A 121,896-nucleotide genomic window follows, 5' to 3' on the forward strand; every position below is an offset into this window, starting at 1 on the left:
TTATTACTCATGTTTGTTAAACTTGTACCGGTAAAAATAACACTTTTACTTTTACCTTTTACTGATACTGATTATATTTAAGAAACAAAGAAAAAAACTCAATGTCAATATCTAAACTACATCAAATTTTTGGTCGATTGCGATAAACATTCCAGTGTGCGTGGGCGCGCACACATATGTAGATAACACTTGTACGTATAGTTTCCGCGCGTACCATTCTTAAAACCCGCAAAGACAATCCACGCTCCGCCCACTCACTTCACCCGCGATGGTCTGACCTAACTGTTGTTAACTTTATTTAAATTTCTTTCTACCCGACAGCGAAAATTATAAAAAAAAATTGTCGAGCAAAATTTTACATTACCAAATTTTTACTGGTTATGAAAAAATAACCCCGTGATTGATAAAATGAAAAAAAAAGTAGCCTGAGATTCGAACCGGTAAACTTACATATTACGGCAAACATACTAGAATACTGCGCCAAACTAGTATTATATATATAGTGACAAGGCAAAATTTGATATTAGTTAATAAGTATCTGTCATATTCGGCGTGACAAACTTTTATATTTAAGCGTTATGACAGGAGAAGAAAAATATTGGGTTGCCCAGTAAGTTCGTGCCGCTTTATAAGGAAAATTGAAACCCTGTTCTCTTAAATTTTTGGAAATGTTTTTAAATTATATTGGTACGACTCTATACCTAAAACGTCTTATATTATTGGATAAAATTTTAAAAATTAGTTTTTATCTCAACCAATGAAATGAAATTATTCACAATATAGAAATTTTTGTGACGTTTGATAATGGTGGAAATCCGAAAATGAATCCACTTCAGCTACAGTCTATTGTAAGCTTTATATCGAAAATCAGAACGAACTTTCCGGACAACCTGTCATGTTAATACAAAGTGTCAAATGAATGTAACAGAAGTAGTTTATTCCAAATTGTATCACAAGTATATAGAGATAGAGTTCAATTTTGTTAAATGTACCGATATTTTTGCGCACCTTGACTGCTTCGTTACTTATGACGCTGTGGCTGCTACGATATTTATGAGCATCTTGCATGTACTCATATATTTGACGCTGTGTATGTACCGATGTATTTGAGCAGGGTGGATGTATCTATTATTTTGAGGACTTTTGTTGTACCGATATAATTGATTACTTTTGGTGTACCTATATATTTGCATATCTTGTCTGTGACGATCTATATGACGCTGACTGGACATGTTGGAAGAAGAGAGTACAAGGTATGAGAGAGTGCACGGAGCCTGGGGTTTTGGGGCAAGATACATTGAGGGGGAGTATTTACTGGACGCTGCTATTGCGTATGATTTGGCAATTACCAATACATTTATCCAAAAGAAAATTCAACATTTGATAACCTATAAAAGTGGCGGTAACACAACCCAATTAGATTATATTATTACCAGGAGGGACAAACTAAACCGTGTCAAAAGCTGCAAAATTATATCTGGAGAATTTAACAAGTCAGCACCGACTTTTAATAGCAGAATTCAACATTAAAATAAAATTAAACAAACATAAACCTAAAACTCCCAGCAAAATAAAATGGAGTATGCTAGAGAGACATGAGTGTGCAAAAGACTTTTCGAAGCAAGTGGTGAATAAAATAATAGAAATAAATGATATGAATGGAATGACAGTAAATGAAAGTTGGAATGAAAAGGCCAGTTGTATTAGAAGTGTGGCGAAAAGTGTGCAAAGAGAAACAAAAGGTAGAGGAAAAATTGATATTGTATAATTGATAGGTAAGCTAAGGTAGGTGTAAGCGATGTGCAAAAAAGCCATCGCAACTGCTAGGGCACTGGCACAGGCTGAACTATACGAAGGTCTGGACAGACCGGCGGGACAAAAACACCTGTTCCGTATAGCAAGAGAGAGAGAGAAAGGAATGCAAGGGATATAAACCACATCAAGTGTATAAAAGACGATGATGGAAAGGTATTAATGGATGATAACGATATTAAACATCGGTGGACCGAATATTTTGAAAAACTGATGAACGAGGAGAATATTTGGAGTAAAGTGTTGGATGAAGTGCCGGTTAATATTGGTATGGTGAAAGAGATAAGCGTGGACGAAGTAAAGAAAGTGGTGCAAGGTATGTAGAATGGAAAAGCTGTTGGGCCGAATGGAATACCAGTGGAAATATGGAATCTCCTAAAGGCTCTATTCTTCAACAAGTTGTTACAGGAAGAGGTGATCCCAGATGAATGGTGTGCTAGTTCACTAGTGCCTATATTTAAAAACAATGGGGATGTGCAGATCTGTAACAATTACAGAGGAATAAAGCTCATGTCACACAGTATGAAAGCTTGGGAAAGAGAGATGGACGGAAAAATAAGAGAAGAAAGTGAGGTAACTCGCAACCAATTTGGTTTTACGCCAGGACGGGGACTACGGATGCCATTTTTGCTATTCTCCAACTGTGCGAGAAATATAGGCGTGTGCACAAAAACCTGCACATGGTGTTCGTGGACCTCGAAAAAGCGTATGATAGGATTCCGAGGAGGTTTTCGTGGTGGGCCTTGAAAGTGAAAGGAGTGCCTGGGAAATACCTGCAGCTTATTCGTGCTATGTATTGCCAAGCCAATACACACATCAGCGATAGCGACAGCTTCGGTGTGTCGGTGGGCCTACACCAGGGTTCGGCTTTAAGCCCGTATCTCTTCCTCCTGGTAATGGATGCGCTAATATCAGACATACAGGAGGAAGCACCCTGTTGTATGCTTTGTGCTGATGACATCGTGCTTGTCGGTTAGGATGAATGTGAGGTACAGAGCAGGTTGGAAAAATGGCGAGATACATTGGAGAGAGCTGGTCTTAAAATCAGTAGTACCAAAACAGAACATTTATTCTATGATTTTGGTGGTCCGACCAGCTTTTCTCCAATTGCTTTAAATGGTGTAAACCTACTAACCTCCTCCGATTTTAGGTACCTCGGTTCACTCGTCCAATACGACGGCGGTGTTGACCGGGATGTGAAAAGCCGAATAAATGCAGGTGGGATGAAATGGCAACAGGTCACCGGTGTAACTTGTGATCCAAGAATGCCAATGAAGCTTAAGGGACAGATCTACAAGTCCATCGTAAGACCTGTCGTATTGTACGGATCTGAATGTTGGGCCACCAAGGTTTCGGATGAAAGAAGATTGCATGTAGCTAAAATGTGTATGCTAAGATGGATCTGTGGTGTGACAAGAAAGGATAAAGCTAAAAATGTATATATTAGAGGAAGTTTCAAAGTAGCGCCAGTGATCGAGAAATTGAGGAGTAAAAGTTTAGCGTGGTTTGGACATGTTACGAGAAGAAGAGGTAGACTCGGATATGACGGCTGATAGAGATGTATGGAGGGGTAGTACATACTGCGCCGTCCCTCGATAGGGATAAGGGCAGGTTGATGTTATGAATTGGCTCATCAATTTATAAAAATTCAGAGACCACAATACAGATTATTTGTGGAAAAAGAGCAGAATGTATCGAGGTTCGACGAGACAGGATAATCAAAGTAATAGAGAATCAAAATGTAAGGACAATCCTACAAAATATTCAACTCTTTGATCAACCCATGGTGAAATATATTTTAAATATAATAATAATAATAATGGGGGACATCTCAAGAAGCTCTCGCTACACAGTTGGATTAAAGGCCCGATAAAAAAAGGCAGTTATCCTAGAAACAGCGCGCGACGTGAGAAGGTTCCTGTCTCTGCAGCCCTGACCACTCTTAAAACATATTTTGTAAACATTTAATATTTATTAATTAAGAACTTACAGTTGTTTTAAGATATTATGTGTTTAGGTGTTATTAATTGTATGTTGTTCATACGTTACGACTGAAAAATCAAAAGGTATCAAGCGAAACACGTGGATTTTGCACAGAGCCAGAAAATAACCTAAGAGGGTTTTTTCAGTAAATTGTGTTTGTCATTCTCTGATTCTATATCCTCAACGAACGGTTTAGGAAAAGAAGAGTAATGAATGTCTGAATAATTGCGTAATAAAACGAAAGTTAATTAAGAGGGTGCATCGTATGCATGGAAAGGGACCCACACGTAAAGCAATTTTATTGAAACAGTTAACATTACATCGTATGCTAGAGGGCGAGAACGTGCGTGAACACATTTCGAAATTTGTGGATGCTGTAGATAAACTGAGTGATATTGGAATCGAAGTACATAAAGATTTGTTATCAATATTATTGTTATATAGTTTACCAGCAAGTTACGATAACTTTAGATGCGCAATGGAATCCCGCGATGATTTACCTACGGTGGAAATATTAGAAATAAATTTTTTGGAAAAGGACAGCACGAGGCGATAGAGTAATAATACTATCGAAATACAAGGAGCTATGTATACTAAGAAAAATGGGCAGATAAATAAGACTTACAAGACCGTCAATACTGGAAATAGTTCTTTCAAGAGCGTCAGTATGTCTAATTCCGGTGGTATAGTGCCATCAAGTTATCTATGAAATGGTAAAAATTGGAACTAAGGTGACAAGTTGAAGTGTCATTCGACTGTCAGTGTCTACTACTTTTGAGTGTTCCGTGTGTTTTATTGCGATACTTCTGAATTGTAAGCGTTAAATATGGCGAAAGCTATAACGAGTGATGTCCGGAGTATTATTCTAAAGTTGAAATCATTTTTTGAAGAAGAAGCTCGGCTGTAGGCGCCTAACATTCCGTTTAATCAAATATACAAACAGATTTCAGCTGTATCAGGTTAGTGTTGTCAGTTTCTAATATATAAATTACCCAAAATGATGATAGGAATGGAGACAAATATGAAGATTGATCATTTTGTTATATAATAAGATATAAACATTCTTGTACAAGAAGGATGTAGCAACCTACAGGCCGATTTGTTATTTTAGAACTGTTTCATGAAGTTTAAAATTTCCTCAAATTCCGTCAAATCCAAAAGTGGGATATCAATAATATCAGTTGTTAGTATTTTTAAGTAGTCACTCTGTTATGATTAAAATTATTGATAACGACACTCTACCCACAGTCGCCATTTCTACCACACACGTTGAATCACAAAACATTTGTTACAGGTGTAAGTCAAGGGCTAATTTAAAAAATTATTAAAGAGAGCCAAGCGGCAGAAGCTGGTACCAAAATACGCACACCTGGCAAACAGATATTACGACAAAGTGGATTCATTCACATTATTCAAATACTGTGTTTGACCACAATGATTGCAAACGTGGTTTTCAATAAATCCTCAAATAAACTTTTTTGTTTTTCTTTTACTTACACCTACTTTTAGGCCTACCACTAATATCTAGATGAGTCTTTAAACAAGGAGGTTGGAATTTATTATATATATTGGTATATTTTAGATGGAATCCCTATGTCACAGCAGTTTATCGTAAATACAAACTATATTTACATAAATAAAAATGTGGCGACTTTCCCGACTTTTGTGCACATTGGAATTAATTAGCAACACTGAAACGACGCCCGCGACACCCGTCAGTTCACAGTTAAGTTGGTGACACTATACATTCAAATACAAATGTTTTAAATGTCATAATTATGGTCACAAAGCTAGTTATTTCAAAATAACGATGAAAAATTACGAGATAGGATGTGAAACTGAAGAACAAGACAATTATAAAATGTCTAATTGTATTGATTTATCAAATAATTTAACACGTAATTCTTTTATTTAAGATAGTGGGTGCACATCTCATCTCTGCTAAGGTCCTGAAATTTTTGTTTTGCCGTATAATGCAAAATATAACTTAGCTAGGAGGGTCTTAAAGCTTAAAGGGCGCCTGCGACGCCTCCTAAAACGTTTGGAAGATTTCCCCCGACACCGAAAAAAAGGGGCGCCGCGAAAGTCTTTCCCAGGCCCTTATTAACATCATGCCAGTGTGGACACATCAAAGATTCATTTATAAAAAGAAGCCAACAGCAACTGCCTAACTTCGTTTACGGAAAAAAAAACGGAAGGAGATTACTAAGCTAATAATATCAGAAAAGAAAAAGTGCTACGATAATGAGTGTCAAAACTTTGATTAATTAAAATAAGTGAAATTATCAAAAAAATCCAAACAAAACAACATCATAATAACGAACCTAATATAAATTTTGTAATAAAATGCCAATTGGTCCGATTCGATCAGCCTCATTCTCCTTTATTTAAACAATATCACGATCTTTAATATTTCTTTTTTTTAAGTTTTAACATAACAATACTGATACCGCTGAATTACGCGTTTGTAGGGTTAAATGAAGATCTTTATGTGACTCTTTTTATGTACACAACGTTATTAGTATACATATGTCGCCACGAGTTCTCACAAGCGAAACATCGACGTATAAACAACTTATGATTTTTTTTCGATAGTGCGTTTACGTCCATTAAGACTATAAAAATATATAAAAGTAAAATAGAATAACGCCTATTTGATAGAATTTTTATCCACCTTGATAAAGGTTGATGTCGCACACATACAAAGCAGAACGAACGCGAAACCAAAGCGGACACGATTCTATTTCACGATTGACAGAATTCTAAACGTCGTTGTGTTTTCCTTACTTATGTGTTTATAATAAAGACTTATTCAAAGCGCTATTTGATATGAAACTAACATAAGACAATTTTGTCCCGTCAAACTGTTTACACAGGCTTATTGTATTGCGAAGCGAAATTATTATTTCGTTTCCGCTTCGCTTTAGAACTTGGGTTCGTAAAAAATTGGAATTACCTCAAACCTAATACATATTAAGAAATGAGGTTCACTAGAAAACTATGTGAACTTCTTGTATTCAAATATTCTCGAAATGTTTTCCTTAAACAGAATGAAAATAAATCGTAGTGTAATTGGATACCATCGACTATACCAGTCTAATTATTTAACCTTTGTTTATTCCTCGACCATTCATTTCTTAACAATATGTCCACACACACACACACAAGAACATCATATTTATATGTGATATTATGTTTTTCGTATTCCATACAATTAATAAATAATGATTAATTTTAATAATAAATCGATTATAAGATATAAGTACGGAATTAAGGTATTTAGTTCGTTTTTGTCTATGAAGTTTTGTCTATGGTATAATCTAATCTATGTAATGTGTCCAGTCTACATATAGAAGTGTACAAAAGTTCCAGATTCTAGAATAAAAAATTATTTTTGAGAATGTCAAAAAAAATACAAACTGATTTTACATCTATGTTTGCGTAGATCCATATGTACCGGGTGGCGGTCGATATTCTTCAGGTAAAGCCATCATTTGCTTTTTAGTAAACGCGTATTTTCTAACTCCGATGTTTTTAAACGTATTCTCTCTGCGGCAACCTTCACTGTAATGAAATTAATAAAAAAAAACATTATTTAATTGAATTTGAAACAAATAGTGGTATTAATTAAAAATGAATACTTCCCATTACAAAACTACAAACTTAAAAAAATAAAAAACTAGAAAATAATCCTTTTAAATGTTTCTAACACGCACAAATTGGATTACTTATTGGAAATTTTTACTTTTACTTTTACTTTTGTTTTGTGAATCAACAGTTTTTGTTATTTTTTTTTGTTTAATTTTATTTAAACCTAATGGTCTTACCTTCTCATGATACTTAATGCTTTCTTCATTTCATGCTCTGCCAGATGATACTCGGAAGCTAAAATAGAGCATTGTTCTAACGTCACCGACATCCCCGTTCTGTCTTTGGCACTTTTACATGATGTGAATCTAACACCTGGAAAAACAGTTTGTATGAATTAAATAAAAAAATATTATTACTATACTATCTCTATAATAGGAAATAAATCATACCATAATAATATTAATCACATTTGAATTTTCTTGTAAGGGAACTAAGGCAATCTTTATTTTTATATCTACATCAATGGAAGGCAATAGACATTGAATATTTGCACATGGCAATACTGACTTATCTTACTAATATTATAAATACCAATGTTTAAATAAATGGATGTATGGATCGATGTTGGTTAGAAGATATCTCCGCAACGGCTCAACGGATCTCACTGAAATTTGTCATAGATGTAGAAGCCTGGAAGAACTACCAATTATGTTTTTTTCTTAATTTAGCGCGGACGGCGTCGCGGGCGACAGCTAATGTTAGACTCAAATACAAAGTGTGTACGAAACATATGTTTTTTTGTATTATATCAGACACAACAATTTTATTATTATATAATATATTTAGATGATTAACAAAATGTACTATAACACTTGTTTGAGATATGTATCTGTATATTTAAGGCGACATAGTAATTAATGCTTTACGTCCCCAATTTCCTACAATTACCATTCATAAGTCTTGTTGCTAACGAAGACAAATGTAACACTTCAATATTTTTCGGAACTTTCTTGTGTACACATATTTTCAAATTTTCCATAACCTCCTCCAATGGTTTCGTTCTTGAAGATGCTATAACATTAATATTATCAATTTATTAATAGCATACTCAAATCTATAAAAAAGTACTAAAATTAATCATTTGATTACAGTTCTTTTGTAATCAAAAAAATCAAATCTGTTATTGTATCTCTTTCCCTTCCCACCCTTTTTCTTATAAGGAAACGATGGGAAGTGGACTTTCCGGATGAGAGGATGCATGAGAAGGGAAAATATTTTCTTTCTGTGCATCCTCTCCTCCGTGGATTAAAGTTAGGCAACGCATATGCAATTGCGTGTCTATGGGCAACGGTCACTTCGCTATTTCAGCGATTTCAGGTGGCCGCTCGCTTTGCCACCTTATGATATAAAAATAAGTATATAAATTAAAAGATTTTCTATAAACGTGCTTATCTCAGGAACTAATAAACCGATTTATTTGATTCCTTAGAGTTTTGGATAAATCATTATGATTATTAACTTGGACATTGCACAATTTTTTTTAATTTAGTTTAGAACATAACTGTGATTGCCAATGTTTTAACTATTGTATATATATTGTCATCCCTTACATTTTCTTTGATAAAATAGAGACAAAAATAGTCGAGCAACTCACCTCTGCTTGCTGCTAAAACATCTGCTGGAAACACTTTACTATATTTATGATAATATTTGTTTAATCTTTCCAAATTGTCACAATTAGATTGATATTGAGGCGTTGTTTCTCCTAAAGCTTCTGCTAAAGTAGCTTTTTCGTTTACACCTATGTTGAAAAACACTGCGGTGATTGTGAAGTTTAAATGCTGAAATTATAAAAAAATACATTACAAATGTAATATATTTATACAAAAACTAGCTGTCACCCGCGACTCCACGCGTAATTAAATAATAATTATTAGCCTACGTGTTCTTCCCAACTATGTTCTACATCTTTGCAAAGTTTCAGCGACATCCATTCAGCTGTTTATATGGGAAAAAGAAAAAGGCTGTTTTTAAGGTTTCCTCGCAATTATTCGAAATTTTTCTCACCTTTTAAACCTTCCCTAGTCCTTCACGATCATTTCAAGACCAAGATAAGATAAATCCGTTCAGCCATTCTCGAATTTGAGGAAACTAACGATCAGCAATTGATTTTATATATAGAATTAAATACTAGCTGCTGTAGAATAGATGGTAATAATGGTGATAGTGGAATTTCACAGATTAAAGGCAAGAGTATGTTTAAAGTAAGTAAGTAAAATTGTTTGCTTACCTGCTTACATGTAAATTTTGAATATAGTGAATCCGAAATAGGAATAGATACAGAGAGGGCACTTCTAGACCCACTGACTTGTGGAATTGCACTGGCACTGTATAAAAAACATTAAACGATATTACCATACTTGAAAAAATAAGGAAAATTTTTTCTTTGGCAAAAAAGGAAAATTGCATTCTCTAGTGTATTTTTGGTATTTTTATGAAAAAGTGACATCTATGGTTTTTTACTGAAACGAAACAGCAGCTCAAAGGAATGCAATTGTCAAAGATAGCGTCAATAGAAGATAGATGGCGTTTATTTTTAATACTTCCAATAGCAAAAAGCGACCTCTATGCTATGTTTCTGAAACCTAAACACCTGAACTTGTCGCCACAGTGCTAGAGATGTTACTATTTTTAAATAGATGGCGCTGATAATTATATGATAATAATCTAATTTTTCTATGTGAATACAAAGTATAAACAATTGGAGTTGAACTAAAATATAGAATGAGCTAACATAACTATGGAACTTTTGACATTTACTGGGAGCGTGTGTGACTTATTTACGTTCACTTTGGAAATTTGCATACCTAAACTTATATCTTACCTGTGTCCAACTTTAGTAAGTGTAAAAAGTACAGTTTGTAAATCTTCAACAGCGACCACCATATCACCCCACATAGCCTTCTCTGTAGAATAAAGGCTGAGCAAAGCCTCAAAGCCACACAGTGGGCCTAGATCTGAACTCAACAGTTTTACAATTACTTCCGCAGGCATAGAGTTGAACCAACACAGGAGACCGGCAGTAACTGTAGCAAGCTGTGAAAATAATAATCTTTAAGTATTAAAAAATATATATATCATTTTTGTTTAATTTAGGTGGCGTTTTAATCTTCTATTGCTTGTAATTTAATGAATCTCCGGACCACTATTGCTATCGAAAACCCCAGACTGATCTGTGTGTAAATGTTAAAGAGAGTTCATTATCTTTGAAATGTTGTCAAGGAGAAACTTACTTCACTGTGCATGGCAGAATGCATTTATGACTTAAAATAACTTACAGCTTGTGAGAAACATGTATCGCGTCGTGTTTGTAAGGCGGCGTGTTCCTTGGTCCATGTCGGTGATTCGCATCGTATCCGCATCGCCGCGTGTGATACGCGTGCCCAACGCAACAATGTCTCCGCTTCTCTTTTAATCTGCTCCACTAACGAACGCAAACAATCCAATTGTTCTTCTGATACATCTAAAATTATTTTTTTTAAATAGATTAATTATTATAGCCAATTTTTCATCTTTAGTTATGTAGGGTATGTTAAAAACATAACAAACCTGTGCTATTTTCCAATGTCTTCAATGTAGCGTCGACAAATTTAGCAAAAGTGGTCTCTATATTATTTCCGAAACTTTTTAGGGACATTAAATTGCTTTCTCTTACGCTTGAATCCAATAGACCTAATGTCGACAACGTAACACTTTTGGATTTTAGCTCAGTATTCTGAAAAACCATATTTTCACAGTCACACAAAAAAATTACAACATTAATGAATACTGCATATTAACAATTTCACTTTGTTTTTAAAATAAAACTCCAAATGTCTGTGTACCTTTTTTCATATCAAAATTATTTTGTTTGAAAAATATGATAAAAAGAAAAATAAATTAACCAGCAACAATGCATGTAAATAATAATATCAAAATCAGTTCATACAGTTAAGTAGCGCCATGATTTATATTCAATTGAATACAAGTAATCGCAATAGCAAACATAAGTCAATTTCGCAAAAAGAAAAAAACGCTTCAACTAATAGTTAAATTAAAAGCTTTACCTTATTGCGGCTCAAGCTATCCACCAGACTTCTATAAGAGACATGTTCGAAAGAGTTAGAGGTTTGTGTCTCTATGGAACTTAACTTACTCGATGGATTACTTATTGAATTTAAATTAGCACATCCTTCACTGTCAAAGTAATCATTATGGAAATTTAATTCGGCTCCTTCTATAATATCTCTGATTGAATCTTTACAAAATTTCGAAGGGCCGGGACAATTTGTAGCAGATAGTGTAGGAGCATCGCAAGTAGGCGAAGTGTCTTTGGAACTAGAACTTGAGGAAGCATCGTAAGTATCACAATCTGAACCAGTCGCATCAAATATACTCAGCTGTTCTGTGAGACGTAAAATTGTTGATAATGTCTGAAAAACAAGATCTCAGTTAAAAATATTACCCTATTTCTTACTCCCAATTTCCTATGTTTTAAGTGGATCTTACCTGATCTTCAGATTTATCAATACAAGAATTCTTTGACCATCCAATGCTGGCTAACATCTCTTCAACTACACAGGGTTCCCATAGAGCAAGTATACTTTTCATCTTACTCTTTATAACTGAAATGGAAATTCAATATTATACTAAAATGTACTTTAATGAGTTTATTATACCATCTTACAGTGATAGAGACAAAAACATATGATCCACGAAAGGGACCGCTCGTCCAGAGCAATATTATGAGCACACAGAAGACAAGGGAAGTGGTAGTCATTCCAAAACAGTCAGATGAGAGTGCATGCAAGAGGACTAATTTACTCTCTTGCCCTCTCTACCCTTTTCTTATAAGGAAAGGATGGGAAGGGGAAATGGATCAACTCATTTTGAGTAGTAGGAAGGTATAATATTTCTCTTCCTATATCTTGTCCCCTGTCCATTACACTTGGTTGGTTCACATCTATATTTCGATGATTTCATGTGGTCACTAGCTTGTTTGCCATCTTATAATATAAAAAAAAAACAAATCCAACTACTTAATCCGGGATAGATTGGTATATTCATAAGATTCATATATTTTATAAGATGATTTAACCATTTAATTTACCTTCAATAACCGTAACAATTTCATCCTTCTGCTTGGCTTGCAGAAGAACTAATACCCTGTCCATATCATGACCTGCTTCATCACAAAGTCGCCTCAAAGCAACAACATTGTCATATTCCACTTGTATTTTATTTGCGGTTGCCAAATTCATTGCCGCCTTTGAACTGTTAATGTCTTTCACTTGCTGTACTAACCTACAACAAAATTATTTATTCATAAAACTATAATTTCATAAATAGAATAGAATAGAATAGAATATTATTTAGATATTGCCCAAAAACTTTTTAAGTGATTATTATCATCTTGAACTTGTAATAAACTGAACCACACAGTTTTCTTTCTTTGTTTACCTTTAGTTACTTCACTTAGACTTACCTAATCAGACCTCCGGTTCTCTCAGCCTTATGCGTATGCGCTGTGAATGCGCCAGCCGTTATCACATCGTGGAATCCGGTCCTGTTCAATGTATCATTGTGTACCCACATACGTTGCAAATGTAAATTTACTGCTGCAAATTCTAAACTGGAATCATCTGAAAATTATTTTGAAGGACAATTGAAGATATGAAAACATAAAATTTAACTTGAGATTTAATACAATATCTCATTTTACTATATACAAGATCAGCAAATTCAAAAAATAACAAAAAAAAACAATTAACCTTTTTTAGCACTTCGTTTAAAATATGGATTCTCTGTAATTTGAAGGCATCGTTTAGAATGGCAGTAGTGTTTTAACAATGACACATGTGTGCTAGCCAAGTCTAACTGCCGAGTCTGCCATTGTCCACTTACAGTTCCAACAGACAAAATCTCTTCTAAAAGCTCCTTTTCCCTTTGTATATAAATATCTCTAAAACAAAAATATCACAAGTAGAACAAAGCTTATAAACACATATATTAAAACAAAAAATATGTACTCACAACAATTGTACAGGCACTTGATAACAAAGCTTTGGTTCTGCCATGATTTCATGTACGGTGATATCACCACCCAAACCTGAATGAAATCTGTAGGTCACTTGATGGCTATTCACAAAGTTTTGCTTCAGTAAATTACTGTAGGAAGGGAACTTTAACTTCAAACCCAATCTTGGAGGTAAAGATTGAGAACGGCGATGGCACATAACTTTCTGAGGTATATCAATGCAATTCTTTTCATTTGAATGACTTGGGCTTGTACCAATATAAGAAGGTTCTAGACTCCAGCCATGAATGGTTACAAAACCAACCGTCTTATTTTCACGAGTCATCAAGGCCACACGAAGTCTTTGTGCTTCCTGCAAAATTGTTAAATACATAGTGTTTTCTTATAAATTCTTAATACAAAAATAATAATAATATAGAAAAAGCAATTTACCTGTATAGTACTCAGTTGTAGTGAAGTGAAACCCATAGGAACAGCGGTTTCAGTAACTCGCTCCTTAACATTGTAGGCAACAATTCTGATCATGACATCACCAGTCAAGCCATCACTTGCACGGAAAAGTATAGTTTTGGAAAAGAAAGGATTACTGCAACTCTAAAATAATAATTTTACGTTATTTAAATTTTTTCGATATAAATAAACAGTTAGCAGCAATTCCAACTAATATAAAAACTCTAAATAAAAAGTTTTAGTTCTTGTATACATAAAAATCTTTTTAAAATCTCTAAGTCCAGTAATTGACTGTGTTGAAAGTGATTCTTAATTATTTATAATTCTAATGCTCACAAACCTCAACAACTTCTGTTGTACCATACTTGATGCACACTTCTTTAGAATATCTGACATAAACAACAATCAATGGAGAAGGTGGTTTTCCGTAAGCATCACATAAAAGATTATCACATGATAGTGCAAGTTCACATAATGGAATTTCAGTCATATCTAAAACATAATTGTTAATAAAATTATTGAAATAATATAATAAGGTTGGATGTGTGCACACATAGAGGAAGACCAAAGAAAGTATGGATAGACTAGCTGTCACTATTAGAGACTGGCTTGACTCACTAATAGGAGATAAAGTTTTCCATGGGTAAATATGTAATATTATGTACATTTTGAACATATGTATCTGTGCATGTATATGTAACATTATTACCTCCTATATACTAGTTAACTTGTCAGAAAGTTTCCTTTGATTTAGTTTCCTTGAGAGACCCTATTAGATGACAATAAGTGGTATAATTTAAATAAACTTACCAGCCACAATTCCTTTCTGTATTCTGTGAGTTGTTATATCTACAATGGGCCTGATTTTATTCAGTCTTTCCTTCAATGCAATAAACTGAGAATGTATAACATTGTATGGTGCATTTTGTATAGCTTTAATCCAGTGTATACGTTCAGATTCATTGAAGGCAGCTATTCTATACCATAGGCCATTATCCCAAACTGAAAATAGATTAAAGGAAAGGGAACTTAAATTTGATTTAAAGAAACTTTTTGACATACCATTACACCAAAGATTCTATACTATTTTCGCTACTTATAATGTAATATTTTTTATAAAATTGTCTTTATATCAAAGTCAAGTCACAAATATCGTAACTATGATTTATTAAGTAAGATTGTAAGAAAAAATTTAATCATTCATTTACCAATTTGAAATGGCCAATGTCCATTATCATCTTGATTTTGTTCCTTGATTTTATGGTTCCCCAGTACTATAACTCCCATGGGTTCATACCAGGGCTCAGGGCCTTTCAAATAAAACAGTAGATTACCACTAAGACGGAACCATCTAATGGAGGAACCTGTAATGATGTACAAATTTACATATTCCATTTTAAACAATAAATAAGGGAGAAGTCTGTTATAAATTTGGTTCATCATATTAAGTATTGTCATATTAATTTCAATGGAAAATCGATTCTAATATTTAAGGAATTTATACCGTACGTAAATACAATAATCTTAATACATACCATCAGATCTTCGAAAAAATCCATCCTGCTTTTCCTTGAACACTAATACTCCTTCACGTTCAAAATTTTGAGAAGTTTGTGAGGCCAAGGCAGCTAATTCATGCTTATTGTATCTCATATTTATACACTTGCATTATTTAACTATATTCGTCACATATAACACACTTAAAAAACAAGGTTTCACTTGGGACCGCCCTAAGGTATTAAAATTAGGATACAATTTCTATTTTCTTGTAAGCAATTTGACAGAATGACGAAAACTTTGTTGTATTTATTTTAATCAAGAATTTAAAAAAGTAATTCCTGTTCTCGTCACTACTATATACATGATTAGTATTTTTAGATGATTTTCAAAATAATTTTTGTATCATATCACTCATATATAAACTGCAACCTGCAAGTCAACCATAAGCAAATTGAGAAATTAAGATTTGAGATTGACCAAGGAGTCAAGCAGCAAGGAGTATATTTTGACAACATTGACAACTTGAAGAAATTACAGAGTATTTATAGGGATGGTGTACTATCTCTGTGACGTTTCTTCATGGCGATATGTAAATGGTGTATTTCCTAGCACAAAAGAAAAAAGGGTTGAACGTAAATACATACTTAGAAATTTTGAATAATAATCAAGTAGGGTGCTATCAGCCGCAACCATGAACGCCAAAATGGCGAAAATCAAACAGGCACAAATACCGCGGTTTTTAGCCTATCCATTTCAGTGTTCGATGTTGCATGCAAAGAGTATATAAAATGGTTGCATGCTCTATGGTTACAACTCAGGAAAAAGGTGCTGCCATTATAAATTTTCAATCTTCCACTAAAATTAACTTAAGTCCAAAGAGTATATAAAATATGCTTAAGTCGACCAAAGTTAACTATTGCAGGCTACAAAGTATAGTACTCTTAGCTTGCAGTAGTGCATAGTATATAAAAACACTTAATTTTGTTCTACAAGCAATTCTTACATTTTATTTATAATTAAACTCATTTATTAAAAGTTTTACACGTTTGTTCAGATTTTAAGTCAAGAAACAGGACTCTGTGGACTGTGTGTCTATGTCTCGGAATAAGTTTTTAGGAGCTGGTAACCCCATACCACATTACTCTGTCATTTTTATTCGTGAGCCGGTGGCAGCCTACGGTCGTTGCGGGAGTGCATTTAATTATCAATAAATATAGAAAATGGACACGAGAAAATTGGCGGAAATATTAAGGGCGACTATTGACCCCAATCAAAGGCAGCAAGCTGAAGATCAACTTACACAGGTAATTTTAAGTTATCATCCACATGTTCATCATATTTATAACACAACCAAATTCAATAGTACTCCTTACAAGCGACACCCTTTGTGTTCTCCATCATTTTGACAAACTACTGAATTCATGACTTCCTCGTGTATTCGTATAATAACATGCCGCGCTGGTATGGTTAGGAATTTAGCGTGTTTAAGCATTGCAATATCTAAATACTAACTTTTTATTTATGAAAGTGAATTTAATAACACGCTTCATGACCAAATATTGATTTATAACCGACATTAAAATTTCTATAACTATGCCATATGTCTAACCATACTCTTCAAACCTAGATGGTTATTTATTGACCGCGAATGATTCACGATGTTAAATCTAGCGATATTGCTTCTTAGAACTTATAGAACTACCTTGTTTTAGTATATTCGAATTTTTATGTCAACTATTGTATGTACCGGAATTGAAAATCTGTTTTTAATATCGCTCAGAATCTATGTGACATCTAGCTTAATAATATCTCAATTCGAAATTTTCTAGAGTTTTAGCATTTTACTCCATACTGGAAAACTTTTTGTTCCTGGAAATAACCCAATAACAACCGTGATATATTCGCGATATCCGTCGCAACGTAGAATTAATTCCTGCATTTTAAACAGTAAATATGTTGACCTGAAGGCATATATGTGTTTTTCTCCCGCCAATGTAGTAATATTTTAACATATGCTTAAGTCAGACTTTAAATAAAACTGGGGTCTTAAAGTTATGTGCATAATGATAACCTGAGACATTATTCAAATTGATATGAAACAGTCTGGAGTATGGTACCCTAATATTGATACTGTTAATACTCTTATACAAATTTAGTAGCCTATTTAACTTATTATGCACACCACAGCATGTCCAATCTTCTCAGACTATAACATGAGAATAGGAATACACTGTTTTATATTTGAATCTAGAATTTACTTATTGAAAATAAAAATACATTATTATTCTAATGTGCAGGATATCTGGGTAGTTTATATGGGTTTTATTATACACATTTACATTTTACATGAATTTGACTGACCAAAACTTCATATTGAACATGACATTATTTTATTATATACCTTACTATATTGTAAATGCAAAAGTTTAGACAGATGGAGGAATGTTTTTAGAAGGTATCTCTGGAACAGCTCAACAGATCTTGATAAAATGTGGCACTGATGTAGAACATTAAGCTACTTATTATTTTTTTTTAATTCAGCACAGTTGGAGTCACAATCTACGACTAGTGTATATGCATTAATATATACTCTGAAAAAGTGAAGACCTGAACATATTAAGACTTTATTTTTATTTTAAATCTATAATTTTTTGTAAAAATACTCTGTCATAATTGATAACTATGGAAATATTGGTTTGTCTCACCAGTATATTTTATATGACCTTATATCTTTGGTATACATAGAATCTATTTATCCCTTTGTCTTCCAACAGCAAATAAAAAAATATGCTAAACCAAGCTGGAGCCAATTCATATTTGGTTTTCAAATGACTTGACTTTAAAAACATGTGCCGATACCCAGACACTTTTTTTTGTTTTGTACAATGTAACAAACGGATGTTTATCAATTTCATTTTACAATAGTTAAATTTAGATGTGAACACAGAACCAAATTGAAATAGTAAAATTATTTAGTAAGCTGACTGAAGTATGTTAAAAATAATATAGTATGTAGATAAAATATTACTTTTACTAAATATCAATGTTATTAATAAACAACATGGTTTATACCGGTATTTTGATCTCAGAAACACATGGTTAGTACGCAGTATTCCAAAGCAAGCAATTTTATCTTTATCCTAATCTTAAATAATGACCTAAACTTCACAAACAACAATTTGTGCTCTGTATATGTTACAATGCCTAAATCAGTTTTTCGTCTAGTTATTTTAGGACACAAATCTTTTGTGATCAGCAATGAAATCCCCACAATAATTTCATTACAATCTGTCTACTTGATTATTGAATCTTAACATATGTGATGTTTTTCAGATACACAAAATAATTGGATTCACTCCATCACTGCTTCAAGTAGTGATGTCAAATGATGTACAAATCCCAGTGCGTCAGGCTGGTGTTGTATTCTTGAAAAACTTAATAACATCAGTATGGCAGGAAAAGGAGCCTGAAGAGGGTGAACCGATCCCATTCAGCATTCACGAGCAAGACCGGGCCATGATTCGAGACATGATTGTTGATGCTGTAATTCAAGCACCAGACATTATAAGAATTCAATTGTGTCTTTGCTTAAAGACCATAATCAGACATGATTTTCCATCACGTTGGACTCAAGTGGTTGACAAGATCCATATCTATTTACAAAACCCTGAAGCCAGTGGATGGATGGGAGCTCTTTTATGTCTCTACCAACTCATCAAGTGCTATGAATATCATATAGCTGACAAGAGGGTGCCACTGATGGAGGCTATGAATTTATTGCTTCCCATGATGTATAACTTGATAGTGAACCTGCAGCCAGATCAATCTGCTGATTCTGCACTTATTCAAAAACAAATACTCAAATGTTTCTATTGTCTTATAAAGGTAATGTACCTTAATTAGTGTAATTACTATACATTTTTTTATAAAAAATCTATCCTAATATTTGCATTGTAAAATATAATTTTTTAATTATTACTTATCCTCAGCTAATGTGAAGTATTTACTAATTACTGTTTGGTGTTCTTTTAGTATTTGTTGCCATTAGACCTGATCACTAAAGAAGTCTTTACAAAATGGATGGAAGTTTTTAGAGCTATAATGGAAAGACCAGTACCAGAACACACTCTTCAAGTTGATGAAGAAGAGCGCTTAGAATTGCCATGGTGGAAATGTAAAAAATGGGCTGTCCATACATTATACCGAATTTTCGAAAGGTAAGAACTTTTTTCTTGCAGTTACCATTTAGTTATTACTTGTTTTGGTTAACCCTGAGCTGCGAATTTTCTACGGTATGTTATTTTGTTCAACAGATATGGAAGCCCAGTCAATGTTCGCGATGAATATGTCCAATTTGCAGAATGGTATCTTAGCACATTCACCAGTGGTATATTGGAGGTGCTGCTTAGAGTACTGGATCAGTATCGCAACAAGATATATGTTTCCCCTCGTGTTTTGCAACTGACAATTAGCTATGTAGATCAGTGGTGTGTAAATTTCTTTTATCAACACATTTTTATTATGTTATTTTTGCTCCATAATAATTACATTTTTATTTATTTAATAGTGTAAGCCATTCTCATTCATGGAAGTTGCTTAAGCCACATATGTTTGCAATCATCCAAGATGTTATATTCCCATTGATGTCTTATTCTGAAGCAGATGAAGAATTGTGGAATACAGATCCCCATGAATACATCAGATTTAAATTTGGTAAGTCAACATTTTTATCAAAGTTTTTATATGTATTTATTTGCCTCTTTCAAAATGATTGAAATGTATATTTGCTTTTAGACATATTTGAAGACTTCCTGTCTCCCGTATCTGCTGCCCAGACTTTACTGGTATCATGCTGCAAGAAACGCAAGGACATGTTGGAACGCACAATGCAACTTTGTATGCAAGTGTTAACAAGTCAAAATGGCGAATATGGCCCAAGACAACGTGACGGAGCATTGCATATGGTGGGCACACTGAATGACATCTTGACTAAAAAGAAGTTCTACAAAGAGGATATAGATTCCCTTTTAAGTCAGTATGTGTTCCCAGAATTCCGTAATCCTTTGGGATACATGCGAGCAAGAGCTTGCTGGGTATTACATTGCTTTGCAAATGTTCCTTTCAAGAATGAGCCACTGTTAATGGAAGCTGTTCACCTAACAGTGAATGCTTTGCTTACTGACACAGAACTTCCTGTGAAAGTTGAGGCAGCTATAGCTCTCCAGATGCTACTAGTTTTACAAGATAAAGTCCAGAAATATTTGGAACCGCAAGTTAAAGCTGTTACAACAGAACTGCTAAAGGTTATACGTGAAACCGAGAATGATAACATAGCAAATGCTCTTCAAAAAATTGTACCACTATATACAGAACAGTTAATGCCAATGGCATTCGAAATCACTGATCATCTTGCAACAACATTTAGCAAAGTTGTGCAAACAGACTCTGGAACTGATGAGAAAGCCATCACTGCAATGGGTCTTTTAAATACCATGGAAACTGTCCTTAATGTTATGGAGAACAATCCCAAGATAATGGCACAGTTAGAAAAGACAGTACTTCGTGTAGTTGGATACATTCTTCAAGGCAATTTAATTGGTAATGTCTTTGTAAAGCTAATATATGGTATCAATTCTAACACTCGGATCCAATACTAATTATTTTTTATAATATTCTAGAATACTACGAAGAAGCTATGACGCTGTTATGTAACTTAACAGCGAAATCCATTTCTGAAGATATGTGGAAAGTTTTGGAGTTGCTGTATCAAGTGTTTGAAAAGGAAGGATTTGACTACTTTGGTGACATGATGCCAGTGCTGCATAACTACATCACTGTCGATACAAATGCATTCCTGTCTAACGAAAATCACATACTTGCTATGTTCAACATGGCCAAATCAGTAAGTTGATATAATTTATTCTATATCCATACAAATATTTACTATATAATAGTGATTAGAATATAAATGTTAGATTAACAATTAAGGATTAATTAATTACATACCGTATACTTTTAGAATAGTTATATATATTTTTTTTGCTTGTGTTTTATTTAATAAATAAAATTGATCCTATTTTGCACTAGCATATGGCGGATGTCATCAAAATGTATAGTGATATTATTTTCAATAGTTTATATGCTACAGCTGAGCGTTTATAATTTTTTTATGCAATAGTTAATAAAAAAGGCATTTCTAGTACCACAACTTTATTATGAAGTCACCTATAAATTTGACACCATATACATAAGCTGCTGCAATTATAACAGCTAACACAATAAATAACCATGTCTTACTAACTAGAGTGCGATGGCAGAGCGAAATAAACACTCTTTCTAATTGCCAGGCTTTAAAGACTTAATCATGCTAAGCATTCTATACAGTCGAATCTGGATAATCGAGAAACTTCTATAAGCAAGAGCCAGCAACCATGAGCAATCTACATAAGCGAGACCCTTTGGTTACTGATAAAACACTATAAACAAGAAAAATATCACGGTCTTTTGGACTCTCGTTTATTCAGCTTAAACTGTTGATTAGTGACTTAATCGTAAAATTGAAGGTGATATAATGAACAAAACTTTGCAAAAAGATTCTAGAGTCAAGAAAAATAAATTCAGACTGATCATTATTGCATTTGAAACCACATTATGCGTTAAAAAAATGTATCCTCTGGACTGATTTGAATACCTTCTCCTTGAAGTTTGTAAAAAATTACTTTGTATGCGACTTTTGCTTTGTGTTATACCAACATTGATATATTACATAAGGTAATCATAAGGTAATGTATTTTGCCAATGCCGGTCCAATACATAGAATTTTAAAATGGTCTCAGTATAATATTGTACCTCATAAATATGTTAATATTGTGAGATGTTGTTCCTTTATCATAACTTACGATGCAATGCGAATTGGCAACGTCGCATTTGTCCCGTCGCATGATCTGTAGCTCAAATACATACATTAACTGGGATGTTAAGGAAACATTTTTATAATCATTGATATTCTCGAAGATTGGTCATCGTAGCAATTCTATTTAAATAGTACTATGGCATAACATTATGAAACAAATGGCAATTATGGGAAATAAAAACTTGCACAAGCGAACTAGATCTGAATGATAATTTTTAATTAAGTGTCATTTATAAAATTATTACAATACAACATTTTATTCTAGATACTGAATTCTGACGCGGAAGATGATAGTGAGACTTATGCGGCAAAATTGCTTGAGGTGATGGTACTTCAATGCTCTGGAAAAATTGATAATTGTCTCCCATCATTTGTGGAGCTTGTTCTAAACAGACTGACCAGAAAGGTGAAGACGTCTGAGCTGAGAACAATGTTGCTTCAAGTAAGTATTTTAATTATTTTAGTAAATAAATAAAGAATCTGTGTGACCCATAGCACTTTAGAAATCCTACTCTGTAATATTAATCTTAATGTATATAACTACACGCCAGACAGTAAATTTTATAAAGAAATGAAATTTAATCATAATTTTTTTTGTATTAGGTATTGATAGCCATCTTGTATTGCAACCCGCCCCTACTATTCACAATTCTCAACAAGTTGCAAGAATCAGTGCCAAATGCATCAATAACCCAGCATTTCTTCAAACAATGGATACATGACACTGATTGCTTTTTGGGGTAAGTTAAAGATAATGTTCCACATTTTATTTTTAATAAGGCAATAAGAATTGACAATTTAATTTTTTTTTGACAGTCTCCATGACAGGAAATTATATATACTAGGCATCTGTACTTTACTTGAAATGGGACCACAGCGTCCAAACATTGATGAACTTGTGCCAAAGATTTTGCCATCATGCTTGGTGCTGTTTGATGGTTTAAAACATGCGTATGAAGCTAAAGCCGAAGCAGACGATGATTCTTCCTCAGAGGAAGAGGATGATGAAGATGAAGGAGGTAATAGATTTTTAATTGTCAGATATAATTATTTTATGCGCAATTTTAATAGTGTTAAGTATATTTATTTGGGTGATAAATATTTACTTTTTGGTTTTTAGCTGAAGTACTTTCCAGTGATGAAGATGATATTGAAGAAATGAATAATGAGTATTTAGAAAATCTCGCACGTATGGCAGTTAAAAATAGCGCCGAGCATAATATCAACATAACGGCCAAATTAGAAGAAGTTGAAAGTGATGACGTAAGTAAAAAAAATGGTATATACATTGATATACATATGGACTATAATAAGCAACTATGTAGTTCATTACTTCTGCGAGATAAACTCATATGTCAATGATTAATTAATGTATGTTCACAATGTTATCTATAGAGACTATTGTTGACTTCAAAAACATAATTATTTATAGAATAAATTGATGAAAGTACAAATATTAAGAAAACAAAGTATCTCAGATTGTTAATATTGAATGAAAATAATAAATTCTCTTTCAATTTGTTTCAATTTTGTTAGTTGTTGACTTTCCAGTGTAGGCATATCTTCACCAGGTTAAAGGTTATCTGTCTGTTGCTGCATATGGAAGTCAATTTGTGTCAATTAGTATAAATTGATAATAGATAGCAAAGTAATTTATGTTATGTTGAATATGTGATAATTTCAAGTGAAATGAAAAAACTTACTTTTGTTCAATCAATTTTAAAGTTTTCATGCAACCACATCCTGAGTGGTGGGCAGAGATAACATATTTCAAAGTTCTAGTTCATACACATTGGGTCTGGATAATTTCTGCAATAATTGCCTTTGGAACCACCTTTGATTGCTAGTAGTACTATGTAATTGTGTAATTATTTTTAACGCGACTAAAACTTTACGAATTAGGAGAGATCTTTGGATATTTGTACCAATGTATATAAAATATTTTTTATATGTAATCCAGAAATATATTAATAGCAAATCTTTGTTACCAGGATGATGATGATTATGTGCAAGATGAGTCTGCCATTGAGTGCTACACAACTCCTCTGGATGATAAAGACTGTCCCGTTGACGAATACGTTAACTTCAAGAATACACTGATAGGTAATAACATAATGTATTTTATTTTATATAATTTGTCATTCAATTTTAGAGTCTTACATTGCTGTGAGAATTAGTGTCCATGTGATGTACTAATTTTTTATGGCGCCTGCCTCTGATGATACCTGTTGAGATTCTCGCACCTCTAAGTTTTTAAAATATAATTAATTTATTCAATAATTCTCTGTAGGTCTGTCCGCTCGCGAGCCAGTACTTTATCATGCTTTGACCAGCGTTCTCACTGAGGAGCAACAAAAAGAGTTGAATGCTGTATTCGTCCTTGCTGACCAACGCAAGGCACAGCAAGATAGCAAACGCATTGAACAAAGTGGAGGTATGTGTAATATTAAAATATCAAAAATAGGCTGTTCTAAAAAGAACAATCATCTCGATCAATATGTAGGACCTAAAATTTATAAATGGGTACTGGGACAGGCACCATACTCCTCAAAAGTCTTGGGCTCCCGGTTCCATGGGAAATGCAAAGCATAAGACATGTTACCAAAAGGATTGATGTATTAGGATGCTCATAAAAATATTGATAACTTGGAAATGTGTTGTTGGAAAATCGGTAGAATTCTCTTCCCATGTTTCTCTCTCTCTCTCTAGGTGAACTGAACTTTAGCCGATCTTGTGCCAAGCGAAATAAATGTCCCATGTTTAATATAATATTATATGAGCTACCTAGTGACTAACTGATGACATAAGTGAAGACCATATTATATTATGTCTATTTTTAAATTTTTTATTATTTTCAGGATATTCCTTCACAGTTCCTGCACAAGTTCCAACCTCGTTCAAATTTGGCGGTTAGATTATTGAAAAAAAATGTTAGTCATTATCATAAATCGATACTAAAGGAAAATACTTTTCACGTCACACATTTTAAACACAATTCATATATTGGTGTTGTTATCGTAATTTTATATGTTTTATCAATTTAAAATTTTATGTATTTCGATGTATATTTCCTTTTTGTACTTTGATGTGGTATGCTTGCTTGAGTCATTAATGTTTTTACTATCCTAAATAGGTTCTTCAATGCTACATTATCAATTGGAACAATAAGATATGCAGTTACTTGAACATAGAAAACAACAAACATACAATTTGGCTATAAATGTAATGTTAATAAGTATAAGTAATTTCAAAATTTTAAATACTTATGTTTATTTTTACTCTTAATGTAACATTGTTGATGCATTTTTACTTCACATTTATATTATAATTTTATTTTAAATGTAAGAAATTACCTTAACATCAATATAAAAATTAATTTATGCGTGATTCAAATCTATTCAAAATTATCATATTTTGAACAGTAGATTTGTAATTGATAATAATTTTCAGAATAAAAAAGTTAATGTAATAGAAAAATTTAACCATATTTTTTTTATTTGATATTGTCATCTTAATAATTTAATTTCATTTCAATGCAAAATACATTATTACTATTTAAGAATGATCAGTTTGACAACTGACGCTTATGAGGTATCAAATTAATTTTGTATAAAGATTAATGTTGTACTTAATGAAAGTATGTCAGTGTCGGTGCGTACGCGCATAACGAATTGGATTAACTATCGAGAATCGATCTTGTAATAAAATTAATCGAACAAATAAGTACTGTAATTTAGGTATTTGTTTTACTACATTTATTTGGCTATGTATCGCACTAACTAAAAAAACACAATACTTTTTTTGTATGTCAACACCTGCATTTCGGTTTAATGTTTTATGTATTTTTGAAGAATCAAGTAGGAATAGAAAAATACGAGATTATTGATTGTAAATTCTATGAGAACAACCATCGAAATTATTCAAATTCGATTTTACTCATTCCTAGTGAGCTGTCAAATTAATCACTGTTAAATAAACACACTCTAAAGTTTTATTACTTTTTAAGACAGATTTAACATGTCATATGATCAACATGTTTGATTTTATTAACTTTATTCCAATCTTTAAAATTATTTAACAGTTTTGTCTCATTATTTTAAATTCAATACGTTTTCGACACACTTAAAACATATTTAATCGTGGATTAATTGACCATATGATGGTTAGTCTTAATGGTAGTTCCCGGTAAGTCATTATTTGTATGCCCATATGTATATAATATGAGTACATGCTTTTGTCAATCACTTAAAAAATACTATCCCTAATCTCAATAACTCTTATGTCCAAGCGCTTCCAAGCCATTTACATGATGATACACATTTTTACACCAAATCAGTTAAAAAATCTGATATGTTTCAACCATTTTATGTAATCTATTTACATTGCAGCTTACAATGAACTTACAGCGTTTAGGAGATATAAATGTTATTAAAATGCAAATAAAACCTTTTTTTGTTATAAATGTAACAGAATTAAAAGAACATTTTTATTCAATGTCGATATCACTTTTATATGATGTGTATTTTGCTGTATATTAAATCACATTTTTATATCTTAATGTATGTGTAAAATGGATATAATCCGAATACTATTAACGTAATTCGTGTTGGAATTTAAAATTATAAAAATAAAAAAAATGTGACGTTCGTATGTGTAGCATAAAATTAATTGTTTTAGGGGATATGTGTATTATCAAGTGTTTTCCATCTCTCCACTTACTGTAGAAAAACATTGTTGCATATTAGAAGTAACTAAACACAAGTCAATATTATAATACATAAACCGATGATGTGTTTGGTTTCCTACAATTATCTTTCCATATAAGCTACCTTATGTATTAATTGCAAAAAAGTATGCTGTCTTAAATTTCATTATAAAACTAACAAAAAAATTGATATAATTAGAAATCAATGTTATTTGTTGTGTGTTAAAATTATACAACTTAATGTCAGTAGATGAAATAAACAATTTTCATTATGCATGCCCATGGTCTTGTTTTATTTTGTCCTCTTCTAGTTCTCAGTATTTTCCTGACAGGCGTGGACTACGCAGACTCATAAAAACTAAGTAAAAACTTTTGTCAGTTGGTTAAACTGCAGAAATTAAAAAAATCAGGTTTTTAAATTGGCACAGTGTGTGCTTTTTAATCGTAGGCAGTTTTAATATTTACCGTTTTATCGCCATATCTTAATTTCTAAACAACATTATCATACGCTATAGTCAAGCCAATTTTGTGACATTAACAGGGGGCGCTAGTGAGCTGTCATAACTTGATTGATTTTTGCGCCCCAGTTCAAGCATCTTGTGGCATAACCGGATATCCTTATTTGACTATCCCTTGGTTTAAGGGACTAAAATCCCTGTATAAAATTCGTCGTCATACGATATACCTATATGTTTTTGTGTTAAAATCCCATGGTATATCTCTAATTCTTTATACAATTCAGATTGATAATACTGACAATTTATAAAAAGAAAGCAAACGATGGATTATATGTGTAATCGTTAAATTTTCGATTATTATTCCCATAGAACTTGAATCGATTGTTTTACGATGAAGCTGAAATGACAATATTAACTAGCTAAAACTTACATGTCTAGCAGTAGGCTATAGTCAATTTGTTGACAATAAATCATTAACAAATAATAAACTTCATAAGATAATTATTACTTTTATAGATGTTACCAATTTTCGATAGTTCGTTATATTTATACATGTCGTTAAACGTGAATGGTTACTAAAACACCTTTCAGGTTCCAAGTTAATAGCTGCATGATGTTATTTCTAGAGCTTAGTTTAACCGTGACTATGCCAGCGCAGAATTAAAAAGAAATGTGACCGATAATAGTCCCGCATGCATCAGCTTCTTTCCCATCAAAGTATCGTCAAAATCAGCCCAGCTGTTTCGAAAATTACTTGGAACAAATGCGAACTTGCGGACAATCAAAATTTTTAAAATTGTTTTTTCGTTACACATCTTGTTAAGTAAATATATTTTTTTTATTTACATACAGACATTACAGTTTTATATAAAATATTAACCAAAGTGCTGTCAAAATTAAGGAATTTTTATCTGTGTTAAATTAATTTCCATAGCAAGTTGACAAGTAATAAGCCAATCACAAATTTTGTGTAGTCCTTTACTCGTTTAAGGTTATTCGTTATTCGTGGTATATTCACCTAACCTGTTAACTGTTAATTATTACGGTTACGTTAAATAGCTACATCTCTAAACTTCGGAATAGGTAGTGTCATGTTAAGTAATTTACTTTTATACATTTGTTTTTGTGGTAAACTAACTTGGTATCATTTGTATTTATTGTAACTGAAGAAAGATCAATAAATTATCCCATATCGTTAAATCGACTGTAAGTTGTTTAGTTATGTTTTGTTTACATTGCGGTTAGTTTTTACCTCACGCTCTCTTGAAAATTACTTCATACTTCTCTCTTTTAGAATCAATAGCTCTTTTGATTGATTTCTGGACTACAATTTCATATTTATTGATTTTTGTCCCTGAACCACAACTACATATTGTGTATTACATACAGAAATACGTTTCTTTTATTTCTACGCCAACAACTTAGAATAATCAAGCATGCTTTAGTCTTCATCTTTTGGTTGTACGCATATATTGATTTTTAGTCAAATAATCTGAAATAATTGAATTTAATTTATAATTTCCCTGATCTGTGGTCAAAGTAAGTGATTTCATAGTTCCTAATTAAATAAAAACTCTAAATTTTAGTGATTTAACTAAAAGCAAAATGGGGGCCAAACGAAAATTTTAATAATGAACTGTGATTATGAATGACATAGATGACTATTTGTTTAAGCCAAATTTTCATAGTATATTTACTAGAATTTTCTATAGTATACAGAATATTGTATATGATATTCTTAATATCTAAATATTATAGAAAAAGGGTAGGTACATATGTTACGAAAAATGCGTAATTTCTCTATAGGGCAGGGCTATTCCAATCTCTTCAATGAGCTTTGTCCAAAAAGGTCTTAAGAGAAATGGTAATCAGCAATTAGTGTGAAGTTGTCTTCTTATATTTGACATTAAGATCCTTTGTTTCATTTCCTATCTTAAGATTACCAGTTTGTTAAAATTGTTTTTAATGTGATGCAACAAATTATCTCATGTTGCCTATGTTATTAGCAACAATATTATACAATTTTACTTCACTGTTAAAATTATTACAAAAATACATTGCCACTGAATGTAATACAGTCTCATGGGCTTATTAAGGTGTGTCTTACTACAAATGTAGCATTAAGACAAAAGGTTTTGGCATTGCCATGATTTCTAGTCTCATGTATGAAGTAATGTTGGATTAGCAATATCACCAATTGAAATGTTAAAAATGGGTAGCAGTTGCAATAACTATTGATGAATCATGTACTTTTGTACATTTCGACAATTCTACAAGTGATATTTGTAATCAACTATAACATTGAATACTTAGACCAAGGCACATTACACAGGCCATTTGTTAAAATTAAGTTAATGTTAATGTTATTTATCCATAACTCATTTTTGTTGCAGGTTAAGAAACTTACTTTGCTGGACATTAAATCGTATTAATGGATAAAGAGTATGTATTACATAATTTGATTAGAACCAATAAATAAGATTATTTTCTTATTCTAACATATTGTTTATCTGCTAAATAAAATCTAGGCTACAGTTTGTATCAGGTTAAAATTGTAATATATCAGGGTACAGCTTAGTTTACAAAACTTAATACATATATTCATTATCATTTTAAGATTATTTGCAATTTATTGTTTCTTCTTAACAGATTCTTAACAGTGATGAATTTTCTTTTAGGGAAGGTAATGATGTTGAAGCAAAAGAAAAGGAAGATATAACAAAAAAAAGAAAGAAGAGCAAGAAACATAAGAAAAGAAAGAAGGCGTCTGGTAATGATGATGTATCTGCCAAGAAAAGGAAGAAATCAAAGAAAGAAAAGCGTAAAAGTCCTAAGCCAGAAAGTGAAACTTCCCTGTCCGATGTTGAAGAATTAATAACTAAATCCCAGCATCGGTCATCTAACAAAAAATCATCACATTCCTCACCTGCTGCAGAGAAAGAAACAATAAAAGATAAAACATCAAAGGCAAAGAATGGAGATGCAGGATCACATAAAGAATCTAAAAAGAAAGCTAATTCAAAATCGAAATATGAAGTAGTGGACACAATTTCATCAAATTCTGGAACTGAAAATTATCAAGAAGATTGCGCAAGTCCTGAATTAGCATTAATTGAAGATGACTTAAATCTTGAAGAATTAATGAAACAAAAAGAACTTTTGCAAGCTCGTTTAGTTGCATGCTTTTCAGATAAAAGTGAAGATGGGGAATGCAAGGATACAGTTGATTTGGCAGCAGCAGAAAATAAAGGTGCATGCGTAAATGAAGAAGGCAGCACACCAACACTTGAAAAGATGCCAAAACGGCGCGATCATGATTCCAAACTGACCACTAGACACAAGTCAAGTAAAGATCATTCATCAGAAAGGAAACCAGATAGACACTCATACAAGTACCATAAGGAAGATCTAAGAGATGTTATAAAAAGAGAAAAGAAAGGTGAAAGAAGAACTGAGGAATGGAAAGAGACTAGAGACCATCGGCTGCGTAAAGAGATGGAACGTTATACACCCACGCATAGAGAAAGGGAACGAGACCGTGAAAGAAAACGTGAAAGAGAAAGAGAAACCGATCGAGAACGAGAACGGGAAAGGGAACGAGATCGTGAAAGAATGCGACGCTCATTGGCACATAAAAAGAAGGAAAGAGATAGAAGTAGCCGTCGTTCAAGAGAGAGATATTCACCAGCTGGTCGACGGGATCGCCGATCAGAATATCGTAGATCCCGTAGTCGGGACAACAGAGCGCGTTCAAAAGATTCCAGATTAGATTACAGAGATAGATATAGGGTAGGTTATAAGGTAACTCAAAATTAAAATTATTTGGAATATTCACAATATAATTGCTATAATTTCATTTCTAAGCTAAATAAGTAATCATTAAAACAAGTGTGTTTTATTTTAATTTGGTAAACTTGCACTTTTTTAATTCTAGCGTTCTTCACATGAAGCTACACAAACTATAGCAAGTTCAAGTGATGAAGAACTAAATATATCTGTTAAAACTGATGAAGAGGAAGAAAATGAAGAACAGATAATAGAGCGTAGAAGAAAACAACGGGAACAGTTAATGAAGGTATAGGAACAATCATTAACCAAGTAATTCTTTAATTATTTGCATGTCATATTATTATATTAATTTTTAATTACAGCGATTGGGTGGAAGAGATAATAGTCTGAGTGGCAAACTTACACCACCACTAACGGAAATTAAACAAAAGACACCACCACGAGAAAATGAAATAGTTGTTTTTAGTGTTCCCAGAGAATGTGAGATTACGGTAACTCCAGAGCCAGTGAAAACTGATGTAAACACGGACACTAAAGAACAAGAGAATGAGGCCTCAAATAATTCAGATAATGATAAAGGTGAAAATTCTTCAGCAGAGGAAAAGATAAATAAAGGTTGGGATATGTTTGCCGATCAAGACAACTTCCATAATATTGGCGTAAGTGGTTTTTCAGTAAACAATCTGTATTTACATCTCCATTGCTACTACTTTTCGTGTGAGATAGTGGCACAGAGCTTGTTAAAAAAGACATACAGTTGACTATATTTTAAACTTAATATCAGTTACTTAGTAATAACATTGTTTTCACAGACTCCCACCAAAAGGGAAACAAAGAATAAAAATACTATAGAGAATCCATCTCTCAATGACAATTGGGATGATGCAGAAGGTTATTACAGGTATGTAACAAATATTTTTAGGTTTATAAATGAGTACTTTCATATATTTAAATATAATTTCAATGAAATGTCATATAAAATTTGTGTACATATTTATGTAATGTTTCAGAGTCCGTATTGGTGAGACCCTAGACAATAGATACTCGGTATATGGATACACTGGTCAAGGTGTCTTCTCCAATGTTATACGCGCTAGAGATTTGATACGAAGCGGCACTGATGTCGCCATCAAAATAATAAGAAATAATGATATAATGTAAGTTAATTAAAATAACTTGTGTTTTATTTAATAAATATTTGATTATTTAGACTAAAATTTAAAGATGTGATTGTTTCTGATGTAATGTCTTAAATGTGGATGTATGTTTAAAATTTCGTTTTGCATTTTACAGGCATAAAACTGGATTGAGAGAGTTGGAAATGTTAAAGAAATTAAATGATGCGGATCCCGAAGACAAGTATCATTGTCTCAGATTGTTCAGACACTTTTTCCACAAACGGCATTTATGTATGGTGTTGGAGCCGTTGGCTATGAACCTGAGGGAAGTTTTAAAGAAATATGGCAAAAACAGCGGCATTCATATCAAAGCTGTTAGAAGTTATACTCAACAAATACTACTGGCTTTGAAATTGTTGAAGAAAACTAAAATTTTACATGCCGGTGGGTTTATTTCAGTAATAGCTTAATTCATTACTGGTAATGAACAACTTAGTTGCTAAAGCAAATTGATGCTTTAACCTATTAAGGTTGCATTTGGTTTTTTTTATGTCCTTTTATGTGAACTCAGCATGAAATGTAAAGTCAAAATAATGTCAAAAGTCCTAATGATGATTAAAAACATTTCAGCTAGCATCCTCATGACATCTTAGCAAAGTTTTAATACCAAAACATAGATAAATGACCAATAATATTTTTTTTAATTCCAGACATCAAGCCGGATAATATCTTAGTAAATGAGAGTAAACTGGTTTTAAAACTATGTGACTTTGGCGCAGCATCACATATCACTGATAATGAAATAACACCGTATCTAGTCTCAAGATTCTACAGAGCCCCGGAGATCATATTAGGAGTACCTTATGATTATGGCATAGACATGTGGTCCACTGCATGCACCATATATGAGCTATCTACAGGCAAAATAATGTTCAGCGGTAAATCAAATAATGAAATGCTGAAATACTTCATGGATTTGAAAGGGAAGATTCCAAACAAAATCGCAAAGAAGGGCCAATTTAAGGATCAACATTTTGATGCCAATTGCAACTTTTTATATCATGAACTGGATAAAATTACAGAAAGGGTAAGTTTTCTAAAAGATTAATTCTATTAAAGGTTATTTATTCGGTAAAAAGTTAAGCAGATTTTATGATTTTTGAATAAATATGTAAAATATAGATTAAATTGAATATTTAGATAATTTTAAAATTTATTACAGGAAAAAGTGGTGATAATGTCAAGTATTAAGCCAACCAGGGACTTGCAGTTAGAATTAGCTCCACCGCACCACCGCCTACCGCCAGAGGAGGCGAAAAAGATCGCTCAATTAAAGGACCTTCTTGAAAGGATGCTTATGCTTGATCCTACCAAGAGAGCATCTGTCAACCATTGCCTCACCCATCCATTTATACAAGAGAAAATTTAAATGTCTGCTTATCTACTTAAAAATGTTTGACAATGAGTCAAACGAAGTAGTGAATAAATTTAATATTGTATTGTATTTTGCCGAGTACATAATTCATTAATATCTATGTGACAAATGAAATTTTAAATAATTTCATATTGTATTGTGACAAGTACATATTTAATTAATATATATTAATCTACTCGGTCTATAGTAGATATTTCTCTTTTAAAAACATCAATGTAATAAATCATAAAAAAAAATATGATTAATTTATGTTGTAAGTTTTGGGCGAATGCATTTCTTTTGACAAATGTTATGCATTTCCATTTTTCCACATGTGTATTATATTCCATGAAAATCATCGTAAATTGATCCATTAAAAAAACGCTGAATACCATTAACATTGTCAACGGGTTATTCATTGCAATTTTTTTTTCGTAAGATACTTATAGTTCATAGTACTTAAAGAGTTCGATAATCTAGCAAACAGTTGTTATAAAAAAAATCATATAAATTTTGTGAAAAGATTAGTATGCCCTATGTGTTTTGTTAATTATTATCTTCTGAATGTGATGTAATGAATCGATGTGTAAACATTAATAAATAAAAATAAATAATAAATACACTCGTACACCTTTGTGCATGTTTATCCCATATCCTTGCTATCCCGATTTATGTTTCAATACCAAAATCAAAAGTTTGTGTGATTGAAATAGTAATAAACATTGTCCTCATGCTTTTTCATAAAGCTATTACATGAAATCTTCTGTTGTAACTCTCCAATCATTTGGGTGATTCCCTTCAAGCATATTGATCGGCATAACGTGATTTTTTTTTTTCGTTGGACCGATTAAGTCAATAGAATCAGTTTTAAGGGTTATCAGGGAGCAAAAATTTCCTAACACAATTTTGTTTTGCTGTTTATTCTTTTGTCCAAAGAGAATGAGAGGGATAGCAATATTATCGAAATTCAGATGCTACGATTGTGAGATGAATCATGATACAAAGATAACATTTGACTTTTTGGTCAAAATGCAACGCTGTCATTGTGACATTGTTAGTTCACATAATAACCGACTAAAGAAAGTGACACATACAAATGTCAAATTTCAAAATAATGTCAGGTTAGGTTATATATCCATGGATTTTAATTTATTTATGTTTACATAATCAAGTATTTATTTTGACCAAACTTACAAGGATAGTGATATTAACTGCTCAAATTGCGTTGCAGTCTTTAGGTAAACCTAATTAAATGCGCCAAGAAGGGCTATTTGGTGTTGTTTACTAGATCGGATTCTTGGTCACAGTTCTATTACTGGTATCGAAACATCTGATCTGTTAGCGAATTAGGCTATTGCCTGTAGAGTTCGTTTCCTGCTTAAAAATTATTACCATGATTTGTTTGCACTTTCCACTTTTATTTGGGATTCTTTAAAATGAGTTTATGTATAGAGCAGTCTGTTCCCCTACCTAACTGCTAATTATTTCAAAGTTTTATTGTTTTAACGAAGTCCTTTTTATTATCAGTTTCAAGCCATGTTTCCTGCTGATCATGTATTTAAAGTACGTCGACTTTACAAACTTATTCTCCGGGTACATCGCGGAATGCCAGCAGAGCTGCGGGTTCTAGGTGACAATTATGCACGGGATGAATTTAAACGACATAAAAACTGCAACCCTGCAGAAGCTAGAATTTTCCTCAATGAATGGACAGTGAGTTAAACGCTATTGTTAGTGCCCAATAGGATTTTATTGTATCTTTAAATGGAAAATAAAACTACTTTTTATCCTAATTAAAATTGGCTTATTATGTATAGTTAATACTGTGTTGACACAGATAACTTTGACCAGAGTCAAACCCACTGAGGGTCCTTTTTTAGGGTGACCAATAATTGGGTTTGGATTTGATACTAGTTGATGCTGACATGGTACTAACTATATGAGAATGTAGCTAAATCATAATGATGTTCCAAGACCAATGATCTATGAATCTAACTAATTCATCAAATAAGTTACTCGTCTTTAGTAAATAGTGTTCTATACCTATTAAAATTTCCTATATTTTAAATAAATTAGAAATGTAACATTAAATTCATATTTTTTTTTAGGATTATGCCATAAGCCTTGCTCAACAAATGAAACCATTGCAACAAGCTAAAAAAAAAGCTGTAGGCAAATACCTTGACCCAAAGATGCTTGACTTTATGACTGAAGATCAACTTATACAATTATATGAACTACACCAAGCTACATTGACAGATCCAAAGAAACCTGACTAACATAATATTAGATTATTTTACTTTTAGAGACAGTATTGTACATTAAATGGAAATCTTAGAATTATTCTAATAGCAAATTATAAAAATATAGACTATTGACATTTTAATGAAAGAAAATAAAAAGCTTTATTAAAGCATAAAGGACATGAGTTTTGTTTAATAGCAATTAATTCAATAATTTGATGTACGATTTTACAATGAATTTTATGACAAAAGTATTGAACAATCATGCATTTCCATTGGGGAAATATTTCAGAGATGTTAAATGTCTTTGAAGTTTTTTCCGCAGTGTGTACCGTAATATTGTGTTGTTATCTAAAAGTAGTTTTATATAACTCATTTATAAATAAAAATAACTTATTACTTATATACTAAGAATTAAATATTTATTTCAATTGTATATGCAGTTTTATTTTATATATCATTAATTACGAAATGTATATAAGCAATAAAAAAGTTATTTCGAAACAGAAACAAACTATAATAGTAGAGATTCCGTTTGGTAGTAGACTTGCGGAATATGGTTCCTTTTTTATGTTGAATAAACCAGTGCTTGATCACAAACTCACTTGATAGTAAGTGACTATGTGATCAAGAATGGTATGCACTATTCACCCTACTCTTGAAAGCACCCAGGTTATAGCAGTTAAATGATGATGCGGTCGAAAGATGGCTAGCTTGTACCTAATCACTCTACTGGGTTTCGGGATCTTGTGGAGATGATGCGAGAGAAGTGTGCCAGAACTTCACCAAATGGAGATCCATAGTTTCTGCTTACTTGAACTTACTTGACTGTTGTTGTACTACTGTTTTTAACTACTAATGTCCAATTAAGGTAAATACTTGTTAAATAAATTATAGAAGAAATTAATGTATTCAAAAAAAACGAGTTGTAAATATATGATTAGGAAACAAAATAAAACAAATCATTTAATACTTAGTTTTTACTCTAATATAAAGTACATACATGTTTTTAATTTTATATGATGTTTTTTTTAGTTACAGATAACAAAAACAAAATAAGTAGGTTTTATTATCAAACAAATCACAATTTATTAAATTTATTAATACGCTTTGTTACAATTTACAATTTGGATTGAAATAATAGTTTAAAGATCTCTTGAATTTGTCGGTAAAGCTTTTTTAATAAATATATCTTCTGTCACACAAGTTATTTTATTTATATTATTTTACCTTGCTTTATTTTATAATATGTTCTTTCAAAATAAAATGCTTTGCATTGAATTAAAAACATTTTTACTTAAAAACTTGTAGAACTTTCTACAACGTGCATTTTATTCATACTAAACAATAATTTGATTATAAGTTATAATTAGTATAAATATAATTAATTGCGTCTAAAAATAATTTATCAGTGTTAGTACTATCATAAAGCCAAAAAGCCTGGCTTGCCCTACTACTAATATACCCAACGATTTTAGTGAAATTAGTTCCGAAGATGTCTGATATTTTAAGGTTAATCGGAATCAATCTCTGACTTTGCTCCTATACCATCCTATACGAAACCCCGTGCATGCTACTAATATTTGCTGACATCACTAGTTACACTAGATTTAGCAAGAAGCGTTTTTCTTGTGATCGAGCGATATAAGTGGTTCAAGTTTTGATATTAATTTTTCAATTTCAATGTAAACTTAGTGTAGTGTTCCAATTTAAACGAAGTAAGAGTGCTGACTTGCGGGACACGTATCTTGTTGTGGTAATCGTGAGCCACAACCAACTAACACCCGACATGAAGGGACAGGCGATGATGCGTATTGCTGCAAATAAAATTAATACCCTTTATTATAAGCAAAAATGAATATGTCATAAAAAATATAATCATCACATATCGTCGTAAACTACTACGCCTTGAAGAATCAAAATCTACGTGCCATTCTACTAACTACGTTACTTTTTGTCACCTGTAAAATGCCGTCCCATTTTCTGGTAAAGTGTGAAAAAAGTTGTTCTTCCGTGTACACACCTTGCGGGAGGTCATTGAAAGCTGTTCTTATGAGATTATCCCACGGACATTCATTATCATTAAGATCGGTGGCCTGAAAAGGCTATCATGATACTACTTTCGCTTAATCATGAACAGCGATATGATAAATGAATGATCGAGTATCATTAATGGCGAAATGTGGCGAAGTTTTAAAAAAGGTTTCTCCAAGAATTTCCTATTTAAAAGTCTTATTTTATCTTGCACTATGATACCAATGTGGTATAAAACATTTGAATTGACTACCAAGTATAGGTTTTCTTTCGCTGTATTCCACAAATATTGGTCAGTGTAATCAAGGGCGCATGGGATCTGAACATTAACTTTATCAGGCGTTTAGCGGTGATTTTCAATAGGGTGATGAATAATGATGACGATGATATTGATAAAAATGAGTAGTGAAGCTTCAGCAGCTTTTATCGGTAGCGAGTACTTACGTTCTGACAAGCGGCTAATTGGTTGACCGTAATATTAGTAGTACGGAGTAGTCGTTCTTCACGTTCGAAATCAGGTTCACGGTGGAACACACCTACAATTATAAGAAAAAAAATCCTCAGACATGTTACAATAAATGGAGAAAAAAACAAAAGCAATTATTCACTAACATTAAGAACTTATTGTTAGTTAAGATTACTAAAATTGTTCATGTCGTATAAATATTTGTAAGATTAAAGAATATGTTTATTTCATACCGTCAGAACGGAGAACCAGATCGGGACTGTCCGAGTCTTCATGTTTAGATCTCATTCCTAAGCAGACACCAACTAAGGCGACAATTACGATGATAGTCAACAACCCCGCCAGTGCTTGCAACCATTGTCCTTTCAGTGTAACTGCAGGATGTTCTGTTATAGCTTAAAATATAAGTTTGTATTAAAATAAGAGTGAAATTTAACGACATAATGGCAAACAAAAAATGGTTAAAAGAAATTATTTACTTAAAAATAAATGATTTTATGCTTATTTATTTTGTACCATTATCAGTTCGTACCTGAGGCATTTAACGTTGAGGCAGTCTGAAGGTACATAGTTTTAGACGAACTCCTTCCTCTATTGTTGCTTGAGTATAGTATAGCAGTCAAGTTGTTATCTTCATCCACATCAGACAAGTGGAAATGACCAGCCGAATTGGAGACGTTGTGTAAAAGCCCTCCTTCGCTTCCGAAGAGTTCTAAATGTATAATTTGAGGCCGACCTCCATCCCATCCTAAATTCAATCGTAGTATAATTAATTCATATTCGATTCGAATTCGAAATGATGACTATATAAGCTGTCGCCCGCGACTCCGTCCGCGCGGTATTTGAAAAAACTTAATTAGTAGCATATGTGTTCTTCCAGACTACGTTATTCATCCATCCATATAAATTTTCCCACTTATAAAATTAGCATGACTAGTAAGATTTCTTTCTGTGTAGTTCTTAGACAGTTCTTTTTCGACGTATCATCCTATTTTTCTAGACGCGAGACGTAGTTTTAATAAAAATTCTTTTAATGTATTAAATTGTTAAAATATGCCCTATGTTCTGTAAAATTTCTTCTTAATAGATATAGGAACTTACTTTTTTGACATTCCACGCGTACAGTGTGTGGATATGAGCGTAGTATACCACAGTCCGGGGATTGAGGTGGTCCCCCAGATGTTATCGAATAAGTGCACGGTTTCTTTTGTTCTCCAAAACTGTTCGTAGCTCGACAATAAAGCAGTCCGAAGTCGCCTTCTCGAGGTAGCCATGTTAGAGTTGAAGAATAACGATGATGGTATCCTGGTACTTTCTGTTAACAATGGGAAGATGGCGTCTAAAGAAATACTGAATCTGATTACTGTCTTTCTGTACTTTTGTATTTAACTTCAAATTATATAATAGTAACATTTTTTTTGCATAGCTTACTTTGACGCTAGTGTATAAAGTTTTTGAATCAGCGAAAGTCCAGCTGAATTGAATAGGTTCTGGTGATGCTTCAACGATGCACGTCAAAGTCTCCGCCTCTCGTTGTACAGCGCCCACTGTCTCTTCACGAGATGTTAAACACAACGGCCGATCTATACAATAATCTTTTTGTTAAGAAACAAGTAGATCAGTAAATAATAATTAATAGTTATACAAAAAAAACAAGAACGTGGGTGTCAAAAACGTAGCCTGAAAATAATCCGCGCAAACCCAAAAAAAAATCTGGTATGGTAAAGTTATGTTCGCATAATATTGTTCACCCACATCCAACATTCAGAGTGACTTCGTCTTCGAACACTTCATCAGGCAAATGGGAATTGTGAGCTCTGCACACAAGCTTGTGTTCGTTGTCTCTCAGCGACGGCGCCAAAGTCAGAGAGGACACGGTGTAGTTGCCGTCATGTAATTCCTGCAGCAATGAGTATAGAATTGAAACTAAGCAAACAAAGCTATATTCCAATTATCAGTCAAGCTTTTATGTTATGCTTATGTATCAATTACTTAAACACCATTGAAACATTCTCTGAACTAACTTAACGGATTATAGTAAACAGCAAATATAATAAAGTCTAAGTAATTCAATTCGAATTCATCCCTGGTTCAGTAAGCTATTGTTTTTTTTAATGTTTACTTCTTTTAAATTGAAATGCTAAGGACGAAGCTTACCTTATGTACACTGGGTCGGAGCAGATTATCTCCTAGATGCCAAGTTACCGATGGGGGCGGCACGCAACCTACCACAACGCAATCGACCACTCGGGGTTGACCTGCCTCGAAGTTGAAGTTTTGGTTCAAACGAATCTCCACACTTATGGGCGGCACTGTAACAAATATTAATAAAAATTTAATTTAATTTAATTTTTTTCTAAAAAACACTCTTATGTAAATGATTTATTTAATAATCTTTCCGCACATTTGCAAAATGAAGCTGCCAGCTAAAGAAGCACTAGAACTTACAGTACATCCTAATAACAACACTGGCAGTGAGTGGTTCGGTGACGTCAGCGTTCTGGGCAAGGCATTCGTAATGCGCATCTAGCTCGCTGCGTGTCGCGTTGCGCACGAGCACCTCCGCCCGCAGCACTCCCGGCCGCGCCTCGTGTGCACGCTCGATCACCACGCCATTACGGCGCCAGTATACCAATGTGTCCGGTTGTTCTGGCAATTTTATCATCATCAATAATCTGTACTTTATTATCAGAATTTAAGAGAAGCTTTACTCCTTCTACATATATAAATGTATTCATACAGTGACGTTGGTTTCAGGGGCTCTTAATACTGCCCTTCTTGAGTTCATCAATCTGGACGGTATAGATCCTTTTGGGACGGCCCCAACCATATGTATTGTCTGGTAATATCAAGAGACTTATGCTAGTGTTTTGACTTACCGTCATCAACCTCACAGACGAGTATTAGATCAGACCCCAGACTGAGAGGACCGACGTATCCCTGTTTGATTAGAACTCCAGAATCGCTGTATACTCTTGGCATGCCTGGACTCTCTGTAGAATAACACAAAAGATAAATTTTCGTAGTCGAATATAATTCCTAGCATCAGCCACAGGTTAAGGTGGTAAGGTGCAGAGAAGTATACGCACCAACAAGCCTCACGTCGATGACATAGTCCTGAGAAGGGGACGCCTGGTAATGTACTCGACATCTGTATATGCCTGCATCTTGGTCAGACACTCGCTTGAGCAAGAGTGAGGTGTCATCGTGACACGAGCCGGATTCACAGGACGTTCCGAAAATACGATCCCGGCTTAGTGACCTGAAAGGGGCCGAGTTAGATGAAAATGAAAATAAAAACTAATCTAAAATTAAACTAGTCTATTTTTTCACCTAAGTCTCGACAAGACCATCAGTGAAGAAAATAAAAGTCGTGATTGATTGGAAACATGAAGTCTGGCAGAATAAAATTAGTCAGAACCCTGATGAAAATTATAGAGAACAAGAGATATAGAATATCGGGACACGTGACAAGTCTACAATCAATCAATCTTAGAAGATCTATAATAAAATGAGTAGGATCATCATTCATAATAAAAGTAGAAATGCGGATGTTGGGTTGAATTATCAAGTCTCATATTGTTACGGCTTGCTTAATTCAAAATATTTGTTCTTTGTCTAAAATTACCACAATTTTAAAACTTTCAAAACCTTGACAGCGCTTTTACATCAATTTACCCTTAAGTGAAAGCTGAAATTGTTAATGAGATGCAACGGTTATACGGCTTGACCTTAAGATCTTGCCAATATAAATGGTGGGTGGAACGATTTACAGTGGGTGGATAGTCTGTCGTCTAATAGCACCTATTACCTTCGCCTTGAAGCGACATACACTATCGATTTATCGGTTTCAAACGATTATGCTTACCGTACCATTATCATGACATTTTAAAATTTTTCAAAACAATATTAAAAACCAATTAAATACTAAACTCTCGATTTTCTGTCCAATAATATTTATATTATGAAAAGACGTTAACGGTTAACGCTTTCTTCTTGTATTCAAATCAAAGAAGCTTAAAGTCCTATAAAATTTAGTGATTTCCTAAGATTAATTCACAGATACAAAGTTCCTAAGATCCTAAACATATTTTGTTTTCTCATCTTTAATCATAATTTTTTTCCAACTTACATACAGACAATCATTAAATAAACATGTATATATATGCGACTTCGTCAAGCCAGAATTAAATATAGTAAAAGTCCCCTCAACATCCATCAGCCGTTCTGGAGATTTCCCGGTACAAACGCTTTGCGGACAGACATACACAGATGTGTACTACAACTGATTTTTTTTCTTGATATTACATACATACACTCTAATTTTATTAATATATATGTATAGATTATCGAGTCATTAAGCTAGTATATCATATTATAATATATACATTATTTGTAACTTAAATAAAATGTTAACATTAATAAAAATCTTTCTAACTTTTTTCACATGCGTGGCTTAACAATCAAAATGCAATCAAACTTTAGGACGAGGGCATTTGAAAAAATTTTGCTTTAAATATCAGTTCTTTAACTATCGCTTAGCTATGTTTTTTATTTTGATTTTTAATTTTTTTTTTCGCATATCATCGAGTGAAAGTTATTACGATTGATAAAATGACTTTGATTTCTAACAAGCTGTAGCTGTCAACACTCAACGTCGCTGTGTAATGGGAAAATGAACACCTTTACCACCTTGACGAGATACATTAATACTATACGAGCACTTTAACTGAAAACCTTTGTGCATAGTAGATAGGACCTAAAAGTATGTTATCACTTGTATTATTAATATTAAAACATATTATTACATTTATTTTATCAAAGAGAATAAAAGACATAGCAAACAATATATAATTATACGAGTAAAAGTTAAAAATGTGTATATTAGAGGAAGTTTGAAAGTAGCGCCACTGATCGAGAAATTGAGGAGTAAAAGATTAGCGTGGTTTGGAAATGTTATGCGGAGGGATGATGATGATATAAGCAAAAAAGTAATGAGATTGAAAGTGGATGGTTACAAGGGTAGAGGAAGACCAAAAAAGTATGGAATGACTGTGTGAAAGAGGATATGTGTAGGAAGGGGGTAGACTCTGATATGACGGCTGATAGAGATGTATGGAGGAGTAGTACATACTGTGCCGATCCTCGATAGGGATAAGGACAGGTTGATGATGATGATGATGATGACGAGCCACTGCAGTGGAAATCCATTGTTAGACTTTTACACCTTCTCAAATCACTATAATCGTAGTCATAAACAGAACTCTTAAATTTTGATTATTTGTGATAGGTTTAATTATTTTTAAATGAAAAACAATGTACATTTTACATTGGATTTATCAATCAATATAAAAAAAAAATCTTGTTCCTTGAAACCTAAAAAAATAACAAACAACTAAGCTTTATTACCATAAGAAACAAACGTTGTTCGGAATTTCTCTTAGATTTCTCACCTGCTACCAGAATTTTCGTTGGGAAAACGATATAGAAAATCTCTATCATTTTTCAGCCAAAGAACATACGAATCAGGTCCATCTAGAAATACTTTTCCTTGTCCACAAGGCAATCTAGCGTCCCTCCCACGCACCGCCCTTAGCACCACCACATCTGGATCATAACATTTATTTCATTACAGTAATTAAAAATAATTACCACCAGTAAAATCGTCTCGTTAATCAGGAAAAATTAAGCTTAATTAAGTATACACATTACCCTCCAATCAGTCGAAAACAGTTTGTCGAACTTTAATAATTAATAACTATTGGAATGACTCATTATTTTAAGTTATATTTGATTGTATATTAGCTTTTGCGCACGATTTCATCTGCGAGGAATTAAAACAACTCTGTGCCTTTGAATGAAATGACTGTTACAGAGTTATGGAGTAAATATGTAAAAAAGAATGTATCCCGTGAGAATCGTACGTATCTACGGAATCTATGAAGTTCTGGAGATGTTCTTAAACAAACAACCATCCATTAAAATATTCGCATTTATAATATATAAAAAATTAAAGTAAATCAGCTTACCCGCTTCTAAACAAAGTGCCCCAACAAACCAAATAATACACATGAAAACCCTCAAGAATATCATCGTGAACTGTAACAAAAAAAAAGTGTAGGTTATAATTTGGTATGATTTCTACAATCATATCTTTAACAACAACAACTGTGAATCATACACAAACAGTTTAATAAAGAATTGTACGCACAGCATATTAAAGTTAAAATAATCGCCAGCATAAAATGATCTCCCGTCCACTAAGCTAGGCTTCCCTTGTAATCCAATTAGTAAAGCGCCAGGAGGGCGTTGGGGGTCAAGTTACAGCGGAGCTAAAGAAGTGCATTTGTACACGCAACCTCCCTTATTTCGGGGTGAGTCATATTTTGTTTTGCCTCGGGAAAGGGAAACTGAGCTTATGTTTGAGGACACTCAAAACTTTTAGCGCCTTCCGAGTACTTTTACTAAGTCCAATTAACTAGTAGAGAAAACATTTAAACTTAGCACTAATTAATACGATTTATAAGGATTGTTTTAATTATTCTTTCTATTAATTTCATTAATAACATAATTCACTCTTTGTGATGTAATTAACACTACTATGACACATTTGGATTAAATAATATGATAACGGATTCACAATTTGTCTTATCCGACGGATGCAAATAATGTGCAGTCAGATTAAAAATTAATATAAAAAATAATTTAATAAAGAAATACACTTAAAGGATAAACTAGAATCCACAATTACACTTGGAAATCGAATCTATAAAAATAAATGAATAACACGAGCTATTATATATGTATTGGTAATGATATTTATGACAATTGAAAAAAACTTAAATAAATATTTAAACTTCGCTCAACTGTAAAAATAATAATTACTTTAACTTTTTTATATTTAAAGACACATAATATACATAATTTTTAAGATTTGATTTAAAATCTAATGAAAATCGCTCTGCTGAGACCAAAATAAGAAACGTTATGTAAAATTCCCTTTTTTTATTTTATTAAGTTATATTTTTTGAGATTTAAAAAAAATTAAAATTATTATTCATAGGAATTAGTCTTTCATTTTTTTTTAATTCCAAAAAAATGTAATTTAATTATAAAAAAATATTAGATTCTCACCTTTTATCACGGAGCAAATATTTTAAAATATTTTATTTTAAAATAATTTCATTGAAAATTTAATCATAGTGCGAGCGACGAGCGAACTCAGCGAAAGATTACTTTCAAATAAACTTTTTACCTCAGCTGCTTTGCTTTAACGTCAGGTAACACGGTTCAATAATATGGAGACGGATTTTTTGTTTGTGTTGTTCATCAAAAATTTATTATTCTGAATAGTAACTATTAAATTATTAGAATAATATTAAGTTCACTTTCTTTATGAATAAATTAATTTTATACATATTTCATTATTGTTTTCCAAATCTACTAGAATTTTTTTTTCTCGTAGAATTTGGACATGTTAAATCAAATTGATATGTTGTTCAACATTATTAAGCTCCCAACATCAGTTCAGCTTTAACTGAACAGTTGAACTGTACAGGTAAATTGACGTTTAGGAAAAACTGACAACTGTACAATTTAACTTAAAAATTTGCCTACTTTGCCTGTTCGATTCGAAACATATTTTCATTATTATAGCTGAAGGGTGTTTTATTAATTATGATTAAGTTACATTTTTTTTGTTTATGTTACTTCAGCATAATACAGCATTATTTTTATTTATGAAGTTATTTTTAAGATGTTGAATAAAACATATGTTCATTCTGTTACAAAATAGTCCTATTCTATAATATTTTAGCACGTGTAAACTTAGGGTTAATATTTTTTTTTACCATCAAATGACACCAAGTCACCATCATATTCGTTTCCTAATGAACTTAAAATCCTACCGAATAAAATATTGTTTACTAAAGCAGCTTGCATAACGTAATACATTTAAATTCGTACAACCCTGTGATATGATACGTCCATAACAGATGGTCTCTGATTAGTAAGCAATGTAATGAAAAAGTGGTTCGAATTATGTTGGTTATGTATGTTGGGGGCGTTTTCTGGTTACCCTTCGGTCGCATATCGTCAGTTCATTAAAACCCTTTTCATTAGATGTGCATTCGTGCCATTACAATTAAAAGTTCTTGTTGGACAATTTTTCTGAAAGTTCGTTAGCTCCTGGGGCGATGGCTCTGTGTTTTGACAAAGGAAGATTTTAGATTTTTATGTTATGTTTAGTCCTAAAAAGTTTTCTAGTATGGTGAGAATAGCGCTGTAATAGCAGACATTTCGGTATGAAAATATAGGTACCTACTTAGCGTCGAAAACTAGAATAAAAAAAATTTCTTGAACCACGAAAGATTTTTTTTTAATTTTAGTAAGCCGTAAAATTAAATATTTATTTATGAAAAAAAAATCACGCTCTATGTAGACAGTTGCGGTTTCTATTTGTAGCGTTTTAAGCGTTTTCTTTGAAGTTTTGCATACACAATACGTTAATTGCCTATTATTAAGACATATTAACAAACACTTCGTATTATCTATGTACTTTGATATCCAATACCAATATGTAATTACTTTTAGAAATTCATTCTGTATGCCCCCCTAACAAGATAAGGGCGTTTCAAAGAAACGACATATCAGAGATGTGCCAGTACTGTGCCAAATTAAGTATGAATGTATGTAAGGCACAAAAAAACCCTTGTACCAAAGGTGCTTTAAACAAAACACAGTATAATGGGTACGTACATATATAATGGTTAAGTAGGGTCAATAAAACAAGTAAATCTCGAGATCTAATCACAAAATACTTCTTTTCATATTCCAGAAATATTTTAATGTTTATTGAACAATCTTATTCAAATTAATATTAAATTCAATAACGTCAAAATACATCAAAGAGTTCGAATTGTTCGACCTGTTATTTTTTTAAACGTGTAATATTATTGTATAAAAATCGATATTTTTATTAATACTATTACATTATATTTAATTAAATTTTACTTCTTATGTGTTACAATGAAATTAACGCATGTTTTTGTGATGATGCTTCCTGATTTTTAAAACAAAGAGAACCATCGTAGTACGTAGCGTTGAAGTGGAAACCATCAGTTTCTGTAAGTAATTATAAGATTTATAAGCTTAAATAAGTTTTAAAAGCTATCAATGATATCTCATTTTGTAGTTAAACAATCGAAGCCTCCTTAGCTCAGCGGCAGAGCACTGGTCTTGTAAACCAGGGGTCGTGAGTTCAAACCTCACAGGGGGCATCAACAAACTTTTTCATGCTTTTCCCAGTTATTTTCTTTTAACAATAACTTATGTTAACTAATTTAATTAAACAATGATATGCTACATTAATAAAATCCTCGGCATATAATAAAATCACAAACAACGACATATTCTTTGCTTTATCGTTAAAATGAAAGATAACGCATCGCAACTTAACAATATTGATATTTCAATGTTGACGTAATTGTATTGATTTTAGAAGAATATGTTTCTACTATTTAGGTATGAATAGTAAGGCCTCCTTAGCTCAGTGGTAGAGCACTGGTCTCGTAAACCAGGGGTCGTGAGTTCAAACCTCACAGGGGGCACATGCTTTTTTCCTACAGTGCCTTGTATAGATAACTTTTATCTGAAAGTGAAAATTCTATCTTTACTGTCTTTTGATTTACATCGCTGTTTTCTTTGAGGTTCGTAACCACTCTTCCAACGCGTTATGATTCATTTAGTCAAATTAGATCAATGGCAAATTTTTGATGCAACAACAGAAGAATAATTAATTTGTAATTAATAGTAATCTTTATGCAAAACCTTTAAAATAACGTTAAATAATAGGCCCTTAGCAATTATTTACTCTGGATTTTTCGCTGTGAAGATATATCCGTTACCACTATATAACCTAAAGTAAGGATATAGTTTAGTATCCATTTACGTAATATTTGTTTAGTTACTTCTTTGATGGTTTTAAAACAAATATAATTTTGCTACTCAAAGTTTATTTGCAAATGTTGAATTGACCTGCGCGAATGTTTCCGATTGTATCGATCAGGCCAAATAGCTAGCTTCAACAGTGGGTTGTACTAACTGTCGCCCACAAATTTGTCGGCGAGGGATTTTAAAAAGCTTTTGTTGCTCCAGCACACATAAGCTACCATCCAATAAAAGACCGGTCATGATCAGTCCAGCAGTTTCGTAGATTAACGAAAATTTACACCAATATGCAGATAAGCATATTTTTTATATTGCATTTTAGTTATAAGCAAAGCAAACTAATCATATTCAATCATTGTTACTAACAATATCCATACATTATGGGCATAGGTTTGGAATAAAATAATTTTATTTTATGTTTAATAAAACTGCCATCTATTAGTATAACGAGCAATTTCAATGAAGAGTATTTACAATCTTTGAAATAAAATAATATTTATATACTCATTCTCACCCCCATCTTCAACTATTGTAATTTTTTATTAACTTCGAATCACTGATTAATGTAAAAAATCAAAAAGGCTTAAACCTATTTTTGTTGGGTACACATACCTACGTACATATAATGATCCGTGTTAAAATGTAGTATGTACCTACATATGTATCTTGTTTGTACCATATTATTACGTTTTTAATTGATGTACCGGAACCTTGAGATATCGTAATGACCTGTCGTGTTGATCTTATTTATTTACAGATAAAAAGGGAGCAGTCTTCTGTGGATTCACTGCGAGACGCATTCCGCAAATATTTGTGACAGCGTGACATAAACTAATGCCTGTACGACTACAGCGCCTTACCATCCACGCACTGCCTGTGTGGCATCTCTCTAAAGGTGGTTAAAGTGTAGCGTCGCGGACCGACTTGCGTCGCGTCGTTTGGTCGCTACTACAGAAATCTCTATAGTATCATGCACATTGGAATCCTGCCTAGGAGTTTAAAGGTGAGTTATTTTTTTATTTCAAATAAACGTGAAAGGCGTTTCACGGTTGCACTGCGTTACCGGCATGACTCATGTTGTTTTTGTTGTATTGTATCAAAATTCATGTTGATAATTAGAAAAGATTTGCGTGGAACTTGGATAGTTTAAAGTAGGTAGTTAGAACCAACATTATTTAGTTCATATAAATATTCAATACGATCGCATCTGTCCGTTTTTTGTTGTTCGTTGTCCTTTGCTCGTTCTAATATGTGGTGTATGTTATGTGCTGAAATATTTTTTAATTAATCATGTATCCAACTGTCTCAATTTTTAATAAACAGTACAGTAAGTACAGCCTCTAACCGATTGAAAATAATTGATATTAAAAACTACGTCATTGACTTCTTGACAGGCCGCAAATGGTCAGTATGGTTATAAAAAATATTCAAAGACAAAGGCAGAGTAACTTTTGTGTCATTATTATTTGTTCCGCCTTTGTTTTCTTGGACCTCAACCTTTCTTTATCACACTGTACATGGTTTATTTATAGGCGAATTATTCTTGGCGGTCAGCGGTTAGCGCTCGTCAAAACATTGGTTGAAGAAAACATTGCATATGGTAGTGCATTTATTCATAGCTTTGCTTATTTTGCGTTATATTTTCTTTTTCGTAAAGTTCAGTACGCATTACACACTATTCATGTACCCAGACTTGCTCTCTTAGACGTGTTATGATTGTTTAAAAGGGCGTGCGACGCTTCGCACACCTGATTACCCTGCTCTGGCCTTCCTTTACTAACTTTGCGTTTCACATGTGTACACATGCAGTTTATTTACTTTTTACCATAAGGGGTTAGCTTTGATGCTTACTCTGTAAGTCTGTGCATATTATCTGACGTTTTTTTTTTCATTTCAATTTTAATTAACCAGCTGTATTAACGACAGCGTAAAAGACGCAGTATCGTGTCAAATAATCAATAAACTCATTCTAAAATTATTCGGTAGCAAACGAGAATGATTGAATTGACTAAAGGATTGATCGAACATGTCCGTGAAATTGTAACACGTACATCCAATAAGTTAACTACAATAAGAATTAACTTGAGTTTAATAGTGGCATTTTCTAATATTATTGTTATAAAACCATTACACTTTTTTGTATAAGCTGATTAATTAAAATGTTGTACTACTTCTTGTCGTCCTCAGCTCAACACGTCACGTCCAAGAGGCTTAGGCCCTATTCAATTTAGGGGTGATTGGGCCATAAGCAGATTGGTCAACCTCACATCTTTGAATATCTTCGCGGATATGTGTCCTTTGCATCACGATTTTTTCCTACATTGTAAAAAAATCGGAAAAATGCATATATAAAATTCGAAAACACAGTCCAGGGCGGGTATCGAATCTGGACGTTTTAGATAACGGTCTGGTCCGGTCAAGCGTTTAACAACTGCGCCATCGACGCACAATATACTACTTCCTGTAGTCGTTCCAAAATCTAGACTTATCCTAGGATCGGATGGAAATACTTTGTCATAAGGTTATTTACGCTTCAAATTGCGTTTTAAGGAACATTGAAACGAATCAATAATCCGATGCCCATGGATATCCGCAACACCAGAGGAACTGCATATGCGTTGCCGACTTTAAAGGGAAGTGTATGCTCTTTTCTCGAAGGATCCTAAGTCATATTCATTTGGAAGTACATAATGTAACTATAAATGTTGTTATCTGCTCTTTTTTGGTTTAATGGTCTGGATCGTTTATTTTAATTTTAAATAAAATGTCTAATTATGAAGATTACCTATAAAGTGATAACTATACGCTACGCTCATAAAGCGTACCATTGTGGGACTAGCTGTGAGTCAGGGGTGCGTTATCAAGGGGTAACTTAGGTGAGTCATACATGTGAATCACTCTCTATTTGCATTTAGAAACAGCCTAGAGCCGAATAATCATTTAGTCGTTTACAGAAACAATTGTATTTTTTACCAAGCTTTACGTAAACTGTTTCCTGTTTACATAATTATATGTTTTAAAGAATTAGCTTTCATACGTGTATTTTTGTGGAATGACATTTTTTGTTGTAGAAAATGCGTGCACCGATTTTTAAACTAGTAAAAAGTAGTAAAGTGTTTAAATGGAATTATTTCTATTTAAGAAGATAATCAATCTGATTTTATATGATTGATAATATAATTTTGGCATTTTTACCATCTGGCGGGTAGGTTTTTAAATTCAGAATTTCTTTTAATAAAAAAACTTAAGAACTGTTACACAGTACTGGATTAGACATCGGCAACAACTACATCTGTTGCCAAATGGGCCAGCTCACCCGTTGCAATGCCACGACCACAGAGAAGACAGGGGTCAAGTGGAAACGATTCCACGTTTGGTCCAACGAGTGTGTTTTCCAGAGGCTTAATTTTAGTCCTCTTTCCCTTCCTGGAAAGGGAAGTGGATTTGACAAAGTACAAGGATTGAACTCCGCCACCGCCTTGTGTGTGGTCATGGATTTCTCTATACACTTTGTAGGTTTATTTATATTGTTAAAAAATAAAGGAATGTGTAAAATATACAACATAAATTTTTAATCAAAACGTTTAATTTTCAGCTTGAAAAACAAAACAAGTTTTACAAAAAAAAATCATTAGGAAAATGCATCACACAGGCTCCAAGCCTGTTCTACAAAAGAATATCTAAATATTAACAAACAGTATTTGCTACAGTTCTATAATGTGTGGCGAACTGTCGCCTTGTACATTGTCACACACATTTCAATTGTAATCATTTATTTTTTCCGACAAAAGCGAATTCTACAAATTCTAATATCAAATAATTAATTGTACTGACTTCTTAAAAATACATCACAAACTTAGTACAAGGTTTTATAGCTTAAATACATATATGAATAGTATTTATCTAATACATTACATTGCTTTTCTTTGCTTATACGTTAGTTATAAATATTTTATAAAAGGAAGAATATCTTTGCATTCTTAAACAAATGCAGACAAAAGTATATAATCGGGGACTTTGCGCCACCAATTTACATATACTTTTAAATATTACGTTTATAAAAATAAGACTAAAAGATACAACCCCACGCCCAATGGTAAAATATTTTAGGCTAAATAAATATTAAAAGTCTTTTGTGATTTTGTGATACAAAGTAAACCACATCACTTTATACTCGAATGCCTATAATCCTCGAATTAAACACATCCCCAAAGCGTTTAGCAATTAAAATAAAACAATAATAATAATATCGTAATTAAATATTATCATTATAAAGTTATGTCCTCAAAAAATATTTAGATATTGGTACTTGATAATTCAGAATTCATTAATAATACGGTGACCATGCAAGAAAATCGATGTCATGCGAGATTTACGGACTACCTACAATTTTGGTATGTTCACAGCTTTATTATTAATAAAAAGTGCAATCCAATGTTACTATAGTGTAGTGTAGAAATACAAATAGAAATAAATAAAGCGAACTTTCAAAATTGCACTTGAACAGCCACTAACTTATACTAAAGAAATAAATATCTCTCTCTAAATTTTATTAAATCTACATTTTTAGAAATAACGAATTAAATATGCAGTCTCCGTGCGGATGAGCTTCGCCGAGTATCTCGTGTCACTCCGCCTATAGATTCGTTTAGCCATTATCCGAAATCGTACGAAAAACTCTCGGCGGTTGCTTCAGAGCGAGACAAACGTATATATTTCACATAAGTTTATCTCACTAGCGTTGTTGTTACGATTCCAGATGATGTCTAAATGTACCTTTACGGAACATGCAAATTCAGCTCGAATTCTTCAGGTCTTTAAACAGACCTTGTATAAATTATATTTTTATTTATAAATTAATTATCTTTCTAGGACGAAGAGTACCAAAATAAATTTGGCAAATACTATACAAAATGATGACTTATAGTCATACTATAAATAACAGATCTATCGGACAGATTTCTGTGCAATATTCCGTTACATATTTCTTCACTAAATATAGTTATTGCACGAGTTCTAAGATGGCTTGTTACAAGCGTCTGTACGAACTAGAAACTCGTTCCCACCATAATACACCCTAACAGAATACTCTGAGATCAAATAATATATAATTATTGTTTTGACAAACATATTAATATTATCAGTCTGAAGTTAAAAACATCGATTGCTATCTTTATACATCATAAAGCATTTACTCGGGCTATTTATAAGTTCAAACAGGCAAGCTACAGTCTTTACCTAAAGTTTTATCTACGCATATTTATATCATGGTCACAAATTCACAAATATTGCTTCAAATCACATGGTACAAATGAAAATTATATTGGCGTTGAGTTGAATCTCTCAGATAGTTTTTGTCTTATAATCTTAAAAATATATTTTTATTCTGTACATAGACAAATATATAGATGTATCACCAGCCTTAAACCTCGCTTCTAATATACCAAGTATGTAAACCTATCTCTATAATAATCATTGACCAAATAGGACTCTGCTAGAACTGATGCCGAACGGCATACCATTGACAATTACAAGATAAACTATAATGACAATGCGGCGACAGCGCGGCGCACGCGCAGAAACACACTAAAAATAATAAAAAAACTCAGAATCTTCATAAAACAACTCAAACGCTGTGACGGTTAATTATATTTTGAAGCAAAACACGTGAGTTTCTGAGCCCAAAATCCTTGTTTAGAACATATTGTTATCTCTGTTTTGCCAAAGATAATGACAGGGATGACGATATGTCTAATACAGAGATTTAAGCCACAGAAACCAAGAGTTATTGCGTCTTATAATGTTATATATGAGCATTTAAGGTTTTTATAATCTGTGTTAATACGCCGCGCGGCCGCAACACTCGTGTGGCTTGCTACTTATTGAATCTAACAAGTGGGTAGAAGTACATTCGATTCGTACCGATTATTTATAATACGAGTAAAAAGTTACACTGAGACATTAAAACCCCGTTCAAAATATGTGTGTTATACACACAATTGATTTTTAGAACACATTAAAATCTGTCATATTATCTAGGAACTAAATTATACCACGCAATAGTTTTTTTTTAACTAACAAAATTAATTAAACATGTTGAAAATGAAAGCCATAGCGTTAATTGCAGACCTAGCAAAGCCAATTTGGTTCGTAAGGCAAATATATACAAACATATACTTAATATATCTGAACTAATTCAGTCTATATCGTGTACGATTTTAACGAAACAATTTTTTTTTCATTAGTTATTAAGTTAACAATCTCGAATAAAAAAATATGTCCACATCACAAATGCTCTTTTTATAATTGAATTTCATAAACATTTTAGCTTAATGATGACAGCCGATTATTAAGACACTAAAAGCAGGCTCGTTAAATTAGTTATAACATCAACGCCTAATTTTCACTGATATTACATTTATAATCTAATTTCATCAATTAAAAAAAGGTAAATAAATAAATACCTTATTTATTATTTACCTATTGGATTAAAAAGGCAAATTCTATGTAAATACATTTTATATTGTTAAAAAATCATTAAAGAATCAACTCATTTGAAGAAGTCTTCATTAGATTGTTAAAAAAATGTGAACCTAAAACGTGTTTTCCCTGGAGCAGATCGTTTTAACGTTTAAATCCATGGAATCAATGAGAATTTCCTATCGGTAGGCCAATCGGCCCTGATGCTTTATAATTAAAAATGAAATTTAAACATAAAAATTTAGAACACATAGGAAAATTATTAAAAGAAAATGTCCATATATCATATAATTATAAAGTTACAAATCATGTAACACAGAATGTTAACGGCGTAATAGTATGTAAACGTTAATCCAACTACCGTAGTTATTCTAGTAGGAAATTTTTCAACCGTTCTTATTAGTTAATCTAACTTATGACATAAAATAGGACATTTTCTTTATAACATAATTAAAATAAAATTAAATATAAAATTTGTAATCATTGACATGTAAAAGATTAATGAAAAATCTGTTCTATGTGAACATTTTTTAACAATAAAATTTCATTCGTTTTTTTTTTAAATAGACAAATTAAAAATATATATATAAAATATAGTTTTTCTCGCAATGTGTATAATAGCAAAGGCAGGTGTATAAAGCCAAATTCTCTTCATATTTTTTTTTGTAATGTACATATACTTTTAGATAAAATCCATCATTTAAAATATATCACACTTTATGGAATACATTACAATAGTACCCGTATAAAAACTTTACAGTCTTACTATTTTTTTTAAAACCTACAGCTTACTTTTTTTAGATCTGCCTTTGTTGTTATACACCTGATATTACAGCGTGTCCGGTCGTCCGGTAATTATCATACAAGACAAGACATTTCCTAAAATTTGACAATTTAAAACTCTGTAAAGGAACTTGTAACACTAGTCGGAGAAACAAAACGTTCGTTAGTTTAAAGGTACGTGTCCATTGGCCTGCGCACGACGAACATAAAGATGCGTCTATCATCAGCGCCAGCGCAGCCCGAATCGTATTAAGGCAAAGAAAATATGTTCATGCGATGCGTCTAGTGCGGGTAAATGGACCCGTACCTTAAGTCGTAGAAACATATAACTTTTTGATACAAGTGCTTATAAAATCGTTGTCAGCAAGGCTCAATATAGAATGCAGCTAAAATCTGGTTTCTAAATTGTTCAATTAAATATCAATGTGTCCTGTGTCTAAATACACGAATAAAATCTCATGCCTATCATTCAAAAAAATAAATAAATAATAACAATATTTTTAATAAATGACAAAGGTATGTAACAGCTGATAAAACAACGGTTCTTTGAACACCTGAAAAAAATTCTAAAAAGTCTTTTATCGGGCGGAAACAAGTCCCGTTTCTTTAAAAGCTGGGTTGCATGATCCCCGTTCCATGGCTACTGGAAGGCTACTGGTACAAAGTGTTACGGGTCGCTAAATGTATGGAAGACCAAGACTACACCATAGGTTCCATCGCGCCTTAACAGGTCCTTAAGTAGACCAATTATCTTCCGTAGTTTGGTTGCGCTTCAGCAACCTCTATGGAGAAACTGATGGCTTTGTCTTTGCAAACAACTATCGAAATCATATCCTAAAGAATGGTTCGGTTAACATTTGTTGAGTATGGCGTCGTCCGGTAAGTCTATTAGACATATTATTTCCGGATGGTCTTGACTTGCGGACGCTCGTGCTAGTTTCCGGACACTGTAAATATCGTTTTAATGCGTTATCTATTCGGCACTTTTCAAAACGGCACCGATGCGAATCTCTAACGCCTGCATTTCCTCTTCTAACTCTTGCTGTAAAAAAAATTAAAAGATTGTAAGGTATTTTGTTACAAAATATTTCTGCAGTAAATTGCAACAGTAATTATTGAAATTTCGCACATGGCAATATTGATTTTTATTTTATACATCAATAGACAATCGATTCAATTCGGACGAACTTCGTATACTGCGTAATGTCGCCTCCCCGGCGCATCGAACAAATAAAATATTTTCGCGGAGCAACCATAAATTATTAGTTTCGACGATTTACGTTGCTTTATGTACGAAGGGCCTTATAATTAAATCTGCCAACTATAGGCAAAGTATAGTCAATCTGGCAACATAGTACCAACAGTGGAGGGCGACATATTATTATATTGACAAATTTATATAAATATTTTTAAGTATTGGGTTAAATGTATGAAGGATAGTCTTAATAAGTTTACCTCATCAGAGCCGTCGAGGTCAGCTGCATTGTGAGGCGTTGTAACTAAGTTATTTGTTGTCGCAGCCGTTGTGGGTCCAGCGAAGATCTGTGCAATTAAAAATTGTATTTTTAATTTTTATTTACTACATAACATACAATTATTGTTGCATGTTTGTATTACTAACATGATTTACTAATAAACACAACACAACACTAATAAAAAAAACAATGATTCTACTTGAAAATGACTAATTTAATCTGGCAAAAAACTATATACAGTTGAATCTGGATAAGAAAGAGTCGAAGGAACCGCGATTTTATGGAGGTTTCTCTATGACCCTAGTTTTTCTTTTGTGAAGATTGTCCGTTGGGACTGAATAATAACTCTCGCTTATACAGGTTCGACTAAACATTCCTAAGCAACCAAGAGTATTGTAAGACAATTTTGTTCTACCAAATCTATATAAAAGATGATGGAAATTCAACTCTATTACTTTCAGTTAACGTATAAATTTGGTTCAACGGAAAGAAGATTTAGTTTAAAGGAAAATGGGTTTAATGTAACTACTGCGACCTACAACAAGGCGTTATTACCTCATCCACTGCACTTAATGCATCAAGTGCACTTCTCATATCAGCAAAATTATACATCTGTAATAAAACAAACTATATTAAAATCTTAAGAATATAGATTTTAATATTCATCTGTCTTTGATATTTTTATTATTGAATTAACGGAACACTAGCCTACTTCTATTAGCGATCCCTGTACTAATTCCACTAGCGCGGCTTGCATTCAATAAGCAGCCGTACACGGCTAGTCGCTTAGTGGAAAAGGGTCTAAATTAATGCACTCTTGTTGTAACTATTTCTATTGATTAAGGACATTATTTAAGGCACAGATAGTCTTACCTCCTCTAATTAACATTTCTCAATTAAAATCTTCTGCCAAAATAAATACATGATCAAAGTTATTGTATATATAAAGAAGATGAAAGAGAGATACATATGTTTACGTCTGAATGTTTCGGCAGTGAGAATCTAGGGTTTGATACAAATACTTACGTTGTTAGGCTGCGACCACGTGGATTGGACTTGGTTCACGTTATTTTGGTGCATGTTGAACGGACTCACATTGTAATCCGGCGAGCCATCCGCGTGACCTGAAACCAAAATTTCACTTGACACTCTCCACCCGCGCGGAATTAAAAAAAAACATAATTAGTATCCTATGTGTTCTTCCAGACTATGTTCTATATGTATGCCAAATTTTATCGAACATCCATCCATCTACCTAAATTTTCGCATTTATAATATTAGTAACATTTGAAACTAATTATATGTTGTAAAAATGAATACTTACCACCATCAATACTATATGGGCTAGCTCTTGCTGGATCATATTGTTGTGGGACAAAGGCATTTCCCCCCGCTGATGGTTGCGGTCCTTCGACATTTTGGTATCCGTTTGGCGGCACCATAACTCCACCTTGTACAAATTCTGGAGCAGGATAGCAATTCCCATCGGCATGTGGATAGTAACCAGCATAAAAAGGATTGAACCACCTGAAAATAATAATTATTTTTACAACACGCCTCCATACATTTCTAGAACAAAGAATACATTGAGTCACAAACTTATTAGAAGACAAAATCTTTATTTAAGTTTTAATAACATTTAAAAGGAAGGGTTCACATTTAAAGTTTTCACAGAAATTTATTATTCTAAAGCTCTGAGCCCTTTCTCTGGAGCAGCAATCAACAAAGATAATAATCAAACTCACACAGGTCCGGACGGGTTCTGAATCATAGCACCATTCGGCTGTATCAAGGGAACAGCGGTAACTGCTGAAAATAAATAAACAATATTTTAGTTAATTAACAAATAACTTTATATCTCTCACTTTAATTTGATATGTACAAAAATAAATAATTAGGTAGTACTTACGTCGAACACAGTTATATGGGTGAGGTACAGTTTGCGCAACAGGGTATTGCGCGTACATATGTCCTGGTAGGGGTACAGGGGGATGCAATTGCACCCCGGCCGGCAATTGCATGGGCGTTAGAGATACATGAGAAGGCAAAGGAATTGGTATTGGTTGCACAAACTGTGGTGTCATTTGCTGTGGCATCTGTTGTGGCATCGCCGCTATTGGAATTGGAGCTGGCATACTTAATGCTAATGGTACAGCGTGGTTATTTGTTCCGTCGTTGTTAACTATAGTGCGGTTTGCATCAATCCTAAGAATAAAAAATAAAAAAAAATCATATTACTGATTTTCTCTAAAAAAATAAATTGACAAGAACGTATTATATTTGACAATACAAACTAAGAAACTTATACCTTTTAAAAATCTACTTTAAAAGAATATATTTGGTAATTATTAATTTAGCACTAAAAGTTAATTATTTATGTAGTACATCAATTTATTCTAGTATAATCTTGGTCACTTTATCTGTTGTTGAAGTATTGGCAATAAATTATAGAAAACTAATATAAATAATAAGTAACTTAATAATAATAACTTACCTTTCAAATTCTTCTTCGATGTGTAAATGAGGGCACATGTTTCGTCTCGGACAAAACTCTCTGGTAGCAGAATCTCTGCAGGTCAGCATTTTGTAACTTATTTTATTATTAATACCTCTGCCTAAAACAATTTTATAATTTTATGAGTAATTATTGTTTGCTTTTTTATTTAGTTGAAAAAAAATAATTCACCTACCCTTACTAACTGACAAGAGGATAACGTTAGTTAGGTTGTTGATTTTTTTAATCATTTAAACTTTTTTTTGAGTTCTTTGGTAGTATGCCACTCCCTATGATATGGCTATTAAAAAGGAATTGGTCAAATTTCAAGAAACTTATTAATATTATTAAAATTAATTATTTTGATTAATAATGGAATACTACAAATAAAACACAAATTTACCCGATTGATCCATTCCGTTTTGTCTCACAGCACAGTTGGCGTCTCTTATAGCTATATGGTGACAAAAATGCAGGCAGGATATCACTTCTTTTATCGACGCTATTATTTCTGATAATTGTATCCATGTGGGACCTTTAGTTTCTGTAAAATGTATTTGTTTTTTTAATTTAAAAAATAGTTCTGTGAATGAATAACGAATAAACAAGCAATTTAATTTACATATACTTTAAGAAAATTAGCAATTTTAATAAGTTCACATGAATACTATACTAGTTTTTAAATTAAATTTAAATATAAAATTCTATACAAATCTCAACAACTTGATTTCTATTCACAAACGTTTAAGTCACGACCAATCTAATATAATTATCGTTTGATAAAAAAAAGTTGTTTAAAATGCTAAATTTGTATAAAAGTAAATTTACCAACCTGGGCTTATATCAATTGTGGCAAGATAGTTGAGATGCCTGCTCATAGCAACCAGTTGTGCTATATCTCCAGTCCTCTGCAACGCTATGTACAATTCTTGTACAGACTGCGCAAATGACTGTGGTGTTTGCAGTTTGTCTATAATACTTTGCATGTGGCTTTTGTGTGCCGTATCACCATATAGAAGAGCACTCCATTGGTCCGGGGCTATCCTCAGACCTGCTTCCGTTGCAATCTGAACAATCTGAGCGTCGTGTTCGCGACGTAATGTCTCGTATGTCCGAAATTCTTCCTTTAATTGCATCAACGATGAATCACATTCACGTTTTGATACCTGTAATGAGACATATATAATTTTGAACAAATGATATGAGACATTAATAAAGCTAGGATAACTGCTAATATTATGTAACTAACCCTCTTCAAGGAAAAAGTTTTTTTATGCTAATTTCTATTTTTTTCTTTGTAGTGACCATATAAATATTATACCATATTACCTTAAAGCAGGAAGCCCTGTAGAGTAGTTGTACAACATGACCTATACTAGTCTTGGAAGCTTGAGGGAAATGAGGTTCTAATCTTTGGACTACGAACATCACTAAAACCTGAAACATAAGATATAATAATATTTAAAAAAAACAGTAGGTGTCACTTTATGCACACAACCGGACACCATGGTGATCAAGTCAAGTAAGTTAGGGTGACTATGGTTTAGTTCAACACTCTGACCCAATGTAAAATAAATGACCTAACACATATCTTTGATTTTCTTCTCAGATATGTGCAGGATGAACCGATTTTTTCCTTCACCGTAACGAGGGTATTGTAGTAAAAAGTACAAACCTTTCGTGATAATGCTGACCCATCTTCTAAGGCTAACAATACTAATTTGAGGACCTCCTCTTGCATAGCAGGTCCAAGAAACTGACAACCACGAGCTCTCACTGCTGCCCATAAATTTGCACTTAGTTGTTGGGAGTTCTGTAATTATAAAATTATAGACTTTAGTACAATAATGTCAACAACACATTTGTATCAAATCCAGATTTCATTCAAAGTCTATTGACTCCTCCTACCTCCTAAAGTCAAGGAGTTTTATAAGAATCACACTTTATAGGGCTCTTGGTTATGGGCATGGTTGCGGGTGGAGTAAAGCATTCGCGAACGTTCGCCACCATAATGATTTGATGGCACTGTATCGCAATAAAATCTATGTACTACTATGTACAACTGTTCAGTCAAATAACTTGATAAAATAAATACATTATTTACTTGATGTTGTAATATTAGTTCAGTCACAGTTCTCTCGCCTAAGGATCTGGCAGCGCGCGCCGCTCGCCCTCTGCCTTCTTCATCAGTCATTGCACATTGTAACAGGGTCACCAGCTTACGCTGCATAGGTCTTGACAATCTTGTACTGGCTATACCATTGTTGCCTGAAAATCAACAAATCAAGTAAATATATATAAAATACTAGCTGACCCTACAAAATTATCTTTGGGGAATTCTGGTAATGACTAAAATTACTAAAAAAAATAAAAAAAAATGTCCAAAAAAGCCAAAGATAGCTGGTTCCCTGTCTACTCCTCTGAGTTACGGATGGGACTTATATTGTTGTTGATGAATATAATATATTTAAGAAAAGCTATTACTCCTACATTCAAAATTGACAATTTACTTTTGAATGTGGGTTAGGTAATCTTGTATATCTTTGCTTCGTTACTAAGATTCAAATACATATCACACTTACCACTACAATACAGGTAGAGTGCAAGTTGTTCTAAGCAGTGTACTATAGTATCATAAGCCCGCCTCTCGTGCTCCGGCAGTGCCTGAATACATGGAGGATGGTAGGGCACCGCAGGCGGCCTGTACCCGGCAAGTTGAAGCAATGCAGTATTGACCACCAATTCGTCCAGATCTGTTTGGATTACGGTCTGAAATGTATACAATAATTTATTTCATGTTAGAAATTACGAGCATATAAAATGTACTTGACAGTATCTGCAGATTATAGATCATCTCATTTGTTATTAATTAATTTGATTGCTTTAAAATAAATATTTTTTTTGTATTTCTTTCAATATCATTTTAAATAAGGCAAAATTTTAAAAAAAATATCTGCAATGTCTATATTTTCAATGAAATTTATCCTTACAATTGATTTATTGATGCGTCATATTATGATTATAAAATTATTGTACCTGATCGAAAGGGCATTGTTTTCTGTGTAAATTTTTGAGGCATTGTTTGCAGAGTGTATGACCGCATCCTAAGCTAATAGGGCTCCTAGGAGGATGGCCAAACTCTCGGCAGCACACTGGACAGTTGAGGTAGTCCGTCCATTGCGGAGCCTGAATTGGCATTCTGTAACAATAATTTTAAAACATATCTGCAATAAACTGAAACATAAAAAAATTATATCTTATAAATATTAAAATAGTCATTTATGTATTGCACACATTACATAAACATGTATTTATATAATATATTTTAGAATATATCAGTCTGTTCGCAGTGCAGACTTCTTTATGGTGGTCTTTCTTTTTTTATAAGTTTGAAATAAAATAAAACATAAAAGAAATAAAATAAATTCTAATAGATCAACAAATGTAAACGCCAAAAGCAGACTACTTTCTAAGCTTACAATTACAACAGCTCAGCTTATGTTTTCTTTAAAATAAGATGTATATAAAATAATTTAGATAAAATTTTAATGACAAACAATACTAATGTGTGACTTGCCCTCGCATTTTGCTCGCTCCACATTAATACCCTAGGGGCACAGCATAGGCTTTTAAAAGCGACTTGTATTGCCTAGGAGCTAAGGCACAGAACATGTAACTAGGTCCAATGAGGAAGTGCGGAACGCTAGGGAGAGATAGATAGACAAATTTTGCGAAAATTACATAACACAAAGATTTGCATAAACACTTCGCATAGCCAGCAGTTGATTAGCAGAGCAAAGATAGACAAGGAAGGAAATATTAAGTAAGAAATTAGAAAAGTAGGGGAATGTAGCACTTTACACATAAGATGTAACGGCAAAAGGTAAAATTTTCTCAATTCATAACAGTAATGGTTAAACCAACTTATTCTTATAGGTTGAATTATATATTATTCTAGAAGCTATTTACTGGGATAGTTAGTGTGAACAAGATCACAGAAGACACAAGAATCACTCTTGTCAGCTCAACTCTCCAAAGGTTACTGGGATATAAATATAATTAAATCTATTTATAAGGACTTCAGAAAGCTTATCTGAAATTGCCAATCAATGTAAATAGTAATTGCGATGAAAATAAGATGTGACGTATTTATTAGTCACACCACATGCGGTACATACGCCATGTAATGATACAATGATGAGTAATAAAAAACAAAATATGCTGCACCCAATATTAAAATTTAATTGTATATGACAATTTGGCAGTACAAATATTACAATAGTAACTACCAATTAAAAGAACTAACTGCCCTTCTCCATCATTTCATAGAGACTTAAGCACTTTCTCTTATTTATTTCATCATCATCACCTCACTATATCCCCAAATTAAGGGCAACCAGGCTATGGTCAACCATGCTGTCCCAGGGTGGGTTGGTTGACTTCACATATATCTTTGAAATTCTTCGCAGAGTTCTTAAAAGTCAAATGTTTAAACCCCTGAGCCTCCGTCATCTTATTTATTTACTCTCACTTTATTTCACTCTAAATTAACAGTCTATTACATCATGTTATCTATCTATCTTTCATATTGTTATTATAAATAATATCTGTATATATGGCAAATATAAAGTTTAAAAGAATCCCAAAAGTATTTCCAAAAAAAGTCTTTCACAATTAAAGTAAAAACACTCTATTAATACCACTTTATAAATCAATTGAGTAAACAAAATCATACATACTTTAAAACCAAAGCGCACTTTCTCTTATCTCCTCAATTGTTTACTAAAATGTAGCAGATATCATAATTTATTGTCCTGTCTTAATGCTTTTATTGTAGTGGAATAAATTATTACCCTTGTATAATTTTTTTTAAGATAAATAAATTCCAACATGAATCATAAAATTAGCAAATTTCAGACCAAATTGCCATTGCCAGTAATCACAAACATCAATGTTGTTATGATGCATTTTGAATGTATATAATCTACAGATTTAAGCAATAAAAAAAGGAAAAAGCAGTTATTTATATAGAATGGAGTATACACTAAAAGAAAGCCAATTTATGTCTCAAAATTAAGATTTATTTTGCTAAAGAGATATAAAATTAAGGAAGTACAAAAAGATCACAATGTTTTTAAAACCTGCAACTGTTGAATGTGAATGCATTCAGATATACCCTGTTACGGCAGTAGTTATCCCAAACTTTTTATATAAATATAATATGAACTAAGCAGCAGATCAAGAATTTTGGTTATTTTTTCTATATATTATACTAAGGGTAAGGATAAGCGTATGCTTTTTTGTCTAAAACACTGTATCAATGGATAATACGTCAAAGACATTTTATTCGTGCATGTGACGTTCATGTTTGGAATGTGAATAGAATACCTTGAATATGTTATCACCCGAATACTATAGTTTAATTATTTTTACACATTGTTTAAGAAAATACAATTACTGTAGCTTAAATTATCAAAATGATATAAAATATTGTGAGACGAAAATTGCCAACTGGACAAACATTACATTGCGAACTGCAATTTCACACTTTCTGTCAATGGTATGAAAAGTTTATAAATAACTTGCGCTTTAATTTTTTAACTTTTTCAATATTACCTTAAAAATAAAACGTAGAATCATCACAAAAATAACACATTTGGCTAGTATCCACTTCAAATCAAAGAGTATATAATAACTTATCATAAATATCAAATCATGATCCGTCAGCAACCTTCACATTCACATAGACAATATTTCTTTTTGTTAATGACTTTTTAGACTTGTTATATGTTAAACGCATTTTAATACTAGGTATATACAGATTTACTGCGACGAGTAAAATATTCAGCATATTTTGTACAAAACGTATTCAGCGAAAACGAAAATGAAAAGGAAAGGGGTAAAAAGAAAAGAAAAATGGAAATAACTATAATTTTAAAAAGAGCACTTATATTTATGAACGACAAAACAGTCATAGTGGAAAATAATTCATAAACAACTATGAAGACTTATTTTAGTAGTAATTTTCGGATTTCATTTAACAGCAGCTTTTAGCCCTACAGATTTATATTAATCAAACTTACCGTAAAACTGAGAACATAGCTTCACTTTACGAAATGATGGCTAGTGTGTGATTCACAAAGCATAAAACATATAAGGGTATAGAAAATGGCAAAAATATTAATATAAACTAGTCTTAAAAACTTCGATTCAATTATTTTGAAAATTGGGAGAAATCTATAGGTTGGAAACCCTGGTAAATGTCAAATTGACATAATTTGTCAAATCGACTTAAGTTGATTCCAATTTTTATTAAGATCGATAAATACATATTTACATTAAAGTTAGGAAAAATTACTATAAAAAATTAAGTCTGGTTCTAGATCACTGTTCTAGGTTACTCCAACTTATCTAAAATGTAATGGTACATGGTAACCCTGAATGTCAAAGTCAAGTTTACGTGCGAAATTTTTTAATTTTTTTGACACTTCCTTAATTTTAATATCTCTTATTTTTGTACCATTCTTGAAAAAGTCATTGTTGTTGGGTTGTTTATCGACATTGATCGTATGTAAAGGATGCTCGAAACAACTTTTTGGACTTTTACCACTATATCTAATTGGCAAATCTATAATATATATTTAAGACTTTAAAAATCTAATCCAAAATTGTCGGGAAGGTTCACTAATGCAAACATTTGTAAAGGGGAACCAAAACTATTTTTAGTTTATGCCTTATATTATGTGAGGTAATAAATGTTGTTTCTTTCTATTTTCTTGTACAGCTCAAGTGCCTGAACATTCAAGGTAGAATAGGAAACTTTGAGCTATTAACTTAGAGCCTTTATAGCTGCAGTTTAAACTTATTCATTGGAAGAGGAGAGGTAGCTTAGGGAATTTACAGTGACCATTATTTGGATTTATCAAATAAAGACACCAAATAAACAAAGTATTTTATTGAATCCATGCAATAACATAAACAATAAACATACACATATAGTGAAAATGTAATACACATAAAGAAATTGCACTTAACTAAAGAACTGTAGCAACCTTAAAAAGAAAACTATAAAGGAATATATTTTAAAAGTTTAGAAGTGGAGCTTGATCTTAATGTAATTTTTCTAAAACGTTAAATACTGTAATATTGCAATTATGTATTTGAAGTTGGCACAAAAAGCAAACATCTAATTTAGATCTTATTAAAAATAAAGTGCAAAGTCAATTGGAAAAAATCCTGCTATATAATAATTTTGCCCATTTTGACAAAGCCAAGCCAAGGCTAATCCTAATCTACCCACACATAGTGCCATGCTATATCCCTCGAGGCTGTGCCATGCCTCCTCACAATTACCATTGTGGCACGGCATCCTACTGAGCTACAGCCGCGCCATCTACACTACAGTAAAGCCGTGCAGTTATTGTAAACAATCTTGCAAGTATAACATAGGCCAGTAATAAAGAGAATGTAATGATGCATTTTATCCAAGCAGAGATGTGTTTAAATTTTGGTATATGAGAATAGGTTATAAAACCTCAGTGATGTAAAACAGGGCATAGTGAAATAAGCTATTGAAATGTTAAAGTGTTGTTTTATTAGTAACCTATGCACTTTTCTAGGTTTAAAAAAATGAATTGCATTTATTATTATTTGTAATAAAAGAAATAATAATAATTAAAATTCAATTTTATATCAGTATTATTTCATGTCATTATTTATTAAAATCGTCCTAAATAAATGTGTTGAATAAAATATTATAAAGTAACAAAAAAAAAGAGAAGGATTAGAATTATAAAATGACTTTTTTTTCTTGGTTTCAATAACATTTTCAAAACTATGTCCAATCCAATAAATTATCATACAACAGTTGTTGCAATTAAAATCTGACTAACATAGGATTAATCATTAAAAGGTACTAGAAAAATAATCAAGATCTCAATTTATAATAGAAATACTTTTTTGTATCTCCCCTTTTTCTCTTACATTTATATTTGTTTTTTAATGCTTACTTAAATCCACAATAGAAAGAAAAATATAGTCATTTACTACACTTATCAAAGTTCAAATACAAAATATTTTTATCGTAAATTTTGAAATACATTATGGTGATAATTGTTTAACGTCGTATACTACTGGGCACTAATATTTTGTTAATTAGACTTTTATCCTTTTAATAACTTTAACATTTCATAAGATTGGAATCCATAAGTCAGGAGCTAGGTATGTCAATAAATAAAGCTAAGACATAGGTCATGATCATGGACCACTCTAACCAAATTGGTGCAATTGAAGGCCACGATATGGATATTGTCAATGAGATCGACTACAAGCAGCGAGGGATCAGTTGAAAGCGAAGTACAATGAATCGGTATGGGGAAGACAACAAAGACTTAACTCCTAAAGATTTGGAATGACAGAAACACTAAAAGAACCAAGGTCAAGTCTGGTCCTACTGATCATCATCTCAATATTTCTTTATGGAGCAGAGACGTAGATCCTTAAGTACTGAGAATACCGTGGACTGCAAACAGGACAAGACTCGATCCTAGAAGAGCTGAACGTCACAGTCTTTCCACAGTATCGCTCAGCGGCAAGGTTGGAAAATTTCGGTCACGTCAGTAGATGATCCCTGAAAAACCTAGAAAAACTTACCATTACGAGGAAGGAGACCCAGAGAGCGTCGTCCCTTGCGCTGGACTGACCAAATATGCACCGCTCTCGACACCACTATACAAACAGCTATCCACATCGGCGAGAACTGCACAGAGTGGATAAACAAGCTACGAGAGATGGTCAGCAGGAGAGGTCGCGAAACAATGCGCATATTGCATGTATGTGATCTTCATGGAAATAGCTTGACCGATTATGATGTGTCATTTGTACTCCCAAAAGTGTAACAGGCACAGTTAAAGGCTTCTTGGATTTAGTTACAATTTTTGTGTCTTTTCTATTTGTATGCAACAGTTATGGAGACATATCTCCATGACTGTTGCATTCATCTCCAAACTATAGTATGTATGTGACCAGAATCTTTATGGTTATAAGAAATATAATAATTTAAGCTTAATGTGAATTACTATAAATGTCTTATGAATATACATATTAGTAAAAACATTTGGTGCGATTAGAATAACAACTACCTTACAATGGTGTGAACAGGTGAAATAGACAAAACTAGAAATAGTTTTTATGATATTGAATGATTTTTCGTTAGTAAATCAACAATTTACTGCACTCATTTTTGTATGCAGGTAAAAATCAATGATTTGCTAACGAAAATCATTGATTATTACAGTACATAAGTATGGAATCATAAACAAGTGATGAATTTATACATTTTAAATTCTATCAAAGATTCTATTCAGCTACATTTATGTTATACAAATACGATTTATATTTCGGCAGTATATAGTGATTATATATAGATTTAAAAAGGCGAATTACAAATTTTATTTCAATGTATATAAATATAACAAAATACTATGCTCAAATTACACAAACATTGAAAGACAAATTGATTACTTCTCTCTGTTGAAATAGTCTATTACTAGTAATTGCTATGGTTACTATTTAATCTATTTAACTATTATTTTAGATATAATATTGCTTGATATTTTAATATAGGTAATCATTAAGCATTTAATAAGGCATCTAATGTATTATTTCTATATTGCATATGAGGTACATGCTGGTTATATAAAGCAACCATTTGAGACACTTGCTTTAGAATATTGGCTTGACAATGCATAAAATACTATAGACTATATTCTATCACTTTATAATAATTTAATTATAAATTTAATGGCCATTACGCGACTTTTTTGGTGTTATTCACATAGTAAAAATATTATAGAAACATTATTGCCACTGATCTCACAAGTTCACTTTAACATGAGACATTTTTAGTGACATTGTGAAAGAATATAACAGTAATAGCTATAGAAAAATACTCCACGATACTGGAATATATTAATTAATCAATCAAAAAAATAATTCATATAACAACATTGATGTAGAATTTGGTAGATTCACGATCATCACTCAATAATTGGAGTCACTAAAAGGCACTATTCATCTGTCCTTTTCACACTTGCTACACTTTTTATCACCAATAATGAAACAACATCAGTAATGCCTTGTTTGAAAAGAGAAGGCATGCATCCTGAAAGGACTTAACATATGCATTAAAGAGTTCATGCTTTATTACTTTGGCTTAAAGTCAATATCACATTAAATATATTTAATTTGTGTTGCCAAAATGTGTTTACTACATTTTTGCATGTAAACTGTAATAAATGGTTTACAACACTATTATATGGTAATAAGGTATTAATTTTAATGGCCTTTTATTCAATTAGGACTTGGAATGGCAATATATAGGTACTCAACAGTACACACACAAAATAAAGCCTTACACTAGATTTTGTATGAAAGTGTGAATCTACCAAATATGTCAATATACATTTAATGTTAGGAGTAAATTTTATATAGTACACTGTAAATTGTGATATAGACAACAGATTTAGTAAATAGCTATACTAAGGTGCATAATAATTTCAATATTTAATGTGTTAAAAAATTATCAAAATCCATATATCATGTTGGTAAATACTCCACAGACTTTTTTTTAACTTTTAATACTATTATGGAACATTACAAACACATTATCGGTTGAGCGTGGTAGCTCTAAGGCATCTACATCATTGGTTATTGTATAGTTTAAAAAATATTTATATTTACCGTCTAAGAATACATTGTAATAATATAAATGTTAACAGTGTAGATTAATAATACGCAAAATACGCGTCTGAGGTGGAGTTGCGGAAACCATAGTCCCTACTGCTAGCTCGTGATATATGTGTAAGCAAATATTGAAGCTGTTATTTTTGAGATCAACTATTGTATATTTTTCTGTAAAAACTACTTAGCTATTTTGATTGCCAATTTACCTTTGAAAAACTTTTTGTGATGTGGATGATTGGATGGTGCAGGCTGCTACATTAGTGATGTAAATGAATACTATGGCTTGATGTACAATACATGCCACGGTTTAAGCGGTCGCTAGTTGAGCATTGTGTGCCTATCGTAGATGTTACGGCGCTGCTCACGGACCTGCCTCTTCCACTTGTCCTGCTGATGAGTGACACGGTTCAAGACATTGCCCCTAACACCAAGTTGCTGTGATGGTCCACTGATAGTGCTTTCATCCTGAAATTATCAGAATTTAATTGAGATTATTTGAAATAACTTAACTTGATTTAATGACTAAAGGCTAAGTTAAAAGCAAGAAGTTAAGTTTCGTTATGCAATTTTAATAAGTACTATGCCCATAATAAAAACAACAAGTACATCCGACTCAAGTAGTGATAGTTACTTGACACTATATTTTATTGAGCAGCAAAAATGTTAAAGAAAGAATGTCGCTTACATCTTCATTTGTGTGTTCCTGATAAGAAGCCTTAGCTCGCTTATTGATAAGTGGATCAAGGCAGATCAGGAATCCCATGTAGACCACCAAAAGCATTATTACCCAGATGACAATAATTACTACAACCTGTAATAAAAGATTGTTAATAAAAAACAAAGCACATGACTCTCAAATGAATGAAGTGTCATAATATTTATATTTTTTTTATTTGCTAGAAAATAGCAGCACATTTGCATTAACCTTTATTATTGTGGTGTTCCTACTTTCATATTTGCATTCACAGCGCGGGCAAAATTCTTGTTCTCGTCCTTTTATTATTTCTCCAACTCGGGGCAGGATAACACCATCACAATTGCTAAAAGGATATTTAAATTAGAAGGCGTATTTTTCTTTATATGATATTGGCTACTACAAAATAATTTTTATAATGTGTTTAAAAGATAATTAAGCACACCAAATGATGAATACCATTTGTTTGGTGGTACATTTCCAATGTAGAGTTTGCGGTCCGATCCTGCTGTATTATTGAGAACAGCTGCTGGGCTTGGGCATACACACATACATCGCTTATCCTCATAAGATTGGGCCTAAAAAAATTTATTTGAAATTATTAACAGTTTTACCTAGTTAATGTAAAAATAAATATGCAATACGAAAACTTATATTTGAATCATATTGTTATCCTCAAATTAAGAAAAAGACTACTAGAAAAAGTAGTTTATGCACCTTTGTTCTGGTTCGTATCATATACAGGTCATATCAATTGTTACAAGTGTTAACCAATCATTTTACAAACGACCCAATAATAGCAGCTTTTGTTAAGATTGTCGTTGCAATAAGTGGAGCAATTTAACAATCCTTCGAGCTAAGAAAAATACCATTTCTTCAACTAAAATACTTTTCAGATTATTGGAAAACATGCATTTACCCTCACATCAATTACATTTTTATATTTCCTTCGTAAAATTAAATTCAAATTAACTACTTACGGATGTGAAAACGATGAATGTGAACGTGAATGTTAATATCACAAATTTAAAATACATCATAAAAGTCTTTAATAAATTTTAAACATCAAAGATTGTAAAAATCAGGTACGCAGTTCGCAAGTAATGGAAATAATTTGATTCGTCGACGAAAAGTCGATAGCAAAGAGTATAATAAGTATACTATAGAAAGAGGGGCAACTCGCACGAAGTCGTGGATCCGCGGCGATTGTGGCGCTCCATGCGTATAATCGCTGAACTAATTTTTTTTTTTTTTGGTATCTATATACGTAGGCACGCTTATTTAGCTCACTATAATAATAACTTATAAGTGGGAATCTAATTTATGAAATTAAAATTGACATTAAATCAATATTCAAAAAAAATACACCCACTTATCAGTTATTATTATAGTGAGCCGATATCAAGTAGCCTTCTATGAAATACCTCTATTAAAATGATCCTATTATTATTGGGGAAATAAAAACAAAATATTTTTATATTTTTGTACATTATTTATTATATTTCTACATAACTTAATTTTAAATCTATGCAAGTACATATACATCAATGACTTTCAAGATATCAGCTCAATATTTTAATATTTAATATATATATTTGAAAATTACATTTACGGTAATAAATAGTATAGCGCGGTCACAAAAAAATGCATACCCTGTAATTAAAACCAACCCCCAAAATATTTTCAGTCACATGCAAGCTGGCAACTGGCAATTTGTAGTTATTTGCGAGTTTAAACACTCTGAACATATTCTCTTACAACATAGGCAAGCAGATTTTTCTTTACAATAAAAAATTACAAATAAAAAAATATATTTTTTACATATACACACATGGACCCACCTACTAATTTCAGACACATCAGTTTATGGCTCTATAATTCCAGTGATTGGCACACATTTTCTGAACTTCACTGACCTTCTCTCAGGAAGGGGGAAACCGTGTATATGTGCACCTACAACAAACAAACAGAATGTGATTTCCTGTCAAGTATAGGAACTGATATGTAAAATGTATTAGAAGTAGGGCACCATTCAATATGATAACCGGAAAGTATAAATCACTGTGGTGCTAAAAACTACACCAAAATACGAAAATATTTAAATGTTTAAATGAGTCTGACGTATGGGAATAACATGAAAATTTTTATTGAATTGTAACTTACCATAATCAGTCCATCTAAAACACAGTTGCATACAGCGTCGTTTTTCACGAAAACACATTTTAATTAAAAACAAAATGAATTAAACAACATTTAACTAAGAATACAAGAACAGAAATAGAAATACGAAAAAACGTAGCGGTTTGATGACACATGAATGACTCGATGACAGAAATGATGCTTCTTCTCAGCCATGAGATGAAATGATGTTTACGATTATATAAAAGGTGGCGCCACTTTCCATACAAACCGTCCTTCTTCTAAGTTTCCACCCCCTGGTCGATAGAGAGAAATCGAAATGTCTAAATTTCAAAGAGTATATGTCAAGTAAAAAGGTATAGAATACCAAAGAGTGTGCAATGTAAGTCATAAACAAATATTTCTTTTTATTAAGGTTGCTAATTAAGAACTAATTACTCATAATTAATTATGTTCTGCATATTTATTTTATTATCCCTTATACTAATTCTATGTATATATTTTGTTACCATGTGGTTATTCTTCAGACATCAAAAAATAATGATCGGCAGAGGTCTATTTCTTACCTCCCACTTCGTCAACGAAAGCTGTTCAGAACTTTACTTACTCGTTGTACTTTATTTCAGGAATGCTTTTGATTTCTAAAGGCACATTATAATTATTAATTAATGTAGTCGGATAATTTTAACCGACTTCAAAAAGAAGGGGGTTATCAATTCGTCTGTATTTTTTATATTTTATGTGGTTTTTTTTTCAACACCGTCAGAGTCGCGGGCGATAGCTCAAAGTAACATCTAAATTTCACGTATACCGTTAATTTTAGATTTTTTGTTCATAAATTTCACTCATAAAAAATATTGCAAAAGTGCTGTTTGCCGTTAGAACATTGTTTAAACTTTTTAAGCTGTATTATTGTATATTATAAAAAATAACGTCAACAATTTGTTCCTTACAGTAATAAAACTTTCCTATAAGCCTGTTTACAGGACCTACTTATTTACTATTTATGTATTGTAAACACTATACAAAGGAAGTAGCCACACAGGAGGTAGACCGCTGCTATTCAAACTTGGGGTCGTGCTCGGAAATATGACAATGCTTTAGTATACGCCAATGTGAGCGCACCTTTAGGTATCGCCGTCGGAGCACTAAAACGTTACTTCTAACAAACATTATTCCATTATTTTATTTTATTTTACAGTATCAATAAATTGAACTGTAGAAATTATCTTATACGAGTTGATTTAAATTAAAACTGAATTTTATTATAACTTGTACTAGAGCCATAAAACATGTTATTACATTTGGAACTGAGCCGTGTGTATAGTTGAAAAAGCTTTGTATGGAGCTCAAACCAATAATAAAAACCTAGCAAAAACTTCTACAAATAGAGTAAGAATCACACCAGTACTCGTGGACTATTTTAAGTACATTTTCGGAAGTTGGTCAGAGTTTAAATTGATTCCCTAGAAATGACTTACTTTCTATTATTTTTGCGAGTTTAATTTTGAGAAAACTAAAGCAGCTTTTTAGCGCAACCCAGCCGTTATTGTTCCCAATGGAGCGAGCGCGCGAAATTCAACGCAAAGACTACCTACCTACACCTCCAAAGTTTATTGCGCACAAATTGTATGCATTATTTATTTAATTTAAAAGCGAAGAAACCCGAGCGCGATCATACGGCTCTACGCCGAAATGAGAACGCGAAAGAATGCGAGGTATAAATAAGTCGTCAGACAAGAATATAAAAGTGAAAGTACGTTGTTTTGTATGATGAAGCTTGGCTGCTGAGTAACTTCTGCTTTTACAATTGTAGGCAAGTATTTTGAAAAAAAATCCCAGTCTTATGTATTTCCATATTTTAAAAAACACAACTAAGATAAACAGCATTTCATTCGTTGCTGATTTAGTTGTCGAATTTGTACATAAAACTTTTGGTCTTCGGTGATTGATACAGATCATGCTTTGCGTTACTTGAAAACGATTATTTCTAATAATGGATATAGACAGTGATTTTTTTGATTAATTTATTAATCACAGAAACTTAAACAAAGTAGAAAACGTAATACCTACATAAATCTTAGTGACAATGTTAAGCAGAAGAATTGTAATTGTACCTAAATGAGCTTATAGATTTGATTATCATAAATGATGATGATAATAATATGTATATATTGCTTTTTTCATTTTTTTGTTACTTGATTTTGTACATAAGTATAAAAATCTATGCTATTTCTAACTCATCATACTTTTTGACAAAAGATGGCGCTGGTAGTCCTGTAAACTTGTTTTGTTCAGTTTTAACTTTTCGTTAACACCAGATAACATTCCGATATAGCCGATTCTTTAAACTAACTTATAAAAAAATATATTCTTAAACAAAATGGACTATACAGTAATAAAATAATGTCATGAATTCAAAGAAAGAAAGTTCCCTTCTTTCTAGTAATATTGTACAATTATTGTTACTTCGAAGTCGTTATTGGCCGAGGTAAATTAGTGACATTTTATATGAGACGTCTTACCTAGACCTAGTTACGTTAAATTCCTACCTATTTACATATGCTAGATGTATGAATATGGAAGGGGAGAGAGGTATATCAGAACCGCGCAGAATGGGTTAAGGGCATCAGTTGTCTTGTGGGTAAAAATAAATATCGTATCGGTTTAGATAACTGGGATCTTGTTTAAAGCGTCATGTGCACACAGTATTCATAGTTAAAGTTTTCGGCTTTCCGAATAATATATATCGAAGAAAATTCTTTCTCTTTTTCATAAGTTATTTAAAAGTCCTCATCGTTTTACGCACCCGAGCCACGTCCTCGGATAGCGCGGCCAGATGACAAAATATCGTATAAAATACAAAGAGCACGGGGACTGCTTTGCATGTTTCATGGACTTTGAGAAATATGTGTTTAGTCTTACATAGACACAAATGTCTACGGTACTACAGAGATTTCATATTTTTTTATTTGTTTATGTTTATACGCAAGACAATGTAGACAAAAATCATCTATTTTCATAGTTAAAAACAATAATAATTACGATAAAACCCTCTTAAGTAGTTTAGTTAATGTGATAGAAATTAATCAGTGTGTTCATCTTCTTCTCAAAAGGCTATTAATAGAAACACAATTAAAATCCTATCTTAAACGATATGTTAAAATTTATACTAAGAATAAATAAGTTATATCGTAAATTGTAAACTCGATATGATTGTGATTAATGTACCATTTGCTAACTGTACACAATTACAAGTGTAAACCCGCAAAATTGACAATGAAAATAATGTTGAGTCTATTAATTCCCTCGACAACCTATTAACAAGGGGTAGCACTCGTATTAAAATGATAAATGATTCTAATCATCATTCCTACATGACTGTTCATAAAAGACCTCCCTTGGTCCTATAAAGAAAAAGTATTTTACTTTGAAGTGTGATATTTAGGCGAGCACCATGGTTCTTGTTAAGTTGGCTCAGTTTACCCTAACTTGGTCGCTATGTGCGTTAACTTTAACAAATTACCAAAGCAATGAGAGTGGAGTTGCGCAACTCAGTTTTGTCTCGCAGAGGTAAGAAAGATGAATCGTTATTTTGACCCTTTTCGCAAAAATTATTACACTCATCTAGAAAATGACTTAAAATTTGTTACCGAAGCTCCAGAATGGTGAAGGGTATGTTTTGTATTTATTACGACAGATTAATTGTAGTTGTAATTGTTTTATTTCGACACAATTGTTTGTTTAGTTACTCTAACTGAACAGTGAAGTTCATCGAGGTAAGGAAATGAGAATTTTTTTTTTGTTTAGACAGAATTTTTTGTAATAGATATGAGAACAAAGAAGTGTTATCGACTAAGAATCAGATCTTGGTGTTATTAAATAAAAAAAGTGATTGTCTTTGTTTTAACATTCTTTATTCAATATTTTTTTTCTATTAACGCAATGGATAATGCATATCTATGGCCAGGTTCTAAATACACATTAATTTAAACGCAACCGCTAAAAACGGAAATTCAAAAGTTGCTCTCCCGAAAGGGTTGCCATTATTAAAATTAAAATTAGATTACGTTTTTCGGTTAAAGCCGTTGTTTTGCGAGGTAATTATCTTGGAGGGAGTGAGGTGGGTGATTAACAGCGCGCGATCTAATTCGATAGCTGTTGTAATATTAACAAGCATCTCGGTGAAGCAGTTTTTGGTATGTTTTTGATTGCAGTTTAGTCCCGATGATGATTACTTTTGGGAAAGGGTTGGAGGAACATCATGGATATAGGGTGTTTTAAATTTAGGAGCAATGTATCAAGTAACTAGTATGTTCGAAACTCAAATAATTTCATCCTTTTTGATGACTTTTCCCTATGGAATATATAAAACGTACCGTAACGTAAAATATATATAATATTGTTTTATTACAAGTATTAGTCAAAAAAATATTTTCGTTTTAATGGTGTTATAAAAATAGTTTGTATAAAAATATTAGAATCTCTGTATTGATAAATTAATTGATAACTTAACTGACTAATCGTGGGGCTAAAATCTCTGAATAAAACTTATCTTCATCCTTGTTATTTTCGACAAAATAGAGATAACAATGTTTTTGTTTTAATAATTTGAATCATCCTGTACATAATTCCGGCCGGTTGTTACTGTTATTGTGATTATGTTCGGGGCCAAGTTAACCCGGCACGGTATGACAGTGTTACGTCTGTGTACATTAATAATGGAATTACTTATAACTTGTATGCCCCCGGTGATAACTCGCTCTAAACACATAGTTAAAATTACATAAGAAATTTATGCAAAGATCTTAATATTGTATAAGTATTAGAGAATTTATTTAACATTAATTTAATCAGTAAAATACTTATAAGTATTTTTGTGGTCACTCTTTAATAATTTAATAATTATATCATTCGATTGGAATTTATGCATGTTGATGTTCGTCCCTAAATCACTGAACACTTTTTATGAGACTGGCATGCAGTTCTTCCGACGCCGGAAAAAGTATATGCCTTTAAAAATCCAACAAAAACATAAATTTCATTTTAAAATTAAATGAATTGTTTTTATTCCTTCCATGCTTGCTTTCTTACGGCATGAATTAGAGTTTGTACGTTAATTTCTCTACATTTGACATCGCTAAATCCACATAGGTTGTAGACAATTATAAATGAAAGGACTAACCTACATAGGTACATATGTAATATTCATATTTCGTACATACCAGTGAAACACATTACCGTCCTATAATTTATCAAAGAAAATAATTTATAAGACTAACTTATTTTTTTTTAAATGCATTACAAAAAACTTTAACAAAAGTCAAATATTTTTTTTCAAGAAGTATTATTTTATTATATAATATTCGTATTTTGAGATTGCACATAGTACTAATTCCCGGCCTTGAGAAAACAGTCTTTGATGGGATGATCGTCTTAAAAGAAGTGGGATCAGAATCTTTGAGATAAAAGTAAGAAGTAACTTGAGAAAATCTCAACGAAAGGTTAAAATTTTATTCCGTTTTCTTAATAAGTATTCGATTGAAATAATAATTCGATTTCTGCTTGTAATGTAGAACAAAGATTAGATATTTACTGTTCTTTATTTTATTTATTTTTTAGATGAAGTGTTGCTATTTTTATCGAATGCAATACACCGTCTTTTTTGCATAGAAGTATGTAATATAAACACCAAATAAAATTCCGGGTTGCTTGAATAATCCTGTAACATTTTCTTTAATTTTTTCTACACAATATTTGGATTCCTAATAATACTTTCGAAACTGGCAAAATAAGTTGTATCCGATCATAAAATTATATTACCACAGAGTACCGTCGAATGGGCGGCCAGGAACTTTAAGTCCCCTCACTAGCACCATCTAATCGGCATCCTATGGTCCCTATAAAATCACATTAGGGCCCACAGTATACGCCTGGGGTCGCTGAGGGCTGTAACAAATGTAGTCCTTTAAATACTGGATGTGACACAGAACTATTTTTAAGTAAAAATAAAAGAAAATAAAAACCGAAAAGAGTTTAATTTTTTACAAAGGAGGTATATTATCGGGTAAAGATTCTTAAGTTATTTAGTAAAATTACCAGTGCAATGAAAAAACTGGGTGTACATTTTCAAGGACAGTTCAGAGAATAGAAAACAATTTTTTTAATTTAATTCAATAATACGTATTCATATTTTTAGGACAACAGTTATATTACATTTACATTTAGTTGACTCCACCACCATGTGGGATGCAAAGGCAGATAGATAGAGAGAGAGAGTTATATTACATTTAAAAAGTTAAACGAAAACGTTATCTAGGTATTTTACATCCATGTTGTTCACCTTCTGCGCACGTTTTTGTAGATTAAAAATGTAATTAATTTTTTATTGCGTACTCTATTGGCTTGTGCAAATGTTGTTTTTATTTTTGACTCGCAAATACGCTCGCGGCAAATTAAGTGAATTGTAAAGTTTACTCTGTCTTGAGGCTAACGATTGCTTCATATTGCAACGTATTTTTTTCACTACACCTCTAATAAATTCGTGAAAAATGAATAGCAAGAACGTATGTTCAATACACAGAAAAAAAATTGGAAAAGTGCTTTCTATTTGAAAAAAATAAAGTCACTTGAATCGGTTGTTTTAGTGCATACATATCTTATCTACTATTGTTTATTCGAAGAAAAAACAACTTAAATTTACAACTATTTAAATTGAATTAAGAATCTTTATCGTTATTTTGTTTTGTGATTCAGCTTTTATCTTTTACGTTTAATTTGAAAATAAAACTCGAAACATATCTTCTCTGTACTCAGGCATAAAAGGGTAGTTAAAAGCTAGCTTTGGTCATCAAATTGATGTTTACTTTTTTAACAAAAATAGCGAAAGTTACCACCGCACAAGTGGTTTAAGGCGAGTAGCTGTAAGTTGTAAGCAACAGTGAAACGTCACCCGCTGCACCGAAAATAATCAGATCAGGGGCACAAGTGGAAATTGAATTAGGGAGGATTTGACCCATTGGGCAGTATACGTAAATCTATCGATGTAATCATGAACTCTGCTTCTATTGACACAAAGTTTAATATCGTTTGAACTATAACTTACCATGCTGACTTTAAAAAAACACCTTTAATGCATCCTCTTCAAAGGCGACATTAGCGCGCGACGGATGTATTGGCATTGCAGAGGGGTGACCAGCTAGATCAATGCTTATTTGTATCTAATAGCAAAAAAACCAACAGATGCAGACATTTTACGGGTATAATAATGTACTTAGTCGGATTTAGATAGGCCCGCTTTGATCTCGGCTTTGCACTCCAGTGCTACCAACCTTTTATTGTCAGGTGACTGAAGATAACTTTTATTTTGGGTTCGCGATACAATTGGCTTATGATTTCGAGTACCGATTGTCTATAATGAGGTGTGACGTAATGATGTTTGTGTTACAGCATTTGGGGAACCTCAAAAGAGATTTACTAGGGACAATATACTTTAAAAAATATTTTAAACAGGAAGATTTTCTTATTCTTATATATGAGAAGTATTAACTAACATAGAGGAAAAAAAGGCTATTAACACACATTGAACACTTTCTTCGAGCATTTCTCTTATGATGGCATTATGGTAAAACTATGTGATTTGGATTTATCTAGAATATCGTTTCGGATTTCAGAAACTATTTTTTTTATTTTTTTAAATAAGCTTATGATAAATAGCGTAGATTAACGGCTATCTTCTTATTTTAATCGTGCATAAGACTTACAACTTATTTGATACTTTATAAATAATTATAAATAAAAGGTAGATTCTAAAATTTGTTGTACATTTTTGAATATAATTAATATTTAAAATATAACATATTTGCTTGATGTTTCATTAGTGCGTTGATTGACGAGTGCTAATAATAGTTAAATTCGTAAACAAAAGTAACATATTTTAAGCAAACAATCACCCTTATCCTTTTGAGCACTCAGCCGTATGATCCCATGGGTATAGAGATACAATACAACATAATCGATTATACGCCCCGAAATTTATTTCTATACTAGTATTTATGCAACTTTTAATTCAGTAGCTTGCGAGTTATTTGGCATTTATTGTTATCGTAATAAAGTATATTTATGCTTGATCAATATTCTGGCGGCGGCATCTAGTTGGGGTTGGTGTTGTTCTACGGTTTGCTGGGCCATTTGTCGGGCTGGGACTCAAACCCTTGGTAAGCGCATGGGCGGAATGTTGTCGGTGTTCAACTCTAATTTTATTGTTATTTCAATTCTATTTGCTGTACCCTATACTGTATGAGTAGATTTTTAGGGTAGTTTTTCTGATAATCATTGTTTGTACTGTTGACGTTTATTGTTACTTGATTATTTATTACCACTTCTGCACTTGTCCTGTGTCATATTTAAATACCTATATGCTTATTTTTACTATGATATGGATATGTTATAATATATCAAGAGATATATTTAAACCCACCATATTGGAACGCATGGAATAAAGAAAATTTTAAGAAGATATTTTTTTTGTAAATTGCTATCTTAGTTATCCGTATCATGTACACACATAATTAGATTAAAATTCAAGCGAGACAAATAAGATTTTTTAAATTTTAAAATCGCTTGATGGTATATAACCTTTCTATAAAAGTTTTTACGGCGAAGACCTGAATGTTGTAAAATTTTCATAACCCAAAAATAAAACTTCCACAGAAGGTTCGCAGCTGACTGACGATAACACCGTCTCAATTCACACATTACGACAAATTTATCCGAAAAACTTTCGACAGATCCTCATTTGGTGCAGAAAAAAACCAATTTGTCGAGTTCTCGCGGGGCAACATAGGACTGTCAACAATTTTATTCGGTGCTGGAAGTTTCCGCGCCAAATAGTATCATAAAGTGACGTAATGGACAAAAGTGGCTCTAACGATGCGCCGGCTGTAAGACCGTCTTAATCTCGTAAATAAAATATTAAGAAGAAATCACTGGAACCGAGAGAGGGGAAACGGTACAATTTTACGGCATGGAGATTGGACAGTTTATTTGTGACTTGTTTTTTTGGTTCTTAAACAACTCCCATCATTTAAGTTGCCATGTTTTTGGGCAATTTATAAGAGCTACTGTGGTTTTTAATCTAATTTTTAATTTATTACATTACAATGTCAATTGAAAAAAAAACTGTTTAAATTCGTAAAAGGTTTGTGCTAAAACACCATGACGAAAATCATTTTAAATCCAATTTTTTTTAAAGAAAAAGATTTAAATACCGTTTTAATTTATTTATTATAATGATTAATATTGGGAGTTAATTACTCAATTCAAGGCCATCATCATTAAATATTACATTACATATGTATAAACATTCTTTATTACATTATAAAATGTTTGACTGAAACAATATTAAAAATACATAAATTCATATTATGTAAGAGATTTTTAAATTGTGTACATCCATAGTAAAACCGCGAGAATGTCCCTTAGGTTTCTCCTCGTAAATTATTCTACATTTTTCCTTCGCAAAGACATAATTAAGCCCTACGGATAACAATTCGGTTAAACTGGCCTCTACCCGGTATTCCCTTTAGACTCCATTTAACTTGAATTTTAATGCGCACGAGTCGTCACTGAACATTCAGTAGAATTACCTTCATTGCTTTATTTTATTGATGTTAAATCGCATCTAATGATACGCTTTGTAATTGAAGTTCTATAAAACTTAAAAGAAGTGGGTTAAGATTACAGATTATAGAGACAGATAGATTATTCACAAAATTGATAAAGAACAAGAAGCAAATAGGAGAAATGTAAGGAATAGGGAAAGAAACTAGAAAAACCTAAAAATCAAGGAGTACGTTGAAGCTCATACTCATCACCGAAACAAAATTTAAAATTAAATATTTACAAAATGGAACGGTGTAAAATATAAAACATTGTTTATGGTAACAAAAGAGCAAGTCGTAGTGGCCGCTGCCCGTAGATATACTTATTTGCAGATGTGATGCTTGCTTCCACAGAGGCCGCATTACTCACAGGAGACGCATAGAAACAGGAAACAGCAATTGTTACAACAGCCCTGTTATGTTTCGTCCGCGTCTAGTTCTGACAAAACACAAAATTCACCCCAAAAATTACAAGAATAAAGAAATACTAGGTAAGTGCTCTTACCTTTCAATAGTGACCAGTTACAGACGACATGCAACTGTTAACATTTCTTTATAATCCAGTACGAGTCTACCGCAAATCGATAAAAGACGGAGGTCTGCGTCTATTGGTTAGGGTAAAAGCCCTAAATTTCGTCGCGTGGCTCACACGTGCCTCTGGATTGTAACCCATCAGTTAAAGTTTACATGACAATTTGATGTCAGGTCGCTAATTGTTGACGATTGTAGCGGGGTCTTTTTGATATCAACTTTATTTGTCGCCGGAATACAAATTTGTAAAATGTTATCTATTATTATTATATTTTCTACTTGATTAATTTATACACTCAAATATGAATTTGTTTCTTTGAATTTATGCATTAACATTTATATGTTTTGCATTCTTAAAATAAAAAATCTAATATTGGTCAACTAAAACCTAAAGTTAGAAATTATTTTCAGTTGCAGTGTAAGGTTGCAGATCTGTGTTGCATCTGCCAAGTCCATTTGAAAACAGACAAAACGTAAACTCATATTTTATCTGCGAATCGTGTACAAGACATCTACATGTAGATACTTAGGTACATAAAATGAAGTAAATATATAAAATGGCAACTTTTTGATGTACCTAAACAGTACAGTGGAACAGGATTTTTTTACAACATGCAATTTTACCAAAAGGCAATTAAATGTGACGAACATAGATGAAGGGTCACACAGTGGACTTATCTCGTAAGTCTAATGTAGAAATTTAATCTATTTGCGATAGATAAACTAATCTATTCGCTATAGGCACGCCACGTGGCGAGTTCTCTTTCTCCCTCGAGACCGCATGACTTTTATCTCTCCTTCAGTTTCATCCGCTCTCAATGCAACCCCGTGTCATGCCTTAACTAAGTAATGCTTATGTATTAATTGGTTTTGAAAAAAAAAGAAAAAATCCACATTGCATTTCTACGGTACGTAGTCAACATGTATGCAAATGCGTTAAAAGTATCATAATTAAAAAAATATATATCTTAATGTTATCTGTACCGAAATCTTTGGGTCCATTTTAATTGCGGGTACGGATGAACGTGAAAGACACAGTTAAAGTAACCGTGAAAAGACATTCACAAAGTATTTTTTTATATTATAATAAGCGTTAAATTAATTAGTTTTAATGACAACGATATATTTAATCACTTAAGATTTCGTTTAGAGCTTTATCGGATGTTTTTCTATTAGTGATATTTTTTTAATTAGACAGACGAGTTTCTTATTACAGTTCAATGAGCATATTTTATTGTATTACTGTAACACAAATTTAAGTGAATAAATAGATTAAAAGAGTCCCAATAGTGTACTAAAATAATTCGAGCCCTCGATGGCCATGCGACGGCACGTGACCTCCAATCATACAAATTGAGACATGCTCACTTTAACGTTCAGATAAACAATTAAGCCCTACGTATATTTTTGTATTATTTAAAGTGGGCCTTACTAAAAAAAATTAGACAACGTTACAAATAAATTTTAGCTTATTCATACGTCAACCTTTTTATACCGTGATTATAACGACGGCGCTGATTTTTGACGCGTAGACTTGCGAAATGAGTTCTTAACCAAGAAATTATGAAATACCTATACCGAAAGTAGTGTGGTAAGACATATAAACACTTTGACTTCCATAATATTCTTTATCGGCGTTCAAAGGGTTAAACTATTTAACTAAACAGAGTCCAACTATATTTTTGGGGCATAATACAGTATAATTTTAATTTTTTTTTATTTACAAAAGTGATAATTTTATTTGATTCGTTTAATTTACAAAAGCAGTAAATAAAGATAAAATAACAATAAAAGGAAGTAATAATTGGGTTTAGCGCTCGCTTTTAATACAACGTTAATTATGGTTTTAATTGAGGGAACGCGAATAACATATTTCTTCATTTTCACGAGCACAGCTTTTACCTCCATCCCTGTGAGTACCGTTGGCAGACGCGACCACTTTTATAAAAGAAAATTATTTCTGTTATAAATATTACAATTTAGAACATTTCTAGGTCTATACAAAGTGTAAAATTTGATTTATGAAAGACAATGGGATGATAATATGTACAAATGCAAGTGACACGGCAATTAAGTTCTAGGGGAAGATTTTTATACATGTATGACAATACGACCATAGAGCGTCGGTGGCGCAGTTGCTAAGCGCTTGACCGGATCGGTTTGAAATATTTTTTATTTTATTTTTATAATAAAATATTAGCAGTTTTTTGTTGATTTACTAATATTTCTTGTATCATTCCAAGTAAGCTCTAGGCTTGTGATAGGATATGGTTTCGACAATAGTCGAATGGCGGGATTCGAACTCCCGACCTAGTGATCGGAAATCCGTACTCTCAATCATTAGGCTGTTGGCGCTCTAAAAAATCTATACATCATCAATCAATGTGTTTCTAATTTCATATGTATATTTAGCCGAGGTTTCAAGGATATGTGTGAATTCAGCGAACCTGCACTGGACCAGTGTTGCTTTCTGTGGCATAGTCACCCCTCAATTTTTTAGGCTGCTGACACCTTCTGTGGGGACAAATGAGAGTTAAAGACACCATTTAAATATTTTTTAACAAGAAGTATCAATCACTAATCAACTTTTAGAATCTTATCTAAATAAGGAACATCTTTCACGAGCAACACGCTTGTGTTCTTCTTAGTATTATGTATACGTAAATAAATGGTTTTTTTCTCAGGGCAGAGTAATCCTTGAAAACTTTTAAAATACTACTTTTTAAATACCATTTCTGAAATACGTGTGAATTTTGTGGCCAAAATGTTTACCACAAGTTTATAGGTCGATTAATGTGTTTACGAGAAAAAAGTATTAAAAACAACGTAAACCAAAGCTTTATCTCTGTGTAAAAAAGTATAATCGTATAAGAGGATTTAATATAATTTGTTTGCAATCGTTACGCCGATTTTCGTCGGAAGGGCTCGTACGCTTCCGGCGGAGCTGTGGGGGGTGGGGGGCGGCCACATCCGCCGGAAGCTGGTACCCCCGTTCTATGTAACGTAGCCTACTATTGTCTCATTTCTTTTTATATATTATCTAACTGTTTAATACATGAAAATTAGTTAGGTTTTGTTTTAATGCTTAAAAACATATCGAAAAAAAAAACGTTAAAAAATAAATTTTTAATGAAATGAACACTCATCTTTTATTATGTTTTTCACATATTTTCACTGTAATATTTGTATGTGGATTTTTAATTTTTTTTATTACATTTTATTATTATCGTAAGAAAACTGTCAGACACTTTTTATTATAGTTAAACAAGTGTTTTAACCATTTGATCGCCGGTGATGGATATTTTGTCTGTCAAAATTGTTTAGGTAAAAGCATTTTGATATTTATTTATAAACATCGCATTTCAGAAGCCTACTTATAACAGTCATAATATTTCAACAATCATGATTTCTAGTAAATGTCAATTGAAATATTGTCTAAGTTTTTTATGATTAGACCCTTTTCTATTTAATCCAAAACTAGTTCGATGTCAAACGATTAAAAGTAAATTTTCCACGTACACGCTGGCTATTGATGTTCTTCACTTGTTTGTTCGTAATGATCCTGAACTTAACTTCAATAACATTTTCATAGCCAGTTATTGTACTATATTTTAATTTATTTAAACTATGACCTTCAAACAAGGATAATGCTATATCGATTTAGAGGTTAGGTATTTTGAGGTTTTTTTTAAATTATGTTTCTTAGTTGATCAGTAATAAAAAAATGTGAATGTGGGAGAAATATTGCACGCTACCAGACCATCTTCATATCTGTTGATTGTTATCGATAAAGGGGTTAAGCAAGGATGGGAATAATTTGGACGAATATAATATATTATTTTGTTTTTGTTAGTACCTTTGTATTTTGTGTATTAAAATAATAATACTTAAGACATAAATGAATAGCATTATTATGACGAACTGAGTACCTTATGGTGCATTGCTTTTTGCTATTGCGAAACGTTGTCTGCGCCCATCCGTGGTTCCGCGTCTATCTACAAGACCCTAAAAAGGGTACATTGTGTTCTGTTGGTGCTTGTTACGAACTTACAGCGGATCATGTTTTAAATGTAATCTATAATACATACTTTTTTTATGGAATACTTGTGAATCGCCTGGGTGTAAATACATTTCTGGGTATAGTGATGCAAATAATTTGCTGACTAAACAATAATTTAACTTTATTAAGTAAAATGCAGTAAGAAAAATGAAAATATATCTTTATCCAAAAAAAAACGTTTATTGTAACCTAAGATAAAACGAGTCTTTTTGTTAAATTTCTGTCTAAAGCCCTTTCTCTACTTGTATTTTGCAAATAGTAACGCGTCATTTATTTAAAGTTCTTTCATATTACAAATGCAAAAATGTAGTCCGCTTAAGCTTGTGCCTTAATTCATTCGCGGTATACTCCCGAAGGAACCACAGCGAGCGATAAAAGCGTCATGCATAATGTACGGCCGGCCAAAATCGAAAAATTAAACTCCCGCCATCTGCCGACCGGGCTCGGATAATTACGAGAAGGGTTGCTCTTGTTTTGACATGTATCCGTCCGTTTGCAGGGTTATGATCTCTGCTAATTTTGCATATACATATCACGTATCATAACGCTACCCTCTCCACGGGCGTACGAGGTCGGTGCAGTGCAGGTGCCACCTACTAAAGGGCTTCCAGTATTTTTATTCAGGTTGAATTAAAATGTAATAATTTTCGTAAAATATATTTAAGTAGAGAAAACTTTTTTTTGTTATAATATAAGTAGTGACATATTTAAGAAAATCAATCTCACCGTGAGTCTCCGTCAACAATTATGTATACAGTAACATATTATGCTTTCTCTTATTGTCTTTGAAAAAACATAGATATCAACATATGTTTTAAGGTTTTTCAATAGCAGAATGTTACGAATACTAATCGTAACCAATACTATTGTTTCGTAGCACAATGTAGCGAGACTGGTATGTCACGATCGCGGCAAATAAAAATATTCCGCCTACCAAATTACGGGTGGACGTACTTACTGATACAAGTAACGTATACATTCCAATAAATATTTAATAATCAAATAACATCGTTAGTGCAAAAGTAACTCCAAATAACTTATTATTTTATCGTAGAGACATAAAAACCATCAGACATGCTTTTTTACTGTATTATCAGTAAGTTATTTTTTTACATAAATAATTATGAATGCGTAAATTATTCTCGCCTATATCAGCTACCTTGTAGCAAAAGTTTTGCCAAAATCGGTACAGCTGTTTTTAATATTACTTGGAACAATTGCAGAAACACAGACAGACAAAGAATTTAAAAAATCGGTTTTTCATTGTAAACAACCTTGACTACGGTGTTCACGAAATATGTTTTTTCATATTATTTTTTATATTACTTTCAGACACTCCAATTTTATTAAACGTATAGATATAGATTACCTAGATGAAGAATTAACTATGTTATCTCACTCAGTAATTATTCTATAACAGTTTACGTATGTATACAGTAGGCAGGCAGTTAGTAGGTGTTAGTAAAATTAATATAATTACGGGGATTCTATGTACGTGAGACCGACAAAGGCAGAAGTGTGACAGGCGGTGTTACCTACACGATTGGTACTTACATGTACGGTAAAACTTGTATGTTACCTTTCGCTATCGATTAGGGCATAATTAGGGATTGTGCCGATCGCGTCACGTCTCATCCATCAGGCTTTCGGAGTTAGAAGCGTGAAAAGGTAACAGACACGAGAAGTGAATGGACCAATTAAATAATTCACTTAATCGTGAAGCCGCCGGCGGCGACGTAAACATGCGTGTGAGGGGCGCGGGGTGCTCGGAGGAGGGCTTTCTGGAGGGGCGAGGGCGTGGCCGGTGACGTCACAAGCCTCCCGGCTCAGTCGGTCATCACCCGGCGCACGTAGCGGTCGCGGCGACGCGTCGCCTTTTCAACCCCAAAGTACGATAAAGTCGCCAAGATTTTCGACCGCCAGTATCACTCACCCTCCAAGGTGTTGAAGTTGGAGGACGACCCTTGGGGGTCATGTGCGATGTACTCCCCGGACAAGATGAAGTCCGGCGGTGGCCTGATGGCGCCGCCGGGTTGCTTCCCGGGCCGGTACAGTCCCACGTACCGCACCAGCGACCCCCGCCGCTGCGTCCCCAACCCATCAGTGAGTACCATTGACTAACCTAACGCTCATCTGCATCCTGCAGATATTCTGTCGTCATGTACCACGTGATCAAAACAAAACTTTGTTTACAGGCTATAGGTTATTAATGACTTTTACTTTTCAGGAGCGGCAAGAACATTTTGTTTTGTATTTATTTTATTTGATTGCTCTGCGATTTGTATCTATTTTTCCGCTGGCAAAAGCTTTGCGAGTGACATGGAGCTCCATGGGGGGGTGTTGTTGTTGTTTCGGCGAATGAAGTATTATGTGATGCATAGTTTTTAGATTCACAAGAATACATAGAGAATTTTATCGTGGCCTTTCAAAAACTAAGTAACATTTAAATTAGACCTTTTTTTTTTCAATTAAAATGACTTTCGGCGAAAACTACGTCTGTAATGAGCCCGACGGTTACCTTGCTCAGTATTTATTGTTAGGGAAATTTTAAATTATTTAGGGAAAAAAAGATATTTTATATAATTCTAAAGTTAATTTATCGAATAAAAAATCTTTATTAACTTTTGTAACAACAAGAGATGTTTAGTTATTTGACTGAATGTTTAATGTTGAAGAAAATTATTAAAGTTTAAATAAAAATACGCTAAAACGTACGTTGTAGATAAAAGAAAGGTTTTATCTATGCTCAGTATGGCATGAAAGTTCAGCAATCAAGCGGATTACGCCGACGGCTACGGCGTAGCGGCGTAGCATAACTGTTATAAAAATAATATTTTCATTAATTCTAACAAATTAAAGATACTGATATAACTCGCAAAAATATTATCATAAATTTTATAGATTTTTTATTAAAAGAAAAATATTTATTACTTTAAAAAAAAAAAATAAAGATCGAAGAAATATTTAAGAATCAAATTTCAAAAATTGCATAGTAATTTGATTGTTGATTAATAAAAAAGATATTTATAAATAAGAGCATTATGTTAATAATTAAAAATATATTGTATAATACAATTGAAATTTATTATTATTTCTAATTGTTAAAATCGGTATTTGTTTAAAAAGCATCGAATTATTTCGTATTTCTAAAAACTATGCATCTATTTATAAATTGATAAATTTTCTTTCAGGTTTCACCGAGCACATTTTAATATTCGTTATTTTTGTTTCAGCATGTTTTATATTACTTTAGGATTTCAGCATTTATATAGGAATATACATTTAAAACACATAGTATCAACTAAACAGTATACGTTTCATAATTAGCTTTAAAAAATATTTAATTCAATTTTCTGAATGACCCGTGTATCTTTCTCATATTACTTAAATTAAGACTGAATTACTATCGAATTCAGGAGCCTAAAAATAGTAGTAATTTTTAAAATAGCTAGGAGGCTATTTTAACAATTATTTGTTTAATATAAGGCTTAACGATCGTCCCTTAGTGAAGTATTGAGAGTTACGCAGAGTAGAGTATTTCATCCTTTAGTAATACCGTGAATCCACTGATTAAGAAGGGAACATTTTTTGTTCTTTAAATATTATAGTAAAACTAAGTATAGAGCGTCGGTGGCTAAGGGGTCAAGAACTTGACTTGCAATCTGCAGGTCCTGGGTTCGAATCCCGCCATGTACCAATGTGTTTTTCAATTTCCGATGTACATCTATCCGACGTTCTTACGGTGAAGGAAAACATCGTGATGCAACCTGCTCATATCTGAGAAGAAATTCAAAGATATGTGTGAAGTCAATCAACCCGCACTTGGTCAGCGTGGTTGACTATGGCATAGTGATCCCTAACTTAGGGTAGGCTCCGAGCCCCTCGTTGGAGACGAATAGTGTGCTGATGATGTTGTTGAAGTATATTATTTATATACCGTTTTCTTATTTGTGGAAAATTGCGGTTATAAAATAGCGTCTTGGTATGAGGCAATTAATCACCGGAATCATCACTGGACGTACGCGATTCCAATTGTTTCTAATAATTTCCAAATTAGAACACAAAATAAGAGCGTAGTTGCTGCAAAACCCGCTTACTAATACTTTTTCTGTGGGTTTTTCACTAACCCACATAATAAAAAATGGATAAAAGCAAAAAATAATGGACAAAATTATTGTTTCATAAAATGAGTTATATTATCGTTTTATATCTAAACATAAAACTCAATTATAATATCTGTTAATATAATGGGTCTATTGTAAAATCTTTTAGTACAAATTATATTCAATGAGTCTAATAGAGTTATTACAATGTAAGCAAATATGCAAAACAATTTATTATTTAAAATACTTATTTAATTTTCTATAATATTAAAAATATATCCATTAACTACCCTTATTTGTAATGAATAATTTAAAGTAGTAAAAGATTATCTACAATAACAAAAACATGAAAAATCTTCATCTTTATATTTAAAGAAATAATTCACCAAAAGTTATTTCTTTTCAATAGTAAGACAATATTTATAGTTAATTTATAGTTGCAAATCATTGGTTAAAGTTATAAATGGCGCGGTAATGTTTAATACTTCAGTGAATGGTTGGATTTAAATATAGATATTTAGCCTGCAGGTATAGTGGAACATGTGATAGCGTCCCACTGGATACAACCCGGGCTGTATCGATTCAAAGTATACATTAGCGGTCACTTAAACAGAACGGACTTTTCCCCATTTGTGTCCACGATTTATTCATCGTAGGCAGCCATTATAGTACTGGCCAGGTCTGAATTTATTTACTTCAGAATTTAAAAGTTTTTTTTCATTTAAAAAAAAAATCAAGCCATTTAGGTCTTGCAAATTTTACCTGATCGAATTAAACAACTAAATATTAAAATGGTCCAATCTTGCTAAAAGACACGGACGCTACACGGACTGACCCAAACAGAGACAGGTCCATACAGTCCGCGAACCGATAAAAACAGTTGATATACCATTATACCGGATTTCAATTGAAACCCTTTAACCACAGATAAACTACAATTTAAGATAAAACTCAAAATTTTAAAATCATTTCTAGTATTGAACTTTTTCGCTGACATTGTCAAAAAATGTTTAAAAAAGTTAAATATTTACATGAGCCATGAAAGGAATTTGTCTGGCCTGTGTTAAATTAATTTAGGCTTTTCGGTGAAAACGAATGATAGACGAATACCAGTTTGCAGTCATAACGCATAAAGCTTGGAGCTTTTGATACTTAGTACTTTAAGCCGTCCTTAATTTAATATAATCACCGTGAAACAATCAATCAATATTTTATGATGTTTGTCACTTAAAAACAAGACTATATTCAATTGGTTGAATCAAGCGATCTGCGTAGCAGCTTATGGTCAAATTCCCTTTATAATATTGGGTTAATTCTTTTTTTGTATATTTTCTTTCAAATACATAGCACTAGACATTTACACAGAAACAAGAATACCTTCTCTACCATATTCAATTTATACTTGCATTGAATTTATAATATTCAAATGGCAGCCGTAAAAATAGCTCAGTCAGTGAATTCTGACACTGAATCCGCAGAGTTATGATTCAAAATCATAAAATAGACTCACCGCAGTAATACATTTCCGACATTAATATAACTATATCGGTTCTGACACTATTTAGACTTCGATTAATATGTGATTTATAATACATTATTAGGCATAGATCAAACAAAGCATTGTGTGAAAATAATACGTCATTTGTTTGTTATAAAAATATTTATAAAGACATTTCAGCCTTATATGAAAAAACAAAATTTCTCATGAAATTATAGAATATTATTAATTCTATATAATATACTATTTTACCATTTAACCGTGTAATAATTGTATAAGCGTTATAATATTGTTAACATTTGTAAGCTCAGCAAAAATTCTAATGATAACAAAATTAGCTCCTTACATCTTTTTGGACATCAAATATTAAAAAATGAACCGTGAAAATCCGAATGTAACCGTCCGATTTTTTTCAACATAAATGAAATAAGCAATATCATTACCCGGAATTAAAGAGAAATTAACACGTGCGAATCATCCACTAAGCAAATAAAACAACATATCTACCTAGCTCGCCGACCGAACTATAACCTTCTATATAGCAACAAATCTCCCGTGTAGGCGCTCAGTTTTATTGCATTTCTCGGTACGACCTTCTCGTTTTGGCGCGTTTTGTAATTGCCAGCGTGGAGTGAGACAGATAGAGTCAGCCGGTGCTATCTTATTTTATTCATGGAGGCGCGAAGCTCCGCGTGGCGAGAGAGCCTTATACGGCGTATCTTGCGGAAAGCAAGGACGGCGAGCCCTCCCATGGCCGACTGCAAACAAAACACACCGGAGGGTGAGCGGCCACCGACGATTGTTATTCGACTTATATAGTAACGTCTACCTTCATAAAAGGAAGAATGATAATAATAATAAAAAGGAAAATGCATCTATTGAAACCTTTGATAATATGTAAACAAGAAAGGGATGGATGGCCTTCGATCGTTTCCGAATGGAATGCCGGCGTACAAATATCAAACCGTTTGATTGAAGAAATACTTTATATTAGGCTAGATAAAGAAACCACAGTTTTATTCACGAAAAAGATAAAAAAAAGTGTTACTGGCATTCATTTTTTTTAATAAATGTGCAAATTTGCAATAATAAAAAAACAAATACTAAATAAAAATTTAAAACAATTAATTTAGATTTCATTTTTGCAAATCAATTAAAAATTCAATATTTATGAAATTTATTAAATATTTACAAACGTTTTCATTTTTGATTATTTATACTTAGTACAAATATACAAATACTTGAAGAACGGAGTTATTAAATCAAATAAATATGTTTTTCAATGGAAGTACATTTTCATAAGGTCGACAATAACTAGACACGTATTTTATTTATGTCGTATAGTCGAGAATCGTCGTCGTCTCCGGAGACGGGATTAGAGAATGCACTTTCATGATTTTTCATTTTAAAATTCACTAAGAAGACTTTAAAATAAAATAAAAAAGGCACGGTAACTCTATGATTTATAATAATACAAGTTGTCACCCGCGACTCCGTCTGCGGAGAATTGATTGGATTGATTGGAACAAAAGTTAATTAGTAGCCTTTGTATTCTTCAAGATTATTTTCTACATCAGTATCAAATTTCATAGAGAAACGTTGAACTGTTCCGGAGATACCTTCCAACAAACATCCCTGCATCCGTCCATACATCTATCTAAACTTTCGCATTAATAATATTAGTAAGAGTAAATTATATGTTTTTATGTATTATAATTTTATGAATAGAAACATGCATTATTTAATACTCTTTACAAACAAATTTAAATTTCAAAGTAATCTAAAAAAGTAAAAAAGAACTCTATGAAATCAACTCGTAATTTATTACGTCTAAAATTTAATCATCCCCAGACCTACAAATATTTACTGGACCAAACAAAAATTTATTGAACATGACTTTGTCTACAGTTGAAAAGAGCAAACAACTTTAGTTGCTGTTGCCCGCAATATTCAGCTGGGGATTGAAAAAAAAATTAGCATGTCTGCCTATTTCAATCCTGTTTCCATCAGCTACCTTCCATAACAACTGTTTCGGAGATTAAACTTCGAAAACAAATCTTATAAAAGCAAATAAATAGCGTATAAAATCAAGTAAATAAATGACTAAAAATCTCTCTCTTTTAAAAATATAAAATGACAACAATTGAAAAATGAAGTCGATAAAATTGAGTTCCAGTGATTTTATCCCAGATTAGAGAACGGGCAATGCTTTCACTTGAAAGTACGGCACGGCTTTTCACAGTTATTTCGCTTTTCATTTCATATTTGAAAATGTTTGATTTACTTTAGAGAATAAATTTGAAAAAAAAAAATTAAACACCCACGAACGGATTTTTCATACAATATTGTATTGTCATCGGAATTAAAGACTTTTAAATAAATCTATAAAAATGGGTTTAAAAACTAATTTGTAAAAGGTTGACTTTTAAATTTTTTTATATCTAGTTTATTTCTCTAGAATAACAAAATAATGTTAGATAAATAAAATTTTATTTTATCATAAAACATATTTAAAAGTCAATGCATATTTGACGTTGATAATATCCTAGCATCAGATCTCTTTCCTTTAACTTTCTTTGTGTACGTTAGTAGAAAGCTGGTGCTCAGTTTTGTACAATTCTTGCATGTTAAGAAAGCTTTAAAATTCTACATGACAGTTGGAAGGCGACGCGATGGTCAGTATATAATGGACCAAAACCAAATATCACATGAAATGCATAAGAGTAACTTTTAATATTGTACGAGGAAACACATTAAGATATTGCCTTTTGATACAACGTAATTTTATCATACATCAAATCCATAGCGAAGAACGTTCTATGAAATTCCTAACGGGATATGTTATTATAAAAAATCGTGTTTAGACAACAGAAACTTTACTTTCTTTCACATAGGCTACTAATTAAGTTTATTTTTAATTCAAGGTTAAGATTAGTCTAACTTATTTCAAATGTGATTCAGATCCTTCGATCCGTTTTAAAGTTACGTAGTAATTACCATCTGGCTTCCATCCAAACTTTCGCATTTATAATATTAGTAAGATGTCATTGAGTAGTTATGTGAGTTAGGGAACTCTATTGAAGTACTTTTGCTTATTTTCGTCGGCCGTGTGCTGCTCAAACGCGACACAATACCGCGGAGCGCTGAATATTTAACTTGCAGTTAGCGACACATTCCGAGTTAACTCGTGGTGCAGTTAAGTCATAATTGAGTGCGCACCGCTAACCGAATAGTTTGTCGCCCGCAAACTCCACTTCTGCAACTTTTCCTTTTTAAATACCTTGCTTGTGTGTATCGGCTTTTATTCTATTTAATATCTTTTTAATGAACATATAATTAGAAAAACTGGAGCATTTTTTGGAAGATATGAAACCAGAATTGGTGCTGGTATTTTTCTGTCTGGTTTCAAATTCTAAATTACAAAGCGTATCATCACAACCGGTCAGCTAGTCAATGGCATTATTTATTTATGACAAATTAGAATTGATTGTAAGAGGAAACAAACAACCAAGTGTGATTCTTTTGAATAATTTGGAAAACTCAATTACTCGGAGTCACGTGTAGTTTCGTTGTATTTTGATAAACATTATTATAAAAAATCTAGACAAATTCAGGAGACTTAGCTGGCTTGTAGTTTAGCGATGGGAACTAACTCAGTCTTTATTAGTGATTCCCACTGGGACAGCTTACTCGATTGGCTTTCATCCACCACTACGGGACTCAATTAATCTGCTTTTATACTTGTGACGGATTTAAACCGATTTCAAAACCTTTGCTTCAGCACAATCTCATTATTCGTCGACGGATTACGATTTAAGTATTAAATGGAGGATCTCAGCTTTAATTGTAATGGTAGACAAAGAACTGTTTTTTTTTCAGACTGAATTCTTATAGATTAACTAGCTGTCACCCGCGATTCCGTCCGCGCGTGATTAAAAATATAAAGTAGACGATTCTCAGATCTACTGAATGGTGCATACCACACAGAAGACAGGCGTGAAGTGGAAGCAATTCCCCGTTTCGTCTGATGAGTATGCGTCCCGGAGGCCTAATTTAGTCATCTTTCCCTTCCCGCCCTTTTACTTATAAGGAAAAGATGGGAACTGGAAATGGACTTTCCGGAAGATAGGATGCATGGAAACCGAAAATATTTTTTCTTTACATGCATCCTCTCCTCCGTCGATTAAAGGTAGGCAAAGAATATGCAATTGTGTATGTCTATGGGCAACGGTCACTCTGCTATTTCAGCGATTTCAGGTGGCCGCTCGCTCGTTTGCCACCTTATGATATAAAAAAATATGAACATAAAATTTCGTAAAAATCGGTCAAGCCGTTTGGAGAGCTATGGTAACAAACATTGTGATAAGAGGTATTTAAATTTAAATTTTAATAAGAATTAAATGCATTAAAGTTTTTTTTTATACTGGCACGTGGCCGTGAAAATCCACTTTTACTAATTATTTTCATATTACCAAATAGAAATAGCGAGAAGTCTTAATTAGAACAGAAGCACATTCATTGTTTATTTATAGGTTATTGGCCTGAACTTGACATACAAATTCAATATTGTACTAAATCTTGAATAAAACTATTAAAAATTCCGCATACCTCACTAACGAATACATGTGAAATTGTTTTGTTATTATCATTTTATTAATGTTAAATAAAACCCCTACATATTTATTTATTTGGATCTCAAATATAAAATTCTCGTGTCACAATTTTCGTTCCCATACTCCTCCGAAACGGCTTGACCGATTCTCTTGAAATTTTGTGAGCATATTGAGTAGGTCTGAGAATCGATCAACATCTATTTTTAATCCCGCGCGGCCGGAGTCGCGGGCGACCGCTAGTAGATTATAGATGTTCGTTGGATTCTTCATCTCATGTACAGTTGTTTTTAATATTAAACCCGCGCTTGAAGTCAGAGGGGTAAGGAACGAAGAAGCATTTCCTACGTATGCACACTCTTCGGTTGCTGGTGCTCTTTACGGCGTTACTTTAAAATAGACAATAATGTTTGATCTACATAAATAAGTATATTTTTGAGAAAATTATATAGTGTAGACATTCAACAATTAACGGTCGAGTCCCCATTAATTAACCCAATTTAATTAAAAATGTATATCAAATTAAGGTCTTTGATATATAATATATTATTAATTTAAATTCTATTATATTGTATTGTTTTCATTTGTACAATGCCTTTGAGCTTGTATAATTTTAGCGGTGCTTATAACAACTTTTCTCTAGGAACGGAGTTACCAAAACCTGTTAAGCTGTAAGACGTTGGCATTTTAATAACTGAGAGAACGGCGGCGGCGCTTCGTAAACTTGAAATTAACTTGGTGCCCACGGGAGAGATATGCACTCCGCCATGAATAAGCCGCCATGTTCACTTCTCTTACCGACTTTAATAACGTTTTAATATAACAATAAGCTTAAATATAATTAATTGAGTCAGACGCGTGTGCTATATTGGTTATGAATTTTCGTAATATTTGAATTAGAATTGTGAGATATTTAAAGAGTTAATTTAGTTATTATTACAATTACTTTGTGTGCGTGGGAATGGAAAAAATAATGAACCATAGATCGGGATCTGAGGATCGCAATAAGAACTTAGATGAGCAATAATAGTTCGATATCGTATTTATTGAATTCGGCAATGAGTTAAAAGGTTCTTAAATTCGTAAAAATAAATATAAATGATTATTTTTATTATAACTGTATAACTTAAATTCACAATAATCAATATAAAATTCCTTTACATCAAATATAAGTAGGTATCGTAAGAAAAAAAAGTATAAAGCAAATAAAATACAGTTGCGAGATAAGGAATAATTCAAAGGTTGCTCGAATCACGCCGGGGCTGATCGGATGCATATTATCATATCTACATTTTAGGGGTGAATTTATGCGTGTTATCATTTTTACGAGAGGCCCGCGGTGAACAGTCGTAACTTGACAGCTCGTTGGCGCGGGGTCGAGAGACGATTGGATTTCTTTATGCTTTACAACCTTAAATGCTTTGAATTAAACTTTCGCTTTATGCCAATCTTAAAAATATTATAAAGCTACCTTTGTTACTGTTATAAAAAGCATGTTTTTTTTATTAAACTGTAAAAAAGATTTACTTAACTTACAATTTGTAATATACTTGAATATAAAGTTACGATTCCATCACGACATTAATGTTTGTACTGTTAACACTTGTACAGATTTTTAGACCACGGTCGAAGCGACACTAATAATTATCGTGTCGCAATAAATTTAGCAATCAGACTCACGTTCATACAGAGACATTCGGTGTATACACTGAGTGTACCGTGCATATTATCCTTGTGTAATCGTACCTTTAGTTATAACCAAGCAGCTCGTTTATAATTGTATTTGTTAACAGTTTCGTCACCTTCAAAGTTTCTCAGTCGAAGTTATTTTAGTTCTTACCTTAAACATTGGGCCGTCAGTACTTGAAATGATTTAATTATGTAAAGAATTTCAAATAAATAACCTAAGCGAGGGACACTTAGACTCCATTGTTGGAAAATGGCAGTTATTTTTACTTGCGTTTTTCACTGTCGATCAAATGATTTTATTTTTAAGTAGCAGTCGTCCGCTCCTTTGTCGTCGCAGAATTAAAAAATAAAGTACCCTATAATACTACCTTTCCGTTCAAGCCCTGTCAAAATCGTTTCAGCCGTTCAGGAGATTACTCGGATTAAGTGCGGCCTTATAGACAGACATACAGATACAGAGAGAGTTAGGCAAATATTTTATTTTGAATTGATTTTAGGTTATCAGCTACGTAATTACACGACAACATGTGTTTATAGAAATCCAAATTCATTAATATTTATAAATGTCATAGTCTAATTACGATTAAAAAGTATTCGTATATTGAAGTATTTAATTAATATTCAGTAAAGTTTGTAATTAAGGGTTGTGTTTCTTTATATAACCGTTTCTATTTCAACAGAAGGCCTAGTTCGTGAGTATTGATTGCAAGATTGTGTAAATTCAACTCATTTGCTTCGGCTTATCATAGAACACGTTGTATACCCCCGGACATGTGCAAACTCACACGCCACCCCACCTGTTCTTATTACCTTTTACATTGATTTTTTAATCGATGGATAATTATTATTTACCATCTAATTAAATTTTTATTATTCTTTACATTAACGTAATATTATACTTTAAAAACAAGGAGCTTAAATTTTAGGACATGTTCTATTTATGCGATTTGAAATTTTTACGGATAAATATTTTATCACAAGCAATATAATAGATTTGCACTATACTGAAAATTCTATTACTACAGTAAGTAGCTATGATGTAAGCCATTTTTCTGTGTAAAAGTTGGAAATCACATAAAAAATTGCTCGACTATCAGTGTCTGTGATTTTGTTTTAGAGGAAACTTGGGTTAGCTGTTATTTAATAATAAAAAAATCGACAGAGGTGAAACAAAATATACTCTTTATTTAATTGTTTTAGTGGATAGTTATGATTATAAACAAGCGGTGGCAGTAATTAGCAGCACGTGCGTCGTGGTCACCACTCTGCTATGATTTGGGGACAGTACCGTTTCCGGTTCCTGGCACGCGATTTCTCTACACAATAAATTGAAGTTACAAACATTTGGTAATAACCTAAAATATATTTAGTAGATTTCGAAAGAGTATTTCACAAAATCACAGTTTCTAAGTATTACATATTTCAAAGATTTTTCATAACAAAAATTAAATTTGCATTGATGATAGTTTATTTTTATCACATTTTCATTAAAAAAATTATATAATTGTCAAGTGATGCCCTTCGCACTCAAAGCAACGTAAATCGTCCTAAAAATAATATTGTATGGTAGCTCCGTACACACAATCTCGAATCGCCGACGCGCGTCGCTTACTCAGTATTGACGTACTGACATGTCAACTGTACACATATGCTTCGCCAGGTTGAAAATCGCGGTGATTTTTTTACCACGATCTTGACAAACAGGTCGCAACCGGCTTTAGCGTTGATATGGAAATATCGACGATGCACGCTGTGTACGATCCTCTTTGACATTATATTGCGTAAGTTATTTAGCGACTAAGATTGCCAGGTTTCTCGAAGATTGAAGTTGCCTTGTATACGATGGCCTTACTTAACTTTCTTACCTATTCATATTGTTATCTAAAAAAAAAATTCCGACACAAAGCGGGTAAATTTCAAACGACAATATGTCAATAAAGCCAATAAAGTCGTCGGAAGTTTCTTAAGTTGTAAGTGAACACAATTTATCGATTTGAGGCGGCCTTTGCTACCCCATACGTCAGTTTACAGCCGATATTGATAGTCGGTGACAGGAGCCTCGCTGTCGTCCCCTATGGCAGTTTTTACTCACCTTATTTTCCTGTTGTTCAATAAACATTCAAACGATATTCGACTTTATTCCAGCTGATCAAGAGTGTTGACATTTTTTACACATGTAGCCCTGGAGTCGTGAGTGCAAACAAAACTTACGCGACATCCAAGAAAATATTTTCTTTGAACAAACGTGCGGAGGTTTTCCCCAGTTAGAGGCTTAGGTGGATTTTCTTTTTTCTCCCTCAAATGCGACCTTTTCATAACTGTCCGGGATCGATTCGGTCAAAGATTTGGTTTCTAAATCCAGTTTTATCCAGTTCAATGCCGTTTATTCACAGTGATAGTATTAAAGTCTTACTCGCGGAATCTTTATATAGAATTTTGTCTATTTATATACAATATATTTATTAAAATAAAACAGGATAAGCTAACTAATTAATTTAATTTCTTTAATTTGGAATCGCGACTATTAAATATGAAATATAAGGCCCAAAGACCTAATAAGATTCTGTTTCTCATTCAATAGGTTCCAAAGGTTGCCATAAAGTTTGGTATATTAATTACTTACGGTTTTTTTTTAAATTGTGTTTTTTGGAAATTAAGTACGAATTACTAATAAAATTATGAAATATGAATAATATTTTTCGATCTTCCCGATAAAATATTAAAAAAATATGAACTGGTTTTTTAAAGAAAGAAGATTATTTTTCTTCCAAGTTTATGTTTATGTTGATTATCGATAAAACACGAATAAAATTACATTTTCTAAAAATGATTCCTAGCTAGATCGATTTATCGGCCCCGAAACCCCCTATATATATATAACATAAACACAACATAAACATAAACTTGGAAGAAAAATAATCTTCTTTCTAAGAAAAATATATTGCTCATTTAAAGATATAAGATTTAATGATTTTAACTAATACTTATTCAAAAAAAAATTAAACATGGTAAATAATAAAATAAAGGCGTAAATTAAATTACCAAAATAAATGACAAGAGGCGGGTAGTTGGTTAAACCGCTAAAGCAGTCTAGCACTTGTCGTAAAACTTTAATACAATTCGCCCACCGTTGACGACCGCTGCATTTACGTGCACCGCAACGGAAGTGTGTAGTTAAAACAAGATGGCGGAGGGGTGCGGTCACGTGACCGCGCCGGATTCACCCCGGCTTCCGGCGCTCATTCACAAACATGTCAAGTGTATTGCGGGTAGTTTGATAATTATCGGCGTCATTACTTCAACCCCTAATGTTTTTATGAGTGTTATTTTATAACGGTGCATCTGTTATGATTTTGCAAAACGATGAGTTTTGACACCCTATTTGACACAACATTGCACGATCGCCACTTTATTATAATTTTAAGAAATAAAGCATTAACGAAAGAGATTTGCTTAGTTTGTATGAAGTAAAGACACGTTGCTTTGATTAACAAGCTTCGATAAAAAATCACATGATATTTATTTAGATAATTCTATATCAGAATAATGCATAATTTAAAAATAGTAACAATTTGATAGACTTTTTCGATATATCATCATCAACCTGCCCTTATCCCTATCGAGGGTCGGCACAGCATGTACTACTCCTCCATACATCTCTATCAGCCGTCATATCCGAGTCTACCCCCTTCTTACGCATATCCTCTTTCACACAGTCATTCCATACTTTTTTTGGTTTCCTCTACCCTTGTAGCCATCCACATTCAATCTCATTACTTTTTTGCTTATATCATCATCATCCCTCCTCATAACATGTCCAAACCACGCTAATCTTTTACTCCTCAATTTCTCGATCACTGGCGCTACTTTCAAACTTCCTCTAATATACACATTTTTAACTTTATCCTTCCTTGTCAAACCACACATCCATCTTAGCATACGCATTTCAGCTACATGCAATCTTCTTCCATCCGAAACCTTGGTGGCCCAACCTTTACTTTTCGATATATAATATGTCAAAAAAACTAACTAGGGTAAGACCATTTAATTTAATTATATGAGAAAAGAAACTGCTGTGTAGCAAATTAAACAAGTTAAACTTTGTTACTGTCAGAGTTATAGCTTATTGTGACATATAACTAAACTTTACCGATGCTCGATCGATCATGTTAAAGTTTTTACCAACAAAGAAAATTCCAAGTAGTGAAGACAAACTTTATAAATTGATACGTTTATAAAATTAAGTCCGTTACATATCTTCAATGTTAACTATGTAGTCGAACTGTACAGTAAAAGTGTTTTTTTTTCTTTTTTATAACATAATATCATATAACATCTTTCTCGATGATTATTTTATTTTAAAAATAAATAAATATTAGTATGGCACATAAAAATGACATCTTAATAGTACTAATACTAAACTAGCTATCGATGTTATTTTAAATTTATTAAATGAAAAAAATCTCTATTATTACACATAAAGGTCAAAGTTCAATTTTGCCTTGGCTCCTTAACTAGGAAGACCTGTATAGTTCTCAGTTTTGCTTTTGAAGGTATGAGGTGGGCTTTATACATTGGGCTTAAATATCTTAGAAGGAATTTATAGTTTAATAAGCCGCTGCTCTTTTTTGATATTACGATAAGTACCTTCTGGATACAAAGATTCTATTTTTATGGTAAATTGAGTCCTCATTTTTTTTAAATTTATTAGGGCAAATTTTTATTTCAATTTTTATTTTACTTTATTATGGTTATTAATTTTAGACTTTAAATTAAATTTAATACCATTGCTGTATTTTTAATAACATATTTTTCAATCCACTTGATTTTCATATTGTAATTACTAATAGTTGTGATATTTATTCCGAAAATCTTAGTATTTCTTGTCGATTATCTTCTAAATTAAAAAGTTAATTTTTTTGGAAATGTAGATCTTGTCCTTCCCTAATAAATAAATACGTACGTACATATGATATAAAACGTACTCTATTCACATAAAAATAATCGTTAGACAGTTTGTCATGAACCAGTACAAAGTTACCATAATTGTGCATAAAAACTTCCTCCTTTCAAAAGCCAATAATTGCATGAAATTAATCACCATTACGTTCATTCCGTATCGCTCTGTCTCCCCTCAAAGGACACAATAAAAAGCCGCCAAAACGGCGTGCGTCTGGCTGTCAGTCCGTCTGTGTCAATCAATTAGACTGGCGTAGAGCGCAGACCGGCACGCAGCGTCAAATCTGAGGCCCCGCCCTATATTGATCAGGCCCGCCCAGTTGCGCTGGAATTTGTATTGCGCACTACAAATTTCAGCGGCGTTATGCTTCCATCTACTCTTTCGTAAACCATGCCGTTAAGAGGTACAGCGTTCGAATGTTTTGTGGCTGACGCTTGAGTTAAATGCAATTCCAACTAATTTCAATCTAGCAATGAATTCGAAATCTAAAACTCTCTTTAGTTCGGTGACACCTAAATGCAATTCGCTGTTTACCGGTATCGGTAACAATGTTCGTTAATTCATTAGTGTACATTGTACAAGATAATTGCATATTGAAGATAGCCTTCTAAAGTATCTTGTTAATTTTAATCAACTAGACCGGCACTAATTGTACCAGAATACAAAGTTCTTGCATAAATTATTTACAAATTCAACTAATCGAGTAATTCTGACCAGGAAGTCGCTTTAATAAAATTACGAATTGATTTTTAATCAAAGTTTTTAAAAACTACCAATTTCAAACAATTACCGGTATTTTACAAAATTCGTTTAACGAGATTTCCTTGTCTCAAACCTATTAAACTATGCCTACATTTCACAAGGTTTCTTTTACTATTAGTTGCAGTTGTTTAACGTGAAAAGGCGATCACGCATAATCTTACTAATATTATAAAAGCTAAGGTTTAGATGAATGGATAGATGTTTGTTTAAAGGAGATACCTTAAAATGGCTTCATGGATCTCGCTGAAATTTGGTATGGATGTAGAATATTGGGTGGAAGAACACATAGGGTACTAAATATTTTTTTTTATTCGTCGCGGACAGAGTAGCGGGCGAAAGCTAGTATCTAATAAATATGAAAGGAATAATTGAATACTAAAATAATACAACATAACTTATAAAACATGTCTTTTCAATCTGTAAAGATCCATATTTCTGTACATAAATAATTAAAATATGTATAGATAATAGAAATAAATAGCTCTTAGCATATATAATGATACACAACTAACAATTGTAAATATATTTCGATATAACAAAACTGACTTTGTAATCTCAATTATGCTGACAGTATCTATTATTGTGGTTATAGGCTCTTATTTCAGTGCAGTAGCGAAATAGCACAACCATTAAATGGCTTAAGCGTTCCAGTGTCTATAAAACTAAGTACCCCCCCTTACCTACAGCCACATCGAGACAGCCCGGGGTCGTAACGTGAATGGCGCACTGCTAATGAAACTCGTTAACGATTATTGTTACATCTTCACTGATTAACCCTTACCTACCTATGTATATACACCCTTACAGTACATTGGCTATTGTGTATACTATTATGTATTTATAATCCATTTGTATGATGTTCATGTACTGACTTCTTTCTTAACTTTGTTTTGATGATTGAGTAATATTCGACATTGTCTCGGCGACATTTATTGGAAATACGTTCAGTTATGTTTTTACCGTTTTTCGTTTTAAGAATACTTGGGCTACAACACGATGGGTCTAGTATTTTAGAACCGCATGGTTGGAAAATATTGAAATTTTTCATTATACTTTACAGGTTAAGATGGTTGCATTTTCTTAAATTAAATAATATGGAATAAGAAGCTACATCAAGCTCTGAGCTGTAGGAAATTGAGGTGTAAATCTAGAACATTAAATATTTCTCGAGTCGAAGACCGATATAGCAATCCCCGTCAACTTTTTACTCAGCTTATTAAGTTCTCAACGTGGAGAATTGAGAAGATTACCGATCGTAAAAATAGAATAAAGGCTTTAGCACGTCAATTTTTTTCTTGCTAATTTGAAATAATTTGAACATTAGGTTATGGATGAATCTTCGACTGCGATCTTGATAGTCCATTATTTGTTATGTGATTCTAACTTTAAAACTAGGTGACACGCATTACTTTTACGGTGAAGAATAACTCACTAGCCCAGAGGGGTAGACAGAGACCATGGATCTCCATTTGGGGCTGTCTTGACTCTCCTCTCTTATTTGTTCTACATTTATACATCTATGCATTCATGAAGTACTCAAGGGAAGTATTAAGAGCACCTGAAACCGACGTGCATGTATGCGTATTATTTAGTAGTTACGTAGTACATAAAGTGGTGCATAAAGTTGTTTCAACAATCCAACGGCAATACGGTTGTAGTAAAAATCCATTAGGCATACACGTTAAACCTCGTTCGAAACTGGCGATAGAGTGCACCCCAATTATCAATTCACAAAATCCAGCTCGCATCCGAGTCTTTTAAAAGCCGCCTCCCTCTCAAGACCCCTGCCCCAAAATAACTCCTCTCCGAAGCATTAAATACAATATCTGTAAATTGCTTCTAAGTACCGCTACCCTCATTGGGTATTTTTATCGTCATTACCATAATCTTCGCCTATCTGTCCCTTTCCTTCCTCACTTATTAGAAATCGTTGTCTCCCTCTATCAAAGCTTTAAAATTCCTTGGCAAATTTAAGGTTCATTCTCTCATGATTTAGGTAAGATTGTTCAAAGTTCTCAGGTACTTTGGATACGATTATGTCTTTGTAATTGCGGGCATAGGCGTGAGTGCTTTGCGCGTTTTTTAAACTTGAAGTTTTAAACTTCCTACTTCGTGTGAAACAGATCAGGTGGCGCCGTACTGATAGCCGTGTCCATAAATTAAATTGTCAGCCTTAATAGTGAGTAATTACTTTTGTAAACTCGCTACAGAGTACCTGCCGCCGTAATTGATTATGGAATAAAACATTCAGCAAATAAACCACCGTATTTGCATAAATAAACGTCTATTCTTATACTTTTTTTCAAATTTATTTTTTAATTCAATAAAAGGTGGTCCTTTAATTTTGATTACTTTACAAAACTGCCATAAACTGTAAGAAAACTTTTTCATTTTCCTCGGTTTTTAAAGATAGTTCAAACTCTCAACGCCGAAGCTTTCAAACCCTTTCCCGTTTTCTTACTTATCATCTTCTTAAGGATTAATTAAACAGTACAGATAGTATACTTAGTAGTACAGACCGTACAGTATACTTATAGTTCGACATAAAATTTTAAAGTAATTTTGTATTTACTTTTTTTTGTTTGTATTTGCATCGAACAAAGTATAAATATTAATTATAGTTATAACTATGTTTGGTTAAGATTATGTTAATAAATCGTAACTTACATTAATAAATAACCGAATTATATTTTCGTGGTAAGTAAGCGCGTCACCTCAGGGCGATTTCATCTAACAGTAGTGAAAATTATGCGAAAACAAACGTTCAGTATTAAAAGTTTTCAGTGGGTTCGGTCAGGGGGTGTAAGGGGGTCGGTGCGGGACAGCGTGGAGGGGTGGACCCTCCCTTATTTAGTCAGGCCATTTAACAGGCGCGGCAAAGGGCTAAGAATTAATTATTTACGAGACCAGGAGCGGAGTCGTGCGGAAGATGTCACATTGAACTCTGGACTCTCTCATATTTCGCAGCAACGTTTTTCGGCTGCTAAAATGAAATATATATCTCGTCAATCCAAGTTCAAAGGCTATCATATTTTAATTAAACATATTTTCATTTGAATATCATCGTATATACAATTCAAAATCCAAAATGAAATTTTTCGTCTCTTGATTATTATTTTGAAATGGTCGTAATCAAGTCAAGCCAACATCACAATAATGAACATGATACATATTCTACAACTCGCCTACATTCTTTAATCGCCGTAAATATTATTAAAATTAATATATTTTAGCCTGGTAAAGGGTTTAATTTATTTTCTATTACAGTTAATAGCATTGAATTCTGAGCGAGTATTTTTTAAGTGATTAACCATACTAATTGAATGAACACAGCAATCTAAAGGCAATGTGACATGTAATGGACGTTAAAGAAGTTCTAATATTTGTCTAAGCATTTAGAAGTCTTTAAGGCATCGTAAAGAAGCGTGGGCGTAACCGAATAACTACGTCGGAAACACGTGTTACAAGTTAAGTACTACCGTTTAAAGGTTTCAAATTATACGTTTTAGTATCGAAATTATACAGTAAGTACTGTATTGTATACTTTGTCATTAATATATATTCGTTTTATTGATTCAATCGTATAAATTGGTCTTATTAGAGCTATTTTATATGCGTAGTAGTATTAATCTTACTACCTCTTGTCCTCGATTAATCGATTTTATATTTTAACAAATAAATTCAATTATTTGTGCAATAAACGCGACTATACGAACTAAACTATATATTTTCTATGTACTTGTACTAAATATATATACACTTGTACATAGAAGTGTAAAATTAGACTTGTTAGTCTAGTTTGTTACTCTAGTATGTCAAGTGGAATTTGTTTGGTATTACATGAACTCTACAAACGATTATGTGCAGGAAGTTTCTAATTTTCGCACGATAGCTGTATACTAGTCTGTTTCCTTTAAAGTTATATTTTCTGGATAGCAACGTCAAATTAATATACGTAAATAATGTTATTGTCAGTGAATCTGCATGCCAAAGCACAATAAATTAATCAAGTTAAGTTTTTTCTTTGCAGAGCCGAATATTGGAGGACGCATCGCTGATGTGCAACTCATGGTCACCGAGACATAACGTAAGTAATACTTAGGGCCGCCATTCACGAACAATTTCAAGATGTCTGTCTTCAGTGGCTCTGGTTCGACTCTGCAGTATGCCGACTGCTTGAAGCTGTCCATGTATAGCGGCCCATATATGATATAATTTAGCTTCTATTAATTTCATTTTATAACTTGCTTTGCGAATGAATGTAGCGATCTTTGGCCAAAGATTATTTTATTCATGAGCTTTGCGTTTACAGTTAAGAACGAGTATATGAGATGAAGACATATTGCATGTTTTATGAATGAAGCATTATTATTTTAATTTTCTGTAGTATAGGACTTAGGTGTTGGAGTTTTGACCAGGTTCTTGATGCTCGCATCTATAGTGGAAGGGACTTCGTTGGATATTAAGGTATTTCTTAGATTATCATGACGATAATTGAAAGATTCGCTTAGAATATAAATAAGTAAATTGAGTATGAACGTATTCTGATAATTAATTTATATCAAACATCATTTTGACCCTCGGGGTTGACGCACCACTTTTTGTTCTCCAGTTTGTTCGTCATTTCAGTCTTATTCTAATTTATCTGTCGCTTTGTAAGGTAATTACGTTATAATATAGGAAATATGCAAAATTTACAAAAGTTTGTCCTATAACGTTATATTGAAATATTGTAAGAATTCTTGTTTAAATAATATCTATTGCGTTTTACGTTATAATAATGTTTTAGACTAAAGCCAATATTAGACTTCATTGAATGAGAATTGTAAAACAAGTTGAAAATTTAAGTTAGTGACAAATAACTATCACATTTATTTATAATTTTACATAATTCTGTTATAATAATTAGAAGTCAAGAGGATTATGTGGTACTTTAGTACATAAAACGTGTAACCATGAAATACGATTTTTCATTATACATTTTCAGCTGTGACACATTGTAATGAATTGTAAAGTGGTCACGGACTGTAATTATAACTGCAACAGTTATATTTAACCACTAAATGTGGAGTGAGTTTATTAACACATTTTATGTGAAATGCATTTAATTAAGGAAAATTTGTTAAGTTAATTGCATTTTACATGAAGCGTTAAAATATATGGTAATAAAAGCAAATTAAGTTTTATTCGAAGCTTTTGTAAATACACATTTTATACGTCAAAGGATTTAAATAATGTTACCATTTTTAACTAAAGAGGAAAGTATGTAATAAATTAATCATTAATAATATAATATTTCAAAATAATATCTGCCATTTTTCTATTTCGTCTTTAAACCTGATACGCTTTATCTATAATGCATAGGATATCGCAACGACGGCATAACTAGGACATCATATGAATAGACAACTAGCTAGTTTTTCTTCCAGGAAATGACCGAAGGATGTGTGCAATTTACGTGTAAATAATACATAAAGAACGTTGAGAATCGTCATTACTTTTGACATTTACGTTTTCATTGTAACCAACAAATGAAATGGGAAAATAATAATTAATAGAACAGAAATTGGTATCGTGATATGTCAGACTGTGAGCGAAAATGTTTAACGAAAAACATGAGGAGAAATATGCCTTGTTTTTTATTAATTGCTGCATGTCACTTCAGTACATGCCGAATACATTTATTTTATTTCTAATATAATATTTATTATGATAGAATTTCAATATTGATAGTTATAAAGTAACATTACTCACTGCATGACATCGTTTAGTGAATTCGAATGAAATATTGAGTTATATAAAGGGCTTTCATGAATGTTTTTCGATTCTCATTAATTTTGCTTCGGTTATTTCAATTTGTCAAAAATTTATTTTTAAATGTAGCTTTAAAACCAGTTAACCTTTTAACAGGTACGATAATAATAAGGATATTGGTTAAACAAATGATAAAAAGAGGATCAAAAACGTTGAAAATAGCAGTTGAATTTTTATGAAATTAACGTTGTTTTCACCCTCTGTTATTCCGGCCAACGTAATCGTCGCGGCTAAGTGCATGTCGTATAATCCTACTCGTTGTTAAGCGCCACTATGATGGTACAGTCACATGCAAAATTGTTTACATTATTTAACATTTTATATCTGTCTCAATCTAGATAAAAAACAATTATTGATTGTGTAAATGTATAATTAAATATGTTAATAGATATATTCATCGAACAAAACTCTCAGATATTTCGTTGATAATTAACTCTTACTTGATAATGAGTTTCCTTTATCAAAGAATTAAAAAAACAAATATTTTTATGTTTTTTTTTAAAACAGAATTATAGCGAATTATAAAGCTTTTAGTTTTTATGGGTAATTGCACGAGTTGACAGGTCTGATATGAACGTTGTACCAAACACGAACTGTGTACTTAGCTGGTGTCAAAAAATATTTCGACAAACGAAAAACTCCTACAACCCTTGTTCGTATTTTAACTATTCAGGCAACAAATATGAATTATATATCTCGGGTCGGTACCCTTACCTTGTAATTATATTTACCACACGACTTCATCTGCAGAATTAGTCAAGTCGCTAATTAAGTGAATACACCGTTCTATGTACAAAATATTATTTTAAATTACTCTTCTTAATGTCAATTAACGGAGATTTCGTAAACTTTTTACCCGCAACTTAAGTCACGAGTATATTTTTAAACTTAAATATGTATATAAAATTAAAGAATTGAATTTGTTTTCCACTTACGATTACTTATATTTGACTTAATTGTATTGTCAGAGTCAAATCACATATCTTGTAACAATATATTTGTTTCACTGTCGGATCCTGAGAAAATCTCTGTATAAAACATATCGTCATCCTTGTCATTATCTTTAACAAAACAGAGATAACAATAAGATTTAAATGGAGCGTTTTGTTTACAGAAACCCACGGCTAGATAATCCTTTTTTAGTTTTTCCGTCGTAGTGAGATGTAAATACAAATTTCCACTTTATAAATAACTTATGGATAATCTTATAAAATTAAAATTTAAATAAATTTATGTAAAATTGAATACAATATTATTCAACACTTTAGTATGCATCTGTATTGTGTGTTTACTAATCGGGTGCTAAGACCCCTCAAACCCAAAGCTCTTACATCTCTGTGACACTTGATACAGACATTACGTGGCACAGATGTATCAGGGGATCACGAGATGTCGCCAGTTAACCCTAAAATGAGAACGTTGATGAGTAATAATAGTAATGGATTATTTCAATCTAAGTTGTAGGTAATATTACACAGTTATTGTTTTTAGACTCTCCAGTTAATCAGTCTTACTGTATTTATAATTTTTAAAACGATATCGATGTCTGATAATCTACTACTCTACCGACTTCAAGAAGGCGCTTCTGAACTCCTTTTTATGCTTCTTACTTTAGAATTTCTCTCTGTGAGCTTTGCATGTAAATTGCGTGCTTGTTTGTACAATCTTTCCATTGCATTTTTAAATATTAATTTATTTAACCTATTTTCAGCTGTGAGTATTAATTAAATTAAAATTCGTAGCATGAAATATTTTCTCGTTAATTTGGTCAAAGCGCTTTTGAAACAGTAATTATCGATGAAGCTCAGGCTTTACCCTAGCAATTGAAATTATTTTTATCTCTTTTGAGGGTGGGGACGATTTGCTTAACAATTGCAATCAGTTGGGAGTTTGTAACGCCACTTGTGTAACACGAGTGTAATGATTCGTGAAGGGTGAAGGGACAAGTTTTGATTCCCACGCCTGATTAAAGCATCGATGATTATTAAGATAAGTTTTTAGAAGATTCTTAATACCATTTTATTGTTATTATAGTGAGTGCAACAAGTTTTTAATGCAACTCTAGTTTTTGATATTATTATAATACTTTACTCGACATTTATTCTCTTTATTCACTTTTGCGAATATGTAATGATCCGATTGTTAATTAAATATTTTACTAACTCTGTAAAAATGGCTTTTGATTAGTTATTAATCAGGTGAATTACCAATTGTTTGATTCATTCTTTTAACGGATTATTTATAAAATATATTATAATGTTTCATTTCCTGAAAAAGAACAGAAACGGCGAGATATTAAATTACTAGTATTATGCCAATGAAATTTCACGGTCAATGTGTTCGGTTTGATGTAAAACGGTTTAATTGACTAGAACTTTTTCACTCAGTGAACCATTAATATCAAATCATAGCTTAATATGTTCCTCGTAACTTGTTTTTTCTATTGAGTAAAAAAGATTGATGCATTTTTTATTATTAAATCTTGGACAGTTAATATGCATGGTTTAAAAAGATTATTAACAATTCATTGTTGAAATAAAAAGTCGGTGAAGCAAAAAATAGCGAACCTTTCCAATATATTTTGCTCATACAAAATGAAGTACAGTTCAATTTGAACTGGAGCAATTCAAATGCAAGCTGTATCGCGCAAGAGGTGGTCGGAATAAAGAAGCAAACGTGTGCACCGGCGGTAAATCGAAACGGGAAACTATCACTTTAAAAGTGGTCCCTGGCACTATAAAACTGCCTATTTGGGAGTCAGGCGGCACACACCGCATCTGTCGAAAGCGAGTTCGAGAAACCGCGGAAGCAAGTAACGAGTTGCAGAGGAACACGGGGTCAGAGTCACTCATAAATAATTTAAAGTAATCCGAGAAAAACCCCTGTCCGCGGGCCGCCGGTTGAGGAGCCATGACTATTTGATGTGGCCTACGTAATATCTCTCGCGAATTAGACCGCCCTTTGAACTAGCTACGGTTGTTTGCACTTGATTATACTTGTGATACAATTAACATTTACATGGTTATATTTGTATAACTTATAATTTTATTAAGACTAACTTATTACTTTTCTGTATTTCGTAGCAACTAAAAGTAGAATTTTAACCTACGATTTAGAGATTTAATAATAGTTGTAGATATGATGCATGTTCAGTAGTTATATTATTTATTTTATGATTTTGTAAAAAAAACTGTAACCATTTTTGAATTCTAGAGATTTCAATAAAAAAGTCGTCCCTCGACCATTCTTACTTGGCCTTGAGTATAATAAAATATTAATGAAAACAGTTGTATATAAAAAAGAAAAGATTGTTTGCATGTAACTATCCTTTTCTACCTCAAGATGTATGTAAGCATTTGCGTTGGTACAAACTTTTTATTATTGTTAAGGTGAGTAGCGGCCAACGTTGTAGGCTTAAGACTTCAAGATTCAATATACTAATTTGATGAATTTTTGATTTGGTACTTGAGTTCAAAAAGTAATTTATCATGGGGTTACTACGAGATGTTTTGATGCTTTACTTATTTATAGTTGAAGGAATTTAAAACTATTGAAATAACATAGTTCTTTTTCCTCAGGGCGATCTCTTCAGCGGCCTCAACGATGGGTTGCTGAGTCGGGCGGAGGCGTTAGCAGCGGTCGACATCAGCAAACATCAGTCAGGGCCGCAACCGGGACCGCCGCTGCCGCAGCTGAAGCACGACATGGTGTACCATCACGGTGTCGGTGGCCCACCATCGCACAACGCTAGACCGCATCAGGTACATTTGTGTCTAAACAGTCAGAGTTAGAGGCTTACATTGCAAAGCCCAGAGCTTTAAATCTAGTCTCGTTAAATGTATGCCGGATACTAGTTTTGTATACGACAAGCTTTTAAGTTACAGTACTTGATTAGTATTTTTCTATAAGCACCTAAACAATGCTTATTGTATTTTAAATTGATATAAAACAAAACTTTTTAGAATGTAATATAATTCAATTCAGTTCGTTATGTAATAAAATCTGTATTGTATTATATAACGTACATATATAGGAATATCAAAGGTAAAGTCGATAGCAATCATTCGAATCAAATTTCGTTGCTATAAAACTAAAGCGGACTCATAAAATTGTTGCCAAATTGGTACGCTCCTCGCCTCTGTAGCGACATAAATAATAATAATAGAAGTAAATGCATTTCTCTATGCCCCATACACCTTGGAAAATCTTTGAGAGTTCATATGTCGGTAAAGGAGGGTTCGTTCCTCTGGGATTTGCTTCGAGTGGGGTAGACGAGAGGGCTGTAACATGTAAGAAATATATGCGCTACACTATAAAAATGAGGTAATTTTATGCACTGTTCGATGTAATGTTGCCGATTGTGTTCCCGCCCCTACAATTTCGCTTTAATATATATTTTACATGATTATAAATGGGATTACAAGTAGCGTTTATGAGAAAAAAAACCGTGTTCTTTATTTGAATTGAAAAAATAACTATATGTTTTTTTTATCTTATAATCTCGATGAATTAATAATTGTTAACATTTGATTCGATTAGTCCATACAAATCTTGCGTTTTGATACTTCTAAAATACTGAAACAATAATATAGATAGAATATGGGGAGAAGAATATAGGAATTAAAAATTGGATCAACAGATGTCCGCGTGATCTTAAAAATTAGACTTAATTTATTAGTACTTAGCATAATAGACTGGAAAGCATGATGGATCTGATGGCAATGGATCATGGATTAAAACTATAGTGAAATGTGATTATTAGTCTTAATTGAGATATTTCTACATTTATTTTTATTCAACAATCAAATCTCAAATAACTTACGCAGTATAATGTTGTAGTACTTAATTTAATATTAAATAACACGAGACATGTTTTTTACTTTTGATATTTCTTCATCTATTCACTAAAACTTTGGCCGCGACAACCCTTTGTAGCAAAGACTGGGCATACATAGATTGCATGATCCCAACCTTAATCTTAAAGTATCGTAAACACTAAGGGCCCTACCAAAAAAATACAGTGTCTTCATTACATTTTAGCTAAACAAAGTAAAGTTTTGATGATACTTATTTAAGGGTACAATATGCATTTTTATATCACCGGCGGTTAAAGGGTTAACGTAACTTAAATATTGTCCAACTCTAGGCATAACCAACGGAAAGATTAACAGACTATTTTACATTGTGTTGAATTCGTTTCAAAATGGAAACCATTTTTTCCATTCTACCAACAAAAAGGACTTGAATAAACAGTAAAACTTAAACATGGAGTAAACTACGGAAAAGGGGGAGATAAAAAAACAAGTGTGTACTCGGGGGAGTACAGGACATACGGCCGTTTTTACTAGGTTGCCGTGCAATTGTCGCTTCTGCCACTTGGGACAAGTCTGGAGGGATATGGCAGTTCGTTGTTCGACGCTGCTTAAAAAATATACACAGCCGCTTTTTTGTTTTTAATAGCACGACATTGCGTATAGTGTTACAACGTTTAGATTTTTTTTCGAGCAAAAATTAGAAAGAAGAAAATTGAATGCATGTGTCGATTTAAAACAAAAAACTATTGTATTATAATATAATAAATTATTTATAGCTAAATATGTTGCCTGTTTGTGAATTCCTATATCTCTATCTCTAGAACTATTGACCTAACATATATTTAATTTTTTTTTAAACTTTATAAAATGTTTGTACAGAGGCCGATACCTCCGTTATAACCAGAAATAGATAGAATTTTTTTTTATGATAAAACATGTATTAGAAATAACAAAACTTAAAGATTCATAGTTATTTTTGTTTTGTAGGAACGTATAGCATTTCAAAAAATATAATGCACCGCATTGTAAAATGTTATTACTGTTTCACGAAATTGGCATGATTCGGTTCGAAACGACGCGTTCGGACCCCAATGGACAGTCAAAACATCATTTTAGTGGCGCTCGTAATGCATTCATATCGTCCCATCGTACTTATGCTAGTTTCACACGTGGGCACAAGAGTGTGGCAGAACAGTAGTCAATTTTTTGAATTCACACTTACTGACCAAATAATACAGTTATTTTTTGCATGTTCAATAACAGTACTAATTTGTCCCTCTGCACTGTCCTATTGTACAGCCTTCGTGTAACACTAGCATTACTCATGTACAACAGAAGCTAGTGTCAAATATGTTCCATATGTGAAAGGGGTGGGGGAAAATTGTAGGGGCCATACGACAAGCGAGTAAATCCCATATGTTTTTAAAAAGTGGCAATTAATTCTAGCTTTTGTATTTGATGCTCATTTAATATTTAAATCAGTAAAAAACTATTTCTATTAAAAGTAATCTGTTCCACTCGACCCAGTCTTTGTGATCTTTTTTTTTCATATTTATTAGAAATAGTCTTTAAAATTCTTTAACGGTAAAAAAACACCGTATATGTATATGTTTCATTTAGTTTCGCTTTGTTCAGTCTGCTATGCGAATGTATTTTCGTTCCTATAAAATACCATATAAAAATGTGACATGAGGAACGCGTGTTTCGTGGCTCAACGATATCGCACCCCGAATAAATTCGGCCACTTGTTCAAATCATAACGTTATGATACAAATCACTATTAACGGAATATAATTTATTTAATATCTACTTGCAATTGCTACTGGGGTGTGGGGTTGTTCATATCGATTTGATTGCTTAGGGCTTGGTATATTTAGTAATTTTCTTAATGTTACAAATGCTACATTTATTTAGGCAAATTTCTATGTAATAATTATGTTTGTAGCATGAGTTTATGCTTAATATTAAAATAATTACTTACCGTAGGTTTCTGAGATCACATTCCCTGTTTAAAATTGAATGTTATCTCTGTTTTGTCAAAGATAATAACAGGGCCAGAGATTTCGATCTCAGAAACCAACGGTTAAAGGTATTTGTCTTTTTATAAATACTAAATATTATAGATTTATTATAAATATTTATGGTTGACAATACAAGTTAAGTCTATATTCCTTTTATTCGCATTAAGCTTTATAACAAGTAACAAGGTTCTTCTCAATTATTTTTATTAGCGTAAACCATGACGCACTTACATTGAAAATGAAATTGTAACGTAATTTTCCTACTTAGTAATCATAGAAAAGTGACGCAAAGTGGGGTGGTGATACATGATTATACCACGACATACGCCAAAGCCCCATCAATGTCGCCCCGCGTGCGTTTGCCGAACATATTGTACTCATGTTTGAAATTCATACACCTGTGCGTCGAAAAGTTTGCGGTTTTTGTACTTATTAATTAGCAATTAGATGTCTTGTTCGATAAAATTAGAGAAAATTGAGGAAAATTGCAACACGAATAATGTATAAGACTAGTTGTCGCCATCGACGCGTACGCGCGAAGGGAAAAAAATCTTAATTAGTAGGCTATGTGTTCTTCTTGACTATGGTCTACATCGATACAGTGGAGCCGTTCTGCAGATAACTTCTAACAATCATCAAAACATTCGCATTTATAATATTATTTAGATGTATTCAGAATACAAATCGTTAAAAAATATCTTATCTACTATATTGTTAATTAAAATACGAGTATAAATTGTACTTTCTTCTACAAATATTAAGTTTGTCTTTGATAGAACAACACCGCACGACAAGTTATACGGTATTAAAAAGGAACAAAGCAAACCGTTAGAGGCATGTAAGTTTACGTGCAACACGCGGCTAGTGCCTTGTAATTGTGATCTACCGCTCCCACGGGATCTTCCGCAGTACCGGCTGCACCTAATACAGTACCCCTGGACGCGCCACCGAAAAATTGTTAGCGAAAGACATACGACCTGTTTGTATAGTGAGATAGATAGCCTCGGGTATATTGACAATTGATTTAGTTAGGCCTGTATAGTTCATTTTATTTATTACGGAAAATAAATTTAATTAAAATGAAAACGTGTTTCATGACTTCTCTTACATTTTAGTTATTGAGAACTAAGAAAACGTTCGGTCTGCTAATTTATATTCTTAATTAAAATCCGAAATAAATCTAACTACTAATAGGTTATATTTTTTAGTACATTTTGTTTGTTGTACACAATTGAATAATTAAATACAATACAGTTGATACATCTGCATATGCGTACTTGCGTGCTTAAAATACTCATTTTCTTTTGAAAGACGGTCAACAACATAAGCATATTGGTAAAACACTTGCAACCAATCAACGTCACAACAGACTCACCCTCCTATTGAAAAAAAAGAGTGTTTGCACTCATAAACAATGAGTGCAAATCTGTACAAAGATGATTGTTTATGTTGCCATATCGTCCCCGAGTATCGCCATTGTTACCTCCCCTGCTTTATTTACAATAAAATGACTGATTTAACATGAATGCAGAAGTTAATTCGGCGCACGACAATAATGATTCCGTCACACCCTCGCTCTACTAATCCTCTTAATCGTTATAATTTTGACAGTATGATAAAAAAGGATTACAAAAAGCCATTTTTTCCACAGATGGGCCATCATGGTATGGAAGGACTCGATATGCTCGATCCTTTGACCTCTTCATCTATGACAACTTTAGCTCCCATGGGTGAAACGGCACCACCGCATCATCAACTGCACGGCTACGGTGCAATGAACCATGTCATGAATCACCATCATCATCCTGGCGGCCTCGGTCACGCCCCGCCAGCGCACCTCGGCCACCCGGCGGCTGCTCTTCATCCCGACACCGACACCGATCCGCGAGAACTAGAAGCCTTTGCCGAGAGGTTCAAACAAAGAAGGATTAAACTTGGTGTCACACAAGCAGATGTGGGTAAGGCACTCGCAAACCTTAAATTACCAGGCGTAGGGGCTCTATCTCAAAGTACAATTTGTCGATTCGAAAGTCTGACACTCAGTCATAACAATATGATAGCTTTAAAACCCATACTTCAAGCGTGGCTAGAGGAAGCCGAGGCACAAGCTAAAAATAAAAGACGAGATCCTGATGCGCCGAGTGTATTACCGGCCGGTGAAAAGAAAAGAAAGAGAACCTCAATAGCAGCTCCAGAAAAGCGAAGTCTAGAAGCTTACTTCGCGGTGCAGCCTCGTCCATCTGGGGAGAAGATCGCAGCCATCGCAGAAAAGTTGGATTTGAAAAAGAACGTGGTACGTGTATGGTTCTGCAACCAGAGACAAAAACAGAAGCGGATGAAATTCGCAGCGCAACACTGACCGGCGGGAGGCGGCGCGGCGCTGCTGTACCCTGGCGCTGGGTACGGATACTGAGCCGCCGGCCGCTACTCTCTTGGCCTCTACATTCATCTTCATGGGCCTTTCGATAATATGTCGTCACGGCGTCAAAAACGAAAAACACCGTATATGAGCAATAATAAGATCTCGTTTTAATCTCATTCTTTTATCACTTTCTCTCAAATCAATCGCAATTTAGTACTAGAGTAGATATTGTAGTACGTCATGAGCCAATTTAAGTTTTCGTAAATAAGAATTTTAAATTTTTTTCGAGACACAGGGTATATAATTTATTATATACAAATTATTCCAATAAATAAAAATCGCTTCGTCAAACACAACTTTAATTTTGCGTTGATGTTTGAGAGCATCGAAATGTAAATGAAATTTTAAAATCAGGATTTTTAAGAGAATGTGCCTTGCAAATATTCAATATTCTGTGTTTAATGTTAGTAGTATCATCGTGGTGCATTGGAGCTGACGATGAACACTTAGGGTTGAGTCCTTATGATTCGTACATATCGAAATACTCATAAAATTGCGTCTGGGAGTAGATTAGGACTTTGACTTGCGAATAAATGATTTGATAAGTTTAAACTTCGCTTTTATACAAAGCATGTTATATGACCTAATCTAAAAACAGACCATTTTGAATATTACTTATTGTTTATTAATAATTTGTTGGGCCTTACTTTCTTGATTTTTTAAATTGTACAAAATAATCATAAGTGTATAATTTCTTGCTATAAGTTGTAGATAGGAAACTATGCTCTAGTCTTAATTATACTGTTTATTTTAGATTTATTTTTGAGGAGTTTTCTAAACGTTTCACAAATGGCACAAATTTATAGTAAGGAGTTATTAGCGACATTTAGCCAAAATAGTGTTAAAGTCATTGTAAATAAGTCACATTTCTATTTAAAACTAGTCATTAGACGAACTATAGTTACTAAATTAAATGGAATTAGTACAATATTTCGGAACTTTGAAACCTATTTCTTTTTAGTAAATAGTGAAACGTTGTACGATTTTAGAAAAAGATTTCTTTTTAATTAAAACCACATTTTTTTCTTCAAATATTGACTGGAAATATCTTTTAACTGGAATAAAAACTGCATTTAAAAATTCGTGAATTATAAATAATATTTTTAAATGATATTTTGTAAATATAGAACAAGTATAAGATAAGTAATAAAACGTGCAATTTAGATCTCGGTAATTAATAATTAAGTGCTAGGAATTTATTAAGTAATCAAAAAAATCGTAACAAACGTATCCTTTTCTAATCTAGTCACTGCTTTTATTATAATATTTGTTTTGTATTTTATATTTTATGAGGATAATCGAAAATTTCATTAAATTTCTGCCGTAATAATAACAAATTGTATGAATTTAAGTTTTTTATTTTATGTCTGGAAATATTGTTAAATACAAAGGCAGGTGTTGCAAGCATTTACAACGATATATTTTTAGCACTTTAAATAATTTCACTTACTATAATTAATGTTATTATTTTGTTTCTATCGCACATTGTTATATATCTCGTTATCCTCGATGAGTATGTGAGTGTTATTCTTTTCTTTTTTTAATATAAAAGATTCTATTTCAAAGCGTAGTTTTAAGTCTTTATTAAAAATGATATAACTCCTGAATTCACACACTATAGGAACACATACACACACATGTG

General features: G+C 32.5%; 8 protein-coding genes and 2 non-coding genes across 18 annotated transcripts; 6 read left to right on the top strand and 4 right to left on the bottom strand.

Annotated features, from left to right (window-relative positions):
- Window positions 1-7,065: 7,065 nt before the first annotated feature.
- On the bottom strand, window positions 7,066-15,895 carry LOC106126470 (uncharacterized). The gene is made up of 19 exons (XM_013324156.1): window positions 15,448-15,895; window positions 15,121-15,276; window positions 14,723-14,914; window positions 14,253-14,404; window positions 13,895-14,056; window positions 13,459-13,814; window positions 13,197-13,387; window positions 12,911-13,067; window positions 12,536-12,729; window positions 11,935-12,050; window positions 11,493-11,858; window positions 10,996-11,161; window positions 10,725-10,909; window positions 10,271-10,482; window positions 9,677-9,773; window positions 9,041-9,227; window positions 8,335-8,457; window positions 7,623-7,758; window positions 7,066-7,359 (listed from the first exon to the last, which is right to left on the bottom strand). Exons 1-19 carry the CDS (start codon window positions 15,563-15,565, stop codon window positions 7,227-7,229), a joined length of 3,399 nt encoding a protein of 1,132 aa, XP_013179610.1. The 5' UTR covers window positions 15,566-15,895; the 3' UTR covers window positions 7,066-7,226.
- A 658-nt stretch (window positions 15,896-16,553) lies between these two features.
- msk (importin-7 msk) lies at window positions 16,554-25,245 on the top strand. The gene is made up of 14 exons (XM_013323949.1): window positions 16,554-16,716; window positions 18,746-19,297; window positions 19,445-19,629; window positions 19,726-19,899; window positions 19,980-20,125; window positions 20,207-21,010; window positions 21,091-21,314; window positions 22,591-22,767; window positions 22,929-23,065; window positions 23,142-23,344; window positions 23,446-23,588; window positions 24,317-24,428; window positions 24,616-24,759; window positions 25,184-25,245. Exons 1-14 carry the CDS (start codon window positions 16,633-16,635, stop codon window positions 25,237-25,239), a joined length of 3,141 nt encoding a protein of 1,046 aa, XP_013179403.1. The 5' UTR covers window positions 16,554-16,632; the 3' UTR covers window positions 25,240-25,245.
- Window positions 25,246-28,447: 3,202 nt separating this feature from the next.
- Window positions 28,448-34,003, top strand: Prp4k (Pre-mRNA processing factor 4 kinase). 5 transcript variants are annotated; one of them, XM_013324022.1, is made up of 10 exons: window positions 28,448-28,586; window positions 29,882-29,930; window positions 30,167-31,289; window positions 31,423-31,563; window positions 31,640-31,936; window positions 32,090-32,178; window positions 32,288-32,434; window positions 32,571-32,839; window positions 33,106-33,482; window positions 33,618-34,003. In XM_013324022.1, the coding sequence occupies exons 2-10, from the start codon at window positions 29,920-29,922 to the stop codon at window positions 33,822-33,824; spliced, it is 2,661 nt and encodes an 886-aa protein (XP_013179476.1). In that variant the 5' UTR covers window positions 28,448-28,586; window positions 29,882-29,919; the 3' UTR covers window positions 33,825-34,003. The 5 variants fall into 5 exon arrangements, with proteins under 5 accessions (XP_013179476.1, XP_013179477.1, XP_013179475.1 ...); XM_013324023.1 differs by having other exon boundaries at window positions 28,448-28,581; XM_013324021.1 differs by having other exon boundaries at window positions 28,448-28,571.
- Window positions 34,004-34,861: 858 nt separating this feature from the next.
- Sdhaf3 (Succinate dehydrogenase assembly factor 3) lies at window positions 34,862-36,488 on the top strand. 2 transcript variants are annotated; one of them, XM_013323646.1, is made up of 3 exons: window positions 34,862-34,930; window positions 35,337-35,522; window positions 35,918-36,488. In XM_013323646.1, exons 2-3 carry the CDS (start codon window positions 35,346-35,348, stop codon window positions 36,086-36,088), a joined length of 348 nt encoding a protein of 115 aa, XP_013179100.1. In that variant the 5' UTR covers window positions 34,862-34,930; window positions 35,337-35,345; the 3' UTR covers window positions 36,089-36,488.
- A 960-nt stretch (window positions 36,489-37,448) lies between these two features.
- LOC106126201 (uncharacterized) lies at window positions 37,449-44,102 on the bottom strand. The gene is made up of 12 exons (XM_013323692.1): window positions 44,006-44,102; window positions 41,642-41,814; window positions 41,432-41,545; window positions 41,001-41,201; window positions 40,710-40,864; window positions 40,308-40,452; window positions 39,984-40,135; window positions 39,654-39,867; window positions 39,085-39,300; window positions 38,786-38,947; window positions 38,531-38,622; window positions 37,449-37,869 (listed from the first exon to the last, which is right to left on the bottom strand). Exons 3-12 carry the CDS (start codon window positions 41,532-41,534, stop codon window positions 37,762-37,764), a joined length of 1,548 nt encoding a protein of 515 aa, XP_013179146.1. The 5' UTR covers window positions 41,535-41,545; window positions 41,642-41,814; window positions 44,006-44,102; the 3' UTR covers window positions 37,449-37,761.
- Window positions 44,103-47,758: 3,656 nt separating this feature from the next.
- Window positions 47,759-47,830, top strand: TRNAT-UGU (transfer RNA threonine (anticodon UGU)). Its single transcript has one exon. It is a non-coding gene; the product is annotated as a tRNA-Thr (tRNA).
- A 258-nt stretch (window positions 47,831-48,088) lies between these two features.
- TRNAT-CGU (transfer RNA threonine (anticodon CGU)) lies at window positions 48,089-48,160 on the top strand. Its single transcript has one exon. It is a non-coding gene; the product is annotated as a tRNA-Thr (tRNA).
- Window positions 48,161-52,093: 3,933 nt separating this feature from the next.
- On the bottom strand, window positions 52,094-65,874 carry roq (RING finger and CCCH-type zinc finger domain-containing protein roquin). 4 transcript variants are annotated; one of them, XM_013323761.1, is made up of 16 exons: window positions 65,816-65,874; window positions 62,769-62,931; window positions 62,315-62,501; window positions 61,837-62,000; window positions 61,408-61,545; window positions 61,062-61,169; window positions 60,565-60,898; window positions 60,136-60,276; window positions 59,733-59,853; window positions 59,148-59,443; window positions 58,984-59,044; window positions 58,563-58,765; window positions 58,265-58,362; window positions 57,794-57,850; window positions 57,219-57,305; window positions 52,094-56,805 (listed from the first exon to the last, which is right to left on the bottom strand). In XM_013323761.1, the coding sequence occupies exons 1-16, from the start codon at window positions 65,830-65,832 to the stop codon at window positions 56,737-56,739; spliced, it is 2,244 nt and encodes a 747-aa protein (XP_013179215.1). In that variant the 5' UTR covers window positions 65,833-65,874; the 3' UTR covers window positions 52,094-56,736. The 4 variants fall into 4 exon arrangements, with proteins under 4 accessions (XP_013179215.1, XP_013179214.1, XP_013179216.1 ...); XM_013323760.1 differs by having other exon boundaries at window positions 58,984-59,047; XM_013323762.1 differs by lacking the exon at window positions 65,816-65,874 and adding an exon at window positions 65,349-65,462 and having other exon boundaries at window positions 58,984-59,047.
- Window positions 65,875-69,384: 3,510 nt separating this feature from the next.
- On the bottom strand, window positions 69,385-72,303 carry LOC106126244 (uncharacterized protein CG1161). Its single transcript, XM_013323766.1, has 5 exons — window positions 72,150-72,303; window positions 71,629-71,747; window positions 71,401-71,515; window positions 71,161-71,286; window positions 69,385-70,940 (listed from the first exon to the last, which is right to left on the bottom strand). Exons 1-5 carry the CDS (start codon window positions 72,207-72,209, stop codon window positions 70,794-70,796), a joined length of 567 nt encoding a protein of 188 aa, XP_013179220.1. The 5' UTR covers window positions 72,210-72,303; the 3' UTR covers window positions 69,385-70,793.
- Window positions 72,304-89,559: 17,256 nt separating this feature from the next.
- On the top strand, window positions 89,560-120,191 carry acj6 (abnormal chemosensory protein 6). The gene is made up of 4 exons (XM_013323765.1): window positions 89,560-89,664; window positions 109,214-109,270; window positions 114,576-114,758; window positions 119,484-120,191. The coding sequence occupies exons 1-4, from the start codon at window positions 89,560-89,562 to the stop codon at window positions 120,189-120,191; spliced, it is 1,053 nt and encodes a 350-aa protein (XP_013179219.1).
- The last annotated feature ends 1,705 nt before the right edge of the window (window positions 120,192-121,896 follow it).

Source organism: Papilio xuthus, unplaced genomic scaffold (assembly GCF_000836235.2).
Source record: "Papilio xuthus unplaced genomic scaffold, Pxut_1.1 DF825017.1, whole genome shotgun sequence".
NCBI lineage: Eukaryota > Metazoa > Arthropoda > Insecta > Lepidoptera > Papilionidae > Papilio > Papilio xuthus.

Excerpts from the sequence above, each read along its gene's own strand:
- Sdhaf3 (XM_013323646.1), top strand. The coding sequence starts at position 35,346 with ATGTTTCCTGCTGATCATGTATTTAAAGTACGTCGACTTTACAAACTT. Across the intron at positions 35,523-35,917 it reads TTTTCCTCAATGAATGGACA|GATTATGCCATAAGCCTTGC; the intron begins GTGAGTTAAACG and ends ATTTTTTTTTAG.
- roq (XM_013323760.1), bottom strand. Across the intron at positions 60,277-60,564 it reads CACAATTGATATAAGCCCAG|AAACTAAAGGTCCCACATGG; the intron begins GTTGGTAAATTT and ends TACATTTTACAG. Across the intron at positions 58,363-58,562 it reads CCCATATAGTATTGATGGTG|GTCACGCGGATGGCTCGCCG; the intron begins GTAAGTATTCAT and ends TTTTGGTTTCAG.
- LOC106126201 (XM_013323692.1), bottom strand. The coding sequence starts at position 41,534 with ATGCCAAGAGTATACAGCGATTCTGGAGTTCTAATCAAACAGGGATAC. Across the intron at positions 40,453-40,709 it reads TCCGACCCAGTGTACATAAG|GAATTACATGACGGCAACTA; the intron begins GTAAGCTTCGTC and ends TCATTGCTGCAG. Across the intron at positions 40,136-40,307 it reads AGTCACTCTGAATGTTGGAT|ATCGGCCGTTGTGTTTAACA; the intron begins GTGGGTGAACAA and ends ATTATTGTATAG.
- LOC106126470 (XM_013324156.1), bottom strand. The coding sequence starts at position 15,565 with ATGAGATACAATAAGCATGAATTAGCTGCCTTGGCCTCACAAACTTCT. Across the intron at positions 14,405-14,722 it reads ACAGAAAGGAATTGTGGCTG|ATATGACTGAAATTCCATTA; the intron begins GTAAGTTTATTT and ends ATTATGTTTTAG. Across the intron at positions 8,458-9,040 it reads TGTTTTAGCAGCAAGCAGAG|CATCTTCAAGAACGAAACCA; the intron begins GTGAGTTGCTCG and ends TTAATGTTATAG.
- Prp4k (XM_013324022.1), top strand. Across the intron at positions 31,290-31,422 it reads GATATAGGGTAGGTTATAAG|CGTTCTTCACATGAAGCTAC; the intron begins GTAACTCAAAAT and ends TTTTAATTCTAG. Across the intron at positions 33,483-33,617 it reads TGGATAAAATTACAGAAAGG|GAAAAAGTGGTGATAATGTC; the intron begins GTAAGTTTTCTA and ends AATTTATTACAG.
- LOC106126244 (XM_013323766.1), bottom strand. The coding sequence starts at position 72,209 with ATGATGTATTTTAAATTTGTGATATTAACATTCACGTTCACATTCATC. Across the intron at positions 71,516-71,628 it reads AATGTACCACCAAACAAATG|CAATTGTGATGGTGTTATCC; the intron begins GTATTCATCATT and ends ATATCCTTTTAG. Across the intron at positions 70,941-71,160 it reads AGGAACACACAAATGAAGAT|GATGAAAGCACTATCAGTGG; the intron begins GTAAGCGACATT and ends TGATAATTTCAG.
- msk (XM_013323949.1), top strand. The coding sequence starts at position 16,633 with ATGGACACGAGAAAATTGGCGGAAATATTAAGGGCGACTATTGACCCC. Across the intron at positions 19,900-19,979 it reads ATTAGCTATGTAGATCAGTG|TGTAAGCCATTCTCATTCAT; the intron begins GTGTGTAAATTT and ends TTTATTTAATAG. Across the intron at positions 21,011-21,090 it reads TCTTCAAGGCAATTTAATTG|AATACTACGAAGAAGCTATG; the intron begins GTAATGTCTTTG and ends ATAATATTCTAG.
- acj6 (XM_013323765.1), top strand. The coding sequence starts at position 89,560 with ATGAAGTCCGGCGGTGGCCTGATGGCGCCGCCGGGTTGCTTCCCGGGC. Across the intron at positions 89,665-109,213 it reads GCTGCGTCCCCAACCCATCA|AGCCGAATATTGGAGGACGC; the intron begins GTGAGTACCATT and ends TTTTCTTTGCAG. Across the intron at positions 109,271-114,575 it reads CATGGTCACCGAGACATAAC|GGCGATCTCTTCAGCGGCCT; the intron begins GTAAGTAATACT and ends CTTTTTCCTCAG.